General features: G+C 45.6%; 5 protein-coding genes across 11 annotated transcripts; 3 read left to right on the forward strand and 2 right to left on the reverse strand.

The window, feature by feature from the left end:
* The first annotated feature begins 7,464 nt into the window (after positions 1-7,464).
* LOC146181975 (very long chain fatty acid elongase AAEL008004-like) lies at positions 7,465-27,448 on the forward strand. Its single transcript, XM_084576968.1, has 7 exons — positions 7,465-7,655; positions 16,161-16,351; positions 17,432-17,512; positions 19,019-19,075; positions 21,197-21,302; positions 22,104-22,240; positions 24,481-27,448. Exons 1-7 carry the CDS (start codon positions 7,598-7,600, stop codon positions 24,841-24,843), a joined length of 993 nt encoding a protein of 330 aa, XP_084433094.1. The 5' UTR covers positions 7,465-7,597; the 3' UTR covers positions 24,844-27,448.
* An 8,640-nt stretch (positions 27,449-36,088) lies between these two features.
* On the reverse strand, positions 36,089-40,129 carry ND-B18 (NADH dehydrogenase (ubiquinone) B18 subunit). Its single transcript, XM_084576969.1, has 3 exons — positions 39,870-40,129; positions 36,496-36,664; positions 36,089-36,269 (listed from the first exon to the last, which is right to left on the reverse strand). The coding sequence occupies exons 1-3, from the start codon at positions 40,000-40,002 to the stop codon at positions 36,173-36,175; spliced, it is 399 nt and encodes a 132-aa protein (XP_084433095.1). The 5' UTR covers positions 40,003-40,129; the 3' UTR covers positions 36,089-36,172.
* Positions 40,130-40,345: 216 nt separating this feature from the next.
* niki (nimA-like kinase) lies at positions 40,346-70,659 on the forward strand. 4 transcript variants are annotated; one of them, XM_084576971.1, is made up of 16 exons: positions 40,346-40,487; positions 40,588-40,793; positions 46,457-46,512; positions 46,612-46,788; positions 48,318-48,367; positions 48,478-48,559; positions 51,335-51,546; positions 51,936-52,000; positions 56,177-56,334; positions 56,733-56,832; positions 57,920-57,996; positions 58,090-58,210; positions 58,854-59,004; positions 64,411-64,541; positions 65,243-65,389; positions 70,253-70,659. In XM_084576971.1, exons 1-16 carry the CDS (start codon positions 40,366-40,368, stop codon positions 70,411-70,413), a joined length of 2,016 nt encoding a protein of 671 aa, XP_084433097.1. In that variant the 5' UTR covers positions 40,346-40,365; the 3' UTR covers positions 70,414-70,659. The 4 variants fall into 4 exon arrangements, with proteins under 4 accessions (XP_084433097.1, XP_084433098.1, XP_084433100.1 ...); XM_084576972.1 differs by having other exon boundaries at positions 58,854-58,983; XM_084576974.1 differs by lacking the exon at positions 46,612-46,788.
* On the reverse strand, positions 68,422-73,014 carry AlkB (alpha-ketoglutarate-dependent dioxygenase AlkB). 2 transcript variants are annotated; one of them, XR_014700320.1, is made up of 2 exons: positions 71,727-73,014; positions 68,422-68,892 (listed from the first exon to the last, which is right to left on the reverse strand). XR_014700320.1 is itself a non-coding variant. In XM_084576975.1 (2 exons), the coding sequence occupies exons 1-2, from the start codon at positions 72,881-72,883 to the stop codon at positions 68,883-68,885; spliced, it is 936 nt and encodes a 311-aa protein (XP_084433101.1). In that variant the 5' UTR covers positions 72,884-73,014; the 3' UTR covers positions 68,422-68,882. The 2 variants fall into 2 exon arrangements, 1 of the variants encoding a protein (XP_084433101.1); XM_084576975.1 differs by having other exon boundaries at positions 71,958-73,014.
* A 985-nt stretch (positions 73,015-73,999) lies between these two features.
* Positions 74,000-112,292, forward strand: LOC146181979 (uncharacterized). 3 transcript variants are annotated; one of them, XM_084576976.1, is made up of 15 exons: positions 74,000-74,082; positions 78,504-78,713; positions 80,107-80,226; positions 80,899-81,096; positions 82,824-83,008; positions 86,205-86,332; positions 91,848-91,987; positions 92,975-93,167; positions 97,278-97,350; positions 97,944-99,310; positions 101,831-102,177; positions 105,055-105,236; positions 105,748-105,795; positions 107,396-107,512; positions 111,178-112,292. In XM_084576976.1, the coding sequence occupies exons 2-15, from the start codon at positions 78,537-78,539 to the stop codon at positions 111,254-111,256; spliced, it is 3,354 nt and encodes a 1,117-aa protein (XP_084433102.1). In that variant the 5' UTR covers positions 74,000-74,082; positions 78,504-78,536; the 3' UTR covers positions 111,257-112,292. The 3 variants fall into 3 exon arrangements, with proteins under 3 accessions (XP_084433102.1, XP_084433104.1, XP_084433103.1); XM_084576978.1 differs by having other exon boundaries at positions 97,947-99,310; XM_084576977.1 differs by having other exon boundaries at positions 74,019-74,082; positions 78,507-78,713.
* The last annotated feature ends 30,985 nt before the right edge of the window (positions 112,293-143,277 follow it).

A 143,277-nucleotide genomic window follows, 5' to 3' on the forward strand; every position in this document is an offset into this window, starting at 1 on the left:
CACAACATTCTGTAGGAACATCAAACATTTCTGTAGTTACAACAGAAAAGTGCTACAGAACTACAGACAACAGAAATATGCTACAGAAAAACTACAGAACTACAGAAAACTCTGATGGTTACGACAGAACTACAGGATATTTTGTCGTATTTTTGACACAGTTTTGTAGTTTTTTTCGACTGGGAGACACCGGCTGCGCATGCGCAGAAAGCGTACGTCTCCGCTATGTTGAAACTATCGAATAAAACATAAGAAAGAACGAATCCCAGATAAGACGCAGACGCAACATCACGGAAGCAACATACACAAATAATAAAGAAGGTGCCACACAAAAATTAAAACACAGAAGGTCGGAGCACGACACCTCAAGAAGACGTGCTCCGCATTTTTCCTGGTCTTGTTTCTGTTCCCGTGGTTCATGGCTCACATGACAGAAAAAAAAACTTAAGCTTGCAGCCAGTCGGCATGATAGAAAACGTCTGCTATGACGCTGCAAAGACCGCGATTCAACACCTGCAGGCCGCGTTTCGTGGTCCGTTCAACCCTTGCGAAAAAATTGATACACTACTTCAAAGCGCCATTGCGTCCGGCCATGTGGAAGTCCCAGAGCAACTCAGGCAGCCTTCCGCGAATTTCCATGGGATTCTTTAACGTGCATCGCACACCACACGGGCGCCTTACTTTTCGCCTCCATCGAAGAGCCGGCATTCGATCCCGTACGCACCGTTGGGCACAGTAGTCGAGCCAAGTCGTACACTGCCTCGAGGTCTATATCAGGCACGTGTGTGAGGGCGTCATCGCGGGCATGTGCAGTGCGGGTCGGCTTTTATCACTGTGAGCCATATAAGCAATACGTTCCAATAAACCTCGGTTCTTCTAGTTCTGGCCATCGTGCTGTTGTCACATCCTTGTTGGCACGGATACAATGTTCACTTCTTAAGTCACTTCGATTCGATATGCGTCTAATGCAGTTTCGTTCTGTAGACAATGTTCAAAGCGTGGACGACCCTGTACAGTCGCGCTCACTGTTATGTGCAACATACAAGATATCCTCGGAGCTGGAGTGGAAGGCAATTGATAGTAAAATGTTGTCGAATTATATATGCATTACGGTATACATTAAACTAATCTCATGTGCCGCCTATGCGTTGCAGCTCGTTCTGAACGGGACTGTATAACGCGAGAACGGTACGAGCCGTTCTCCGCTACCACTGAACGGAAGGCCGAACGTCTATGTACACTACAAATGCAGTAGTAGTCTTCTATCAACCACAGCCCAAACTTACACACTTCTCAAAAGAGGGAGTGCATGAAAATGAGTCGCCTCGATGTGGTTGTATAATTATCTACAAGGAGCTTTTAATTCTTACAGCGCAGCACTTGTCATGTTGTTCATTGTAATAACTTATCTGGCACTTTTGAACTGTCTAGTACTATCGGCGGTTTGTGCCTCTGATTAATGGATTGAAACCAACTTCTGTTTGTAGAAGACAAGGAAGAGAAATAAAAGGCGCGATCTTTGGACCTAATGCTTTGGTGACGACGAACGCATCGGGATATCCTTACTAGCAACACTGCAAAGCAGCCGCACAATAGGGTGCGGAACATGAAGGAAAACGTTCACCCAGAGTAGAAGTCAGCGCATTGGCGCAGTGACATCGGTCGGCATGCTGTCAGCACACTAACAAGTAATGGTAGTATAGAAAGGGAAATAATTCTGCCTGTGAGCTCAACTATCCTCTCCAGCGCCAACTTTATGATTACGTTCACCCATTCTGTGCATGTTGCAAGTCGTGAACCTCGGCTGCACCCGAGTCCGTGCAAATCCCCCGAATCTCCTTGGTGGTGGCATTGTTTACTGGAAGGAGGCTCCTCCCAATCCGAACTCTCAAATAGAACTTCCGGTTTACTCGAAGCAATTCCTTGGTCCAATCAACATAACGTGCAGTTTCTATTAATAAATTCGAAATGCACATACTAACTGGAAAGAAATTTCTGTTGGAGATTTAACCTATACATAACACAGGGTGGAGGCCGGTCCCGCGGCCGAAACGTCGTTATAGAAGTGAGCTACACGAAAACGACAACATTCAGACAGCTGTGGGCGCAGACTGCTTAATATGTTATTCTGTGCTCTCTAATAGAACACGTGTTGATGAACTGACAAAATGCTCACGTGTTCGCTGTAACGTGAATCAACTTCCCTGTTGCGCGTACAGCGATAGTAAATACCGTTCGTGTATAGTCAGACTGTGCACAAGCATCGCGCAACTCTCACGGTGTCTTGCGTCCCGACCGGGTCACTGCAGATCCCCGCACCGCTGTAGCGGGAGGCGCCCGGTGAACCTCGCTCACTCGCGGACAAATGGAAATTATTTTTTCAGCGAGAGCTACATTGGCTACAGTCTCGCCATTTTGCCGTGCCTGTCCTAAGAGCGAAGAAAGAAGAAGACGTTGTGGGAGGTGGTAGCTGGCAGCTGCCATGGCCGAGCACTAACTGGACGTAGGGCTTCCTGACATTACGTTTGGCAGGAGCTGCCAACTCGTGCCTTTCCTTTCATATGGAGGGTGATTTTACAATCAGCCTGCCAAAATCCTTGCATTCATATTATCCCTAGGCCACGCAGGCACTTTCATACGGCTTGGTTAAGCGGGGCTTTATATGTTGGCTGGTAGCTTATGCTATCGCGTGATCGCAAAGGTGGTAGTGAAAACAGAAAGAGGTGCCGTAGTGGAGGGCTTCCGACCACCGTGCGATAGCTTTCGCCTCATCGCAGTTTAGTGGTCAAAAGTGCCGCCTATGACATAAATAAAGCTGAAACCATAGGCTAGGTTTGGTTTTGTTTGGTTTTGGGGTTTAACGTCCCAAAGCGGCTCGGGCTATGAGAGACGCCGTAGTGGAGGACTCCGGAAATTTCGACCACCTGGGGTTCTTTAACGTGCACTGACATCGCACAGCACACGGGCGCCTAGCTTTTCGCCCCCATCGAAAAGCGGCCGCCGAGGCTGGGATTCGATCCCGCGTCCTTGGGCACAGTAGTCGAGCGCCCTAACCACTGCGCCACCTCGGCAGGGTTGAAGCTATAGTGTGAAACCATATATGGTAAACTGCTATGTGCAAAAGCCATGTCTTTACTTTCAAGCTGAACCTAAGCGTAGTCATGCAGATAGCTATCGCGTAACTCCAGGTTTAACCAGAATAAGCTAAACCACAGCTAATATATTTTTTTTTTCGCCCTTCGTGCGCACCTTCAGCGCGCCTTAAAGGAAAGAAAGGAATGAGAGTGGTCTCAGGGCTCCGGATTAACCTCAACCGCCGGGGGTTTCTTGCGTGGTCTGACTTCGCATCCACCGCTGCCCATGCATGGTTACAACACTATAGGGCGCTCGGGACCAAATCGAGGCCGCATGTCGAAAAAATTGCATGACTTTCGTGTTCTGTAGGACACCGTTAACCCTTTCTTCTTCCCTTATTTTACTAGCTCCCTCCTTCAATACATCCCTTGCAGGGCGGCTGAGCCGTACAGAGAGAGAGAGAGAGAGAGAGAGATGGGTTTTTCTTGTCTTTATAGGCAACTAAAGCGTAGCAGGGGGCGGCAGAAAGTTAGGTGGGCGGATGAGGTTAAGAAGTTCGCAGGGGTCAAGTGAATGCAGCTAGCGCAGAACCGGCTTAATTGGAGAAATATGGAAGAGGCCTTCGCCCTGCAGTGGGTATAGTCAGGCTGATGATGATGATGATGATGATGATGATGATTACCATCATTATACCTTTACTATGAACGTTAACATTGGCTGTTATTATTAGATACAGTAACATTCAGTGTGCATGTCCCTTGCAGGGCGGCTGAGCCGTACAGACAGTGAGAGATGGGCTTTTCTTGTCTTTATAGGCAACTATCATCATTACCTTTACTATGAACGTTAGCATTGGCTGTTATCATTAGATGCAGTAACATTCAGTGTGCATGTCCCTTGCAGGGCGGCTGAGCCGTACAGAGAGAGAGAGATGGGTTTTTCTTGTCTTTATAGGCAACTATCATCATTACCTTTACTATGAACGTTAACATTGGCTGTTATTATTAGATGCAGTAACATTCAGTGTGCATGTCCCTTGCAGGGCGGCTGAGCCGTACAAAGAGGGAGAGAGATGGGTTTTTCTTGTCTTTATAGGCAACTATCATCATTCCCTTTACTATGAACGTTAACATTGGTTGTTATTATTAGATGCAGTAAAATTCAGTGTGCATGTCCCTTGCAGGGCGGCTGAGCCGTACAGAGGGAGAGAGATGGGTTCTTTTTGTCTTTATAGGCAACTATTACCATCATTACCTTTACTACGTTAACATTGGTTGTTATTATTATATGCAGTAACATTCAGTGTGCATGTCCCTTTCAGGGTGGCTGAGCCGTACAAAGAGAGAGAGAGATGGGTTTTTCTTGTCTTTATAGGCAACTATCATCATTATACCTTTACTATGAACGTTAACATTGGCTGTTATTATTAGATGATTCAGTGTGCATGTCACATTGCATATCGTCTCGATCGAAGCGCAGCCATCTCGGGATTCGACTCAGGTGACGTGACCAGGGAGCCACCGCGGCGGGGGTCGGCCAGAGTGTCGTATGGGTGGTGCTCTGCCGACGAGCCCCGTCAGCGGAGGGTCAGTGTGTCGGCGTAGCTGCCGTTTTCGGGGTCGCCCGAGGTCGCCGTGCCAATGAGGCCGTTCGCCTCTTCTTCCGCCTCTCTTCCTCCGGAGAAGGAAGGAAGGTGCGACGACGTAACATTGCCAAGGTTGCCACGCTCCGATTTCACCCGAAACGCGCCTTTCTTTGTAGGGAGTACTCGTGTGACGTCACTATCCATTACGGAGAGGTAGACGCCCTGCGGTGCAGAAGGAATGGAGACGTTGTTCTCCTCTTTCTCCTCTTGGGGTAAACTGTGAGAATCCTCACATATGCTCTTCGCTGTTCATTTTTGCTGACTTGCCTAAAAGTAAACAATAAAAACATGCAGTAGGTCTTGGCTGCGCTGAAGCTTATCGATCCTATGTTTTGAGAATAGGAGGCGTAAAATTCTTTTGTTTTTATTTATCTCAGTGTTACAGCTCCGTCTTTCTGGTACGGCACTCGGAATATGTGTAAACCGTACAACCGTACGTGTTTCGAAGCATGGTGCAAACAATAAAAACATGCAGTAGGTCTTGGCTGCGCTGAAGCTTACCGATCCTATGTTTTGAGAATAGGAGGCGTAAAATTCTTTTGTTTTTATTTATCTCAGTGTTCCAGCTCCGTCTTTCTGGTACGGCACTCGGAATATGTGTAAACCGTACAACCGTACGTGTTTCGAAGCATGGTGCTCTGTTCTATCCGGCCATGCAAGCTAGTGCCTCTAGTCCAAAATAGACGCTACCTCTTGTACTACAAAATGGCGCCCACAGCTATATTTTCCCTAGGTAATGGAACGCGGTCTAAGTAGGTACCCCCCCTTCCCCATGTATTTATTTTTTAAAGGTAGTGCGCGGCGTTAGCGACGTGTCATGCTGGTGCGTTGATCCTCATCTCGTACACTGTAGAAGTCCTCTGACACTCCACCAAAGTGGCTTGAAATTAATTGTGGCCCTTGTTTTTTTTGTTTTTTTTTTTCATTTCGTGTGTTCTATCAATTCTTTTTTTTTTTTTTTTTTTTTTGTAACATACTTCGAAAACAGTGCTGCGCTGGTCGCTAGCTGTTACGCAGCGCTGACAGTACATGAGGTCTTCCCAAAACATATGGGCAACCCGGGTCAAAAGTTCGCTGAACATAATACTGACGAAGAACGAAACTTTAATAATTACATCGACTCTCTGTACCGTGTGGAGCAGGTATACAGTAGTTATTCCTTTTCTAAACCAGCAAAGTGGCTTCGAAATAATTGTGACTCGTGTTTTTTGTTTATTTGTTTGTTTTTTCAATAGCAAGCATTGCAAACACAGCATTGCTCTGTTACAAAGCACTGACAATGTACGAGGTCTTCCCGACATGTGCAACCTAGGTCAAAAGTCCGAGGAACGCAATATCAGCAAAAAAAAGAGTCAAGTACAAATTTATTGAAAAAAGGTGCACCCGAGAAACAAACCTTAATTAGATCGACGTCTCTGTGCTATGTTTTTAGGAAGGGAAAGGCGCAGTATCTGTCACACTTTCTGTGTGGACACCTCAACCGCGCCGTGAGGGAAGGAAGGAAGGTGGGAGTGAAAGTGGAAAGAGAGAAAGGAAAGCCGTAATGGAGGGCTATGGAGTAATTTCGACCACCTGGGAATCTAACGTGCGCTGACATCAGCCAGTACACGGACGCCACTTCGTTTCGCCTCCATCGAAACGCAGCCGCCGTGGTCGGTTTCGAACCCTGAAATAGAAATACATAAGGCTAATTCCGTGTGTACGTATTTCAGAGCGTACGATTTGATGCAATATTGTATTTTTCCTCGCATACAGCGCCTCCTCTCATTCCTTCATTCCGCCTCCTTCATTCCTCTGTATTTAATTCCATTAAAAAAAGTAGTATATATATATATAGGCTACTAAAAGACGCATCAAATGAGGACGATTGTCCTGGGCGTTCCACATTGACGAAAAAGGTTGACATGTGATTATTAGCGTGACTGCAGGACACATTACAGGCTCGGACGTGTAACTTCAGCCGCTTTTCAAAAGAACGAAGAAAACTGACGTCTCTGCATAGCCTAGCAATGGCGATTAAAGAGAAAACAGAATAGTCCATCGCTGACGGTGTTACCCCATAACGGGTCACCGCGTTCCGTCTCCCGCCTACTCATCGCGCGCTTGTAGTGTCGATAGCCATTTGTATGTTTCCGCGCGAAGAGATAAGGAAGTGCTGTAACGAGACCGCACGCTTATACGAGTCATTGCGGAACAGGTTGTGTTAGCTCGACACGGAACATCAGCGGTCTTCTTTCGACCGTTTCCCCAAGTGTCTTGCTTTGCGCATTTTCTTATTTTATCGCTGCGTCGTTTGATGCGTCCGTAGTCGCGAGACCCCGACTCTCCCATCAGCTCTCCTTGAAATGACCCCAGACGATCTATGTACAAAGTACCGCTTTTTCTTTTTTGCCCACGTCACAGCAGTAACGAAAGGCAGCGCGAAAGACCAAACGCGAGCGAAGAAAAAAAAATAAAATAAAAAAAAAAAACTGCAGTACGCGCCTCTGTCGTCGTTTTGTCTCTGCGTCGTGGAAGCAAACACACAGCGTTACTCTTGATCGATTTGTAACTGAATTAGGATGATTCATATAGGCGTTCGTTGCCGTCACCGGATTGATTTTCGCGTCCGAGCACCGGCCAGGTGCGTACGCGCAGCGAATGCGAGAGGGTGAAAAGACAACAGCGGCGACAGTAGCCCAACTGCCGTTGTCGGCGCGCCCCTCTCCCCGCTGCCGACCGTGTCGTCTGCTGCTGCAACGGGTCTCTGTTTCTTTCGACCGTTCCCAGGTGGCGGCGCCGCTCGGTCACGTGACCTGACACTCGTGAAGTGGCACCCGGCCTCGGAGTTCCACCGCTGACACTGTGGACTGTGCGTCGGCCATCCAGTGTCCCAAAATGTACCACCTGCTAAACGAAATTCGGGATTTTTACAACAAAACCTTGGAGAGCGGAGGTAAGCCCATTTCTGTGACCTTTCCCATTCATTCTCGCGCGTCGCCCAGGACGCTGCCCCGCGGCCGCCTAGGCCTAATGCCGGTTCTAGCCCTGCCTACGGAAACCAAAACATGAATTAAAGAAACAAAACCGAAAACGGCGGCTCGGTCGCCCCCGCCTCCACGCCCGCCGATCCTCGCGCTTATTCCAAGCGTGGAACGACGTCCTTGCTGGCGCTTTTAGAAGGCCCACGTCGGCTTCTCGAAGAAACTGCAGTCTCCGAGTTCGGTTTTGAGGTGCAAGGAAACGATGTTCTACCGCTGCTCCCGCGAGAACGCGGAGACAGCCACTCCCGCATCACGGGCTCATTCGCACACGCGCGGGCATCTGTGTTCGCGAAGAGCACTGCGCTAGAGAGGATTCGCGATGCCGAGAGCCTCATCAAGAAACGCAGTGCTCCGGAGATGCATGCGCGGCCGCGGTCACTGAAGGTTGCGCTCTGGGAAACGCCGCCCTCCTCTGCGGTAGCCCGTTCTTGCTCTGCGCGATTCATCCTGAGCGCATACTTCCAAGCTCCGTTTTTCGATGCTGATCGGTCGCGCATTTTGCAATGCTACTGGGAGTGTTCGAGCTGACGGTGGCCCGTTCGGTTCGGTGCACATCCAGGTTACGTAACGGGCGGGCGTCGCCAAAACCGAACCGTGCCGAGTAAACTCCCCTCGTCGCCGCTGCAGCCGTCATTGAGTGTTGTGCTATCTCAATCCGCGTTAAGTGGACGTATCCTCTTGCCCGCCTAACCCTAAGTCGTTCGGTCGATCTCTTACGAACGAGGGCGGATGGCTAGTTTGTCTTTCTCCCGCCGAGTTGAGAGAGGGCCCGAGGAATCCATGACCTCTTTTAGCACGCCCTCGAGTGCTGTCCGGATTCCTTATTCGTCCCCCCTCCCCTCCCCCTTGTTTTTCTTTATTCTTTACCTTTCTGCTCCTTTGTCGCGTTCCGCCTTTCCTTGTGCTGGATGTTCGCCGATCCCGAGCTGGCTGTTCACCCAGTACAGTATTGCGGCGGGAATATTTCGAGACACCTTGGGTCAGCTAAATGGTGATGGCGATTCTGACGGTCCTTCCTACCATTCACGGGTGCGTTTCAAGCCGCATTTGTGCACACCGTACAGCGCCATTCATTTTTCTTCCTTACCCTTCGCTTACCGAGCGCGCTGTATGTAGCCGCATGTTTGGCGCGGCGCGCCGCAGCTGTGCGCTTCCGATGCGTCCAAATGCGGCGGTGACTCGTGTCGAAAAGGCTCCGGCCGTTCCTGCCGCGCGCGCTGTTGCAGTTGCATGTCTGCAGCCCCGTGCGACACATAATTTACTAAAGAACAGGGGGAAAAAAAGATTGGGTTGCTTTTTAATGATCACGGCGAACATATTCACGCGCAACGGCACGTGGGCGTCTGGCGCTTCCTGCCTTGCCAGTCAAGGGCGACTTTGGCATTGACGGGCTGATAAAGACCTCTTTCTTCACGCCTCTCACGGTGTTTATTGTCGGTGGCATTATTTCTGGCTATTCTATTTGCCGAGCCACTCGGCTCATTGTTGTCCTAGTCGTTCAGGCTGGAGAGCGCGAACAGATTAAGCCGAGCGTGGCCACAGTTCGTTTGGCTTCTGCACAAGGTGCGTGAACTTCACAGCAACGTTCGATTATAGCTTTTGCTGCTGGAGTCTTCACGTCCCCCTGCATTTTATTTTAACACGTGAGAATTTGTACTTGTGCTCGGCTAAAAAGTCATCTGAATTCTGTCGTAACCAGTAAGTGCAAAAAAAAAAAAAAAAAGCCGTTAGGGTGCAAGCGTTTGGAATTGTGCCTGCTGGTAGACAGTCGTTCCACCGGCTGCAAGTGAAGGCTAACATTTGTTAGCCAGCCGTCTGTCTGCCAGGGTGTGACGCAAGGGACACACGTACGCGACGTCGACTGTGCCTGGAACCGGCGTTAGCGAGCTCGCGCAGGTGAACATCCGTTTTCGTCTGCTACGCTTTGCAGCTGTCCATTCTTTTGCAGTCTGCTGCAGAAACCTCGCGCGGCCTGTCACACGAAAGACGCGCTGAGCAGGTTTCAGCCGCCTTTGGTTTTTCAAATGTACCGCACATTTTTCTTTATTTGTGTCGTTAATTCAGTCGCTTGGTTCGTTCCCTTCAGCGTCGAATTTGAACGCTGCCTATTTCCGAGCCTTTTTAATTGCCCCTGGTTATATTTTAACCGCTTGGTCAGGCCTGTAACATGCGGGAACGTGGTACACTGTATTTGGACATCCATGGTTGTCGTGAAAACGTCTACTCTGAAATGACTGCTTCGCCGCCTGTTCTGTTTGCAAACTAAGGAGTGTTGTGCCAGCCGCTAGTCTCCGTGTCTTTTTTTTTTTTTTTTTGTCCCCGTAATCGTTTGTTCCCACATGTTCATCGTGTCAGGAATCCAGCCTTTTACCATTAGCACCCTGGCCTGTGAGACATTGTAATTTATCTTGGAGCACTGATTATATTGGACTTGTTTCTCGAAAGCTGTGCTTCAACTAGATATGGTGCTTTTCCGATTATTCCTGTTGAAGAGCCGCGCAGTGGCTAGCTGGCATTAGTTTAGTTTTAGTAGTGCAAATCACCGGGGTGCAAATGCACTTTCACGAGGTCTAACCGGGCCTTCAGGATGTGCATGACAGATGCTGCGCCTATTCTTTTTCTGTAAACCCTAATGAAAGAATTGGTAAGGTATGTAAAAATGATTGTGATGATGGTAATTAATAACAAATGCAAATAAAATAACCCATGGTAATTAGTTACTTCCTGATGAGAAATTGGAACGCAGCTCTTCAGCTGTTTCAGCTTTTCGATAGATTGAGGCAAAGATTTCAAGCCAGACGCAGTATATGTACAATTAGACTATTTTATTTTTCACACATATTCTTTCAAGAAACATTCCACTAACAGTTCTTGACTGTCATGAAGGAAGCTTTGTGGTCGGAGAAATGAAGAGAGCAATTAAGTTATCGGGAGGCAGCGTGTGGGCCCATAGGAACATTGCGCGGCGAAGAGACTAACGCCACAAGCTGCAGACAAGAAGAAAGAACCTCCGCAGATATCTTAACTTGACTTGAAAACGCTGTAGCTAAAGTTGTCAAGCGTCTCATTGAATTTCTAGTAGTATGTTTTAAAGGAAAATCAGGCCGGGCTAGATCTGGACGAAGGCTTCCTCGAAAGCCAAGGGACGATCGGCTAGAGATCCGGACTATCAAAGTAGCTGCATATCGCAAACATCAAAATATGATGCTTTTCTCTGTGAGTGAGCACCCACACCGAACTGCAGGGTAACATGTGCAGTAACCGAGAATTCACACACTCGCAGAGAAAAGCATCATATTGATGTATTTTGCATATATACAGCTAGTTTGATAGTCCGGATTTCTTATCTTTGCAGTGTATACCAAGTGTGGTCACATCTTCCACCTGAGCTCTGAAGCATGCCCAGAGGTGGAAGTGCTGCTCCATTCTGTTCCAAACTGGCTGAATTGATGTTCTGCCATCAAATTTAGCAGAGCATGGGAACAATGTCACAGCACCAGGGGAAAAGATAACTCTTCTTGCACGGGGCTTAATGCAAATAAAATTTTCGTGAAGGAGGGAAGCATGGAGTATTACAAATACTTGTTTGCAAGTAAATTTAGTATGTGCCACGGGCAGTTGAAGGGAATTAATTGCAAAAAAAAATGCATTGTGCATGGCTCATAGCAGCTCCTCTCAGCCTTTTAAATCGCCGGCAGAGAGAGAAGCAAGAGTTGCAAGCGAAGCAGATAGCACAAACTACTGTGAGCTGTTAGAAAGTTGTCCGACTGCAAAGACCGTCTTATTCTAATCTCTCTGCTGTGAAAACAAGCAGGCACCATCGAGCCTCTGTCACTGGCAAGCTTGTCAGGCCTACGGCAGACAAAATCATACTTAAAGCGTTATGGGTTGGCACGCCAAAGGTGTCCATCACTAGAAGCTTCTCAAGAGTGTTGGAAAGACATACAGGGCCTATCGCCAAGATGTTAAAAATGAGCCCCAGCATTGCTCAAGCAAAGAATGATAGAGCTACTATTGGCAGGAAGCAGTGAAGAGAAAATGTTGAAGGATGAAAGGCTACCTACCCTTGCCATCTATATTTCCTGAAGCACAACTGACCAGTGCTCGGGAATTTATCAGCACAGGCATAGGATCAAAAAGGATACGCTCAGGATAGAGAGGAGAAATGTCATGCCCATTAATCTGAGCTCCAATTAGCGGTACTGCTTGAGTGTATTGAGTGGTAGACTTGACATTTGAACCTATCAAGTAAAAGTAGGCAAATGCTTTAGGTCAGACTAGGTGTTCAGTTATGAAGTGCATCAGCAAGCTTTCCTTTTGCTACTAGTCTGTTCAAAGTTGTTGGCCGTTTGTCTTGTCAGAGATGAGTTCGAAGTTGGAAAGGCACAATGCAAAAAGAATCAGATTGGAGATTTTTTTATTTCAGAAAGAGAAAATTGCAGTTATCAGAAGTGTTTGACCTTAGAAACCTGCTCCGAAACATAATTCAAATGCTCCAAAATTCTCATTTCATTGCTCCAAAGCTGCTCCAAAATGGCTTTATTACTGCTCCCAAAACCGCTCAAAAATGCTCGAGCCTGCTTCCACCCCTGCCTTTCATAATTGGTTCACAGGAATGAAAAGGTGCAGTATCTGTTACACTTGTTTCTGTGGACACCTGAATCACGCCAGAAGGGAAGGAAGGAAGGCGCCAGTGAAAGGGGAGCTGGTTAGGAGGGACTACGGTCACAACGCAGAACCCAGAAACAGTCCCCAAGGAGCTGCTCTATAAAACAAATATCTTGACGCACGCCATGGTTACTACGCCAGGATGGCAAGTAAGCCAGGCCCTTCTAGTGACTCTAGGTCCTTCTACTGTCTTGGCCGAAGAAGCGCGCCGTGAACATGAACACGTTGCCTAATGTGTTTATATCCCAGAGCGTGACCAAATCGACACTTAGAGAAAACAAATACTGAACAGATAAACCGGATTAAGTCGTGCTATCTAACTTGGTTTAACTTTGGTTGAAACCCTGCTGCATTTTTTTTTTTCAAACACTGCGAGATTTGTTTGTTTCGGTTTTCAGCACCGAATCATGGCCCCCCGACCCCCCTTTCTTTTTCTCTCTGCACTTTGTTTTCACACTACAGTAGAAGGCCGGTAGTTTGGTAGCGCAACAGTGAATTCCAGTAGATGTTTTGTAGCCGCATAACGATAGCTCGGCCATTGCCATCTTCGTTTGCGGATGTGGTAGAGAAAAGGGAAGGGATAACAATAAACCAGTAGTGTGTCTAGGAAATTGGCCTTCATTAAACGGCCAGAGGCATTTCATTATTGCTGTCATTCACCGTAATCTTCCAGACTTTACTTAATATGCCTGGGGTGGATCATTTTTTGTTGTGTAGTTCTGGTGTCAGTGGCTACAGTGTGCAAGAACCGCTGTTTTGCCGCTTTAATGCGATCCGAACGAGCCGGAATGACTACGAGTTATTGCAGTTTTTGCATGAACTCGACCTTATTAAGGCGGAAACTGTTCTTGTTTCATGCTTCGCCTTCATGTTTTCATGCTCATGTGACGAGAAAACGCCCTTCGCACCTGTCATTCATCCAGAGATCGATAATAAAATCAATCACTGTTAGGTAATCATAATTATGATTTGATTAGTTATAGTTAGTCTTGGTTTGTATAACACCACTGCATGCCCATGCATGTCTGAACACGCCAGGCGTTGGCGGAACTCCATGTACTGCACAACACCGCATTACCAGCCTAGATACAGGCATACAGACTAGCAAGTGCTTTCATATCGTCATACGTAGTCAAATGCATGTTAAAGAACCCCAGGTGGTCGAAATTTCTGGAGCCCTGCATTACGGAGTCTCCATAGCCTTAGTGGCTTTGGGACGTTAAACCCCATAAACAAACCAAGCCACTCTGCAATTTTGTGATGTCATAACTATGCAGGTTTGGATTTTGACACTGAAACTGAATTTTGATAAAAAAATGTTATTTATGCGGAAAACACGCAGAGAAAATTTTGCTAGTCTCTGTTTCACTCATGTTAGCTCTATGCTTCAGGTGTTGTAAAGTCAAATGTCGGCTGACCTGCCGTTGTTAGAACACCCTTGTCGTACTCTTTGAAAATGAAAGGCGTAGTGGCTTTTTCCTTGTAGAGATGAACATTGAAATATGATGCTTGTGGCACGTGTCATGCCCGTCTCCAGCTTATTGCGTGCTACTGCAACTGAATTGACTTTTGGCAGCAATAGAAGGGCTTGCACCACTTAAAGTAAGTTTCACATGAGCAGATCACTGTGTTGCCTTAAGCGGCAAAGAAGAAAAATTGACGAAGGCTGGCCATCTTCAAGCAAAGCTTCAAATTTCTTGTGCTAGCCGTGCAGCTGGACCTCTTTTTTTTTTTTTTCCTCACGGCAGTTATCAACGCCTGCTTCCAGTAAAAATAGCTGGTTGGTGTCGAGGTGTCGCCCTTGCTTTCCAGTCAGTCTGACCCAGGAAAAACTTGGAATACCTGAAATCTCCCTTGGTGGCCTGGCCAGCCCGCCTGCTTTAAGCGCCGCCACCATAGCTTTACGTATATATGTTTCCTTGTTGCGTGAGAAAAGTGCCAGGTCCTTTGATCACTCGCCAGTTGGGTCTTGACCCGCGTCTTTTCTACCCTACTGAGGTCGGGAGTGTGCGGCGCTCCTTATCGGTAAACAGGATATCTCTGAGCGGCAGAAGTGCAGACAGTGCGATTGGGCCGACCATATCTTGATTCCTGACGCAAGGTCTGCAGAAATCAGACCGCCACACTATCAGCCACACGCTGTGGGTACCGTGGTCACGCTCGGGGTCCCTTTGTAGTGGCTGCGATCCCACCACATATTACTTCTGCATCTACGAGCTCACTTGCGATGTCTTCTCGACGGCACTTCTGCAAGAAAGATGCTGGCAGCACGAATGTGGGTCAGCACATTGAAGCAGATTTTAGCGCTTCGTCAGAAGACTACTGCTAAGGCAGTGCACATTAATTTGTGTGTTCGTGCCATAATATTGATCAGAGGATAATCCAGCAGGTGCAGTAATCTAAACTTCATGAGCGATGAAATAATGTGCCTGGCTTCCTGTGCAGCCACAAGATACGATGCAATGCAGTGGTATTGCTAACATCATATGCCCTCAACCCACCTTTACACAATAATGCATGCAGACGCATACAGAAGGAAAGGTTCTTCATGGTAGTATTTGGATTTTCTTGGCAGTTGGCATTGAACAACAGTTCACAACACACAAACTTATTATACTGTTGCTGGCACTTTCATGAAGAGGAAAAGTTTTTTAGTATGGACCAGTAACAACTATCGGCTCAATGGTATCATTTTGAACCACATCTTCGCATGGCATAGGGCAGGAATTCTGACAGCAGAAATAACTTGTGCAGTGTAGAAGTGAATAACAGCAGTGCCTGTCTTCGTCAGTGGTAATAATTTTGTCACTAAACTTTACTCTACCTTAGTGGACCAGTACACAGCATGGTGATGCATGCCGTCGGGCCATTTCGTGCTAGTAAAACGGACACTGGCACATGTGGACTCTGCAAACTTGGAAAGCAAATGAGGGCGTGGTACTCGCGCTCAGCTGAGGAAAATACCCGACTCTTCAAACATTTCCCCAGGATCGCGTCATGCCGTGTGCAAACACCACTTGGACCCTGTGGTATGCATGTACGCAAGAAAGGTACATGTTACAGCATTTCCTCAGGCTGCAGCTAAGATAAACAAGGAAGGAATCCTGAGCGTCATTGCAAATGAGAAGCCTTGTACACATTGTCATCGTTTGCTTTTGAATTTCTCATGCTGTCATAAGTTTGACGACAGTGCAGCAACCAGCCTTGCCTTTATTTGGTTAACCCCTCTAACGGACAATTTATTTGTCAGCTGAACAGAAATGTGAGCTGCTCTGAGCTCTACTCGTTGCCTCAAGAGATGCAAGGAGCTGGACAAGTCGGTCAGAAATGGGTGTGATGAGGCCTGCTTGTCAGTGGGAATATCCGTGCAGTTTGTTGGAGATGCACCGCTTTTCTAGGGGTTAGCTTTATGCTGCATGTTTTGTAACCACAGCACATTTAGTATGTAATGCTGTCCAGTAGGCCATGCTGTGTTCTTCAGTGTTTGGGAGTGCGATGCATTTACAGGTATCCTACGGTGTGGTATGCACAGAGCTCTAGTCGTCCTAAGCACTGCTGCGTTAGCCAACATAGTGTATGCTCTACAGCACACAGTTCTCTCCCTTGCAACCTCGCAGCAACAGCCTTGCAGTGCTGTTGACATGTTCGGGGTACCAGGAAGGGAGAAAGCCACTATGCAAATGCGATCCACCATATGTAGAGAGAATTTTTGCCATTTGCCTTAGTGTCCTTTCCTCTCCTCCCTGCAGACTCCCGGGTGCAGGAATGGCTGTTCATGCAGAGTCCCTGGCCGACATTGACGATCTGCCTGTCGTACGCCTACTTTGTCAAGGTGCTGGGCCCGTCCCTGATGAAGAACCGGGAACCCATGCAGCTGCGATGGGTCATGGTTGGCTACAACTTCTTCATGGTGGCCATCAGCCTGGTCATATTCCTCCTGGTAAGTGTGCATGCCTTCAATATGTAGCAGTGTAAAAGCTGGATATTACGCCTTGGAAGTTCATACTGCACATGCACGTGTGGCTGCCAGCATTTTAGTCTTCAAATATCATGCGCTAGGCTCCTCTGGTCTTAAAATTCTTGCAGTCTATTGCAAGGTGCCATAAGTATGCAGACAGTTTGTGGCGATCTCTGCTGAGTTTTCTAGAAAAGCTCTGCTCTGTTACCCGGTGTTGCGCTAGGCTCCTCTGGTCTTAAAATTCTTGCAGTCTATTGCAAGGTGCCATAAGTATGCAGACAGTTTGTGGCGATCTCTGCTGAGTTTTCTAGAAAAGCTCTGCTCTGTTACCCGGTGTTGTAGTTTTAGGGCCCTTAATGGCTCATGACTCACCAGTATGTCCATGCGTTTGAGAGATTCCTCGAGATACAGTGAGACTATGACGTCATCGCCTGGTGATGAGGTGATGGCGTCATGACCAGAACTGATATCATTGTCTTGTCTGTTCATGACGTCACCAGGCGATTCACACATATACGAACTTGACCCCCCGGGCGTCCGATCCAGGAATCTGTGCAGTGCCTTTCATTTGCCTCTTCCTCGAACACCGCACCACACAAATACAGATTTCATAGGATACCACGGTATTCCACATGTCAATTATCCTGATGACGTCAGAAAAAAGAAATGCTGTCTCCATCGGGAATCTAACCTCCATCCCTTGGATCCCCAGCCGAGTGCTTTAGCAAACTGTACCATGCTTGGCATCCTGAAACGCGTATCATAATTCTTGTCTGCAGAGAGGATGACAGTAGCGGAGGGTGTGACAGCAGTTTACTTTGCAACTTAGGTGCTGCATCAAAAAATGTTTACCTCCAACCTTGGAGGATCACAAGCAAACAGTTTCACTTCCATATAGCCACTGGTTTATTGCGGAGCACAAGTTTGCCCATTGATTTGATCCAATTAGTTCTCTTCTTGGGGTGACTTCAGTGGGTGTGTAGGCATTTGATTCTAGCAAGACTGGTTTTTAGGTGTTCTCTGCAGCATCTTGTAACATGCCTTTTGGACATTTGTTTTCAGCTGGGCATCTATGGCTGGTTTGGCCACTACAACTGGAAGTGCCAGCCTGTGGATTACACAGATAGTAGGGAAGCAATACTGGTGAGTTGACTTTTGTTTAGTTGCAGAGTGCACCCTAACAGGTGGGTTGTGTTTCTGGCGTAAAGTGAGCTCATTGTGGCACCTGGAAATTAGTCTAGCGTTGCTAGGCATCCTTGGACCACTGCTTTCCAGTCTGCCGCCCAGCAGGTTAAAAGTGGTTGCTGGACCATTATTGTGCCCTTAATCCTCATCCTGCAGGTGCGCAAATCTAGTCTGTGTTACGATCGAGTACAAAACAGATCAGTATTCAGCAGTTTCTGGGCGGTTTTCATGCAAGGTTAATCATCTCTTTAACCTTACCTAAGCTACTGCTGTAAACATCATACCAGTCAGCCACTTGTCTGCCAGTAGTCAAGGGGCCTAAGAGAACTACTATATGTACCGCCTTAGCTGTAAGAGTATTTTTGGTAGCTGTACATTTGCTGCCTAGCTTTCTACAGTAGGCTGTGATTGCGCAACATTCTGAGCTTAATGCATGAATTCATTCCAAAGAACGTCTGCAGGTCGGGTGCTGCTGTCGAATAGCATATGCCTTTCTTCTTCCCCATTTTTTTATGGGGGCTGTACAAACTGACTCTTATTCGTTACTTCAGGGGTTCGGATAATTCGAACTATGAGCATAGTCCCAGTAGGCACCCATATAAGTCTATGATAAATCAACGGTGCCAGACATTGGTTAATTCGCACATGAGTGGGTCTCACTCCAGTTAATTCGGACGGGCGATTACTGAACTAGGCTTCCCAGATTATCGGACACATGAACAATGATGTCCGCACATTTTGTGCATGTATGGTAGGCATGACAATTTGAAGTTCCTAATTTCTGAAATATAGCGTAGTCGCATAGCTTCAGTTTCATTTTCCTGAATTTTACACCATCTCATGGCTGTGGTTGGGCATGCGCATCAGCCAGTCGCGCAGTTTCAAATGCTGCTTGGCACGTTATTGTTCTTCTGTTTTTATTTTGGGCTGTTCTGATGCCTTGCATACATGCTTCATATGCATCCACATACTACTTCTGATATGCTGAATCTGCGCACTAGACACGCAGCGTTTCATTGCGCTGTGTTTTACCGCAATGCTTCAACACATTGGCTGTGTGGTAAAGCATCCTCAATGTATGACAAGAGGCATACCGCTGCTACTGCACCGCATCATGAAAAGGTGGCTGTGGCCTTTACAATTATTTAGCAATTTTTTTTCAACGTTTCACAACAGTGTGCTTAAAGCAAAATATTTTACTGAACTGAAAAAAAAAAAAAAAGAAAATTATTTCTTGGGTTTCATCTCAAACTCAAACGACAACCATTTCAGGCTCATTAGACAAATCGAACACCTTTCGTGCCCCGTTGAAGGTCGAATTAACGGGAGTTTGCTGTATTTGCTTTTTAATAACTGTGCACGGTGCTTGAACTTAATGCTGTTAGTGTGAATGTAACTAAAGTAAATTGTATCTCCCCACTTCTGCCCCCCTCCCCCCCTTTTTTTTTTTTTTTCACATTTCAGATGACCCATCTCTCCTGGTGGTACTACATCTCAAAATTTGTTGAATTTATTGACACGGTAAGTACATGTGTGCTGTACTTGAGAAGAGGCATTCTGTTCACTCATTCACTGCACCCTGCTTTGTACAGCCTTGATACTAAAATACACAACCCTTAAATGTAACTCTTGTGTAGCTGTGTGGTGGGGGGCCCAGAGTAATTAGGTCATTACATATTCTGCCACCATTTGCTACCTTTAGGCTGTCTGTATACTACTAGTGTATCAGAAGACAAACAAAAAAAAAACATTTGGAGAACGGCGAGACCTCTACAAGGATGGAAGGAAGATACACACGGAGAGCGCTTGCACTGACAGCGCTTGTCAGTGTGTGTGTTCCTTCCATCCTTTTCTAAGTTGCGCTGTTCATCTCCAAATGGCGTACCAACTCGCCCAAGCATCAGTTCTACCGAAAAAGGTCAGGTTACCTTAGTGTGCATTGATTTTTACTGCCGAATGTTATGCGGTCTATTTAGCTGTGGAAAAATTAGTAAGAAGTAAATTTGAAAAGAACATAATCTACACTAACTCACTGAGCGTAATCACAGCACTACACTCCAGAAATTCAACACAACCCTTAGTTGGAAAAAGATCGTGTTTACTCGAATGGAACACAACCGCAAATGTAACGCGAGGGGCGGCTTTTTCATATTGCCCAATGGAAAGAAAAAAACCAAGAATGTAACGAGAGATAAGCGCTTAAAATAGACATTATGGCCATTGCAGTCTAATAAACGCTCATTCGTCATCGCAAGCCGAGCTCTCGGAAACCGAATCTTCCTTTTCACTCTTGTCCTCCCAGATAATTCAGAAGCCTTTGCGGTCGGGCTCACATTTAAAAATCTCCTCCCGCTGCGTCCGCCACCCACATAAGGTAGATTAGTAATGTCTAGCTGTCAATCTGCCGCAGAATTTCAGATTTCTTCTGCTCTCAGAATACCTTTTTTGAGGTGAGTGTCGAACCGTGTGCGGCGCGGCGCTATTGTGCGAAATGCGATAACAGAAGTAACTGCGCTACTCCACTGCGAAAGATGCGACAAGCGCGTGATCAAGGGGATGTGATTCTCAGCCCACGAGCAAAAAGCTCTACATTTTAACTTGGATGGATTGGGATTTGGCTGATTTGGCTTCCCTAGTACCTATGTTGCCAACATAACATTGTAAAACCGCGGAAACCGAAACTTGAGTGGTGGCGGATTGAATATGGCTGCACCCCGGCTCTGCTTTAGGCCTACCAAATCACAGTATTCAACTGTAACGTGAGATTAGACTTTGAGAGCAAAAAGTCATGAAAAAACTCGTTACATTCAAGTAATTATCTTAATACCATTGCATACACAAGGACGTGAAGTGAAGATCTGCTAGGTACCAAGTCATGTAGGGATCAATGGTAATGAACGAGCTGATGCATGTGCTACAGCCGCTCAGAACAGTAACGCAGAAAAAGTAAGCATACTGCATAACGATCTCACAATTTCTACGAAGAAAACTGAAAGAAATGCCAGGATTCATGGGACAACGAGGCAAGCAACAAATTACACTTAGTGAAACCAGTGATAGAAAGGAAATAATGTACTGATCAAGATCGTTTCATCAAAGTCGTTCTCTGTCGCCTTCGAATCGGTCACGCTCATTTTTACACACAACTTCATACTTACAAAATGAGAAGTACCTACATGCAAACTTTGCTGAGAAGTTATCACCATTAAGCACATTTTAATTACATGTACAAAACTTGAACAACTAAGACACAAACACACAAACACTTCCCACAAATTTATAAGGAACACACCTCACTGCTCCCAAGCTTACTTGCAGGAGGAAAGTCACTCATTGATATTCCCCATGCTTTTTCATTCCTTAAAGAAGCAAAGCTTTTAAGCCAGCTGTTTAATTGCAAACCTTGCTCTTGGTGCATGATGGTCTGAGCTGCCTATGTGCCATAAAACACAACACGCACACTACTGGTAAACTACAGATTAGCAATCAGGGTCACTAAGATTGGCAGCTTGGTGGCAAGTTCTGAGCACAGCTGTCAACAATGTGTGTGCGTGTGTACAGGTGAGAATTCTGGTGACGTGTGTGGGTGTTATTCACTGGCCAATGTGATGCAGCGTTGCATTTTCTTTGTTCCATGCGCAGATATTCTTCGTGCTACGAAAGAAATTCACGCACATCTCAACACTTCACGTCATCCACCATGGGATGATGCCTATGAGTGTATGGTGGGGTGTCAAATTCACACCTGGTGAGCTTCTCATTTTGGGTTTTCTTTCAAGCATGCACCCAAGGGTGGCTGCGGTTGGGAAGTGCTGCATTAGGCGAAAATAACCTGCATACCATAATGAAGCGACATCCATTTCCAACCACCCAGTACTCGAACTCTCGACACAGCAATAGATGCTGTTATTTGTGCTCTTTAGCACAAATTATTTTTATCCTAAGTAGGAAAAGTGTTCGAATTTTCAGTTAGAGGAACACAACGAGATTGCACAGAAAAAGTTCCCATCCTCAGCGGTGCTTAATTATGCGGTTTATTGACAAGACGTCATACCTACATGACTGGATCCAGGGTCGCCCTCCCCAGTGTTTATCCTCTTCAGGCTGTGTCCACACATGTGGCCTTGGCCTACACACTGTTAAATCGCACACATGAGGACTCTAGTGAAAATCAGTTTTAATGTTCTGCCTTTAAAGTTTCCAGAATGTGCAGAGTTGTTTAATTTTACATAACGTATCTTCAAGGTCTCTATTATATTGCCTTCAAATCATTCTTGTCATAAGTGTTAGAAGGCAATGTGGAAATATGAAGACGTGATAGAAATGATACAATTATTAATCGGGGAATGTTGGAATTTTGTGTTGTCCTGGCAAATTTGTTTACCATAATTCAGGTTGCACTGCCCTTGACTCGACTTGTAAAAAAGAGCTCGTTGTGTACAGAAAGCAGGAAGCATGAGTCTTGTTTTATGGCGTTCATTTTGCATGCCTTGCTTCAGTAGTTTTAATGCTCACATTTGAAAGGTCTAATTCATGATTCCCCCAACAGGTGGCCACAGCACATTCTTTGCCTTTGTGAACAGCTTTGTGCACATCCTGATGTACTTCTACTATGGACTGGCAGCAGTGGGCCCCCACATGTCCAAGTACCTCTGGTGGAAGCAGCACATGACAACAATTCAGATGGTATGCCCTGCAGTGCAGCAGGAAACTAATAATAAACTGGCTTGTGGTAGAAGTGCCCAGCATTTTATGGGTCACTTGAAAGGAATACGTGAGCACATATGAGGGCGTGTATTTTGCTTTGGTGCTGTCATCTTTTGTCTTTATTGTTAATTTAGAGCACTAAGTGATTGTCCTACCCGGTCCTCACTCCACATTTCATACTCTCCGTCCTAAGCAATAGGTCTCCTCCTTGGCGGCATGGTTTCAGCAGTTCATAGGCACTTGTCGTTTCTCACTTGTAATATTGCTATGGGGTACATCACATGTGGAGAGTTAAAATTTTCACCCAGGTTTTCTTTTCAGCAGCATTAGGCTGGACATCAAAGCACCAAGGATTGGCCCTGTAAGTGCTTTGTATTGAAAACAATCCTAAGGGTTTGGAAAGCACTAGCTTGATGCAAGGAATGGACCCACACATGACTAAGTGCTACTAACTCTATTTCTCAAAAGAAATATACATGTGATACATGCCATGACGTCATAACATGCACTAGCGGTGCAGCAGCACTGGATCTGAGCCTGCATAATGCGATGAAATGAAGTGAAAAAGTGAACAACCAATTTCTCCACCACATGTGCATTACGATAGCTCAAGATTATGGTTCTTCAAATGCAGCAAAGCCTCAATAACTTTTTTTGAGAATATGCAGAAAAAATATAAAATGAATGATCTGAACTGTCCGATTTTTAAAAATTTGCTAAATGAGGCACAAAGGCATTTAGAATTGAGACTAACTGCATAAAAATGCAGATTAGCATTTATAGACATCCGAATGCACAGCTCCTCTTTTAGCCCTCACTGAATTCAATCCATATTTGCATTGTCATAAGCGAGGAAGGGATTCAGTAACAAATCCGGTTCGTAGAAGCAATCGCGAGCCAAGATCTCTTCCTTGGTTGTTTCCGGATGCCTCACCCCCTTATGCCATGTGGAGAAGCCACTGCTATCTATGGCCTAGTCAGCGTGTATTTGCTCATGCTGTGTCACCCAAACCAGGCCTGCTTGCATGAAAGCGAATTGTTGGTAGTTATCAAATGGTTCACCCCTATGCCTTCAAGGCATTGCAAAGAAGCCACATTTCTCGCCATGAAGTCATGTTTAATCGGGCACCTGGTATGTTGGCTCGTCAGCTTTCTTTGATGCTTCTCCCTTTTGAGCTTAGGTACTGCAGGAAAGCAAATGTGGTGGGTGAGCACCGCTGATAGTTTTTAATGTTGCGAGCGTTCATTAGCACATGTCTAGTTGATCGAAAAACGTGTTATACGACCACAGTTTGTCGAATCTTGAAAGTAGTAACTGGGAAATAGCGTTTTCCAGGAATGTATTAACTCGAAAAAAAATACGGAAGATATTGTACTGTCTTTTTTAGCGTATGAAACAGGAAATTGAGTGAACCGGGAACGTATCAACGAGGTTCTGCTGTAAAATTTTGTTCTTCCTAGGAAGACTAAAGGTGCACCAATTCTCGGGCACAATCTTCATAGCAAATGTTTCATTTATTTTTTAGCTCTCTTATCAGCTTCATTTTTTTTAGTGAAGGAATGCTTTTTTGTTGTGCATGGTGGGATGCCAGGTTTCTGAAATTTGCGACCTGTTTGGTCAGTCAAGCTCGCATTTATTAAAGCACATCTTCCCCTCTAATGCCCTTTTACAGCTAAGCGGTGCACACACTGCGTCTAATGCTGCACTCGAGTTTTTCTTTCTCTTGTTCATATACTTTTGCTAATCTCAGTTGGCCTAAATGGAACTGAAGAAACCACGTTTATGCTGTACTTTCTTGTTCTTCATAGCTCGCTTTCTTTGCTTGTCTGAAACCTCAGAAATTACTAAGCAAAGTTGCCACAATGCTGCTAGGAAACAAACTTGAATACTCGCTAGCTTTCAATCTTCCAACCCCTTAAGATGAAATTCAAAATGGCATTCTTCCGGGCTAGTAACTATGATGTGGATGCCAGCATGAACTTTGAGACAAGGGCGGCACAGATTGGTGATGTGTTCTGTCCCAAAGTTAGCGCTGGCATCCACACATTAATATAGCCTTGGTAGTTGCTCTTCTAATTAAAAGCATCTTCTGGCATTCGGGCTTTGTGCAGTATGGCAACAGTTTAGGAGAGACAGGGGTACTAAGTTCTGCAGGGATGGCAGTATGCACACCACTTACCCGAATCATGGTCTCACTTTGGTGCTTTGCAAAATGCAGGTGCAGTTCATCGCCATCTTTGTGCATTCATTCCAACTGCTGTTCCGGCCAGACTGCAACTACCCGCGTGGCTTCATGTGGTGGATTGGCTTCCATGCCATCATGTTCTGGTTCCTCTTCTGGGACTTCTACAAGAACACCTACTTCGCCAAGAGGCTCAAGGGTGCCACCAGGAGTCTCACTTCCAACGGCACGTCATTCACCAAGGCCGCCAATGGCAAGCTCAACGGGGAGAAGAACGGAACCAATGGCTTCGTCAAGCACACTGCCAACGGCCGGCAAAAGAATGGTGGGTTTCTGGACGGCTACTGCCACCTCAATGGTCTCCACGACTGGGAGAGCAAGGACAAGAAGCACGAGTGATGCACCCCGCAGATTTTGTCCTCCATTGGCTGCATTCCCCACCTCCCGATGACTTCACCCTTGCACACACATCCTGCTGCAGCCCAGAAATCAAAAGAGGGAGGAGGTGGAGGCAGAGCTGTGGTGCCTCTCTGCGAGAGACATTGGCTGCTGCTACGGGATGATGACAGGCCCTGTGGTGATGTTGTGTACACAACAATGTGGTTGGCTGTCGCACGTGCTCTGCTGCTGTTTTCTTTATCTCATTGTTGTTTCTTTGCAAAAAGAAAATGCCAGGCATATTGCACTAGGCTAGCCTTTCTCTCATCCCTTTCCTCACCTTGTCAGAACATCCTTAGGGCCCTGTCGTCCTTCACCCACATCCAGAGCCGTGCGACGGGTACTTTTTCCGCAGAGTCTCCTGCGTTTGGCTGGGGTTGCTAGCAGGCCAGAGGACTAGTGAATTGTGCTAGGGAAAGAGAAATGCTAGCAGCAGTTGTATCTTATCTGCAGAAAGGCTCGTGTTGGAAATCTAGGGCCATCGTTTGAAGTAGGCCTGGCATGTAGCTTGTAGCTTCACTTAACCATGGTGGCATTCCTAGAGCCGGTCTAGCCTTAGCTGTCCTGTCCTCCTCCCCACTTGTTTTCGGGAATATTTCGCGAGGCTTATCCCCTGTGTACAACTCCGTGGCAGTCCCCAGCACTCAGGAAAGCAAATCAGAGCAAGCCAGCCTCCCAACCCCCTTCCGTCCCCAAGCCCGCCGAGATGCACCTTCGCAGGAGCGAGGGAGTCAGGTTTTGGCTCTACGCAAGCAAATGAAACAAAAAAGCAAGCAAGCAAAAATGCCTTCGAGAACAAGATCATTGTGTCATCTCTGCAGCGGGACCCATGCAAGGGTCCTCGTTTTGTCGTCCAGTCACCTCGTGCGTTTTTTTTTTTTTTCATTATTGTAAAAAGTGGGTGATACAGTGTGTGCATTTTCCCCCTCCTGTCGCGTGCAACTCCTGCCCATGCATATACTTGCACGAAGGCAGCGAGAAACCAGTGTCCTTCCTTTAGTTGCTTTTTCTGTTGTCATTGTTTGTGCAGAGGGCAGGAAAAACTATTTTGTGCTGTGCACAGACTCTGCCCACGTTTCGCTCATGCTCTTGACTGGAAGCGGGACTGATGTGTGCAAGCCCGAGAGACTCAAAATGGGAGTTGGGGATGTGGGGCAAGTGAAAAGCGGCTAGGACCTGCAAAAATGGAGGATCCTGCCTTTTCTTCTGTGCTGTGCTGGAAGTGCGGTGTGTGTGCGTGTGATGCGTGTGTGCACAATCTGTGTCATTTCCTGCATCTGTTGTTTCGCAACGTTTTTGTTTTTCTTTTCAATCGCCAAATAGTTTCGTTGTCACACGCACTGCTGCGAAGCCGTTTCGTCCTCGACTCGCCGGGACCAAAGGCGTGACGCTGCTTCAGTATCAGGTGTCATCAAGAGACCTCTCACGTGGTGGACTCTCCAACACCTCTCTGCCAAGAACAACTGATGGGTGTGGTCGTGTGTCTGTGTACTTAAAAAGAAGTGGGAAGGGACACTAGGATGACTAGAGATGCCGCGTTGTTTGTGGCGCCCGCATCCTCTAGCTCGTGCCCATTACACTACCTTTTTTTTTTTTTTTTTTTCTCTGTGCGTGACCTGCTCTATCACTGCTTTCAGTGGGTAACTTTTCTGCTCCTCCCCCATTTCTTTGTTCATTCTACCATTTTGATTCTACGTAGTTTATAGCACTAATTTTATACGTGCGTAACTGTCACGTCTGACACAATGGCTGGCACGCTGTGGCTGCTGGCACTAACATTGGATTAAGGGTTTGTGCTGCGATTGCATGGTGTGGAAGATGCAAATGGAAAACACAGAAGAAAAAAAAAACTTGCCTGTTATGCACTTGCAAATGGAACGGGGGAGTGAGGATTGCAGTCTTGTCTAGATTCTTTTTTCAACTTCAGCGAATAAATAGTTTTGTACACAGTGTATAAACAAAATGGCATAAGCCAAGGGCCTGAAAGAGTGACTATGCATCAAGGTGCATTCCTGTATGCATTTGAGTGTGTAAACTAGCTAAATTTGCTGCTATCGAAACCTGGCTGTGCCTCTTTAGTTTTCACCATTTTGAAATGGCATGTGTGAGAGTTTATCAAAATATTTTAAAATGCCCTTGCTAAATTGTTTTTCAGCCACGGTCTGTGAAGTATCTTGGCTGCATTTTTTCTGGTTGTAGACTGTTCACATTCAGCATGCTAAGGAACTGAGGGTCGCTTTGTTTTTGTAATAAAATGTGATTGTTTGTGGCTCTTAGAATGGTCTAGGGAGGCACTACTTTTAGCATTGTGCATTAAGGTTTGCGCTGCTTGCCTATTTAGACAACTGTTTAGGTGATGCAGTAGTAAGAGGGAGGGAAGAAAAAAACCTGAGGCCCCTGCTTCGGTATGCCTCAAGTATGCAAGGCCGTTAACAAAAAGCAAGTGTTGCAATAGCAAAGCAGGGAATGGAGGGGAGAGATTGGGCTGACTTTAGCCGCTGTTGCTGAAAGCCTGCCCCCCTTCATCCCTTTTTTCTTGAGGGAGATTAAACTGTTTTTGATAACAGCTGTGTCTGGAGTCCTTTCAATGGAGATAGACAGCATTTACAGCCTGGAACTCTAGAACAAGGCTGCAAATGCCCTGAAAGGAGGTCTTTCAGCCAATGAGATAGTTTGCCAGGACATTTCAATTAGTCCCTTAGCATCATTGAAATTTGATGCCACTGGGTTCTTTTGTGTTGCCCACTCTTTTATCTGACTACAAACTCTTGCCAAATGACAGTAGGAAAGTGCCGAATTTCCAATTACTGCAAAGACTACGAAGAAGTTCCGAGAATGAAGGCTGGCATATTACATTAATGGGGCAGGGCAAGTAGTGTGAAGGTGGGATAACCAATGGTTGCTCGGAATAAAAACTGGATTCAAAGGGAAGGAGAGCCTAGCAGGGGGCAGCGGAAAGTTAGGTGGGTGAATGAGGTTCGCAGAGGTGTAGTGGATGCAGCTAGCATAGGATTGGGTTATTTGGAGGAATATGAGAGTCCTTCAGTGGGTATTATCCAGCTAATGATGACACTGCATTTCTTTGCAGCATGCAACCACAAATAGGTATGCTTCAGCCCCTGAGGGCCAGCACAAGTTGTTCCAAGGCTTTTTTCTCATTGCTATCTCTTTGCTGCTACGTGCCAGCTTCAGTCGTATGACAAGGTTTGAATTCTTACCAGCACTACAACAAATGGCAAGGAAATCGTGACCGGCAGTTGTATACCAAAATTTGCCCTTCATCAGGCAGACCTCCACATTTAAACTGTTTGCTGCAGGCTAGATATGTACAAAATTGCTTAAGTGTATTGCATGCATTAAAATACAACAAATATGACTGCTCTGCGCCTAAAATGGTAACCTGTACATCAATAACGGCCATGGTCCCCTGAAAACAAATTACCTGTGCTGGCACAGAAGCTGCAAAAAAGGTGGATGCTTGGCATCCACCATCAAAGTTTACAGTCGAATCTCGATATAACAGACACTGATATGTGTACCTGCTAGGCGCCACTGCGGATGCTGCATGAGTGGTGGCTATTTCTGCATTCCGAGAGGGATGTCACACCGTAGGTAAAACTTAAAAGTTTCTATATAATTTCACAGTGCACTTGTGACGTCATTTCGAGGCAAAAAGTTGATAGCACCGTAACACAAATTGCAGAAGTATAAAACATTTCAGTTTTTAAAATGCCACGATATGTATGTGGGAGTGACCCTTTGCCGCCAGCACCGGACGGGAGCGTCACCCATTGAAACGCATGGAAAAAACTTTCTGATTGCGAAAGCAATACTACTCTAGGTTTCGAGCCTTCAGCGTAGCGAGGCGGTAGCCACTTTTTACCCACGTGACAGTAGGGTGAGAGCTGGGCTCCCAGCTCAAGCGGTCGGAGCCGCGGCTCAGTTGGCAGGAGCTGCCAACCTGCCAACTTTGGTCTCTCGTTTCACATGGGACAGATATCAGAATCAGCCTGCTAAGATCCTGGCATTCATGTTACCCGTATAGGCCACTAAGGCACGTTCATACGGCTTGGTTTAACCGGACATTATATGTGGGCTGAGGAAGAAACGCTCGGTCACTCGCAGCTAATGCTTTTGATCAATATTTGGATCAGCAGCATTGAACTCTTGTAATTGTTTTCTCTTTTCACTGTGTAGTTGGCGCGTGCTTTGAAGGTCCTTAGATAACACATAGGCATCCCAAGGATTCAGATTATGGGAGATTGGGAAATCCCACAAAAATCTCAAGAACGTAAATGAAACAAGAAATGACTTCTTCAGAACATCGCAAACAATACTGCTCTGGGACATGTTTGGTGTGTTTTGGGAGCTTATTGGGATATTGTTTAGGAAGCTTTCCTCATTATACACTACTAAATTTTTCATTGTTATTCTAGGCCTTGCCTCTTGCAGGGCCCTTGTAAGAAGCATGCAGTTAGGATGTCTTCCTAAAATGCTTTTGGTTCCCATTTCTCCAATACTGAGCTCGTGTTGGTGTGGTGGTGTTCTGGCTAAGAAGTGATGTATTCGATGTATGCCCACATGCTGAAGCAATTTTCGGGGGTTTCCAACACTGCTGCAGCCGGTAATGCAGCATTATCTGCATGCATAGTCCCGAGGTGTTTTTAGACACACAAGGAATGTTACATACTATGTATAATAGATATATTAGAAACTCGCATGCACTCCTAATTCTTACGCACACATTCATATGTTATAAAGCATAGGGCAGTCGGCATCTTGAGATAAGCACATTTGTGTATAAATCCCAAGCACTCCTCCACAAGGGCGTTTCGGTATGTGCAGGTGCTGGACTGCAGATCAGAAAAGTTATATAAAACGATCTTGTGAATTATTTATCTGCAGTACACTTAACCAGAGTCGCATGCAACATTCTGGCCTTCATTTCTTTGTCGACAATAAAAATAAAATGATGGAAAAAATACAGCGCAAAGAAGTACAAGGACAAAATGAAGGCACATGGGACACATGAGCGCTGACTTACAACAATTAATTCGAGCCTCGGAGCTGTATTTTTCCATCATGAATAACCAACACACCCAGACTGCTACGGTATTAAAAAATAAAATGTTCAGTTAGAGCTGTTCTGCATTCTTCAGAGTTGGGTGCCACGCTTTACCACAACATATGCCCTTTTCTTTGGCAACTTGATTCAAATTGGATCTTGACCTTCATATTGTGACAGGATGTAACGCAGCATATTGCGTGGCCTTCTACATATTTTTCAAAGGAACCAATTTCCATGTTTCGACTAATGCAGTTATTAGCCTAGATTTGCTGTTTATATGCTTTGAAAAACCACAATGGATATTAAGTTGCAACCTGCGAACACAGACTATGTTGGGGAAGCACTACCAAAATTTTAGATAGCAACTGTTGAGTATCATAGCAGGGACGGTGCTGATGCCAATTATTTCTAGCTATCAAGACTATGTCTGTCTTGTTTTTTGTTTTTGTCTTTTGTTATGTATGTTTAGGTCTATGTATGTCTTTTGTTTTTGCCATTAATAGTGAAATTGTGCGGCTCTTGTTCACTTGCTTTCACGCAATATGGTGCATGATTCCAAGCAACTGTTCTGGAATGTATTTAGCACAGTCCCAAAGTGGGGAGTAAATAGGACATGACATGGATATCCTCCTTTAGAGGTTAGAACACATTCCAGATGTGAGCTCACAGGGACACCCCGCAGATTACCCTGTCAGCATGTGGGAGAGGACTTAAATGGGACATTCCTGGGAGCTGGCATGTTGTCTGGGTCGTGACAAAGTATGCAAAGTAATTTCGAATCTACCTTCCCAAACAGCACAATAAATGCTTGGTCGGAAGCTGCACACATACCCTTAACAGACACCCTATCTGGTGTTTCCCCAAATCTCGCAAGCTTCTCCAGGAGTCCGAAGTACTGTCACGTGCACTACACTGCCAGTACAGTCACTGGAACTAGATAGCCAAGAATGTCCTATTTGAAAAGCAGTTCTCAAATAGCATACACACAAAAGAAAACAAATCGCAATGTTGCAGACGTGTCACCCTGACTGCTTCCGAAGTCCGCACATTACCCCACTTCAAAAAGCAATGATGTTCTGGCCAGTCAGTGGCCTGACAAGTTTCTTTTGAGGAGACAACTTGATAAAAGGCATTAAATTTTATAAATCCAGCCACATCTACATGAGAAAACTTGTGGGTGGAGTGAAGTAGTGGCACTGTTTGCCACAGGCGCATGGGAAGCGACATGCGGCAAATGAAACACGATAGCGTAGGCTACAAACTCGCATCTAAAGCCCCTCTTTAACCAAGCCATATGTATGTGCCTGGAGGTAACCTTGAATGCAACAGTCCTGGCAGGCTGATTCTGACATCACCCTCCCATATGAAAGGAGAGGCTCGGGTTGGCAGCTCCTGCCAAAAGTAATGTCGGGCAACTCCAGTCAGTATGCGGCCAAGTCAGCTGCAAGCTACCGCCTGCCAGTGCCATGCTCGTGATTTTTCGCTCACAATACAAACGCTGATGGCCATCTGCCAATGCCGGGTTTTCAGTGGACGAGGCCTTTAACGCTATCGCATTAAAATTGGGTCCAAAGTCTAAAGAAACGTTGAGAGGTAGTGAGCAATGGAGGGTAAAGCTCCCACTGAATGAAGACTATGTAGGATAACCATGATATATAAGAGGAAAATGGGGACAAAGCTGACAAACAACTACCGTTCCATAGCAGTGATCAGTGGTCTACAGGGTGATGATGCAGATTATAAAGGCCAGACCGCAGGCATGGGTAGAGAATGAGACAGTGCTAAGGAATCTGCAAAATGGGTTCCGGATCAAAGCAGATTAGAGGACGATCTATTCTCATTGACGCAGTGCATCGAAATAGCAGGAAGGAACACAATTCCAATTGACACAATGCATTGAAATAGCAGAAAGGAACAGCGACCTCTATCTTTCTTTTCCGGATATCAAAGGAGCCTATTATAGTGTTATACAATGGGGAAAAAAAGGTGTCGGAGCTTGTAAAGATAAAGAGGGGGCTTAGGCAAGCGTGTCTTCTGTCAACTTCATTATTTATGCTGTATCTGCAATGATTAGAGACTAAACTAAAGAGGAGTGAATGCTTCAACCTTTCCTTCTTCAAGCAAGGAGAATGGATCCAACAACCATTACCAGGGTTAAAGTATGCAGGTTATGTAGTACTAATGGCTGACAATAGGGAAGGTTCGCAGGGGTTGGTGGAAATCTGTGGTATAAAGGGAGACAGATTAGGTCAGAAGTTCAGTGATGAAAAATTAAAAGCCATGGTTTTTAATAACAGTGAGCATAGGATACAGGAGTAGTGCATGAATAAAACAGTACCTTGGTGAGTGGCTAATAAAGGAACTGAGTATCTAATGGAGCATGAAAAATATGTGATGGCTAAAGGCAGAGGGAATGCAGTGGTCGTGAATAATAGGGTCCTGTGGAATTACATAGATTTGAAGTGGTATGAGGGATTTGGAAAGGGGTGATGGTCCCTAGTCTGACTTCTACTGCAGTCATGTTTTATGAGGTCAGAGATTCAAGCAAGGTTGGAATTTAGGCAGCTTGGGGTAGGTAGGCTTGCTTTACAAAACTTGTATCCAAGCTGATGGTAGATAGCTTTTGGTAAGGGAAATAAGCGCACTAAAAGACACACATGGAAGGAAGAAAAGATAGGACTAACAATATCTCCAACTGCTACCAGTTCCTTCTTCCTTTGTTTTCTTTCCTAGCTGTCGAGTGCAAGACTTGGCTTAGGGTCTCTGCCCACCTGGCTAGCCGCAAAGCGATTAATGGCACACTGCTTAGTTACCCCCAACCATTCTGGATCCAACAGGACATGCAGCTGGTTGACATCGATAAGGATCTGGCACCACAGTTCTAACATCAAAAGCTTGCAAAAGTGGTTTAGAAAATTTTGTGGTGGACTCAAAACTTCCAACAGAGCACTCGCATTTGCCAGCACCACACCCTCATTGGTGTCAAGAGCAGTTGCGTGTCCTGTGCTATGCATTGGATCCAGTGTGGCTGGTTGAGACTAAGCGCCAAGGTTCACGCTTACGGAAGATACACCGATGTGGAGGGTTCCTGCAGTCAGCCCACGTTCATGCCCAGAAGTATTGGCCACGATGGTTGCAGCCTTTCAGTGACCATCAGGAGCTCATGTCAGCTGCCACGGAGGTGTTGGTGAAAATGACAATAGGTGTCCCTCTGATGTACCAGTTTCCACGACACCACTGTAATGCGGGGAAGTCGCCTTAGCAGGTGCCTGGCTTGCCACCGTTTTGTGCCAACGATGCTGTGCAGGGAAGCGAGCCTAACTAAAACTTCACTTTTTGCAGTTTGCAGCCTTCAAACCAGCGCTACAACCTTCAATAAGGGCTCCCCACGTCTATAGTGAGGATTGCCCGAGTCGCAGTCCCTTCACAGACTAAGCTGAGCTTCTTTACCGCTGAATATCACCGAAACATGAGGTGTCCTCTGTGGTGTCCCGAGGGCTTTTACAGCTGCAGGTGTACAGTCCAATGCAGATCACTTTGGCGAGAAAAATTGAATTTAAAGAACTGTTCAGCTTTATACCTCTTTCTAACTGTCCGCTGCATCACAATACTTCTGAAAGTAATTTTCAATTAGAATGCAAGTTTTCTGACATGCCAAAATGACTGAAGTATGAGTATGAATACATACCACATTTGAAGTCTTTTTATGAAGCTATCCGTACCAATGTTTAATGCCTCCTTCTACAAAAATCAAAACAGCTTAAAAAGTAATGTCAATCAGCTTCTAGAGCAATCAAGAGTGCAATTTTACCATTTGTATGCAAGTGAGACGTGCAGGCAGCTCGTGGCATATAAAGGATAAACGTTCACTAACGAAACACAGAACACTGAAATGTGGTAGTCAGGATTCAACCTTTGGCAGAGCAGCCAGAAGCCGAAAACTACAAAGCTGCTGACGAGTGTTGACACCCTTACAGCATTCAAGCACTTTTTAAAAGCACTAGCCTCACCCCTTTCAAGTAGGAGCAGCACAATGTATCTGAACAAAGGCCACATCACATAATGTGTGCAAGCTGAATGGTTCCTACAATGAACCACTGCACAAAGAATGGAACTGCCAAGTAGATTGTGAAGCGGCTTTTCAATCAACTGAAACTTCCATTAAATTTGACTGGCCCATACAAACACTGTTCCACCTTTATTGTGGTGTTAAAAATGTAGCGGACTACTGGCAGTAAGAGAAGCACCAGAGGATTATTGTCCAGGATTTCCCTTTTATGTCAAGTGTCTAAGGAGATCACTACAGTGATTAAAAAAGCCCGGCATTACAGTTTGCAATACTATACTATAAAAGGCTGCATAGAAGAAACTATGTTCAGACCAGGTGTGGAGGAGTTTAGAACCTCAAGACAAATGACCAAGAAAGGAGCTACCATGCTAAATAATGTAGGAATGCACATGAATCCCTTGTTCCATGATAATGGGCGCGCATAATTAACATGTGAGACTATGCGGGCTGTTAGAGAGGATGGTAGGGGAGGGCACACTGGCCACCCCCCTCTGGGCCTCCCAGTCTCCAGCATCGACACCTCGCGGCTTTCCTTCTCTCTTCCCGGCCTACCCGGGATACCTCCTCTTCCCGAGACTAAGAGCGCGCCTGTTGCAACTCTTTCGGGTGTCTTTGGGTGGTTGGTCGTGCACACGCACGGTTCTGTTTTTCGCCGGGGAGACCGCCACCGTCAACTTTGTCGTCCGGTCATCGTACGCACTTACCACTGCGGGCCATGACCGCGAAGCCACGCCAGGTGAGCAGAACACTCCTCTTACCTCCTTGCGGGAGCCTCCCCATTCGGTGGTTTTTATTTCACCCCCATATGCAAGCGGGACGTTCGCTCGCTATGGCGGTTGCATTTGAGTGTTGTGCTTTGCCATGCACTAGGGAACAATAAAGCCTGTTCGAGCATGTAATTCGGTGTTTGTCCTTTCTGGCCCAAACCCGCCGCAGTGGCGACTTCTCGCACCATAGGTCACAGCTCTGTCTGTTAGGGCTGGCACGCCGGGGCTATAGTATAGACTGTAGCGTCTAGCCCCCCATTGCGCATTATTCCAAGAGTAACCTCCATATTCTTGGTGCCCCAACGTGGGGCCAGAGGTGTGACAAATCAAGCGTCTGTGTGTATCCTACTACCGACACGCAGGCTAGCCATGGCAGTGAGCAGGACTGAGTTTCAGTCTCTTCTAATACTGCAATGGTGATTGCACAAAGGTAACAAAGCAAAACCACTGTAACCTTTTACTATCGTGACAGCTCAGGAGCTGACACTAGCCACTGTGATCTGGCAATTTCCTGCGAGAGCAGGAGGTCACACGACTCCACTGCTCTGCAGCAGGGCGATGCGCATACATTGGGGTGATAGGCATTTACAGAGCAACGTCATGGCTGCCTGCAATGGCTCAATTTACAAAACTGTTTTCTCGGTTAAAACAAAAAGCACCTTGATTAAACTTTCAGAAATAAATGGCACTGAAAGGCGCTGTTCCATCTTTCGTATTTTTACTAGGACCACTTCATTACACAATTGACAGCAGAATATGCCTCAAAAAGCTTCTAAAATTTATAATTTATTTGCGGATGCATATTACGTTTCATTCTTCCCGACAGTGCGCACACCTGCCATGTCAACATCGAATCCCACTGACGCGTGCACATGGGCGGTATGTGCAGAAGCTGATGACAGTAGCAGATCGCGCTGTGCTACAACTCCCTATTATCGACATATAAATGAAACATGGGAGGGGCAATGTTCATGATAGGTAGAGCTGATTTTTCGCAGAAAAGTGGCTTTTCAAGTTCATTGATTTTTCGGATGGTTTGATTATTCTGACCATTTCCCGGGTCCTGCTGAGCCCGAAAATACGGTCGGCGAATGTACTGATGACAGTTAATTCCCTAGCACACCCTTGCCTGCAGCTTTTGAAGATATTTCCTCACCCTCTACTAATGACGCCTGGTTGTCAGTGGGTTATCGAAAGCTGCGCCTCCTCTCGGAAGCCTTGATGCAAAGATTTCTTCCTACAGCAGTGACCAATGCCTGTACAAGACTGCAGAGGTTCTGCACAGGAGTAAAATGGGGCAGCTTTACTAGAATGCATCTCTCTCTTTATTACACAGTTCTAACACTTGTACACGCATGACGAAGTGCCCCTCACACGAGATGACACTCACTCGAGCAGCAGTGGTTTGTTTTTTTTGGCGAGGCGCTCCTCCCTGGCTTTCAGTCTCCTTTCTCTCTCGTATTCCTTGTAGCGGATCATGTAGCTGAAAGCACAAACAAGACTCAGACCAACGAGTGCGACACTCCTGAGAAGCCTAAACTGCGAATGATTTCGCAGGACATGCCATTACATCGAGGCCTCTGTCCCAAATCTGGCAGCGAAAATTATGCGATGTAGCCCATGCAGCGGTATCCTTGTACAGACCAGTGCTACAATGAAGGGACTCCCAAACTAGCTTGAAAAGAGAGGCAGCAAAAGAAGGTACTCACTCATCGTACATGCAGGCCTGGTATTCATGCTTTTCGTGGCCACAGGCAGTCACAAATGGAAGCTTTGCCTTCATGCAGGCACGCAGCTCTATCAACTTGTGTGCACAGAAGTTTCTGTGCTCCAAGGGGATATTTGCCGACTCCATTTCTGCCTCAGTGGCCACCATTTCTGCACACAAGAAGAGCACAAATAAAGCATGTCCACATATAACTGGCTAGCCCAGAACTGTTAAAATATAACAATGTGTATTTTATCTATATATATATATTTTTTTTCATATGAAGTGGTTGGTTAAAGCAATGCTACAAGGAGGGTATGTGCAGCTCCGCTGTTTATAATAAAAGTGAAAATAGCAAAAAAAGAATATATATATATATATATATATATATATATATATATATATATATATATATATATATATATATATAATTAGAATATGATACGAATGCAACAGCTATATCAATCATGTATTAGAGGGCAATATTGCATGTTTGGTAAAAGGTTTAGAACTGCAATTTTTCCACACTTCTAGCAATAAATGCTCCACAGGCATTGTTTCCTTCTGTTTTCCTAGATGCATTGCTAGTCAAACACATACAAGGCGTTAACATACTCAAAAGTTCTCAAGAACACAATACTACTAAAGGTTTCCTAGAAAATACCTTTCTTTTATTGTGAAAGGAATACTACTCGCACTTTCAAGCCTTCACATGACATGGCCGCAGTTACGTCACACCCCACATGACACACGGGCTGGCAGGAGCTGCCAACTTGAATCTCTCGTTACACATGGGACGGTTATGTCAGAATCAGCCTGCTAGGACCTTGGCATTCACGCTACCCCTATAGGCCACTAAGGCACGTTCATATGGGTTGGTTAAAGCGGGGCTTTATATGTGGGCTGAGGAAGAAGAAAAAGAGAAGAAAAACGCTCGGTAACCCGCAGCTAATGCTTTCGCTTAATATTTGGTTCAGCAGCATTGAACCCTTGTAATTTTTTTTAAGATAGCACCTAGTAGCTTCCCTCATCTGTACACCTGTTATTAGGCAAACTTTTCAAACTCTTAGGCAATTAAGAATGTTTTCAAAACATGCATGTATGTGGACAAAGTGGTCAAAATAGAGTGCATTTTAAATGCAGGCTCTCGCATTTGTGATGACAACAACCTATACAGTATGAAAAACTGCATGCATGAAACTGAGCAATTGCATGTTTCAGTTTCTCTCCTCCAGAAAAGAGAAATATGCCTCCAGCGTATTTGCACACCTGCATAATTTGACACTATCAAAGCATAAACGAAAAACATCCCACAAAAAATCAGCATAGAAACATGTTAGCCAACGGCACTGCTGACTTTCAGCTATCTGTTTCCCACCTAAGCCCCATAATGAAATAGCAGTGCAATGGCGATGACCAGTTGACTTGATGGATTGCCAAGGCTAGCCGTACCGCAAATGAAGGCATTCAGTGCATAAACCAGGCGTCAATAGCTCTCACATGAAAGAAGCTAGTATTTTCTTAAAGGTATGTGCTCACAGTGTGTGGGTGACGAACGGTGCACTGTTTTGCCCATTTTGATCAAAATCCTAGAGACATGTGCAGCGTATGCATTCTTCCTCCAATTTACGTATGTGATTTTGTATGGCTGGAACTGTAAGTTGGCGCAAGGACCGTATTTATGCAACGATCACATCACAAACCTGCAACAAATTCGTTACAAACCAGCCACTTGGCCCCGCTCCTTCCTATTGGTCGATTCCGGCTGGTGGACATATTGAGCAATAGAACCAGGGCAGACCGATAGGTTTGTGACTTTCTGCGATGCGACCATTGCATAATTCCGCCCCAGGTGTTGCCTCAGGTGCCCTTCCATTCACATCATACCATTTTTGTGAAATTAACGTATGCCCCGCCGGGGTGGCACAGCGGTTATGACGCTCGAATACTAATCCCAAGGACGTGAGATTGAATCTCGGCCTCGACGGCCACTTTTCGATGGAGGCGAAAAGCAAGGCACCCGTGTGCTGTGCGATGTCAGTACGCGTTAAAGAACCCCAGGTGGTCAAAATTTCCGCAGTCCTCCACCACGGCATCTCTCATAGCCTGAGTCGCGTTGGTGCATTAAATCTCACAAACCAAACCAAATTAACGTATATCAGCTTGCCCAGCTGACTACCTTAAGGCAAGAGGCTGCTCTGCAAATCTGACCAAAACCAAATGAAATGTGAAAGATGCAAGCAAAGTAAAAGAACACAAAACAAGTTCTAACATTCAACTAATCTTCATTACTAACACAACAAAGTATGCTCATTGTGTCTCTCCATTCTATTTGCATCTTCCGCGTTATATCACGACAATGCAACTCCCACATTGTTTTGGTATCGTGATGACGAAACGAACAGATAAAGTTCTCTTCCCTTGCCCACTGAGCTTAGTTGATAAAAGATGAAATTCAGAGCGGTTTGGTGAGCGTGCTTTCAGCAGCAAGAGGCTGGGAAAAGCAATGCCAGTGCAATTTGCAGCAGCATGCCTGCCATGCCAAACACTCAACAGAGCTTTTGTCTTTCAGACCATCTCACAATCCATCTCTATCCAGAAGTAACATTCAATGGTACTAAAGCTATCAATGGGATGTTCCCAATGCTCCACACCTTTCAGGAAGGTGTTGATACTACCACTAGGAGACTTACTGCACTCGGTGATACTTTCTTTATTCCTAATAAGTCAGATGTGGTTGGGTTAAGTTCATTGTCCTTCATGAGCCTCTGTCGTCACAGCTATACACACACACACACACACACACACACACACACACACACACACACACACACACACACACACACACACACACACACACACACACACACACACACACACACACACACACACACACACACACACACACACACACACACACACACACACACACACACACACACACACACACACACACACACACACACCGTCTTCGTTTTGGTCGTTCAACAAAGCTATGAGAATGTTTTTAGAGCATCAAAATTGTTTTCACTGAGTGCACTGATAATCTATTCCAGCCAAATTTGTCGCATTCTACTGCAAACAGAAAAGCCTTGAAGGAGAAACGAGTCATGTGCAAGCTTTGGGCCTACGTCAAAACGCGCAGCCAATTTTGTACTCTCATATGAACAACGTATGCTTAAAACCAAATACAGAGCAGGCGAGCACACGGCCGAGAAGATGCGATAATAAATTGGGGCGACTAAACTGAATGCAGAACGAAGCACTGCGGTCAGCGAACTCAGTCAGGATGCACCCTTCAAGATGTTGCAGAAACGTAAACACACAGCAGCAAAGATGGACAAAAAAGAGACGGCATGCAGACGATCGCTTTACCTCTGGGCTTCCTGCCGTTGGGAAACCCTAACGTGGGGTCGTGTTGGGGTCGAAAAACCTGTTTTTCTGGTTCCATTATTGTCATCCACGCAGTGTCATTCTGGGTGCTCAGTCTACCGTACCACTGCCCCATTAGTATTAATTTCCCCCCAGACAATCCTAATCAACTGGTTTCCAAAAACCGCGTCCTCACCAACCGACGTGCTATGCTGCGCTAGCTGCGCTGTGCGGTGCCCTTTGGGTTGGCCACATTTGGCTATTTGCTGGCCTCAGGCTTGTCCCTTCACATAGCTCTATTGGCTCTATGCCTTCACACCTTGCGCCATAGAATTACTGTACTGCATTGCACTATATAACCTTGAACTGGGGCAAAAAATATAATTCCTAATCATGTTAATATAATTTCTCAAAAGTGTGTTGTGTTTATAAAAAATAAACGATCACAGAGATCGCAAGTGGAGTAATGTTATCATCATCAGCATTGAATAAATGAGTTATGTTGCGCGCAAACTTAAAATGCCTTTTAAAGTTTCAGGACGGGAATGCGGTGCGGTTCTCACGTTGCCTGAAAATGGATCAGTACGAGAAGCTCGAAATCGTCGGAAGAGGGGCCTACGGGTATGTCGACGCCATCGTATTGTAGTTTTGTAGCTGTGGCGGAGCATTTGCCATTGCTCTTTGCCATTTTTGTCCTAGCTCCTGGCGTTTGGCTGTGCAGGGTCGTAACGCTGTGCCACAAAAAGTCTACGGGGCGAAAGGTGGTTATCAAGCACATTCCCGTGCAGCAGATGTCGACGGAAGAGAAGCAGGGTTCACTGACCGAGGCCAAGGTGCTGGCAATGCTTGGCCACCCCAACGTCATTGCCTACTACGACAGCTTTCTCGATGAAAAGAGCCTGGCCATTGTTATGGAGTATGCGCCAGGTTTGTGACACAGCGAGCGGGACGCATGCATTAAACCTTGACTTGAGAAAGCTGAAGCCAGCTGCAGAAGCATTCCCAGTCACGATTCCGGTCACTCAAAAGTTGTGGGGGTTTAAGCGTGGCTTGAACCTAGTGATACAGCGAAAGCTGTGCGTGTCGCAGCGATAACCTCTCGCTTTTCCATCCGCGTTTCTTTTTCTATAATTTTTATTTAAATTAGGTTTTGGGGAAAGGAAGGAGCCGTGTACTTTTGAGTGGACGCCACTCTGTCACACCGAAAGAAGAGGCATTATTTTGGCGGAAGGCTGTTGCAAACAGCATCAGATGACTCTACCAGTGCCATCGCTGAAGCAGCGGCGTGCCACCGCCGCATATAATGTGAACATTAGACTTGTGATCGAATCAGGCAAATGCCCCACGCAACCTTAGCGTTACAAAAATACTGATGAACAAATGCCATTTCATTGCGAAATTTGAGCTGCTGGGATTCAGCGGTTTATTTATTTCAAAATACTGCAGGCCAGAGTTGGCCCAAGCAGGAGGGGCATAGAAAACAAATCGCAACACTGCGTGAAACCATTTCATGTGACACACAGCAAAGACAAATAAAAATACATGCTGAAAAATTTAATATAGGATAGTCACTCCCTTTCTAGTGAAACAAGAGTCTTTTTAGCACCTGTTCCACGTTAGGAGAGTTAAAAATCGATTCAGGGAGTGCGTTCCAATCTGCTATTGTTTGAAGAAAGAAACTGTGCTTAAATGCATTTGTTTTAGCAAAAATTGGCTGTAAAGTATGCTCCCTACTATGGCAGGTCATTCGAGCAGTGGAGTGCCTGAGGAATGAAGGGGAGAAATGCTAAGCTTACCTGCAATAATTTTATGGAAGAAAGGAATACGATTTAGTTTTCTGCGCGTACGAAGCAACGCATTGTTATTGTCTTTTATGAGCTGGTGTTGGGGAGTCAGACCTCCTATATTTATGAAAGATGAAATGTACCGCCTTCCTCTGAATGAGCTCTAGCTGATATCTTTCTTGGTGTGAGGATCTCAAATTTCAGAAGCATATTCAAGTTTGGACCTGACAGAAGTTTTGTAAGCCAAAAGCTTAATATTGCTAGGAATATGTTTTAATTTACGCCTCAAATAACAAAGCTTTGAGAAAGCGGCTGAACAGATCTCAAAAATATGAGTGTCCCAGGTTAATCGGTTGTTCCTAGATATTTATATTGTGAGACCTCTCTAATGTGACTGTGGTGAAGACGATATTGGTAATTACTAACATTTTTTTTTTCTCGTAACTCGGAGAAGTACACTCTTGTCAATGTTTAAATCCATGTTCCATTCTTCACACTAGTGACATGTTTTGAGCAAAGATTCTTGAAGCAATTGATGATCTCCAATTGATGCTATTTCTTTATATACAACGCAGTCATCTGGGAACAATTTTATTGACACATACGGAGGAATGCTATCTGCTAAATCTTTTATATATATATATATATAAAACAGCAAAGGTCCCAACACACTATCCTGAGAAACACCGGAAGTAACAGGAAGCGATTCAGAAAGAGTACCATTCACATCAACACACTGAGTTCTACCGCTTAAATATGCTCTGACTCATTCAATAAGATACAACGGAATACTCAGTAACTGCAATTTATAAAGAAGCTTTGAATGTGGCACCTTATCAAACGCTTTTGCCATATCCAAAAAAAGTACATCGATCTGTCCCAAGTTATCCAGCACTCTATGAATAGTCTTAATCAGTTGAGTGATGGTAGACATACCTTTCCTGAATCTGTGCTGAAAAGGTGACAGAATATTTCTTTCATTTAAAAAGTCAATTATAAAGCGGGCCACGATGTGCTCTAGAAGCTTACAGGATGTAGATATAATTTATACCGGTCGGTAATTAGTCACGAGTAACTTGTCCCCTTTTTTATGAATCGGCACGACACGAGCATTCTTCCAATCTTCTGGCAACTCACTGGTTTGTAGAGATAATGTGAAAAGTTCAGCCAGATGTTCCGAAATCTGGAGCGCGTAACGCTTTAAAAATGCATTTCGAATGCCGTCCAGACCATGGCCCTTCCGAATATTTATTTTACGCAGCAAAGAAAGAACCCCTTCTGTGGAAATAACAGGGACTTATTAGGATGGATGGATCGCTTAGGTGCATCAACAAACATATCTGAAAGGCTCCCGAAAACAATTTGAAAGTACCTGTTAAAGAGCTGAGCTATTTCTTTCACATCAGTGACAAGGCTCCCATCCAGTTCTAATTTCTTTTAAGGCTTCGTTTTGTTGACCAAGGTGTCGGCAAAATTTGCTCGGATCTGATTTTATGAATGAAGGAAGGGTAACCCTAAAGTAACGAGATTTTGATGTAGGCAGTGCCTGTGCTAGTTCATGTTTTAATTTCTGCAAATACTGAGAAGATAAGGAATGATGTTGCCTAGGACGTTTAAGCCTCCGCTTCATATGAATAATATCACAACTCACCCAGGGGTTTCGACGCATATTTCAAATTTTTCGCCGAGGTACAAAATGTGCGGTAGAATATAAAATGCCCTTCTTGAGACGTTTCTATAAACTGTGTGTGCCATATATATTGGTACACAGGAACACATCATCCAAATAATCAATAATAGATGTGTCGTAAGAGCAATCGAAATCATTGATGTAGACAACAGACAAATTTCTATTGCATTTAACGTGATGAGTAGGACAAGAAAAAAATAACAAATGGTGATCCAAAATACCAGGTTTAACTTTCAATTCACCATTAGAGAACACACTGCTAGCTGAGAGAAGCATTCTACGACACGCGTGCAGTTGTGCAACATGCTGTATTATGCAGTCCGACATCAGCGCTGTGAGCGAAAAAGTTGTGAGAGCACTGCAGAATCTGCAGTGGAGAAATGTGAAAGCCCGAGCATTGCTGCTGCTCGCGTTTCATAGCGCACCCCTTAATTTGTCAAACACAACCAGCCGTTGAAGGCATCAAAGTTCACCGGCACTGTATAATTGGCCTACAGGAAAGGAAAAGCGCAGTATCTGTCACTCGCAGAAAAATCTCACCAATGCTACATCTTCACCATGAACCTAGCGCGTCTGGCTGGTGGTGGTTGGCAGGTGACATGGCCGGGCACTGTTTGGTTTGCAGGTTGTGTGACTTCATATTACCATGATGGCAGACCAACCGCTCCTGTGAGATGAGAATCAGACTGGGCTATCGCTTAAGTAATAGTACTTTATTCATTGTGCATTGTGCCAAGACATGAAAAAGGCTCACACCAGGTTGGCTTGCTGGCCCTGACCTACGAAGTGCTAATGGGTGAGATAAGAGGCTTAGTTGAAGGTATTCGTGGTTGAGCAAATAGCAAAAAGCATGTATACACAAAACAATGTTCCGCAATGGGAGACCCCCAAAATATTTATAAAACTTCATTCAAATCAGCCCTTAAATGCTTGTTGTGACTGGGGCACTGACGACTCTTTTGTTTTCCTGGAATAATCCTCACGTGAGTACAGTATTTGTTTCGCTTTAGAGATTTGAAGAGAATTTTGATTTATACTAATATCTGACTGTACAGCAGGGTAAATGACTTAAATTATATTAGCATTCAGTGAATGAGTAAATCGAGTGGGATGACCCACAGCGATTTTTATGGAAATAGTATTAACAAGAACATTTGATGCAATGTGCACTGTGCTCATAGCCATGAAAGCCAAGTGCTACACATGAAATATGCAGCATTGCAAATGGCAAATCTAAAATGTGAAAAATTCAACGTTTCCTATGGCAAGAAATCAGACAGGTGAAACATGACTATACTACATGTTCTTCTACACTTTTGTGCAGCTGTTCTATTTCCTTCTTTTGTTGATTAGGCATTGGCCCACTGCAGTTTTATCCACTGTATACTTCATTTCAAACATCGGAGGCAATGCTGTGAAGGCTATGCAAGCAAGGTATCTCAAAATAACAGCTTGAGGGGCACGTTGGTGCTGCATAATACCCAGAAATGTGGCGCAACAAACACAATCACATGCGTGTAGTGTTTGTACCGCCCAAAATTCCGGCTTGTGAGCTTCTGTCTTTGAACAGAAAGATAGCAGATAAAGCTGGTGAAGAGTGCGCCTGTGTTGTGTTTCTTCGCGTGTGATTGTGTTTGTTGCGCCACATTTCTGGGTGCTATGCAAGCAGTTTGCAGAAAAAAAAATGAGAGCGACTGACTACTCCGCACTGTTTCGAGGCAGATGTCACTTCTCAGTGGGCACTTCAAGCATGTCACTGTAGAAGACATGTGCCATAGCAGATATGACATGCCGTTGAGCACAATACGCCTTTCCCCTAACGCAGTTCATGCTTGACGAGGGGATCGACTTTGATGAACAAAAATGACGAACACAAAATACAAATTCACAGACCTCTATCGCTTTGCAAGCAGTGCAAGCCAGCAAGCTTCTTTTATAAGCTGAGAAAAGATATACGCGTTAAACCTGTGGGCAAAGCATTCATAATTTTCTGTTTACCACAAGCAATGCACTATTTTGGTGGCGGATGCACTCTGTGCAAACAAGAGCCCTAGCTTTGATAACATTGCCTCGGACGTGCCAACATAGTATAGTGACGTCAGAAAACAGCAATAGAATTGGCAGAATGTGAGCACATTATACAGTGACTTGCATAATTGGGTGTCCCATTCGACATCATCTGTTTCAGGACTAGTTGCATGTTTTCAAAGTGGAATCATTTTTAGCGCAACATTAAGGGGGACAAGACAGGCACTAAAAAGGGTTCCACTCGCAGATACAGGTCACAAAGTGGATTCAACATCGGCACTTGGCTAGATTCTGCAGAATCGACAAAAAGCTGCTCTAGGTAGCGTGCAGTTTTCGCACTGGTAAGCCGAGGAGCCACTATGACAGGCTGTGCCATCTCACGGACAGCGAGGCAAACGACATCCCATGTTGGTGGTTAGATGAGTAGCACGCTACTGATGTCACATTTTCTTCGCAGTGATTTTTAATAATAGAAGTCACTGCCCTTATTTCTAGCATTAATTTTGATGAGAAGATGAACCGCATCTTCGAAGCAAGCTCACTACCTACCCAGCCATTGATCCGAAATATTTGTTGCCTTGCCATCTGTCGGATGGCACAGCCCACCAGATCGGCTGCTCAGGTTGCCTCTGTAAAAAGTGTGCATATTGCCCAGAGCAGTTTGTCGTCGATTCCAGAAAAGCTACGCAAGTACCAATGCTAAATCGCTTACAAAATAATGCAAAGCATAAAATGCTACTTTTAAACTATATTTTTGCTTGAATATAGCAGTAGGTTTGCACAGGACCTTTAAAACTGGGCTCCCAAATATGCAAAACCTTGCATATCCTCTTACGCAGTTGCAAGTCGCTGCTTTCATCCTTTTTGCACAGTTAGTTGGGGGACTATCAGCAATGCAAGTGAGTCGGGACACAGCGTTTTGGTGGAATACAGTACAGAGTTACAAGACTACCTAATAGTGGCATGAAAAAACCACATCACGCAACTTTCAAAAAGGTGCCGGGAGTTCTAACTATGTGCAAATATTAGTACCTTGTGGAGAAGAGTTCCATGCTGGCCAACTCCGGGGCTCTGACACTGTGTTGCAGGTGGTACTTTATACGAATACCTCAAGCAGAGAGGCCGTGCTCTCCTTCCAGAGAAGGTGATGTAGCACACTTGCTTGCTCATTTTGAGGCTTATATGTATTTTCGTTCAAGCACAGTCTGAACTTTGCAGCATGACAAACATTCTCTGTCACCAGGAAGTGCTGAACTACTTTGGACAAATTGTGCTGGCTCTCGAGCATGTCCACTCCAAGCAGATCCTGCACAGGGACCTCAAGACTCAAAACCTCCTGCTGAGTCAGAGCAAAACTATAATCAAAGTCGGTGACTTCGGCATCTCCAAAATCCTCACCAGCAAAAGCAAGGCAGAAAGTGTGAGGGTTCTTGTTATTGTTGCAAGTGAGCTGATTACGCATGTATGGAGAAACACAAGTGCTGACCATCAACTAGTGCCTGTGCTGTCTTCTCTTTCTGTTTGCATTCCTTTGGCACAGTATACCATGAATCCATAGAAACTTTCCCAGTTGGCTGCACATACTAGTATTGCCAACATAGAACACAGCGTCTTGGATGGCACACATTAATAATAATCGCTGTCAACTAGTTTGTTCATTCTGGCTTTCAAGAAAAAAAACTGTTGCACTGCATTGAAATTCACTTATAACAATACCAGTTAGAACAGTATATCGGATATAAAAATATACTACCTTGGCATTGTCAGCTTTCACATTTTCTATGGTGTCGTAAAATGCTGTCATAGCACAGTATTAATTATAAAATAGCATGTAAAATCTCATAACTAGTAGCCAATCTTAAAAGAGGCAAAAACACGGGAACACTACAACCACACTAGCCAAATAAACTGCGCTTACAGTGCAAAAGTGTGCGCATAAGGAGCTGACCCGCAAATTGACTCGATGCTCTGAAAGTGAAAACTGCTTATGGTTACGCACACAGATGTCTTGCATGGCAGGGATGTTTACAAGCCATGGAAGCACATGGTAGGAGAAAAGGCAGACTTTCCAGGGTCTACTTCGGTACAGCAGTCCATTATTAACATTTTTGATGATGTGTCTCATTGAAAATGTGCCGAGATACAGGTGCTGATGCATTACGCCATAGGCCACACGTGCCATGCGGAACTCCATCTCTCAATGAGGCACAGTTTTATTTCTTATTACTTTCTGCTGTCAATGTTCTCTCTGTACTGCAAGCCCATCAGGTTTGCTGTCAAGAATCACTACAGGAAAACGGGCTCTGTTCGGAGTGCCAGCAACTCAAAGGTTCGCAAAGCTCTCAGTGATATAATGATGACGGCAGCGTGTCAAAACTTGAATAATTCTTGCATGCAGACAATGTAGTCATGAAAAATGATTTCACCGATGAGGCGATCACTTCAGCTGTCACCAGCTGAAAATCCGGAACTCGGATATGTGCATTAGTTAGGCACCCTGTGGAGAGATGTGAACAAAATATGTCATGAAAGAGGCAATGCTGGCTGACACTGGATTCTTCCTACAAAGAAATCGACATTATAAGCCATTTTCCCATCAACAAATGCTCTAAAGTTTGTTTCTTTTTTACGTGACTCAGTTATAGCAATTATTGGCTATAACATGATATTTCCTTGGCACATCAATATTGTTATAAGTGGGTTGGATGTATATCAGTTCCTGAAAGCATTTAGGGTAATAAGCAACACAGCTTTTCAAATGTTGCCATAAAATGTGCCTTTTACTAACATTACTCATGACATGTGACTGAAAAATTGGCAATATTTAACTTCTCTGCTTGGTGGTCAGAAATGCAAATTAATGCAGTCGTGTGATGGCATAAATACCGATCCAGAAAAATGTGATTGCCTTCAATGACAAACTCTGATTAAATAAACTCTTAATTCCAGCTGGTTGGCACTCCAAACAACCTCTCACCAGAAATATGCGTAGGGAAGCCGTACGTACTTACTTCTATTTTCTTCTTGTTGAACAGCAGAATTTCTGGCTTTACATGGCATGTTCACGTGCATGCAAGGGAGTGCTTTGCCCAGTGTGGAATCATTACAGCTACAACCAAAAGAGTGACATATGGGCATTGGGGTGCATCCTGTACGAGCTGCTGACACTGAGACCTCCATTTGAGGGCAACGTGAGTCTGCCATTTTTACACTTTGCTGTGACTGCACATTAGGCTCAGAGAAATGTCATATCCCTTATTTTTTACACCTACCACCAGAGGTCAGTAAAAACTAATGTGCTGCACATAATCGAGTGTGTTCAAATTGTGCAAAAACTTCTTTACACAGCAGTAGTTGCCATTACAAATGCTCCTGTAAAATCCCACCTTTTTAGCTTTGCCCATGGTCAGCCTTATGTTATGACAAAAAAAAAAAAAAAAAAAAAAAGCAAACAACCACTCCAAGCGATTGCTTTCCCAACCCTTTCGACGTTTAGTGTCCCAGGATACCTGGACTTCCTAGGTGGTGCTGCAACTGTTCCACAGCACACCGAAATAACTGCCGTTGTCAGCTGCTTAGTTTGCGATAAACGACCAATATTCTGCATGATTAGGGGTGTGCATATGTCAGATAACATTCCTTGCCAAGGCACCTTCAACATAGCCTAATGTTTTGGTGCACGCTCTGCGTAGTTTCGACAGAATGTGCAAGCTGATCCTTGTAAGTGCACGCAAAGGGCGTGAAAAGGCCCTATCGGAGCACCTATAAAGTATTGTTCTCACTAGGCGATGTCACAGCACAGCGATTGATGCAACAAACTTTGTCGCAGGTTGTTTGGAGGTTCGCTGAGTGCTGTTTATCATACCAGTATACCATGACCCATTAGTCCAAGACCTGTCATTTCAGCTAGACTTCTGAACAACATTATGTGCTGCATTTTTGCATGTTGTATGGGCGCCTTTACCTAGAAAGTACCACTGCGTCAAAGCTCAAAGATCTTGTATCTTCGTAGAGCTTTAACCATGGGAATTGGGATTTGAAAATGGCTGGTTCAGAGTGGTATCCACAAAAGTTCTTGGAGTGCACAACCTCTGAATGCTCTGGCGCTGCTGGGTAAAATTGGGAAATGGGACTTGGAACTGACTGGTACTACAAATACCCGCACAAGATTTTGGAGTTAATAAATCCACGAGAGAGATTTATTTTTTCACCACCTGCAGGCAATAACGCTTCTGAATGCACTGCGCTGGTCCAACAAACTTTGTCGCAGGTTGTTTGGAGGTTCCCTGAGTGCTGTTTATCATACCAGTATACCATGACCCATTAGTCCAAGACCTGTCATTTCAGCTAGACTTCTGAACAACATTATGTGCTGCATTTTTGCATGTTGTATGGGCGCCTTTACCTAGAAAGTACCACTGCGTCAAAGCTCAAAGATCTTGTATCTTCGTAGAGCTTTAACCATGGGAATTGGGATTTGAAAATGGCTGGTTCAGAGTGGTATCCACAAAAGTTCTTGGAGTGCACAACCTCTGAATGCTCTGGCGCTGCTGGGTAAAATTGGGAAATGGGACTTGGAACTGACTGGTACTACAAATACCCGCACAAGATTTTGGAGTTAATAAATCCACGAGAGATATTTATTTTTTCACCACCTGCAGGCAATAACGCTTCTGAATGCACTGCGCTGGTCATTCAGGGAAGAGCAGAGAATACCTTTTATTCTGTGGCTTCTTCATAATCTCCATGTTGTCAAAAAAATGTTCTGTTTGCCTTCAGAAGCTCCATCCCCACTGACACAGGCAATCTTGATTGCTGTCCAAATACTCAATTAAAGGCATTTGTCATTCTGCTACAGAGCAAAGAAGTGACAATATGCTTTGCCATGCAGCACAGAGCTCTGAAAGATTGAGGACAGCAGAAACCTGCATAAGTGACCAGACCACTTAGAAAACTTTTCCTGTGATGAGCATTGCTGCTTCCCACGGCAGACTTGAGTGTGCCTCTTGGCGTGGAGACTAAAAGTGTATTTTGAAAGGCGTGGTTGATTTTCACTGAGGACGAATATCATTATGACATTTCTAGAAGAAATAGGCTGTCCATTCAAAGGAGCAAAACCAGTGAAAGTTTCAAAAACTAAATTTTACCAAATGGAAAGTGGTTAGAACTAGTACTATGGTCCCAGTTGTTTTTCAGTGCCCATTTTGAAGTTTCAAGTGTTCTCTTTCTTCTGACTGCATACAAGTAATACTAGAAAGGAGCAAACAAATCTGAAAGCAAATAAATTCATGTCCTAAAAGACCACCAAAAAGGAAAACAAATTTATTGTAAATTTTTCACTATCCTTCTGGTGCTAAGTGTATGTAACTGCAAAGTGAGAATGCTGATAAGCATGCACACGCAATTTACAACTTTAATGTGATAAAAGAAGTGCACTGAAAGTATTTTAGGTTTTTGCGCAGCATGCTTTTCTTGTTTTGTTACCTTTATCTCGCGTAGGATGTTTTGCGGTTCCATCTGCATAGTAGTAATACTCATGATACATTAAAACCTGACTTTTTTTCAGCGTTCCCTGTGCACTTGTTCCTCACTGGATGAGTTTTCAATTGTTACGTGATTAAAAACGCATTGACTTTCTTAACTACAGTTTAGTTGCCTACAGCAAGCAATTTCGAGTTCTCTAATTAGCGTACTACTGTAGTGCCAACCATGCATCATAGGCAGTCTGAAACCTACCAACTCTATGTCAGTGTTTTTCAAAGTCTCATTACAGCACATAACATGTGAAAGCAAATAAAGCGAAATTGTTTTTGTTCATTCCAGTTTAATGTAACGAGGTTCTGCTTACAGTGCTTACCATCGCTGCTACCATGGACAAGGTTCAGTGATGCACTATACTGCCCGAAACTTTCGTGATACTATTTTGCTTTCTGCCACTGACTATCATGCTGTCGTACTTCACACAGCATGTCCCGAACCTAGTGATCAAAATCATCCGCGGCGAGTATGAGCCCGTGCCTACTCACTACAGTGTCGAGCTTCGTCGTCTCCTCGAGAAGCTTCTACAAAAGGCACCTTCGATGCGGCCATCTATCAACCAGATCCTAGCAGAGCCAATTCTACTGCACATTATCTGCAACCTCTACCTCAGTGTTGGCTCTCTGCCCTGTGTTGCCCAGTAAGTAGCAACCACAAGGATGTGCATGCACGCTTTTAAGCAGCACAATTGACAGGCTGCAGCTGTTCATGTGCTGTTCTAGGAGGGTTATGTATATCCAGTGTTTTGAGCCAGAAAGCTCATGTCCACAGCCACACTAAGATAGATCTGGAGATGAGTGCCAGCTAGGTGCTTCCCATGGTGTAGGACACAGGGGGCTGGTTTAGCAGGAAAGACAGTGGCATGGTGTCGGTGATTGAAGGGGGGTGGGACATTATTTGCCCAAGAGAGTAATGTGAAAACCACTCTGAACCATGTTGCTTTGACTGGAAAACAAAAAGGCCCCCAGATGTGCATGATGAAAATGGAAATATTGAAAGGCTTAACAAAGAACTGTGCTTTTTCTCCAGGAAAGATCGTCTGTCCTCAACACTATCCCTTGCTAGCATTGGACGATGCTCCCATTACAGCTCAGGTATGACCATTATGTCCTTGCTTAAATTAGATACACTGGTACATGTACTGTACAAAGCAGGGCTAGTTTTGTACTTTGCCTTTAAAAAGGGTACATGTGCATTAAAAAAATGGAAATTTTCTTTAAACACTAAAGCTGTAATTGTTATTTTGACTGAGAAACCATGATTATTTCTCAGTGAAGTGCAAAAAATCATTGAAAAACTGGGTTGAAACACTCGCGGCGCTTATAATAGCTGCAGATCCAAACCATTTTCACATGAATTATGTGTAAAATGACGGTGTTGTCCCACAATCATGGTTGTGTGGTTGTGCAAGCTGTTATGTCTAATGCTTTGACTTCTCAAGGCCGGATTTGCCATATCATTCCCAGGAAGTATAAGAAATATACTTTCACCGCTAGCGCCAAGCTCTTTCGCAGGACCTTTGTAAACCTACAGTTACATTTTTCTCAGCTCTTTCCTGGAGTTCTGGTTTAGGCTTGCTGGTGAGAATGTATATTAAGAGGCAGCGCGAATAGACGGGGACGAACATCGTGTGGCCGTGTGTACATTGGCCAAAGTGGCCTCAATGAGAGATTGATTGAACACCGACGTCTAGTACATAACGAAGCCAGTGGCCATCTGGATGAGCACTGTGAAACAAATTATGCAAAGCGTCTAAGAAGTTTGAGTCACTGTTTGCAAAAATGATAGACAAAGCATAGGCTCGGACAGAAATCGGAAGGGTCATCATTGAGGCACTGGTGATTGCAAAGTCTGGAGACCAGTGTGTCAGCACCCCTTCTGTTTTACTGATTGACAAGGAATTCAGTTTCTTAAAACAGTTTTAAATGTGATCCTGCTTCTGCTTCGATGTATTGACACGTATTTCAAAAAAGTTTGCAGATAAAGGTTTAACATGCTTTTAGGACAATAGAAGGATGATGTTTTGTTTGATAATTTTTGTTACGCTTGGTCTCGTGTCTTGTGGGTTGTGTATAAAAGCTGCTCCCTGCTTTCAGTAAACTGCTGGTAGTTCAGTACCAGTCCTGTTGTCTTGTGTTCGTCCTTGTCTATTTTTTGCTGCCTCATATTAAGGCTTTCCTGCCCAACATTTTGTGCATTTAATTTAATTGCATTGAAACAAACTTGCCATGCATAATCCTTAGTGCCCTGCCGGGGTGACGCAGTGGTTACGGCGCTTGACTATTGTTCCCAAGTATGCGGGATCGAATCCCGGCCTCGGCGGCCGCTTTTCGATGGAGGCGAGAAGCAAGGCGCCCATGTGCTGTGTGATGTTAGTGCACGTTAAAGAACCCCAGGTGGTCAAAATTTCCAGAGTCCTCCACTACGACGTTTCTCATAGCCTGAGTTGCCTTGGGACGTTAAACTTCTCAAATCAACCAATCAATCAATCATATTCCTTGGTGCATGTAGAATGCAACTTTAGTGTTTTAGTGCTACCAGAGAGCAAATTATAATTAGCCCTGTATACGTGGACACGACAGCACCAGGTCGAGTCATCGTCGAGTAAGCGAGGTCACCATTACTCGACCCGGTTGGTGTCTACATGAACTCGCTTTCTAGCGAGTAAGCATCGCAGTGGCACGTAATGTCGAGATTTGAAGTTTTGTGCAAATTTTTACTTGCATTTAATTTTGTTGCCATTTGCTATCGAGAGCTTCAACTATTATTTTTTATCGCTGATGAGGGCTAAAAAGCATTCAACTTTGGCGACGCTCCTCGCCACTCCGGAGGCTTTTTGATCTCGGAGTTCGCCATAACTCGACTCCCTGGCTTGACAGCATTTAGATGCTTTTAGACAAGTGGGTCAAGCGAGTTAACCTACTCCCTGCAAGCGAGTTAACGCGACCGGCTTCGCGCCTATTTTACTTGACCCGACCGCGTATACATGAACCCGACAGCTGGTTTTTTACTCACTTGACAGGCTTACTCGACCCCACTCTGTCGAGTCCATATATACAGGGCTATTGTTAACATATTAGAAACCTTGGTTAAAGCTCTTGCGATGGCTATGAGAGGTTGACCTATATTCAAGTGCATGATGTGCCAAACCTTTGCATTGCCTTGAATCAGGCTTTGCACGCTTTTCCACTCTTCCAAGAAGTACTAACTTTAACTTTAAAAAAATATATATTTTCACATTTTGACTGCCAATATCCACCATTTTGACTGGACTTCTAGATAACTTTCAATCACGTTTTTCTCGCCTTGTTGGTTTAAGCCAAACATGGCTTCTGTGCACAGCATTTCATGTGCTTATTTTAGTTGCATATATAGCCTTTAAAGTGCAGAATGCAACTACCAAGGTTTTGCTGCAGTTAGCATTATTTTTAAGACCCCATTTCTTTTTAAATATTCAAGTACCAGCCACTAACAATGATACACCAGCTATCTCAAAATGGTGCATCTTAAAGGGAACAGTGAAGCATTAGTGACAAGAACTATTTTAAATAATTTTCTCTGCTCTGTCAAGGCTGCACAGGGATGCACTGCTTTTCACTCATGCATGGTATTTAGGGCAGGAACCGCCTTAAAGCTGGGAACAGATTTAGAAAGAAGAGATCAAGCTCTGTAAGTGGTGAGGCTTTCATTCGCCTACCTTTAATACGAAGGAGTTTCCGAGGCTCATTTAAACTGAGATTCTGCACTTGATGAATTTACTCTGCTGTGGATTTAATTTGCACAAAATATCATCATTTTTTATTATCATTTATTGGCCCTGAAATACCCCTTGAAGGGGGTATTACAAAAGGGGGGGGGGGGACATCAGAATAATGCAAATGGTCATTAACATACAGTGAGTATCAGTCATATCAGAGCAGGATAGAAGAGGAAAAAGTACAGAAACCCTGCAGATTGGCGTGGGCATTTACAAAATGACAGCAAAAAGGTAATGCGTGAATATAAGAACAATTCACTTCAGGTTTTCAGGTACTACACTGTCAGCAACTGCCGGAACTTACATGGATTGCATTCTATAACAATACATTCTGGTAATCCCATTCTTCAATGGGCTAGTTGGTGTACAGATTCTGGCATAGTGGCGAGCGCACAAGGAAGATGCACACAGAAGGTAATGGAACAAGATACGCGCTAGACTTGAAACGGAATTTTGCTCCGGAAAGGACGTATTTATATGTGTTTTTTACTTGTTGAATGCGTTAGAGGATCCGTGCAGGCGGAGAATGCTCATGGAGTTGAAAAGACTGTGCAAAGTTTAGAGGGCTTGGAGCAGAAGGGAGTCCCGAAGTGTAGGAAAACTAGTACAGGTTATGGAAAAAAAAACAGGCGATTTTCTACCTGTGTACCTGAGGCTCGATGTCTAGAGGTAATTTTATGCTGCTAATGCTGGAGTGGGTATCGTAGTCAGATGAAATAAAATGGTCTGCACAATTTTGGACAGCTTCTAGATTATCAGTTAAGTTTAATTAATTAATTAATTAATTAAAGATGTTAAAGTTGCTGTAAAGATTCATTACGTCTGTTTTTCTATGTTCCATGTTTATTGCCTTTGTCATGCAGATTGATCACTTTGTTTGCTAAGCATGAGGCAACACAGCAGCCATGGCCATATGCAAAGTGTTCTTGCAATTTGACACTGCCACTTGGCATGCTTGTGCGCTCTATACTGTGTACAGTTAAGAGTAATAGTAGTGCTATTTAAAGGGCCCATTAAAAGCTATTTACTAAAACTATAAAATGCGCACGAGCAATAGGTGTCCTATCAGTCGTCACAGCAACGCAAAAATATTTAAGCTAGCTTCATTAGCACTGTAGATATGGGCAATCGAAAATGATGCTCCTCCTCTCTTCCCTCAACTCAGTCCACGCTGGCGTGCAAGAAAAAAAGAAGTAAACAAGTCTACAGCACCCCGTCATGCCTCAGCAAATCCATATGACATCACATAGGGGGTTTGCTCACAGTGCACGCGGGGATGTGCCACCCCCAATCGGTTGCAAGCCGCCGCCAGGAGCACTTTTTGACAATTATTTGTAACTTATACACACCATGCAAAGCTTTCAAATTTGACTAAAGTGCTCATAAAGGGCACCTCTATGGATTTCCTGCATTAGAATATTACCGCGAGTAGCATTTAGGGGGCCCTTTAACAAGCAGTGTTAACAGTAAAGCTCATTCGTGCTTGTACGTTATCCATCCTGAAATTTTCCAGGAGATCTTTCAACCTCGCTGCTTGTTTGGGAGAGTGGCAGGGTGGCAGCAACGACGTTAGACATGCCTGATGGGCACAGCCACATCAGTGAAGTGGCTGTTGGGCTGAATGCAGTCGTGGGCATCACTGCACAAGGAAGCGCCATTACTTGGAACATGGTGCTGCTGGAATCATTAATTTCAGATAAGCTGTTTCTTTTTTAGTACTGCACATAGAAAGTGTGTGGCAAGTTGAACTGGTTCTGGAGCTCAGAAAAAACAGTGTATGCATGTAGTAAAAGATTTTCTTTTTTTTTTTTTTACTGTCATTCCACTACTTAGTGATAAAAGCAAATAAAATGACATTGCAATTTAATTTCTTCAGTTTAATTCTGCTCATAAGAATGTTTATAGACAGGGCATAATTTGCTTAAAATGCAGTTGCAATTGCTTGATTTAAACTTAAAAAAGAGAGGAAGGGGGAAGGCAATGTTAGCAATTTTCTGTCATGAAGAGAAAGAGGTACTTATGTTCAAACAAGCTCGCATTGAACATCGTCACTGCCCTTTTGATTTCAGGCAGGGAAAAAGACCTACAAACCGAAAGTTGTGAAGGACCACCACAACGATCACATTATACGCGCCAGCTGTGGGACTGATTTCATTGTTTTGCTGTCAGGTAACCTATCAACTCACCTCATTTACTTAGTTAGTTGAATTAACCAAAAGGTTACGAATGTCCTTTACAGTTCTTGCCATCAGCTCTCTTAAGCTTTCTTTCTTAGACCTTTTGCATATACGCATCGTATCATAGCCTAAGCTCTCGGTCTACTGTGCACTACTGAAATTCTATTAGTGTGAGGTTTCAACCCGCAACAAAAATGTGAGGATTCTCAACATAGGTTTTATACATAGCAGCCTTTTTCACTGTTCCTGTCTAATAGCCATTAAAAAAAAAGAAACGAAAATTAAAAAGCACTGCAGAATCTGTATTGGAGATATGCGAAAGCACGGATACTGCTGTTAATTGCTTAATTCACTTCTTGTTTACCCATTTTAGTCTTTGGTACTTTCAAATTGCACGCCAATCCCTTCCTATGCCCTTTTTCGGCTCTACTTCCTGTTGCGTGATGTCACCCTAATTGAATACCTTAATTAACTACATCAGTCTTTGGTACTTTCAAATTGCGCGCCAGTCCCTTCCTATGCACATTTTTGGCTCGACTTCAGGTTGCCTGATGTCACATGCTTGACGTCACCTTATTTGACTGATTTAATTAACTATTTTAGTATTTGATACATTCAAATGTGGCGCCAAGCCATTGGCTAATGAGACCATTTTCGCCTTTACTTTCACATGTTTTGCCTCTAATTAATTACTTAATTAACTTATAGCACTAATTATTTTTGGACACAACATTGTCACCCTCTATCGATTGACTCCACTCATTAACCTCTACCACTTCTCAATTGCTCACAACTGCTGCGGACACAATTTTGCTGACGCGGTCTGCGTACAGAAATCTGTGAACATAGCGAAGTAATGCTTTTGCATTAAAAGGTATGATACATAATGATAAACTAAGTCTCCAGACAAGCCAGGGAACTTTAACTTATTTTGTAGCAGTACTCTCTACAGAACTGTAAAATATAAAGTACATCTGAAAGGCAACATAGAGTGTTTAGAGTGGCATGAATCGTCTGTCTAGGCAAATGTAAATTTGACCTTTCCCATTACTACTTTGATTAATGCCCATTTCTCACAGAACGCAAGATTCTCCTGTCTTGTGGGTGTGGTGATTCCGGTAGCCTCGGTCATGGAGACCATTCTGACATTTATAGCGTACGTCTAACACGAATCAAACTCATACTTAATCTCGCTTACATGTAAGGTAACTCATTGGGCATTAATACTTCAGATTTTTCTTTTTTTCAGAAGCCGAAAATAGTGGAAGCTTTGCTCGGCCACGAAATATGCGACATGGCTTGTGCAGCATCACACGTCATAGCTATCGATGAAAAGCATGAAGTCTTCGCATGGGGAGATGCCAGACATGGTATCTGCTTTTTGTTGCTTATCCTTTTAGTGTTTTAACGCGAGATGCTATAGCTGCCACCTCGCGAGCTTGGCATATCTCATTATTGATATAAACAGCGCGAACACGAAAACAAGGGCCAAGAAACACGAAAGCCACAGCGCATGTACTGTGGCTTTCGTGTTTCTTGTCCCTTGTTTTCGTGTTCGCGCTGTTTATATCAATAATGAATAAGTACCAACTCGCCCAACAAAGTATCTTGGTATGGCATATCTCAGCCTTGTGAATGTGACATATGTCATGGCGCAATTCAATGCTAATTTGACAGCAGCCAACTACGTCTACATGGTCGAAGAGGCAAATTTCTTTTTTATTTGGCTTCATTCTTTGTTCAGCTTTATTATTTTCAGCTTTTTGCAGTCTGTTTAGGGGAGATTCAGCTCTGGTTGGGGCTTGGAACATACAGAGCAATAATGCTGCATGCAGACTGACTTGGTGTGCACGCATTGTCACAATACTACATAGCACTACAGAGTGGCACTGTATTCTAGTGTGCGAATCTTCGTCTTTTTCCTACATGCACTAAAAATTAAAAGTAAGAAGGTAACCTATTTGAAAAATGTGAGCATTCACATGTGCCTCCTTCTGTTCACTTCTTCCACAGGTATGCTAGGGGTCGAGCTTTCGGCTTCAACAGACCTTCCGGTGAAAGTAGAGCTTCCAAGGGGTGTCTTTCCCGTGCACTGCTTCTGCACTGCAGACAGCAGCTTCCTCATCACGGACGCAGGCGAGCTGTGGGTGTGCGGCAGCAACAGGTCCACACGCTAAGGAACACTTTGAGTCAAATTTCATTTCTTGGTCTTTTGTGGCCCTGTCCTGTTGATGTCCTTCACTTGGTAGCAACAGATGAAAAGACATAGGCTGAAAAATTTGGAATTGAAAATAAATGCTTTTAACTGCTATTTGATTCAAGCTCATGGCATTGAAAATGACATTAAAGAGAGTTACTGACTTCGTGGGTATTGCCCGCGGATGAATAGTGGTACGATATAGCCCCAGAGGAAATAACAAGAAGAATAACATTGGGTTGGATTGTATTTGGCAAGCACTCGCAGATTATGACTAGCAGCTTACTGGTATCGCTCAAGAGGAAAGTATACAACAGTTGCATCTTACCTGTACTCACCTATGGGGCTGAAACGTGGAGGCTAACCAAGAGGGTTCTACTTAAGTTGAGGACAATGCAGAGGGCTATGGAACGAAAAATGGTAGGGGTAATATTAAGAGATAGGAAGCGTGCAGAGTGGGTCAGAGAAATAACTCAAGTTACCGGCATTCTAGCGGAAATTAAGAAGAAGAAGTGGACATGGGCAGGACATGTAGTGCAAAGAGAGGATAACCGATGGTCGCTTAAGGTAACAAACTGGATTCCAAGGAAAGGAAAGCTTAGCAGGGGGCGGCAGAAAGTTAGGTGGGCGGATGAGGTTAAGAAGTTTGCAGCTAGCACAGAACCGGGTTAATTGGAGAAATATGGGAGAGGCCTTCGCCCTGCAGTGGGTATAGGCAGGCTGATGATGATGATGATAACCCCAGAGATCTGTCAATGGCAAAGTACTCGATGTCAACGTTGTCTGCTAGCGAATGCGTTCAGAGATAATGATAACCTTACCTCTAGGCACTTTCTAGTTTATAAAAGCTCCATTTTCAGTTAAAGTAGCCTGTTTGTTATTGCAATGCAGTAATCAGTTGATACAGGTTAACTTCTGCTTACCCCCATTTTCCCTGTTATGCATCCTATTCTGTTTGATGGTCTCTGAACGTTGTTGCAAGGCCAACAAGAGCCGTTCTACTCCTTTCAAGCATGCAGTTAGTAAACAATGTGCAAAAGGTTTCGACTGATAAATCAAACAAAATGTGGTGTCAATTTCGCACGTGTTTTTGCTGCTGAGGCAGCCAGTGCCATTCTAAAAAACGTCTGAAGTTACAGGTGTTCAACAAGCAGCCTCTAGAGTATAGACTTGGCCTTAGTATGATTATAATGACAACATCAAGCCCAACACAATGTCACTTTTTTTTTCGCTTGGCTCCACTTGTCATCATTTGTTTACCCTTAAAACTCTTAGTTTAGGACATTGCATAAGGGGAGCGGGGGTGGTGAAGCCATTACATAACACATTTTTTAGTAATATCAACCCGAAATACAAAGTACAGGATTCTTGTTATAGAAACAAATAAAAAACAAAAAAACAATATATCAACATGAAAGAGGCAACAACTTCCAGAGGGAGAAAAAGAAAACAAGATATCATACATAGCACTCAGAAACACAGAAAATACCTCAGCACTTGAAATGTGCTGTTAATAATTGCCTGGGTTTTGGGTAGAAAAGATTTGTTGAACGAGTTTGCGGAGTTGTGTAAGCGCTGCAAACTTAGTCATGAGGTGCAAAGTGGCAGGTGCAAGGCAGTGTTTCTTAGCTGTTGAAAAGTGTAATACATTTGTGGAGTAAACAAAGCTGTGAAATCGTACGCCGAAATGCCAGGGCTTGAAGATTGAGGGATGCCTTGATAAGGGTCATACTGTGTCATATGTCACACTGTGATGTGATAAAACGGGTTGTGCGATTTTCGATGGCGTTAAGCTGATTGGTTAGATAGTTTTGATGAGGATTCCAGATAACTGAGGCATATTTGAGTTTAGAATGGATGAATTTTTCATAGGCGAGTTCATGGATAGAATGGGGTGAAAAAGCGAGGGATCGTTTGATAAATCCAAGCAACTCAAAAGCTTCTGTACAAACTTTATTAATATGCTCAGACCAGGTTAGTTTGTCGTTCACGATTCCAAGATACCTGTATTATTCGCTTCAGAGAGTGGTATAGAATTTAATGAATGGACAGCTGAGGTTACTACGTTTTCTTGATACATGCATGAACTTGCATTTAGAAATGTTAATCTGTATTAGTCACGACATATTCCATGCTTCTATGAGGTCTAAGTTGCGTTGAAGCATATTGATTGTCTTTAGTATGCGGCGGTAAAGGACACAATCGTCTGCAAAGAGGCGGATACCGTGTGATACGGCACTAGGAATATTGTTTATAAATATCAGAAAAAGGAGTGGTACAAGCACCGATCTCTGAAAGATACCAGAGATGACTTTAGTACTTTTTGATTTGTGGTTGCCAATAACTTTATGTTGTGAGTGGCCACAGAGAAAGCAGTCAATCCATGATAAGAATAAGAGATCAGTGTGGAGGCACGAGGGTTTGGCCATGGAACGCCGATGCGGAACACGATTGAAGGCTTTAGAAAAGTCTAGGCAGATGATGTCAGTTTGGAAAGAAGAATCTACGTTTAAGTGAAGATCTGTGGTGAATTTGAAAAGTTGGAACTCGCATGAATGACCTAACTTATAACCGTGCCATTTTTCATAAAGGAAAGCATTAATGTCGAGGTGTGATGCGATCTGCGAGTATAAAGTGTGCTCCACTAGTTTGCATGAAGTGATATTAATGAAATTGGTGGCAATTCGAAGTATAGAATCGACTGCCTACCTTGAAATACTGGTGTCACTTTACTAGTACACCAATAATTTATATCACCGTTTGAAAATAATTTCCAGGGTACAGCTAGAAAGGCTCACAGTTCCCTTCACAATTTTGGCAGCTATGACAACTTAAGGTTGTCGGTGGGTTTGCCGATACCCTTATGGGCTATAAAAATTAGTGGCAGTATTGAGGGAATATGAAGTGTAGGTTCATACATGAACGCAAAGGAAAGATGTGAATTCATGACATCTGCATGCTTATCGTAAGGGACATGTAGGCCATCTTCATTAGCCAACCAAATGTTTTTAGTGCGGCTTTTGCTTGGAGTTACCAAAATCCAGAATTTCTTGGCGGTAAGGAATCTTTTTACAAGATCTTTGTAAAAAAATTTCTTTTTTAGAATGTCGTAATAGGCTAATGTATTCATGTAGGTACTTGTTCTACTTTTCCCATTTTTCAACTGAATTAGTGTGCTTGGCCACACAGAAGAGGTGCTCCTTTTTGTTTGCTAATCGTCATAGGGCGTTGCTATACCTTATTATATTCACCGGGCTTATTATAATTACCGGTTTCAACAAGGGATAAGCTTTTATTCTTGTAGAGCAACCAGTTTTGTTCTACTGATCTAGCATGTGCAGTTTGATGGAAGAAGTGGGAAAAATCTCTCTCTTGAATAATAGTGCAGAAATTGACTTTATTATAGTCATATATAGTTGCTTGGTGAGGAAGGGAACTGAAAAATTGAAAACAAGCACTTCATGATCACTTAGACTAGTGATGCTTGTTAACGACTCGTTTAACTCGAGATTATAAGCGAGAATGAGATTGAGAATGTCACCACTATGAGTTGGCACTTTAACTGTGCCAACTCATAGTGGGGTTAAACGTGAGGACCAAGTCAATAAAATTGTTCAACAAATCGGAAGGTGCTGAAATGTTTTCCCAGTCAGTATCTAAAAAGTTACGTCTCCACAAAGCAGGAAGTTGATGTGGGCAAAGCAGGAGTGTGGAGGACGGAGTGAAGGTTGGTAAGAAAGGGTCACAATTAGGAGGCTAATAACAAGCAACAATCTGATTTGTACAGGTTGGAAGGGCTAGTTTAATGCAAAGTATCTCATTAGAACAATTAGGATCGACAAGGGATGTATGCAATTTTGATATGTGAAAATAAGGACACCACCACCCCTTCTCGCTCTGTCACACTTGTAAGCAAAAAAAAAAAAAAAATATTTCATTGCCTGTGGTACTTGATGCCTGTGGTCAGCCAAGACCCGATAAAAATAGCATTATCAGTAGAACTGCCTTCAAGGAGGGATCATACTCCTTCTTTATTTGGGAGTTAACTGCGGATATTTGTTAATAATAGCGTCACCATCTAAGAAGCCTGTGCACTCCTGTAAGCCAATGAAAATTGATGAGGATTGGCCTGTAGAGGGTGGAAAGCAGGTGGTGGTGATGGCTATGACGGCGGCAGCTCTGTAAAAGAATCGGTTGTGTCACTGTATCAATCATGAGTTCTGTGAAACATACCTTGAACACAGCGTTAGTTTGTTGAGCATATACAAAAACATTTTTCGGGACAATCTGACCTTGGTGAACAGTAAACTCCAAAAAATGACTGATTTGCTTTTGGAACATGCAGATTTTGCACTTATGGGGCGATTCTTTATTTCCATGTAGCATCCCATTCGGTTTGCACGCTCAGTATCAGCAGGATCAATTAATGCACTAAGTTTCTCACACCAGAAGGAAACTACATATTCTTCAGGTCATGCCATTTCGTCCTTTACATCCGGAATTCTAAAAAAGATAAGGTTCGACCTACAAAGGCAGTTCTCTGTGTCATCACATTTTTCGGTGAGCTGTTTGATTTCAAATGAAAGCTTAGTTCTGTTCTAAATTGCAATAATGTGTGGGCAGGGCTTTTCAAGTGATCACTCCCAACATTTCTTTCCAAATCATCAACATGCAGAGGCAGATGAGTAACAATTTCTTCTATGTTACGCTGGGTACCTCAAATAGCTGGCACCTCAGCTATTATTGTGGCATTGTTCGAGACGTGCAGTGGCTTCAAAAATAGACTCTAGTGATACAGACGACCCAGGGTTAAGTTCCGTGTTACCTGCCAGAACAAGCATAAAAAAAAAAAGGATTGCATTAAAGTAATAGAAACATAGCAGGCGACACTGCGAGTAAGAATAGGTCATTTGAGCAGAACAGTGCCGAGAACGGCAGGTAACTAACCTACGCCAGAAGGGGCGAAATCATGATAGAGTTCTAAGCAGTGAAGTGACCCAAGTGGCTGCAGAGCGGCTGCTTCTCTTCTAGTCGATACATATCTGCCAGGTATCATACTTGACAAGGAATGGGAATGACGGAGGAAGGCAGGCTGCAAGTTCTTTGTGGGTGGTGACGAAAAGGTTCGAAGGTAAGTCAATAAAATTGAAGAATCCAGGGGTACTGTTGAGGAAGGAAGTCAGTGGCGTAATGCAAAATAGAAGCGTACTCAAGAGGAGGCGAAATTCTGACCGAGTTTTGAGTGGTGAAGTGCTCCCAGAGTACCAAGTGCGCTGCAAAAGATAGCAAACCTATTTTGAGCTTGCTTGCATTCTGCCGTGGCAACATTTGTGTCATCATCTCTCCACCACTGCTCAACTTGCTTTATTGCAGGAACAGCAAACTAGGCATTGGAAATCGTGGCATGGATGTTGCAGAATTCACTAGGCTTCCCCGGCACCTGTTTGCAGGCCATCGCGTGATTTGTGTGGCTGGAAATGAGGACAGCACCATTGTTCTAAATGGTGAGAAGATGAAGTTGTGGCTCCTTAGAATTGGACAGCAAAGTGCACATTATCAGGTGTATGAAACCTGGCAGCGACATTGCTGGTTGCAGAACTCCCTTTAAAAGGCATTTGCCTCTCTTTCTTGATTTGCATCCAAATGTAGCAGAACAGGTCTCTTTTATTAACCTTGTTTTCTTGTAATAGTTTATGCCTTCCACTGTGAGTAGAACGATGCAAGGGCAAACAGAATGACCAAAAAGAAATTAATCACTACTGACTTCCCCTTTCTGGATTTATGGCAGTTTAAATATGATTGCATCAACGTTTCACTTTCAAGTTTAGGAGTGGCAAGTTGTTATTTATCATTCATAGGACTTCTCAGTCAAGTTCAACTGCTCAAGAATCTTTCAGTGCCTTGTGATACTGCAAGCTCAAAAAGCAATATACCATTTTCTTATTATTGAATTTTGACCAGGAGTGCAAGTTTGTTCCTTGGTGGTATTCCGTGGTGTTGGCTGCACAGAAAGAAAGGGTGATGAGAGAAATTGAGAGAACGGCATGGTTTTACCCAGCTCGAAATGAAGAAGCTTCTGTACAGTAATGCTTACGAATTGATATAGTCATGAACATGCGACTTCCGACGAGAATGCATACCATGCTGTGGGCCTTTAATAGCTTTAACACTTACCAGCTATTCTGCACTCATGACTGCTCTGCAGATGTTGGTATGGTCTTCCTCCTCGGCACACAACCAAGCTTGGCTGCTGCTGCCACCAGCAACGGCACACAGGTCAGGATGGTCTCCCTTGAGACACAAGCTACACACATCGGATGTACAGGGGATCTGTTCGTGGCCATCCTTAAAGGTTCGTCAGCACTACATACAATTTTTCCCACCAATGTCTACTGAACACCACATCACTAACAGTCCATTTCAGCACGTTCCTCCCCGCATGAACTGCACGCTTATCTGTGGTCAAATTTTGCAGAAAAATGGCATTTGGTAGTGCATTTTTTTTTTATGCTGTATCAGAGCGTAGTACATATTTGAGGGCAACTCTACAGGTTTTTCGACATTTGTATATTCTCGTAAAAATTTTACTGTAGTGTTTCCTCTCCACCCTGGTGCATTCTGCCAAATTTAGACGCCGTGCGATAATTAATTCGCACGCAACTAGATTTTAGAATGTACAGTTTTTGTGGCCTCCATTCAGACGATATCTATGGGCAACACTGCGTTTGTGACCGTCCCAAACATTATACTTTCTTTAATGTCCTCTCCCCGCGTGATCATGAAAATTTGAGACCTGTTTTAGGCTATCTCGGACATTTTATGCACTGCGCCATGATTTCCATACTTTATTTTCGCCATCCAATGCGCATTTTCGCGATACTGTATGCGACATCGCCTTTTCGTCAACTGGAACGTCATTTCTGGCCATGAAACCAGTTTCAGTTTTGATTTGCTATTCTTTCTTTTTAAAAGTACTAGTTTTACTTGGAATTTCGAAAAACTTGTTTTTGTGTCGGAATGAGGGCACACCGAGGAATGTATTGAATCAAAAGCTAAAAAGATAAAAAACCATCGAAGTTCCTCTTTAAGTGCAGTAGCGTGTTTAATTGCTTCAAGTGGAATTGACTAAAAATCTGCATTGTCTATGTTGATGGCACGCAACAAAAAAAATGACAAAGATTCAACACTGCTGAACCAAATATTGAGCGAAAACATTAGCTGCGAGTGACCGAGCATTCTTCTTCTTTTTTTCTTCTTCCTCAGCCCACATATAAAGCCCCGCTTTAACCAACCCATATGAACGTGCCTTAGTGGCCTATAGGGGTAACGTGAACGCCAGGGTCCTAGCAGGCTGATTCCGACATAACCATCCCATGTGAAACAAGAGACCCAAATCGGCAGCTCCTGCCAGCCCATGTGTCACGTGGGGTGTGACATCACAGCGTCACGTGGGTAAGACGTAACTGCGGCTGGGTCATGCGAAGGCTTGAAATTGCGAGTAGTAGTGGTTTAGTCTTGGTTAGACCAGTAAATCTGCTTGAAAGACACAGTAGACTGTCCGGCTCGCTCTCCATTCTGGCTCGGACTGACGAGCCCGGGCAAGCGCAACTCCTTTATATTGCTCTCCACCACGCTACAGTCAGCAGTTTAGCTAGGGACGACACACCATAATAGACACCAACACTTGTACGTCAAAAGTCAACCCAAAATTTCACCTGGGTGACCCTGGTTGGGCAGGGGGCATGCTATGCTATGCATGGCTTTGCTGTGCGTAGACTGTTGCTATGTCAAGAACACCCTTAAAATAAGGCATTGCACGAGATTTGCGATCAGGTTTCACTGTGAGAGGTACTTAGAGACAGCAAGGTCGCACTGCCACACCTTGTTTGGTGGCAGCAGCATGAAAGTAAAGCAACATGAAACAGGTTGCTGCTTCTCTTCCTCAGCAGAAAAACATGGCTTTGCTGGCACAGCTGTGTTTTTTGCTTTGGCATCATCATTGAAGTTTTATGTGGAAGTTATTTCAATAAGAAAAAGGATAAAATAATGAACTCTTATGACTTTCGTTACAGCTGTTGTGTGCTACCCAACACTGGCAAGTGCAACTGTAACACTGCTCCATATTTAAATGGGAGCAGGAACAATATAGCAATGTCCTCTTAGTGAACGTACAGGCCCTGCATGTTGAGCATGGTCCTATGGAGGCAAGTGCTTGAGAATTACAGAGTTTAATCCCATTTTTGTTCAGAGTAAACAGTGCATTTATTGCCGACAAAGTGGAAACCGCCCAACTAAGCTTGTGACATCAAGGGACTCTGTGATCACCACTCGTGAGAGAATGGCAATGTAATATTTCCTCAAAGATCAGTATAGAATAAACTGTCTTCATACCACCCATTAGAGTTTGCTTGTGAAAACAGCCAGTATGCAGTGCTGACACGTCTTTTGTTTTTTTGTTTTTTCTAGCTCACAAAAGTTCCATTCCTAGTGCAAAAAACCTCTGTCATGCTTATGTTTCAGTTATACGCATGATTTCACCCACTCCTCCATATGCAGCGGTGGAAGCGCTGCTCAATTTGCTCCATTCTGCTTTTCGTGCTCCAAAATTGCTCCAAACGGCTGCCACGATGTTTTGCTATCAAATGCAGCTGAACACAGGAATGATGGCAGCACACTGGTGCCAGAGGTGCAATGCTTCTTGCGCTGGGCTTGATACAAATTTTTTGAAACCTATGGGGAGCACGACGTGTAACAAATATTTGGTGGCATGTAAACTTAATATGGGCCACAAGCAGTTGAAGGGTTTGAAAACATTACGGCGCACTAGAAAGAATATGACACCACATGCGCACCACGGCAGGTTGAAGATGCGATGTCAGCACTCAGCACATATACTTGAGCATAGGAGGGAGTCAAACCCATAACAGGGCCCACTGTACAAGAGAGGTACTTTAGAATGACGGCTTATGGGGTCAGTTGGTTCATGACTAGATGACACAAAAATGAATACAACACCATATTCTTTCTTGTGTTGTCCTCTTTGTGCCGTAGCAATTTCAAGTCATGAACCAACTCGCCACAAAGGCAGTCATTCTAAAATGATTGAAGGGAATTGCAAAGAAATGCTCTGTGCATGTGACATAGCATCTCCTCCCAGCCTTTTGAATTGCTAGTACTATATAGAGAGAAGCGAGAGTGGCAAGCGAAACAGACAACGTAAACTACCACGAGCGGTTAGGAAAGTTGTTCGGCTGCAAAAGATACACAAGTTGTTCTAATGATTTTGCCAAGCCTGCACTCTATTTAACAGGGTGATGGTTTGGGCTAGGGGTTAAGCATTGTGTTCCATAGCGCAGCAAGAACACAAGGGACAGACACGAGCGCTGACTTCCACTGATGCTTTAATTGGCACTCACAAAATTTATACATGAAGATAAAACAGCATGTGTGAAATTAGACAACATACTTTACAAACAAAAAGAAATACCTAAAAACATGAGAACACATGTTACTGGTTCGCACACTGCCCTGAATCTAATGGCAAATTCGAGTGGGAGAGCAGGTGCACTCGAGAGCACTTCGAAAGTGCTCTCAGACAAGCGTGCGCACTCCGGTGGGAGAGCAGGAATAGAATCACTGGCTTCCAATGGTAGAGGAGGAGGGCTTTTCCTCCGCTGGGAGCACCCAAGTGCACTCCCGGCTGCTCTCTCGTCTAAAGCGAGTGTAGAGGAAGTCACATGGCATAAAGAGTCATATCCGCACCGTCTTTTTTTTTTTTCTTCTTTGGAGTCGGCGGCGCTCAAGATGGCGGATGCAAGCGTCAGCGCTCGGAGAGCTCTTCGGAATCAAGCGAATCTGCGTCAGGAGCGGAAAACATTGCTCAGGTGCTGCATGCATGTTTGAGAGTCACTACTGGCATCGAAAGGGCCAAAGGAGGCAAATCGCCGCACTGTGAGAACAAAGGCATACAAAACAAGCGGTTCCTCATGGAGCGTTGGCTTCTCCTCGAGTTGCAACTGCCGCCACTGCGAGCAGAGAAAGCTGGGGAGAGAAGTGCGGTCACGTGGTCGTTGCGCGCTGCTCTCGACACGCAGAGAGCATTCCCGTGGGAGGACAGTTACACCCTCACTCGGCGTGCTCCTGTACTGCTCTGCAATGCTCGGCGCCTCTGCTCTCGCCCCCCCAACCGAATGCGCCATAAGAATGCCATATGTTTTTTATCAGTGACAATGATGGACTGCTGACACAGCTTTAAGGTCCGGCTCTTTCGACTGCTGCTGCCTCAATAATTTCTCTCAATAATCTATCTGCATTTCAGCCAATTACCTCGCACTCTTTAGAGCAAGGCTTGCACTTATGATCACGGCAGTGCCGTGCCAAATTGCTGGAATTACCATCCCTGACTTCCCTAAGGTGCTCACTTAAACGCTCGTTAAAACATCGGCCTGACTGCCCTGTGTACGCCTTGCAGCACAAAAGCGGTATCTTGTATATTATTTCCTCAGTGCATGATACAAAGGGGTTGCTATGCCGAATCGTTAGCGCTTGCATCTGTCCTTCGTGTTCTTGCTGCACTATGGAACATAACACTGTACTTCACCATCCAGCCCCTTTGTCCATGACAAGCATGTCATGCCAGGCCTACTCAGACAAAGGCACGCATATACTTGAAGCTTTATGGAAGGGTGTGCTGAAGGTGGCAATCACTAGAAAAGTGAAGTAAAGATGCTGAAGGATAAAAAGGCTACCCTTGAGTGCCATCTATCCTTCCTGAAGGCACTACTGACCAGTGCTCGTGAATAGCAGAGGCATAGGATCAAAAGGATACGCACAAGATAGACAGCAGAGACATACTCCTCATTGATGTAAACTTCAATCTAGTGGCACTGCTTGAGCACATTGGCAATTATCAATGGTGGTTGGCCCAAGAAGCGTGCTCCAAAAAATAATTATATTTCTCTAAGCTCTCCTTTCATTGCTCCAAAGCTGCTCCAAAATGGCATTATTACTTCACCCCGAGCTGCTCCAAAATGCTGCAGCCTGCTTCCACCTCTACATGTGCCTGAAGAAAGCTTAAAGAAATATTGATACAGGCCAACTGATACAGGTCAGCCCAAACTTCAGGAAAGCATGGAATGGGAAACGAAGGGAATTCTCCGGTTAGGTACTTATCTTCCCTGCGCATAATGACAGTGCAAATTTTGTTACTTTGCAGGTAGAAAGTTTGTACAGTGGAAAACACTGAAGCCAGACAGCACACCAGCAGAGATCTCTCCAGCTCCGCAGTTACCTGATGGCTCCAAGGTTATTGCCCTGGCTTGTGCTCCTGGCATAATTGCAGCAGTGGTCACCAAATGCCACTTAAAGAAACACTGACCTGTCATATTCGGGCTGAGTGTGCTGGCTCTCTAACTTTTTTTGTCATTTTTGCATAACTGATGTTGAGAGGGCAGCACTGCAATATGAGATATAAGAGCAGATGTTACACAGTAATGAAACTGGAATGCTTTTTATTTTATTTATATACATATATATATATATTTTAGTTTGCTTCACTCATTTTATGGCGTTTCTTGTATTTTGTGCATACTTATGAGCAGTTAAAATAAATCAATCACAATAAGGTAGTTGTAGCCACTGTATTTGTGTTCCAATCACAATAAGGCGGGATCAAATCCCGGCCTCGGCGGCAGCTTTTCGATGGAGGAGAAAAGCAAGGCGCCCGTGTGCTGTGCGATGTCAGTGCACGTTAAAGAACCCCAGGTGGTCGAAATTTCCGGAGTCATCCACTACGGCGTCTCTCATAGCCTGAGTTGCTTTGGGACGTTAAACCCCACAAACCAACCAAACCAACCAACAATAAGGCAGTTGTATCCATTGTATTTGTGTTCATACCAAAACAGAACGAGAAAAAACAGGTGCTATACCTATACAAAAGGAAAGATTTCGTACATCGTTTGTTGCCTGAAATCCAGTTCAGATTTTGCTCCTTTTGATCTGGGACAGCCAACGGTTTAGATTGGCATTTGTCACTACTTGCTGCATTGTATCAGAAATTTGGCTAGCACTCTGCTAATTTAATGCTCGTGCAAATGTTCATTCTGCTTTTTGATGTCAGCCACAGCCTCAGGAACACATAAACTTCAGGCTCTTCGAAGTGCTCAATACTGAACCCCAAGCTCTGTACGGTGACAGCGCAGCACTCCTTCATAGGTCAGATGAGTTTAAGGGAAAGCATAAAGGCAGTGAAAAGGTGTTCACTAAGTGTACAAGAAAGGCCACTGCCAGTAAGTGGTAGTGCTACTGCACCATCATTAACTGAGGCTGAGTTACGCAACGATTGCATCACAAAACTGCCATCAATTAGCCCTGCTCCTACGGGTTGACCTGTGCGCCAGAGTGGGACAGATTGACAGCTTTGTGACAGTTTTTTGTGATGTGATCACTGCATAATTCAACCCCTGGAGGATTAAAGGACACTGATAACTGCATGCAATCATGTGTTCTCAATAACAATTGAATAAAGAATAGCCACTCCTATTTGTTGTCAGTGTCCCCTCAGTAATATCTTCAGAAGGACAGGTAAATAGATAACCTGCAGTCTGTTGGAACAACAAAGTGGATGCCAGGGGACAGGAAATATACCAGGAAGGCTGGAGTCAGGTGGGGAAATGCGACTATAAGGATGCCTGTACGCAGAGCGTGGCCAGAGATGGCACCAGACAGCGCTGACCGAAGATCAGTGGGAGAGGACCTCTAGAAATAGAAGTAGTTCAGGGAGATGGCAAAGTAGATGACTGGCAACTCCTGATTGTTTGAAACCCTTGTTGCTAAGTGCTCGCAGGAGGGTCATGGCTTGAACACACCCTCTACAGATGTATTACATTTACTGGCGTGACACAGCAATCAGGTCAGCTCACAGCGATGAAGCAGAGGGAAGTGGCACAGCGTCCTCAGCAGCGCCTCTCTTGGCAAACACCTGCCTGACGTTGAGATTGATTCTATGGTCGGACAGGTAATCTGCCTCAGGTCTCCACCCTTCACTGGCGGTGCTCCACGGTTTGTTGTCTCCACGCGGCAGCACGAGCGGTACGGCGTGGTATGCCACTCTGGATTCACCGCCCATCACGACGACGTCTCCGCTTCGGAGAAACATGGCTGTCGGCTTGACGTCTTTGGTTGCGCCGCCGATTAGGAAAACAGCACTTTGCCCGAAGCTCACGGAGAAAATGGGAGAGCCGAGATGGAGCTCAGAACGGTCAACGTGACCGCTCAGAGTCGAGTTCATGCCGTAGTAATTGACGATGGCGGCTTCCGGCTCGAACATCGAGTAGCCAAGCAGCCCTGCCAACTTCTTGACCAACGCCTTCAGGCAGCTGGGGAAGACGGACACATTTTCGAGATCGTACACTTTGGTGTCCCAGTCATGGTGCACGCCTAAGGTTACCCACCGGAGCTTCTTGTAAAAAGTGTCGCAGTTCAGTGACTTGGGAAACGCAGTCGGTGGCTGCAACGCCTTCAGATTCGTGTGGTTCGGAGGCTTTGGGTATGAACGCAGCGTACGGCTCACCCACTGTAGTTGCCCCTGCGGTGTGAACGGATTGGGAAGCACTACGAGACCGGGATTAGCCGGCACGGAATAGCAGAGCAGTTCCTTGTCGGCAACGGTACCGACATCGCCACAATCTGGTGTCGTCTGCAAGCGCGCGTGCAGCTCGATTGAAAAGTCATCGGGTCTTTCGAAATCGATCACTTTAGACAGATCCGGTCGCACGGTTCGTCTCTTGTAGTACTTGAAGTCCATCTTGAAGATATCGTTGCTGTCGTTGACGCCATCCTGATACATGTTAGCCAGATACACTAATTATACCCTAATCAACTGCCGGACCAGCGGTTACATCGTACCTAACGTGCCACATGCCTTCACTATGCTCTCTGGAAAAACCATACCATGATCATACTATAACCATACCTTGGAAATAAACCAAGGTATATAAACCGCGGTCTTGCTCCGTGACCACGGCGTATATAAGCTGCATTCGATTTAGCCGTGGTTCTCTGCACCGCCGGAACCGGTTCACGGTGCGCTGCACCAAAGCGCTCGATTCACAGCGTTCCCTGCACCACCGTCCGCGGTTGATTTTTGGTGCAATCGTGGTGTCGCTGTGGTGCAAAAAACCGTGGCACCCTCCGGAGGAGGTGCAGAAAGTGGTGCACGTTTTGACGGCGCTAGCAGACGACGCGCGCTGCCAATGAGATGCTTATAAACATCGATTATCGACTTGGGGATCCAGCGTCATTCTCTGTGAAATGGCGAGTTTCTCTAAGGTCTCCTGTGACAACCTAAATAGCCTCTCGAGTTAAAAGCTGAAATATCTGGCAACAGCGCTTCAGTTGTACGGGAACTCTGTTTTGTCCGAACCAGTCGGTCTCTGTCTGAACATTGACGTTGCCTCAAAGGAAAGCGCGCCGTTGGGCTCCTCATTCTCACTATCGAAGGACTCCAGAAATTCCTTAAAAATGACTTCGACGATGTTGTCCATGACGTCGCGACGCACCGCGAAAACTTACAGCACGCGGCACACGGGAAATCGCGAGCAGACGACTAGGCGCTGCTGACGCGCTGCACCTGCACCTGAACCACAAAAATGGAACTGCGCCGGTGCATTGAGGAACTTTCTCCATGCACCGGCGGAACTTGGTGCCGAGAGCAATAGACATATAACACTATTTTTTGTTTGAAGCAAGGCGGTAAGGCAGCACAACCACATGGCACAACCGCAGAACAAGAGTAAAAACAAAACGCATACAAAAGTAATCTAGTACCCTCACGTTTTTACTTGTAATAAAAACTTGTCATTAGCACTGCATTTATAATCAGACTTGAAATACGCAATTACATGCAGTAGAAAAAAGAAGCCGGTTTATTCATAAAATACCCAATAATGTCGCTGCATTCGCAGTGGCGCCTTGATGTTTACTTTCCCCTTTCTCCACTCATCCAGCATGGATGGTGTTGCTGGCCGCAGAGCATCCTCCTGTTAGGTAAGATTTTCGACATCCCTGTGCTTCACGTCAAACCGATTTCATCGCCGGCTGATATTTAGCGGGCTCTGAAAAGGCTTAAACCGGCGCCAGCGGTGATCCACCTTCTCATGTGGCCCTACAGAGCCACAACATCCGCACCGCCGACTTGGTCTCGTCTCCGTTCACATATTTCTCTCCTCTCTCCTCCGCTCCCAGAGCCGCGAAACCTCCGAAAGCTACGGTAAAACTCCTCATCGATTGAGCGCTCTCTCGAGATGAGGAAATTCTGGTTTCTCACAGCACACGAGTCGTACGGTGTAGCTAAGCGCTTCGTCAACACCTCGCTGAGGTGGCTCGATTTTGGTGCGGCTCGTTTGTAGAAAGTGCGGCCTTTGGGTTCTTTTATTTTATTTTTTTTTTCCTTCTTTTTCTTGAACACGGATGGAATTCTCGAGAGCACGAACGAGACCTCGCTCCGCGCTTAACCGTTGGAAGAAAAGAACGTGTTGCAAGAAAAAAAAAAAAGCGGGACGAGGAGGGAGAAAAAAAATGCGCTTCTCTTGCTGCACTTGCTCGTAACACGTTTTCCTCTCCTTTTGCTCGCTTCTGGCCTCGTTTCGCTGCTGAGGCGCGTTGAAATGTATACGAAATGACTATAATTGGACATAAGTGAGAAGTATTCTTGAGGCATACCCAACTGTTTTGGTGCGATCTGTGCTAGGACAGGTAGCTCTTATACTATCCCAACCGCTTGGCGTAGCCAAAGCAAGAACGAACGACACGCTTAGAGGCGAACCACACACCGCTTGATTAACCGACATCCGTTGGCTAAGATAATTTCTCGGCCGCTCTAAAGTGCCTTTCAAATGGAGCCTCCTGTCGGGCGTTCGCCCACCGAACCCGAGTAAACGAAAACTGGCTGACGCAGCAAACGTTTCACCGCGCGTACTGCGCTGTGAATGCGGATGCCAGCGGTCGTAGTAGGCCTGAGTGCATGCGGCGGCAAGAGTTGCCCGTCGGTAGCCAAGCATGCATTAGATCACCAACCGTCGTAAGTTCTATAATTTAAGGCGTGACTCATTTCGCTTCCGGCGCCGGGTCCGAATATATTCTCGCTCTCATCCATTTTCGCTTCTTTATTCTTTTTTTTTTTCTTCGGAGCGACGACCCGCTTGCCTTATCAGCATAATCCCGACTTATCAACCACACCCTATGTGGCGTTGTACGCAAGAGTGTGAGGTCAACAACAAAAATTTAGTCCACTAAGCTCATTGGCACTAAACGTTCATCAACTTGCTGCATACAGTGGGAGGCTGTTGGGTGCAAGGAATTTCACAACGCAACAGTCATTCACCTAACTTGAAAACTTCAGCATTCACGCAGTTCATGCTGGTTGATAAATGTTACTGTCAATGGAAAGCTGCCTTAGTGCCTCTCTGTGCGGAAAACGGTGGAAGTAAACTTGCATGGAACCTCTGAACCTCTGGAAAAGCAAATTTGTCAAGAACTTATGAATCAAATCTGTTCAAGCAGTTCATGAGGGAATTGAACAAGGGCTGTACCCAAGCAGCACTAGGTCGCAGTTACCGACTGTGAAATATTTTTGTCTTTTCACCGTCACTCCTATATAGCGTATCTTTAACCATGTTGAGTATTGCATGTGGACGACCGATTGTGTGTGTGTGTGTGTGTGTGTGTGTGCGTGCGTGCGTGCGTGCGTGCGTGTGTGTGTGTGTGTGTGTGTGTGTGTGTGTGTGTGTGTGTGTGTGTGTGTGTGTGTGTGTGTGTGTGTGTGTGTGTGTGTGTATCTGCCCACAAAAATTGGAATGTACATACAAACATCCAACTGCATGAAGCTCATGACAGCACCTGTGGCAAGTCTCACTATCACAGTTTTCAGACACCTTTGTTTGTTGTTTTTTGGGTGGAGTCATTTTTGAACATGAACACCTTGCTTGGCAAACCTTTTGGCTTGTACAGCTGTGTTCTGTGACACAGCTGTAAGTGCTTCTTAAAAGCTGTGTCACAAACCCCCGCCTTTACAGTCAAAAGAGGCGCGGGATCCCCTTTACGGTTACCTGTCGTCACTCTATGAGGTTTGAGAACACATTTAAAAGTTAGGCCGGTCAACCTGTGAAGTATGTGTGTCAGTGTGTGATTGAGGAATAAATTCAAAAAAAAAAAAAAAAAGGTCACTTTCTTTTACAAACAATTGAATGTTTATAAATAGTAGTCCAAATTATACTGCATACAATCATGCAGTACACGCATGCAATACAATAAAAAACAAATAAAATACCACGACAAGGTATTGATAGGAAGACGGCTAATTAAATGACAAGAGGAAAACCCGACAATGAACAAAATGCTGCAATAAAAAGAAGACTTTTATAAAAATAATAAAGCAAGTGTTCTAGATATAATAAGTATGGGCAAAAGTCAAATAGAAAACACAGCGAAAAATATTACTAATTCAGGTAAAGGTTAACAAAGGCAAAAACAACGTTGATTAAACAGTCTTTAGCAAAACGGAATTTCACGGTTTTCTTGTTAAGGCGTTGTACGAAAATTGCATGCGCTTTTCGTATGAGCTCAGTGTGGAAATAAGTGTAGTTCCTGTATTTTCTTTAACGTGTGACATTATTAAACCTTTTCTTTGCTTTTTTAACCTGTCTGTGAAGCAGAGATTCTGTTCCATGTCAAGGAAGCAATGGATGAGACTTGAGTGAATGTTTTCTTACATTTATTTCTGCAAAATGCTAGCAAATAAGAGGTATCATTCTGACAGTGTTTAAGGGATGTCACTACTTTCTTAAGTTGGTTTTTGTGCGGCTTGGCATGCTGAGCCAAACAAGGCCACTGTTCAACTTGACTTGTGGATTAATTTGCATCTCTGAATAAGTTGAAACCCTTGTGCGCAAACATTGATGAGGAGACTTGTCAACTAATAAGCCTAGTCAGTGCAGAAAATTACAATTTGTAAAAAGCTTTCCTAGCCAACAGTATGTGTTTAAATTTCTGACTAATGCCCATCATGTTAGCACATGGTCACCACCTGTTGTTTTACTGTAGGTTCAGCATGCCATTTTATTGTTTTCCCTTTATCTGCTCACTTTGCTGTTACTTTAGGATCTGTTATTATCAGAAGAAGAAAAAGGTCATATGCCTTTGTTTCTTTTAGTGCGTAGCACTACTAGCCGCAATCACTGATTTCGTCAGTGTATGTCCGAGGCCGTAAACTTGAAGTGGAGAAAGAGGAGGTGGCGACGCGCGTCTCAGCATTGAGGAGGCGGAGCGGCCGCACAGCTTCAGCAGAAGCCACCCTCTTTTTCTTTGTCCATCCGTCTCTCTTGAGGAGGAAGGGAAAGTGGCAACGCCCGCATCACGTGACTTAACACTGAGGGGTCGGAGCGGCCGCATAGATGCACCCAGTGAGAGAGGGGCGTGTTCCGAGCTGCTCGCTGCATCGTGAAGCTGCTTGTGCTCGTTTCCCTCTCTCTTTCTTTCCTCCTATGATCCCACCCCAAACTTTTCAGCCCCAGAGCAGTGCATTGTAAAGGGGTACATTGTGCCTGTTTTCACTCATTTCTGAAGATGGTGTAAGGAAAGCTGAGGACGCGGCGGCACTGCGTTTTCTTCGCGTTGCAATGGATGAAGTCGGGCCATCTGGCACTGCAGCGCAGGTTCGCCGTGCTTGACGTGCTGAAGTACAACAGTTGAGCAGTGCTACACACCTACTTCGCATTTAATTAACTGTGCAAATGGGCCATAATTTTTTTAAATTTTATAGTCATTTCTTCAATAGGTTTTAAGCTCAAAATGCATAGGAGTTGTGTGTGGCAGGATTTGAAGAATGGGGTTTTATGACGAAAGAAAAACGTTGCATTATGGCATAAGGAATCCCCAAAGCCATAAATATTGCTCAAAAAAAAATTATGCTCTAGGAGGTGTTGAGTTAAGAATGACAGCTTCAAAGCAACGAATTCTGCTGCTTGTGGAGGGGAGGTTTGGTATGCCAAGACAGTAGGGTCGTAGGGACGCATGGTCTTGAGGGGGTTCTGGTTGAAATACAGCCATGACAGCAGACATAGTGCAGTAAAGTTGCTTTGGATAGCTACCCTCTGCAAGCATGTCATGCCTATGCCTTCTCTTGGAAATAAGGTGCAAGATAAATTAAGGCAAACACAAATGCACTGAAGGCGGGGGCAAGAAAGAATATGGACAAGTGCTTCTTGTTCAGTCTTCAGCGCTTTTCTGTTTGTCATGTTTTACCAACTAGCCCAAACCCACACCTTACTAAATAAATTAAGGGTTACTGCTTCTAGCTTTTGCTGTCTTGCTTCATTACGCTGCAGCATCTTTTGCCTCATGGCCTTCTTTTCCAGCCACTAAGTACAGTAGACCCCTGACCATACTATTGCTATTGTTTGCCCTAAAAGCAGGGTCCCTGTGGTGGCAGGGCATGGCAGGCCATGGCAGCCATAAGCGGGCCAACCACGTCAGCAGCGGCAGTCACCGAAGGGAGCGTGCCCTGCTGCAGCGGTTCATCACGTTGCCCAGAGCCAACACCCGTGGTGGCGCCCGTGGTACCGGCTCCCATTAGGGCTGGTGGGGGCCATGGGGACCAGCGGCTCGTCTCAGCGGCCAGGGTGGGTCCCATGCATAGACTGGGCTACAGGCGAATAACAGTGGACAACTGAATATCACATGAGCAGTTTTATTTTCAGCATGTAGCACCTTATTGAGAGCTATGGCTTTGCAATTAAATTAAATTGAAATTGTGTTAACTGTGCAAAAAAAGTAAGACAACAGGAAGAAACACATACGACACTTAAAAGCGCACTTAGACTGCGCTTCTAAGTGTTGTATGTGTTTCTTCCTGTTGTCCTACTTTTTCGCGCAGTTAACACAATTTCATTATGAACCAACTAGCCCGGCAAATCTTATTGCTGGCTTTGTGTCAACATGAGTAACAGCAATTTAAATGCACTATAGTCCTTGTTTTATGTGTCTGTTCTCATCTCATTGTGAAAATGGTTTGGCCTGATTCAGTGCTTGGATTGGCCATGAGCACAAACTTATTGACGTTCACTGAGTTTGCTTTTGCGGTCACAGTTTTCTTGATCAGTGGCTGTTTTGCCTTCCTACCTGGCGTGTGATAAGATTGCATGTATACCTGCCAACGCTCCCAATTTCTTACTGAACTTTCAAATTGTGTGAGCACTGCCCTAAATCTCCCGCCTCTGCCTGCATAAGGCTTGGTTTTTGCGAAACCAACACCACGGGATCTGCAGCTGCATCGTAATTGCCTGCATCACCATCAACAGCCGCAGAAGTACCATCAGCATCATTAGTTAGTCGATCAAAGCCAGATGAAGCTCTAGCCAAAGTTGCTGTGAATGGTAGCATTGCATTGCAATTCTGTATTCCATGTTTGCAGTTGCACCTGCTTGTGTGTATGCTTAGGGCTAGCTAGGCTGCCTTTGTGTGGCACACAGTGTGCAAAAAGTTGGGACTTTTCATGTGCTTGAAGTAATGGCGCTATTAAAGCCCAAGAAGATGATTCGGAAGTGTTCTTGTGCTTATGAATTTCCGTGCTTCATGACATCGAGAAAAAGCTAACATCATGCACAATGCAATGTTTATCGTGGCGACACAGATGACTTAAACTGTAGCCAGTACTGAATTCCACTCATCGGTGTGCAACACAGCCCTCTAACACTGCCGCTGCTGAAGAGTCATCAGTCTGGACCATACTTTTGAGCTAAACTACTCAGATTTTTAAAGCTAGCAAGCTCTGCTACTGCAAGTCCCATGCAAAAGGTTTCGCTGCACATTGCCTCAAACGTGCGGGTGACCCTTCCGTAACATCAAATGCGACCTGCCTGCTCCCTTTTTTGGCATGAATAAAAATCTCGGATCTTGCCAGGTTGGCAGGTATGAAATTGTATTGCACTGGAACTTGGGGGCTAAGAAATTGTGCATTGCCTTGCATGTCTAAACACATCTGCCTATAGCAGTTCATTTTCACCCCGTGTGCAGGATGGAGACTTCAAGAAGATTCGCAGGCTTTTGCAGAAGCACCGGGTCAATGTCAATGCCCGTGATCCATCGACAGGGAACACAGCTCTCATGGTGGCCTCCTTGGTCCAAGACCCAGATGTAAGTGCAGAGTGCAGGCCATGTGCATTTCTTTTTTATGTGATAACCTTATTGTGTTAAAAAGCCAGCATTCGGTGTCGGACACTTAACTCTGCCTGCCGCCATTGGTAGATGGCCAAGTGGGAAAATCTCCCTTTCTTCAGCGGAGAAGAGGGGGAGACCGGAAGGTGGCTGTCACGGGAAGATTCTAATCAGTTTTCAAGATGTTTGTGCTGATGCATTGCATGCGCTGTCATGCATTGTGTGTGTGGTTATGCTTGCTATGTGTGGTCGTGCATGGCAGCTCAAAATGCTTGTAGTTATGCAACTTTGTTGTTTGCATTCTGAGGGGGACATAAGCTTCAAGATCAGGCTAGTCGAATGGAGACTGCTTGGTGCTTACATGTCAGATATTGTCCCTCTCTTTGAATGGAACATTCCACGCAAGCATTAGTATCCATATTCGCAAAAGTTTATAGCGGTGGTTGCAGCTTGTCCTTCAAATTGAATGCAGCCGATTCCCAGTAATCGACTAACGAAAAAAAAAAGAAAGTTATGACTCGAAAATGTCATTGTGAAAATTGATGTGATCAGGGTGTTTCGAAAATTGAAAAGAAAATGTAATCACTTACCTGTAATAGGTTGTTGCATGGTCACTGCTGTGGTGCCACTGAAATGGGATGCCTTGTGCAGGCCATGAGTGAACTGCTGCAGCATGGCGCAGACCCCACACTGCACAGCTATACGGGTCAGAACTGCCTGGACTCCCTGCCAGCCTCCCTGGTGCATCTGGTGCTTGGGTTTCCCGACTACTTGCTCAAGGAGAGTCCGCACCGGAGCAATGAAGAGCGGCGACTGTTGCTTGCAGCCTGGAGTGGACAGCGGGAAGAGGTGGGTAGGAGTGCTGTGAGCAAGCTGATAAGAATCTGCGACTCATTGTTGTCTTCCACCTTCTATTCTTGTGCTAACAACTTTTCACAGTCAGCTCCATTTTATGTAGTAATACAGTTAAACCTGATCATAAAAAAATTGTAAAATGTCCACGATTTTTCGCTACATGCAGTTTTTACGTGAAAACCCAAAAGTACAATGTAGAATAAAAACTAGATTGAGAATTGATATGAGGGAAACCACCTTGAAAGTGTTTACAGTAAATCAGAATTATTCGAAGTCATAGAAGCGGTGAAATCACACGCGCGACTGCGGCGGGCAGCCTCCACCTCCTCTGCGGCTCGCACGACGCATCTACGAGGGAGCTGGAAAAGGAGGTGGAGGAGGAATCAGTCTTGGGAAGAGTGTGCGTGTTGGCGCTGCTGCCGTGCGCGTGCTCGCCCACCACCGTTACTCCAGGAAACCGACTCTACGTGACGTCAGCAGCGCACTCCACTGTTCCCGCTACCAATGCGCGGGAGCCCGCGAACAATCGCGTGGCAGCAATGAACGCGCGCTGCGAAACCCGTTGTACCCGCTCGATGTCATAGCCTTTCGTGGACGCTGGCTGGGACTACGCCAACAAATACTTATCCGTATTTCTGAATTACTTGAGGTTAATTAACGAGTTTTAACTGCAAGCATCATTGGTTGCGCGGAAGAGAAGAGCAGGCAGCCTCCGCCGCAGTCACCAACCTCCACCCTCCGGCACCACCGGCCGCTGCGCCAGTCATTTTAGGCTTTATCCACTCTTCCATAGTTTTACATGGTTTCATCTGTTCCCTGGATGTGCACAGCCTCCAACTATGCCTCCCTATCGTGGATGTTTCTTTGGCCATTGGCCGGGCTCCAGGCCGCCAAAGACGCGGCAGCGTGTAGTTCGAAGTGTTTGTAGCGGAAGCTTTTTTTTATACTCAGACCTCTACGGAGCTTAGCCGTACCAATTAGTGTTGTTCGAATTATCCAAAAATTCGAATTAACGCGCTTTCATTGTATAATGAATGTTTGGAATATGGTTGTTTATACAGTTGAGGTGGAAGCTATGCAACAATTTTTCGTGGATTTATCAGTGCTTTGTTTTGCACACGTTGTCAGCAATGTCGAATAACTTCTCTGAAATCACAAGTACCACTGTGGCCCGTTTTGAAGTGCGATGCTGTAGCAGTAGTGCCTCATTTCAAACGGCCACCTTGCATTATGGAGATACATCACTGCATAGACAGTGACCTGTACGGAGAAGCATCCTCAAAACGCACTGATTCAGTGCATTCGAAGAGCAGAGGTAGCATGTGAATGCAAAAGAGGAAATATGAATAGGCATTAGAACGCTGTGACGCCATCCCGAAATAAATATACAGGACCAGTGACACGCACTTCAGCATCTGAAATGGCATGACTGGTCACATTACAGTTGCGGGAAGTTGTCCCCAAGTATCGTAAACATGAAGTTCGAGAGTTTAGGTGGTGGTGGGCTGTGAAACCACTGCCGCCCACCGTGGGGAGAACCCTGACTATAGCCATGCCCACGTGTTAGTTTGTAACAAGGCTGCAGTTATGAAATGCGTTGACTTGTTAAGTGCAGCATTGCCAAAGCCAGGGCATATCACAACGTTGCCCTGGTAGGCTATCAGTTACTGTGTTGTGTACACTTTCAGCCATCCCAATAAGCTGCATTTGTTCCCCACCAGGTTCAGCACTTGTTATCTCAGACGGGCAATGGAGGTCTGGACATCAACTGCACCAACGCTGAAGGTTCTACACCACTGGTGCTTGTCTGCAGGGACCTGGCTACTTTCCAGGAACTTGCCTCTGCGGGTGTCTTACGCTCTTACGATCCACTCGGAGTAATACGGGTTCTTCTCGACCACGGCATGTGAGTTATGCTTGTCCATGAAGAAGCGGGGGCGCAGTCATTCTTATGAGCCAGTGTGCGTGCAGAGGATTTTTTTTTTTTTGAGGAAAGTTTCAAGTCAAATGCATTTTTAAAAAGTCTGTAGTTCTCAGGGGCAGCATTTGTGTGGGCATGCCTGGCATTCCACGTACGATATGCACTTCAAAGATATTGATAGCTTCTGCTTATGCTCAGAAATATGCATCAGTTGCTCACATTTTTGCGGAAGCGGTCTCCTCCAACATGTTTTCTTAAATGACATCAAAGGGGGTAGCCACTAGAAACACAGGAGGCTGACGGAAGAGGACTCATTGCAAAAAGCTAGCCCTAGCCCTAAAACGGCACAAAATTAAAGGCCTTTAAAAGCAGAACACGGGAGGAAATCTGGACCAGGAGACAAGTTGGGCTTTAGATCAGTGAGCAATTTCGTCACTCCTCCATAGTTTGCGAGAATCGGAGACATTTGAGGGTTGGTTTCTAGTTCAGTGGATCTTGATAAGAGTAAAAAAAAATGAACTAGAAATAGCTGTTGCATCAGTTAGCTTTCTCGACGTCATCAGTAACGCAACCTAATTCATGTTCTCCTAATTGTAAAGGTAGAATAAAACATTGTCTTTTCTGCTGGTCTTCACAAATTTTCATAGCTCCTTAGAGTTTTCTTTGACTTCGTGCTCCAGCATCGCATCACGTCTTTTACATTTGTCCTAATTTCCTGTCCAAGTACCTGTAATAACTCTATTATCTCATCAGTTTTCTGTCTTGGAAATCTAGAATAGAAAGATGTTTTATTAATTAACTGTTTAATTTCTTTGTTGAGCCACGGCTTCAATCATCTCTTACTGCTAGATGTAACCTCAGACGGTACGTGGCGTGCCTTTGAAAAAATTCCAAAGGCCATCAATGCTGTGGGAAGCATTCTGATAAATAAAGTTAGGAAAGTAAGCATCTAGGTTCTGTGATATGAGTGGATAGTTTCCTTTTCTCAAACGAATAAACTTTCCTCTGAGGAGGGGCCGCTGATATAGGCTGGGAGCTTGAGATAGTTTGAGATAGATACCGTGGACAGCAGAAATAGAATGGACCAGGCTGGTGGGTTGGTTAGAAAAGAGGAAGTCAAGTGTGGGAACACTCTCACTGTATTGCTACTATTTTGGGAAGTCTACATATTGATAAAGGCCATTTGTGTTTGTGAAGTTGCTGAATTCCAGGGAGAGGACAGAGTTACATGGTGTCATAGGCACGTTTTCAGTCCACCGGACTTGTTGCGTGTTGGAATCACCTCCGAATAAAAAGTCAGCATTAAAGTTCTGTACTACGTTCGACAGCATGGCCAATGGCGCAGGACTACGATAAAAAGCACCGAACGCCAGGTGTTTGCCATTATGAAGCAGAACCTTACACCACACACTTTCGCATTCATTATGACTAGGGTCTATTGATGCACTCGCAAGTGCTTTATCAGCAAGTATAAAGACACGCCCACAATGTGTATTGCGGTCCTTCTGTGTCTTTCAAATGAAGGGACGAAAATTTCAACGTTACTGATGCTGTCATCTAGGAACAATTCTGTTCCTATGAATACTTGTGCTTTTGTATTGTAGAGCAAACTAGCAAGAGAGTCTGCCTTGTTTTTTACGCTACGGCTGTTAAGTATGAAAATATTCAGTGTAGCAGTGCGACACTGACCATTTACTAGTTTAGCACTAAAAGCAGATCTGCAATGAGTTAACTGAATCAATTTGTTGCTATATGACGGACAGGATGGCAGCATTTGAGGCAGCATCATAGATAAAGCAATGCCCAGCAATTAGTAATTTGTCATAATGGAGCTTATAGGATAAATTCCTTTCTTTTGTGTTTCGAGTTGTTTTTTCTTCAGACAAGAGGAACAGATGACGAAAAATCCTTGCGAACTGCAAACTCAACTTCTATCCTGGTTATAGTTCTAGTTCTTCAACTTATATCATAGAGAAAAAGCCTTTCCTTCTCGAATTTGCTAAATTTTGCAACTATGAAGCGGTTTTCATTAAACAGATAGATTCCGATCCTGTGAGCTCTTTCCACATTTGCTTTGTCAATGGCTACTTCCTTATATTGGGAGTAAATAGCAATAACATCCTCCTTAGATTGTGCCCATGTCTTAATTACCAGGCAGCCCAAAAAAGAGCAAGTTACATCTGCGTGACCCATTTTCGGCATCTTCAGTTGCTGCCTTCAAGGATGCAATTCACGTTGTAATGATTGCGGGTAAGAACGGGCGTGCAGTAATTGTCTGGGATTCTTCAGGACATTTTAGCCTTTCTTGAAATTTGGCAAACTTTATTTCAATCCCGTTCCGCCATTCCTGAAGCGAGGTCAAGCCGGAAAGCAGCTTTTTGTACTCGTCCTCAGTTCATCTGACAGCCTCAACTAGCGATGAGTATTGACTGCTGTGAGCCTGCACGTTACTTTCACAGCTATATGTTGGGCCACGATCGGCCTCAATATCACTAGACGAAAGATGGAGCAGACACACAAAAACAAAGCGGCGACAAATCAGGGAGCACTTTATTTGCGCACTATGCAAAAATTTCCTAATTTCAGTGGGGCAGGACATCGCAAGAAGGCAGCGGTTAGAAGTATACGAACAGGATTGGTTGTAGCGAACTGATTCCATGTTTCTCGTGGTGTTAGCTTCAGATAAAACTGCTGACGGTTGGCATTTATGTACTAGCACTGTCGTGCTGGGTTGCCTCTGTCCTTTGCCCATTATGATGCCATTGTGCAAAGGTCAGAAACGAAAAAAAAAGAAAAATGGGAAAAGTTTTGCTGTGTCCCATTTTAAGTGCCTTCTCACGGGAAAGTCTGCATGGCAGCAATGTTTTATGCAATACAGGTACGGGGAGGATCACTGGCTTCATTGGTCACAGCTCGACCTGATTTGTATTGGGTGATGCCGTCCATGTCCTAATTAACTAGCGTCCAACGCCATAGACAAGTATCGCACTCCTATTCGAATTGTCTGAATTTCTGAATTAGCAGGGTCAGACTAACACGATTTTATTGCGTACAGTACATTTACTGGCATTAATACTTCTCATCACATTTTATCGTCTTGAAGGGGCAGTTCAAAGTGCCAAAGCTGTGAAGTGTGACCTTCAAATGTTGAAGCTGCTTGCAACTCGCATTCCTTGTCCAGCCTCATCCACCGCGATGTCAACCACCAGGACCGACAGGGCAGGACGGCTCTACACTACGCCTCCCACACGTGCTGCGAGCACACGGCAGCCGTCCTTTCCCTCCTTCTCCAGAATGAGGCAAAAGTTGGTGAGTGCACGTGCTGGGCTACAGCTCGCCAGCCGCTCTTTTAATTACAAGTTCAAATTGGTTTGTACGGGGCACAGCGCAGCCAGCCGTTGCTGGAGGGACACAACTAAGCCATCAATTCTTCTTTGGCCATATTTTTTTAACATATTTGAACATATTGATTAGGCATGCGCAAATGGAGAATCTTGGGCTCGAAGTGAATTATCATATTCAGCAAATGATTTCAAAGTGAAGCATGTTATTTTTTTTCTTTAATTGAAGCGAATAGTGTGTGATTGCAAACCTAGTAGAGTAACATTTCAGTCAGATGAATTCCACAAGGTCGCAAGCAATGTCCCTGTCGTCTAGAATGGACAAATTCACGTTTAGAAACTTGGGAAATGCATGCACGCATATTTGTTTATGTCTGATGGGCTATGTGCTACCGCTCACTGTTCTCAGTGTCTAACATGTAGCTGTCGATTCTGACACACACTTTCTGCCACTGTTCGCTGCCATGCTTATAGGCAAAGTTTCAAAGCCCCTTGGCACACCCAAGGAAGCTATAATAGAACTGCTGGAGTGAAGACTGCCTATACCGGCGCATGCACGGAGGTCAAGTCCGGCTGAGATCACAGCAGCCATCTTGCCATAGGCAAAGAAAGACTATCTTAATATAGACTAATAGCTTCTTTCAGTGCTTTCAGTTTAGAGATTGGGAGCGGGCCTCTGAGTGACTCTGTGAGCCTTGAAGTTTCTACATTTAACCTGAAATTGACGCAGCCCTTTTTCTGCCACTATTTAAATTGACAGTGCATCCTGCGATAATGCAAAAAGCCCACTGCAGCTTTTTTTTTTTTGCTTCACAAGAGATCGTTGTTTTTCCGACAGGGAGGGCTATCACGCACTCTTCACAAGTAGATCCTGCAGCAACCTAGAAAGCCAGCAAGATACGGCACTACTGCATTTGTGAAGGCTGATACACTTTCAGGAAAGTGTATGCGGTGCGTGTAATTATTGTTTCCTGACTAACTGCCCGTTTTTCCACTGTCGTGGCAGTGTCGGCACGGTGTCGGATGGAGACAATGTCACTTGCCAGGTCTCAAATCCGTTTGCATAAGTAGACACTGACATAGGGCTGTAAACTGAGATGAAGCCTCCTCGACTTTGCACACAGCCATAGAATGTTTCATTGTGGTCTTGACTCGGTCTAGAGGCCCTTTATTCACCAGCTGTTCAAATAGCTTTTCAGCACTTTGTATGCTAACAAGGAAGTGCTGTTTTCCTTCTTTGACGGGCTGACCTGCTGGTTCCTTTAGTGACGTTATGTATGTCTGAACCTTGTAGAAGAGTGATTTCCAGCAAGCATGAGTCTGCTTCCACAATGGAACGAGTGCAAGGTTTGACAAAAGGATTTCGGGGCATTAGAATATAAAAAATGCAGTCTTGCCGTTGCTCGTACACATTTGAATTGTGGCCATTTCAACATGTAGTTGCAGAAGTCTAACTCATCACCTCCTGATGCACTCAGTGCTTGCACTGCAAGCTGCTCATTCAGTTTTTGCTTTTCCTTTTGATTGTAGGCATTGGTCAACTTATTATACCAAGCCCTTCTTCATGCTTCAAAGCACCATGAGCCTTTTTGTATTCCCACTTCATGAAGTTCCCGTAATTATCAACCAAGTGACTTGAGGTTGCTAACATGTTGCGGATCAGTTTCAGCATATGACAGGTGTCTAAATGAGTCACTACTTGAGTTCTTAGAACGTGCTGAAAAAGGCCCACAGCTTTGTCACAGCGCTGCACCTAGAGGTTTCGGCGTGCTGAAATTGAATGTAGCACTGTCAGACGTCAGCGAGACAACCTATCAGTGCATCGCCCAGTGATCCCGTGAAGGAGTCAGTAAAAAAGTAGCCAGCAGAACACGTCAAGCGCATGTTCAATCCAGTCAGCATGTATACACTTGCGTTTGTGGCCTCAGGCAAGTTGTCATCTTGTACATCTGTCCCAAAGCTCACGTAACCGACAAGCTCAGCATTCTTCCTGGTTGCCATCTCATCTACGATCAGGCCACGGTATAGCTTTTCATTTTAACTTTTGGCAAGCTTTTCTAGGAAGGAGAAAGCCTCAGATTTGAAACCCAGGTCTTCATCAGCAGATTTGTACCACTCTCTCTCTGTCTGCTGGGAGGAAGTCATTGAATTTTGAATGAATATGCTCGTAGCCAGCCGACGAGTAGAAGTGGAGAGTTAGAACATAATTGTGCAGGATACTGGCCTCCATGTTTTCTTTTCGCCTTGCAGAATAGCTGTTCGTTGCCAGTAGAGAAAGTTGCGGTCAAAGCTTCAGAGCTTTCCTCGGGCTTGTGTTCTTTGATTGACTTTGGGCTGTTCAATTCTTTTTGTCCTTCGTCGTTAGCCTTGCTGCAGTGTTTTCACTCACTTCGGGAGCTGTGCGACTTTTCCTTTGAATAAATGCAGCAGCTTTTGTAGTGTTGTTTTGCAGGCAAATCTGAAACTGCCTCTTCCATATTATTGATGTCTTCAGTGTTTGCGGCAACTACAGGGTCTCTCTGTTTGTCGACAGTCACTTTCTTTTTACCTGCAGTAAAAAAAATCACAAACTGTAGTGTTTCAAAGTATTCATTTATACATACTGCAATCGCACGAAGCAAGACCAAAATATATATGGTCATTTATATAGTGTGCGCTGGAAAGTATGGTGACAGATGAACAAAAATAACAACGATTCTACTGGAAGGCAAGTTCACAATAATTGTTTTTACTTCATTGATATACAGGGGCTAATGTTCCACCTGAGCTGCTGGGCAGAGCATAAGAAGTAGTGAATAGCAGCTCACTACCCCAGGGTTTTAATGTGAAACACTTAAAGGATTCATCCTTGTGGTTCATGTTCTTGATGAGCCTTCACACAGTAATGTTAAAGCTGGGCAATTGCAGTGAAAAATGCACAGTTCAATAGAAAACCGAAACACAAGCAGTATAGTTTCAGCACCTCCCATTGAGTCGCACCGCTTTCGGAATTAATCACATAAGAGTGCAATCTCCAAGGGTACTTACTGGCTTTTGCAGGTAGGCTTCCCAGTCTCAGCCTAGTCATTTTTGCCCAGTGTGGTCTGAGTACTCTGAGGCAAAATGCTCGGATTACAAGTGGTTTCTGTCTTTGGGTTTCCAGTGTTCTTTTCAAACAGCTTGATTCTATATGTTTTTGCATTTCTTCATTCTTTAGAAACATCTCAACAAGACTGCATATCAAAATCCATGAGCACAGTCCGAGTGCGAGGTTAAGCACAGCAGCAGGCATTGTTTGAATTAGTTTTGGGGCACTTACAAATGGAATGTGGTGCTTTCTTCACTCTATTTGCGCATCCATAGGCAACACAGGACGTCACTATTCTCACTGGCCGTGCCTTCTTGGACATAAAGCAGTGAAAGCAAATGACTGCACCGACCATGCTAAGTAAATACGGTGCACTTTTTGCCCATGGCAAGAATTCCCCGCACGGCTTCAGCTCGTGGGCTCCACTCCAGCAGTTTTATTATAACCTCCTTGAGTGTGCCCGTGGTGAGGAGCTGGCTTGCCACTATTCTTGCTGCTGTGGTGGAGGGTTGAATAATGTTCTTTCCACCGCCTAGGAACAAGTCATGCCTGGCTCTGGCCAGGGAGTTTCAAAATTGAAGTAACCTATGAATACTGGCAATCATGGTGATGTGTGTGCAGTCTTTGCTCATGTGTTGTATCATCCAGCACAAGAGCAGATTGGTTTTAATTCTGCGAATTCATATCAGCCGTGTTTTTGTCACTGCTGTGGCAGAAAAGAGGCAGTTTCTTGGAGCTATGCCAAAAGACATGATTTTAAGTATTCGCTGCAGCGGTTGAAATAATAAAATAAAGCAAAATAAAATCTAATGCTTCTGAACTTGTGTCCAGCAGTTTTCAGTCAGCAGTAAGCCAAAGTGCAGTTGATGTCTTGGTTAGTTTCAAGTTCCCACCATACGAGTCTTCACTGGGCATTTTTATTTTTTTCCTTGCATTCGCATTCAATTCGTATTCAAGAAATTGAAATTTGCACAACCCTAGCATTTAACTATGTTGTGTCGGGATACATGAAAGAACCCCACATTGTTTAAACTAAAATGTCTCTGACAGCCCATGTACAGTACAGCTTTGGAGATAGGTCGGGGGACTCGCTCCTGAATCGACTCACTCGGGCTCACTCAGGCTCACACTCAGATCATGATCTGAGTCGTGGGTCAGTCCAGACTCACACTCAGATCGTGATCTGAGCCGTGAGTTCGGACTCACACTCAGATCGTGATCTGAGCCGTGAGTTCGGACTCACACTCAGATCATAATCCGAGTTGTGAGTCCGGACTCGCTTAAATTATGATCTGAGTTTGAGTGAGTCCGGACTCACATTCAGATTATGATCTGAGTCGTGAGTTCGAACTCACATTTAGATTATGATCTGAGTCGCACACATACACAAAGATAGGCAAGATTCTTGGTCCATACTACGAAGTGGTGATCTTTAGTGCATTCGAAATGAAACAGACCTTGAAGGTATTATATGTATATGTATAACCACACTTATTAGTGGTGATCTATGATATTTTTTATATGGTAGCTCCAAAATATTAGTAATTCTAAGAGAGGTGTTATAATAGTCTCTTCCTAATTGCTCCTTTAGTCGCAGAACTTGGACCATTGGATGAAACGTGATTCAGCTGTCCGTTGCGTGTAAAAGCATCAGCCAACATAAGTCAGCCGTGAATTTAATTGGGCAAATTAATCCGATTGAGAAGAAATGGATGAGAAAGTGCAGGTGAATCTAAATGATGATTCATATGAGTTGTGAGGGGAAATGACTGAGTCGAGATGCGTGATGAATCGGAGTGAGCTGAGATCAGTCGAGAATGAAAATGAGTGAGTCTCGATGCGTCGAAATGAGTGAGCTCAAATTGGTTGTGAGTTGAAATAAGTGAGTCCAGATGAGTCTGAGTTCAGATGAGTCGTGAGTCGAAGTGAGTGAGTGCAGATGAATCGTGAGTCAAAAATGAACGAGTCGAGATGAGTGAGTTCAGATGAGTCGTGAGTGGAAATGAGTGAGTCCATGATGAGTCTGAGTTCAGATAAGGTGAGTCGAAGTGAGTGATTGAGTGCAGATGAGTCTCGAGTCAAAAATGAGTGAGTGAGCCCAGATTAGTTACGAGTCTGAGTGAGCCCAAGTGAGTCGCCAGCTTGAGTGAGTTTTAGTTCATGAGTGTGAGTGAGTTCGAGCCTTGTGAGTCTGAGTGAGAGTGAGCCTGCTGAGTGAGCACACGTGATTTTGCCGACCTATGGCTGTGGAATGTCCACACACCAATTCCACTTTGTGGAAGGGATACATATGGCTGTGCCTGCTCCTAAGTGAAGCCAGATGGTGCCAGCATCATCAGTACTGTCCCATCAATGCATAGTCTCCACCTCTTGGTATGAAGCACTCGGTACAAGTTGTGTACCGTATGCTTTGCAGACATCAAAGACAAGCATGGGTTCTCACCACTTCACTTTGCAAGCCAAGCAGGTTCTGTGGATGCCATACAGCTCCTCCTGGATGCCGGGGCAGACCCAAGTGCCACTGGCCTGGGAGGAATCGCACCGCTTCATCTTGCGGTGAGCTTGGATAGTTCACTCACGTCCCCACCTCAGTGGTTAGGGCACTGTCGCCAGCGGGGACTCTATTTCGAACTCGGCCTCAGCGGTGTCATTTCAATGGAAGTGAAATGCGAGGCTCTTGCGTAGTGCAGGCTAACAAATACCGGGTGGTTGAAGCTATCCAGAGCCCTCTAATATTGCGTACCTCCCAGCGAGTCACTTTGGGAAGTTAAACCCCATAACACCAAATCATGTTTTTTGCTTTTTTCCCCTGTTGTAGATTGTGGTGAGCTGCTCAGGGACTACCTCCTGCACTGGCATGTTTCTTTATGCACTTTTGTTATGTGAGACTCTGTTTCCAGTGCTTGAGAAGCTTTACTTTAGTAAATTTATTGCTCTGTCACATGCTTTCTTTATTCCTTGTTGGTACTTTGTGCAGAGTTATGGTGACCATGTCTGTCCCAATGCAAGGCCTGTTCACGTGGAATATCTGCGACTGCCTCAGTAAATGCATAGCGGGCTACAATACAGAATTGTCTAGAAAAAAAAAACAAAGGCTGGCACTCTGTCACCGCCATGTGCACGAATTTTACCTGTGTGATTGCTTCGTTGAGTGAATGCAGTGTTGCCTAGTAAATGGTTTCTTTCTGCTTATTCCACTGCCATTTTCAAGATGACACCTCCTTAATAATAAAATATGACAGTTCTGCTAATACAGCGGCAGACTTGTGGACAAAAAAAGATATGCATGAAGTGCTACACTGTCGACAGCTTACCTATGTCGTGCCGGTACATAATGCAGAATGACAGTTCAAACGACTTCAAACTAGATGCGAAGAAGTCGCAAGTGTACACATAGTCGGGCAAACGGCAGCTGAGGCATTAACTGATGTGTAAATGGGACCCCGGTGCCGAGTTGCTTTGTAACCGTGTTTGAGCGTTCCACGAATCTTCCCTCGAGGCCCAAGGATACCGGAAACGGGCACTGTGCTTGGGCTTGTGCAGGCGTCAGCAGGCAAGATTGCCGCAGTGAGACTGCTCCTGGAGCGTGGCGCAGACGTGCTGAGTTTTGCGCAGGATGGGAAGTCGCCGCTGTGCTGTGCAGGAAGCACTGACGTCTACAGTGTGCTGCGCAGAGCAGTCGAAAACGCCCTCTGTGAGAGGGCCGACAAGCTTCGACTTACTCCACTAGAGCACGGTGAGGAACCCTTTGGATTTGGCAGACCTAGGTAAGGGGTCAGATATTTTGAGAGGACGTGTAGGTTTCCTGTTCTTGTTGCCAACTACCCATTCCCAGCCCCTTACTACTTTGAGGCACAAATAGTTCATTTTGGTAACCTGTGTGTGTGTGACTTCCTGTTCGGATTCAAACTCTGTCATTGCACATTACTATTTGATTTTTCAGTGCAGTGCATTATGGTTGAAGACAAAAGGGTGATTCATTTTGCCATTTCATATGGCAGTCTGCTTAGATATTTTTTTGATCGCACATAGTTTGGAAAATTGATCCTTACAAATTTCCTTTAAAAAAAGACTGAATTTGTTATTTTGACTGTTTGAGCAACTACAAGCATTCCTCCTTCACACACAAAAAGTTCAGAGCCAGAAACTATTGGAAAATATTTCAAAACTGGAAAGGTGATGCTTTGAAACATGAGAGGTGTCAATGGGAGCCATTTCCAAGTGTGCGATGTGTCAAACAGATGCGTTTTCTGCATACTTGCCAATCCTCCCGATTCGCCCGGGAGACTCCTGATTTTTGACTTAGCTTTCCGACTGTACGACCTCTGCCCAATGTCTCCTGATAAATTGCCTCTGCCAGTGCAAGGATAATTTTTGTCAAACTAGCAGTGCAAAATCTGCATTGTAATCGTCTGTCGCCATCAGCGGATGCACTAGCACCATTTGGTTGTGAGTATAAGTTTGCGGATAGCTAGGCCGCTTGTGTGTAAAGTTAACATTCTCATATACTTGAACTCATGGCACTGTCAAAGCTCAAGAAGAGATGTCTGCAGAAGGTTTTGCGATCTCACACTTATTTCTATACTTCGTGACGTCAAGAAAAGGCAAATATTTTGCATCTTGCACAACATGTGGATGCAACATCAGCATGTCTCACAGCATTAGAGATGGTTTAGAACTGAGACAAACTAGAACTGAATTCTGCTCAGCAATGTGCAATGCAGTGTGAAGGGCCATCAATCCAGGCCATGCTTTGAGAAAAATACTCTGACAGATACTTTAAGCTAGTCTGGCAAGGTCTGTGTGACAGGACTCATTGGACACTGCCTGAAAGTTCGGGCGAACACCTGCCTAGCATTAAATTTGGCCTAACCCCCTGCCCCTCATTAGTGCGAATAAAAAAAGTGGCTATGGCTTAACCCTGCTAAGCCCAGACAAAGTGAAAGCTTCGTTGCGTTTCTTGTTACTCATCATCACTATTTTCTACCATCATCATCACTAACTGCATCGTCATTTTCATCGCTATTATCACTCTCATGTTCGGCTAGGAGAATTGCAATCTGTTTCTCATAAGCCTGGCCTGGGGTAGTGATTTGCACACTTGGCTGAAGATTGGTGGGATAGTGGTTTGATTACTAGTGGAAACAGTTTTTGTTTTTATATAAGTGTCTGTATGGTCTTTGCTTACAGCCACACTTGGCTCATTGAAGGTCAAATGTGATTCATCGCTTACCTTGGCCCAAGGTCGGGTAATGAAGCTTTCGCTTCAAAAAGTCTCCTCCCGATTTATCCTTGCCAGGTTGGCAGGTATGGGCTTGTGCATGAGAGTAGCCGGTGCTTTTTCTAAGGCCAGCTTCACCGCTTCACACTCGCTAAGAAGTAATCCTTAAAAATATTTCACCCCGGTTACTCAGATCTTTCACTGGACTTTGTTTAAATTTTAATCACGCTTTTCTCACCTTCTTATTTTGGCCCAAACAAGGCTTTTGTGCATTTGTGTACTTTTTTTTTTAGTTGCACCAAAACCAAATTTGGCATAACATTTAAAGAGTGAAAAATGCAAATTGTCTCAAAATGCTCTAAACATGCAGGCACCAGCCACTGAAAACAGTGCACCAGATAGTAAATTGCCTCAAAATAGGGCACCCTATGGGAACAACATTAATTTGGTGCACATTGGAGAAATGCTCTGCCATGCATACTGCCATCTCCAGAAGCATGCACATGTTTTCCACTTATACTTGGTATATTTAGGACAGGAAAGCATAGAACTGTCTTAAAGCTAGAAACAGATTTAGAATAAAGATACCATGCCCTATTAATGGCAAGGTTTTTATTTGCTTAGCTTTAGTACTAAAAAAACCTAGTTTACGAGGACCACGAAACTGAGGCTGTGTGCACTTGAAGAATAAATTCTGCTCCCCTCCTATGCGTTGTCTGCGTGTTGGAACGGCTTTATCTTGCATTAAATGCGTTTGTATTTGTTGTTTTCAACGCACTGCTCACTCCTTCAGTCACGGAACAAACTTGCGAAAGCAGCAAGAACTTCACAGGAGTAAAGTTCCAGATTGGAAAGGAAGAAAGATGCATAGTCTAGTTGGGCAGTCCCCATGATGATGGCAGTGTGGTTGAACGATCGCAGAAACCTGAACATGACACTTTTTCGTTGCACTTGCGCATGGTGTCAAGTTGGCTTTTCAGTGTCACAATGTCCTTCGCAGAAAATTGATGAAGTATAATGCGACTCTCAGAAGAGGATGACAGTCTATGAGCAGAAGGTGCTGTGCTAGGCCAAGTTTGACGAGGTAGTGGAGCGTCAATCCAGTTCAAATCTGTTGTGTTTGAAGTGCTGTGAATAGAGCAGTGTGCATTAATATACAGACCCTGGCACCCTTCTCTGCGCGTCGCCGCGAGAACTCGCACTTACCCTCCGGTTGTTCGGGGAAGCAAGTCGCATCTATGGACATGCGATCTCTTTGTTCTTCGACCGGCTAGTTCGCCTTTTGCCTCGACCGACGCTGGTCGCACCCTCGTCTGGTTAATAAACAAAGTTAACAGTACCGCGTACGTCTTCGCTACATTGACGACATGCAAACGCGACAAAATCAGTCAAATGTTCATTAATCAAATGTCGTTTGGACAGCTCTTCTTTATCTGTAGTCGTGGCAAAGTGAATGTGAAAGTGTGGATGCCATTGATCCTTGCCTTTGGCAGCTTTTACTCGCCAGTGCTTGAAAGAAATAATGTACAAAGAATGTGGAACCATGACTGTTGGCGTACACAGGAAACGAAATTTGTATACTGTTTTCATAAACTCTCATTCAGACAGTATCCAAGCTATTTAATGAAATGTTTGCATTCTTTGGTAATTTTTTTCATGCAGTAATAACGGGCTACTACACAGTTGTGTGAGACGAGATGCGTTATTACCCAAGGGACTTGTTTAGCGCACAAGGTTTTACCATTGCATTTGATCATTTATGCAGATTGTTTTGTCATGCACATAATGATCCCCGTATGCAACATTTATATATCTGCAATATACAGAGCGGACATTTCACATGCATGTGAAATGTTACACTATGTTGTCTTTTTTTTCTGCAACAGGTGGCTTTGAGTAAGTACTAACTGATCTTTCGATGCTCAAGCAAGGCTGTTTTCAGTTTTGTCGCCGTAACTGCTGTGTATAGGCCAAGTGATTATACAACAGTTAAGGAAAACGTCTACCTCAAAGCGGAGCAAATCTGGATTATCGGATTATCTTTCAAAGATCTCATATGTACAAATTTTGCTAGAAGCATAGATTTTTTAAGGGTGGAAATAACATAATTCTCAAGTACCTTAATTATTCCAGCATAAAGTTTTTGTTTGTACAGGTGCCGACTAATCCTTGCAAATTGTAAGAGGTAAGTAAACAGCCGGTTATATGACACGTTGTAGCTCAGACGGATTAATTTTAAATTAAGGTTTGAGTATTGGAATGATAGACATGTTGTTTACCTATATCAATTGTATTTCCCATCATAATCTTGCACATGAAAATGATAAGCCTGCCATGGCCAGTGCAGAATTCTTTTTACCGGGTACAGTTGCTCAATTTTATTATGGAGGTGTTCTGCTTTCGTAAAATTTTTTGGCTTGGCATGTTTTTAACCATGAAATTGAACTCTTCAGACTAGCTGGTCTTGGCATTCCCCTTCAATTTCCCTTCAATTGAATGTCATTGGAGGTTGGCTTTCCCTGAATATTGCGCTCAAATAAATGATGAAGCTGTTCGTAAACACTGTCTTTGATTGTGAAGAAAAGAATGCACGCAAGTGAAGTGTTGTCTTTGTCTTTCCTGCAGAAAAAAGAAAACTGGGGCAGCTGATCTTGCAATCGAGGAGTGTTGCTGCTCCAGGAGAACAAAGCTCTCCTGGGTGAGCTTTCTTCTAATCTTGATGAGCTTCTGTCTTGGTAGAGGCTTGAACTTGCCTCATTTTTCACGCTTGCACACCTTATGTTTGAAATCTGCCGAGTACTTTTAGGTGGGAAGAATGCAGGACTGCACATAAATATTGCAAGCACAGTTGAGCCAACTTGCTCGCAAAAGCCTGCAGTATACATGATGCACTCATTATGACTTGGTGGGAGGTGGAATGCCCAGAATAACATGACATGAGGAAATATGTGACAGGAATTTGAAGTTATGGAAGGGAATTCGTCTGGCTGAAAGGGGGGGACAATTTTTCAAGCATGACATGATGTCTGGTGATGACTTCACTGTGAACAAGAGCCTTGTGCTGGGAGCCAAAATGTCAACAGAAATCTTTTTCAGTAGTTGGCCTCTCTTGTTTTGTCCAGGCGACAGAAATTTTTGTTGAAAGAAAAATTTCAGTGCAGAGATCGTGACCATAGTTTGTAAGGTGTTTTACAGGAAACAATAATTTGCGTTTCAGTTATTTGGCAGTGGCAGCTCTTCATATCAAATTCTTTTTTAACAGTCTAGACAAGTGCCTCCCCTCTTTTGCAGCAGCTCGACGGCCAAGGAAGAAGGCTCCAGCAGCAGCGACAAGGAGCCCAGCGAGCCAGAGGCGGAGGCTGTGCTGAAGGGCTCGCATTCCATTCTTCGCGGAGGGGACCCTTCGCTGTCCGCATTCCGCCGCTACCAGCCACCCAGCGTACCTTCCCAGCAGCTGCCTCTCGGCTGGCGGCAGAAATCGTCCCACGGCGGCTCCCACTTCATCCCCGTGCGACCTCGCGACCACTCCTCGGACGACGAGATGCGGTGGTGCGCCGAAGGCACGCTGGAGAACAGCAGCTACCACCGGCAGAAGACGATGCCTTCCAACACACCCCTCGAGCTTCCCCTGGATCCTGTCGTTGTCGAGGCCAAAAATGGCGTGAGCTCTGAGAGTGAAAAGAAGGTTGAGGAGAACATCCTGGAAGCACGGATGGAGAGCCCGCTCACCGAGTCGGCCCGAACGGCAGCCTGGGTCTTTGGGGGCAGTGCCGAAAACGTGGTGCCCAAGGAGATGTACGCCAAGGTGCGCCCCAAGCACCGTGGCGACAGCTGCGACTCCGAGTCGGGCGACGACGAGCACAAGCAGTCCGCATCGCGGAAGAGGCCCACAGCGGCAGCGCAGAGGCGGAAAAAGACCCAGCACTACGCCAAGAACTACCATCTCAGCCGGCTCAAATTGCGACCTGAGTTGACAGGCCGCAGCATTCCTGACGTCGCGGCTACTGTGCCGCCAAAAACTGTGCCCGCAGGGCGGCAGCAGGCGGAAGTCTCGCTGGGGGCAGCAGAGGAGGGCTCACAAAAGACATCCGCCACGGCGGCGGTGGCCGCACAGCAGCCCAAGTTTTCGTTGATAACGAGGAACAAAGAAGGCGGCAACCTACGGCCCAACGGATCGCGCATGCCGGTCCCGAGCACCAGGGGCCTGATGAGCAAGTTCCTGCCGCCGTGGGTGACTCGTGACGACGTGTCCTCGCACCTGTCGTCTGCATCCTGGGTGTATCTGCCATCTCTCTCGCCGGAGGAAGGAGGGGATGAGCAGCAGCCGCGGTTGTCGCTGCCACGCAGGGAAGAAGTTCCCGAAGTGACCAAAGCCACCGAGACTACTGTGACACCCACGGCGGCCGTAACTACGGCGTCGTCAGCAAAGGCTCGTCCTGAGGGGACGCACACGCTGACCTGTGGCAAGCGGGGGAGTGGTGTCGGGGCGGAGGGTTCTGCATTCCACACGGTCAGCGCTAAGGGCAAGGGATCGGCGGCTGGTCAGCATGCGGCGGCTGAGCCACGCGTGCCGGTGCCGCCGCTGCCCAAGAACATGCACGACATCCCAGCCTTTCCCGCGGGACCCCCATTCCCTTGGATCAAGGGAAAACTAATCGGTAAGTGCTGCATGTATGATGTTCACACATTTGCCTTTTGTTTGCTGAGTGGCCTCCACTAAGCCGTGCATGTGCTTCCATTCTCCTGCTGGAGTGCGCTTGTCGTGTCAGTAAACCTTATTAATCAACCTCCATAAATTAAAATAATAATTTGGATTGCAACCCCTTTGCTATTCAGATCACATAGTTTCATTTTCTGAGCTTCACTGCCAGCTCGTGGTGATGGCATCTGTCGGCCGCACAGAGCCGCTGAGGTTGGCTGCGCACCTTTTGGAACGCCGTTTGGTTTGTGAGAGGATTTTCTTACTTTTAGAAGCAGTCTTGTCACTCCGGTGCCATAGCGCATTTTGCATGGTTTCTTTGTGTGTGTCTTCACTCCCTAACGTTTTGAAGGAACCCACTTAATTCATCCAGAGTTCCTTCATACTGATGACTATCAAAAATAACTACTGCTTCTCCTCAAGCACCTTTCCCTCAAATGAATTTTAGACACTCCCCTATATTTCCAATTCCTGGGGAAACTCTGGCCGTAGCTAGAAATCTGCAGGGTGAAGCTGCAGCTCCCGTCACGTGATGCACTCGACATGCATTTGCTTATCCCGTAGTTTGACCTCTCATAGGATTAGTACACTGATGGATGCCCAAATACCTCCTCTCATGCTTGCTACATCGCGAACAGAGGAATAGTTTCACCTTGAGTGCCCCCAGCTGAGAGCTTAACAATGTGCCTTTGGGAATTTGTGGAACTATGTTGGGCTAGTCAGAATCAGATGAATTGTCATTAGGGGCTTTTTCGTGCTGAAGCAGCCACTGTTTGATTACAACGACCCATGGTTTTGAACTGTGTACTGATGCTCCAAAAGAAAACAATAACCATGAAATGACATCATTGGAATGACATGTACCATCAGGAGCAATGAAGAATGCATATTTCAGCGCAACAAAAAAAAAAAAACGCAGGATGAAGAAAGGAGACAGACTCAGGGCAAACACTGAACTTGAACTGATGGATTTATGGCAAGAACATCAAATATATACGACAGGGTCTGGTAACGCCATCACACAAGAGCATGCCCCACACATTTGCATTTGCTACAACAACGCCAGAACGTCGTACCAAGACAAACTAGCCCGTCTTTGCACATTTACGTCAGGAGCAACTTTGCACTGCAAGTGGTGGAGTGAAACAAAACTGCATTCCAGTGGCATCTGCAGGCAAATTGTTTGGCTCACTTCAATGCAGCGCCAAACTGCTGACTGGCACCGCAGCAGTAGCAGTGCCGTGACCCACTTTTCATTTTGCGCCTTGTTTTCTTGTTGTTGTTGCACGCTCAAGGTAGGGCAGTAGGGCAGTTTGTGCGTGCCGTGGCATGATACGGCCATTTTATCGCATCATGCTACTATGCACATCGGCCGTCTTGTCACATCTCAAATGCACAATAGAAAACGCACATTTTTGCATTTTATCTTCCATTTCAAAATGCAACTGCTATTTCCAAGATTATGATAGCACAAAAGTTGTTTCAGATAGTGCTTGAAACAGCGTTATTCGCGATTATGAAAGCGCCCTGTTTGTAAAAAGGGGTAAGGGTGCAAATTATGTCTGCTAATACTGTACCCGATTCCTTAGTTAGTCTACTTAGCTCTTTCTTCATCACTTTGTGCTGCCTAAACTGTATTATATTACAAATTTAAATGCAGACCTTTGAGCATTTAGAACCTGTTTTTATCTTCATTTCTTTGTGAGTGTGTCGTTTAATACCATGGATGGGCGCTGTTTCCATGAGAGCCTGTGTGTTGTGCACTGTCAGCCCCAAATTAAGGAACACCAAGTTTCCTAACTTAATCTCTCTACTACAGCATCCCTTATATAAGCCAAAGTGTCACTTCAGCACATTATACACACATAATTTGCACCTTACCAAACATTTATTACTGGCGTATTTTTCACAGTGATTTCGTGGACCGGTGAGCACACCCAGTTTTTTTATTCTTGGTTACAGTTGATGGGTGTATGTCATTCAGCCATGTAGATTTCGGGCTTTCATCTGTGTTCTCTCTCACCCCCATTCCGCCCAGGATGGTGGCTTCGGCTTGCATGCTAAAGTAAAGGCGGCACGAGGAAGGGGTATGCCTTTACGACTCCACGCTATTTGCCCCACTTTACGGGTGGCGCTTGGCCAGAATGTTTGTCACCATTCCCAAGATGGAGGAGCAGAATTTATACCCTGCAAGAACTTTTTACAGGCTAGTTCATGCATTATTACTGAAATGGTTTACAGCGCAGACGGAACCTGTGGTCGCCTTGTCTGCACTGTAAACCATTTCAGTTTTAGTATTTATACCTTGTTCAGAAAGGGTGTTCGAATCCTAAGGCCTTAGAAGTGAACCAGTGCAGGCTTTCAATTTTCATTATTGATTGATTGTTTATTTGACTATTGTAATCACTTTCGGCTTGTGTATGTAAGGCCTGCAGTTTGTGGGAAGGAATGCCTGTTGCAAATACCTTCTTCTACTCAGGCAAAGGGGCATTTGGCCTCGTGTGGTGCGGCTTGCGCAAGTCCGGTGGGGAGCTGGTGGCCGTCAAGCAGTTTCAGCTGGGTGGACCCGACGTGCTGTCGGCCGTACAGCTCGAAGTGGACATTTTGCAGTCGCTCAAACACCCCAACATTGTGGGCTTCCTCGGAGTGCAGCAGGAAGAGGCCCTGGTCAACCTGTTCCTCGAGTTTGTCTCTGGCGGCAGCCTGGCCGCCAATCTGGCCCAGTTTGGGGCCTTCCCTGAGACGGTGGTGCGTCGATACGGACGGCAGCTCCTCCAGGCTCTGGCTTACCTGCACCAACGAAACGTCATCCACAGGGATATCAAGGTCTCCTCAGTTCGCTCTGTTCAGAATATTTTCGTTTCCCTTGTCCAAGCATTTTTCCCTGTCCTGCACATCTTTCATTTCTTGGCACATATGTGCATGCTTCTGCAACAACTTGTGCAGCATTTTAAAATGCCCAAGGCCAAATCAGATATGTTGTTGCTTGATTCAGTATTTGGGAAAATCAGCTTGTCTGATCTAAGCTGGAAAATGCTGCCGCAGTGCTGCGGGACCCTCCCCTGCTGTTAGCTGTGTACATTTCACCCTCTCAAAGTAGGGCCCTTTTTCAGGTGCAACATCATTCAAGGTCACCTTATTGTTGACAGCTTCCATCTTTCCCTGCACAGACGAGCGCTCCTCTCCATGGTAGTGATTGTAACAAATAGTGGCAGTTTGGAGTGGCCAGCTGTGAACCATGTACACAGTTACAACTAACTAATGAGAAATCATGGATTTCTTACACTGAGTGTCATGAAATCAGGGAAGTAATCGTGTTGGGCACTTAGTAATGTTCGGCTCCCTTCATGTGTCTTCTGGAACTGTTTCTCTTCGACGTGTGGCATAGCTTGCTGGAAGCAGCCTTTTTTATTATCTTAGGGGTACTCAACGAACATTGTGGACTAAATGAAGCTAGCCCTGACCAACTGATTCTCTCTTCCTATTGACAGAAAGATGTCATTACTATAGATCACGGGTAAATCGAATTATTGCTTGTATCAAACTAAGAATATTCCCTTGAGGATCCCACGCAAAAGTATCGGAGTCGTGCTTGCATATATCGAACTCCCAATCAGCGGAATATTTGATATATCGAACTGCGTGCCACAGCCCTGCAAGGTGCGCTTCTCCTAACGGCACCCCTTCAATCATTTTTCACACGTGGAGCCGGGTCAGCAGCTTAACGTGTTGGACCTCATGACTTTGCTAACACTGTAAAGTCGCTTAACGAGCTGAACGCCGAGTCCGCTTGAAAGGGACCTTCTGATCGATGTGCTTGTTTTCTATGTGGCACTGCTGTCATGTGAGAAAATCCAAAGTTCAACGCACCAGTTTTCATATGGTGAAGCCAGCCTAGCTGACCAAGGTTTGCTATAGTTGTTGCGGGGCTTGCTTCTCTGCTGAAGGAGACTGAGAAGTCAACTTGACCTTATTTCAACTAAGTTGTTATAGAGTTTATAGTGTGCCGTTAACAGAATTACAACTGTTATGATGAGCGGTGGTGCTTCCCAAAGCAACTTCTGCAGCAGTACTAATGTGAGCCGCAACCACAGCAGCACATTCACTATTCAGACCTGGACGCTCGATGTGATAGTGTGAGCTTCGGTGCTTCGATCTGATTCTGCCAAATATTTAGACCATGCATTTGCATGCATGTTGCGGTACGAGGGGGCGGCGGTTCTCTTTTTGGCGCCTGTCGCAAGGTGACGCTTTGTGTGGGTCACTACTCCAGAGGAGAGCTGTAGGCTATCAGTACACCGGCATGCAGCACAACATTGCAGAAGCATTCCGCTAGCTTGAGTACATCATACTGAAACTTCTGTATTATAGAGTAGCTCATCTCTTGGCATGTTTTATATATCAAATTATCGATATATCAGAACTATTTCTTGATCCCTTTTGAGTTCGACATATCTAGGATCGACTGTGTAGGAAAATGTTGCAAATGAGAATGCCAAAACAAAAGTGAACGTGTACTGCCGTTAGTGGTCATTTCCGCTAGTGCAATGGGGTGACATTAAGTGACATTAAGGCTTCATTCTTCGGAAAATCGGCGTCGTGAGCAAAATGTCACGAGCATGCTTCTGGCAGGTGCTAGTCGTCAGTGTGTAGTCGGTGTGTAGTGTGATGTCACTAGGCCACACAACATGATGGCCTGTTTAACAAGAGCTGCCATACTGGGACTTGTAAATCCAGAGTTAAACATGCCACTCCTTAGGCTCTACACATGCATAAGAGGGGCTTTATATCTATGCCTCATCATACTCTTAAAGACGAAGCTTGAGGTCCCCCCCCCTCCCCCCCCCCCTTTTTTTTTTTTGTGTTGAGTATAACCGACAATGAAGGATTATGCACCCAAATATTAAAGGAGTATAGATGCGCAATTTCTGGGTTTGGCTTTATTTTTTGCAATGATGTGTATTACATTACTTACTCTAAATGGATATATTTGCCTACAACCGCTAAATAATTTGTAATCAGATTTCTTTTCTCACCTACTTTGGTTTCAATCGAGCGACGCCTGTCATGTAAAAGTGAACAATGGAAAAACAATCATATAATCATTCCTCTTCCGTTTGATTCACCACAACGCTAAATTCAGCCTGCTTCAAAGACGGGAATTGCAACAAGTGATGAATCGGCAATTATATCGCTGTTTTTTATCCCTCACATGACCATGATTTCACTCTGACGTCACAGTCATTGCTCGTCTGCTGGAACCAAAACCGAAAGAGGTGAGAAAAGGAAATTCATTTATATATATCATTTAGCGGCTTAGGCGAAAACCACATGGTGATCCGTGCCCTATGCATCATTGACGAGAACAAAAATGCAAAAGTTTGGTGTCTATAAGTTGAGGCAACTTTTGCATTGCCATTGTTGATGCTTTTCTAATGCACAAAGGAAAGCAGAACATGGAAAATTAAGTGAAGCACATCAACCACGTCTGACATCACCGGCATCGTTTTATGAGGTTGACTTAGTGCCGCAGAAAAAGATGTTTTTCCCTACCTCGAAATTTCTGCCAAACGGATGTTGTCCGAGTCATAAAAAGCCCAGCTGTCGTATCTCATCGAGGACAATAACTGGACAGGGCGTGTCCTCAGTTTCTCTCGGTAAGGACGGCCAGGAAATGAAGTGACACCAGTGCTGCCCACGCAGGGAAACAACGTGATGGTCTGTCCTGGGACGGGCACCATCAAACTGATTGATTTTGGCTGCGCCACGTTTGAGCCGTCCTCGGCGGACTGCGAGGAGCTGGTGGCCAGCGCCAGGGGCACGCCCTACTGGATGGCACCCGAGGTCATTTGCCAGGAAGAATGCTCGCACAAGTCAGACGTCTGGTGCGTACAGCACAACTGGTTACTGAATACAGTGTCACATTTTTCGAACACGCCTGTCACTTCTGTGGAGAGTGATTTCTTGAATCATTCCTTTCTCGCTTAATGTATGCTTTGCTGTATTTCGCTGTTTTGAGTGGGCGCTTTGTTTTTTGGCTTTGGCAACAGGCAATATTTACTGGGTTACAGTTCCAGTATGTTTTTTTTTCAATCTGCAAGAACTACATCACACAAATTTGTAACGCAGTTATTATTGCTACCATGTGTGATCAAGGTGGCCGTTACATCAAGCTTTTCCGTGCATACTTTTTCACCCCCTTTCCATGAAATTTGAGTAAATGGATGAAACAAAATCAATTTCTCACTGGATAGTGGAGGCAGCTTTTATTTATTAACTTGATTTGCTCCCCTTTTCCTGTTTTATTCACACTGATGTGAACCTTTTTTTAGCTTATTGCTGTATAGTGTTTTTACTTGTTGTGCCTAGTTTGACTGCCTGCATTCTTCGTTTCAGGAGTGTCGGGTGCACTGTGATTGAGATGTTCCAGACAAAGCCTCCTTGGTGAGTAAAAGCCTTGGAAGAAAATCTAGCTGGGGTTGTGTGAATATATGGATCTTTTGAATGCAAATTTTAACTGTGCTCTTTTGAGCTTTTCATCAAGCCATTGACAGGCTTTTAACATTTTAGCATACCTTAAAGTGTGTTGAAAGTGTCATTTTTGCGCTGTTCTTGTCTAAATGCAAGAAACCATTTATTGCCCAGTCTTTTGCCAAATAAATTTACCTCTTTGAAAGTGGTTCTTGTCAGTTTCTCCGGGCCATTCAATAATCAGAACTACTTCTCCGTTTTTGTCAAGCTCAAATTAATGCGCTCTTATGGTAGTCTCTAATTGCTTTTGGATCCATACTTGACGGAACGAGTAGACATGGCACCATGTACTGTATTCAAAATGTTTTATGTTCTGAATCTAACATGCATCTTTTTATGATTTCTTCTAAGTAGATTGTTCTGGTGCCCATTTTCTGAGAAGCTTCTATCTCTTATTTATAAGTTCTCCCTTACTGGCAATAGTTAATTGGTGTTGTTTTAAAGCATTTGTATAATTCAAAAGTACAACAACTATTCTAACGACAGTTTTATACTTTCTATTCACTTCAAGTACCGTATTTGCACGATTGTAAGTCGACCCGTATTTTTTTGAATTTGAAAATCAGAAATAGAGAGGGTCGACTTACAATTGAAACCAAAACATGGCACTGTTAACAAGAGCAAAATATAAACTATATCAGGGAAGCTATGGCAAATATTTTGCTCTACGGTTTTAAGCACAACATTCAGTTACTGTGCATGCTTCTCGGGGAGAATGTTTTTGTTTTTTTTAGTTTTACTGCGCAGCACAAACTGTACCTGTGGGAGTGTCGATAGTTTACGGAAGAGCTGCTATTCGAATTTCGCCTTTGGCACGCCATCGCACGTCAGTTGCATTGGGTCACGTGACACAGCAGCACTTTCATGGAGTGTTGATGATTGATGGAAGAGCCAACACTGATCATTTTTCATGCGTTCATACTTTTACAACCGGCAACCGGCATACTTCTACAACCGTTCATACTTTTGCAACCGGCATGAGCTCTCCAGTCCAAAAAGCATTTGGCGCTTGTTCCGTGCAGCCTTCAAGGAGGCGACTATCATTTATGCCGGAAAAAAAAGTGCGCTGTGGGCCGCAAGTTGGAAGCTTCTAAACGGGTTATGCAGGAGGGGCGGTGGCAGCGAGACAAAATTTTCAACTGTAATGCCAAACTAAGAGGCTTCCTAGGGATACACTTGGTATGTTATCCAGGGCTGGAGGCCAAGTTTGCAGCCTATATCACAGAAGTATGTGATTTGAAATGGAGGCAAGTAGTACAGCCAGGCAAATAAATTTTCATTGTCAAAAGCATCCACCTTCTTTTTTTTCTTTTTTTTCGAGATGTGCGATTTGGGGGGTCGACTTACAGTCATATAAATACGGTAAAAGTGACCTATTCGTGGTCTCCAAATGATAGGCCAATATCTTGTCAGTACTCATAGAAACTAAGAAAAGGCCTTTGATTAAATCCTTGGCTGGCATCCTTGAGTCCAGGACTGAAAAAGTGCCTGATGCCAACTGCTGTGGTTTCAGGTACGAGCTTTCTCCTCTGGCGGCGGCCTTTGCCATTGGTCAGGGCACAAGTGACCCAAAGTTTCCCGACCAACTGAGTCCTGATGCTCGAGACTTCATCCTTACCTGCCTCAAGAGGTAAGCTCTTTCTTCTTTGCTAAGTCAAGAACTTGGTCAAGGGACTGGAAGAGAAGGGAATGGAGGACAGATTACAGTTGGCTTACGTAAATTGATTTCTACATTGTTATTGACTGTGAGAGTAGTATGTACTTTCTCTGAAGGCGAAATGTCCCAAGAATTGAATATAGGTACACCACCAGCCCAGGCAAACCGTACTTGTGAGTAAAGGCTACAGCACGGCTTATGGAATCACCTTTATGTTAAGTTCAGATACAACGCAAGAATAGACCGGTAAATTGCTGCGGGCTTCAAACCATCAGCGTCGGCTTATCATTCTGAAGTCTCTGTCAACCAAATTGCATCTGCTGGCATCGCATCGCATACGGCTGCTGTGCACGTGCCATGGGACCCAAATCAAATGATTTCCGACATTTTTTAATATATTCATTTCAGTTCCGAGTTTTACATGTTTATATAATTATTTATATGTAACTCAATTTTTCAATTATATGCTATTGTTTCACTGCCTAGGACGACTCTCGAATGTGGCAACTTTCTCCATGATCCACTGCGCAGCCACCCTTGTTCAAGATGAAGCGATAGCCCAACACCATATTGGTGCTGTGCATGTGGCAATATATTTTCCTGTGTTCTTCTCATTTTTTTTGCAAACACCAGTTTATCAGTACAGTTGCCATGTTTGCAGTGTGCAGTGGTACTTTGGAAATAAGTGAGAAGGCATTTTACAAGCAGCGATAAAAAAAAAATGAAGATAAATTGCCAGCAAAAGTGGGTCGGAACAGTACCGCGAAGCGGTATGGAACAGTTCCTCCTTTGTTCCGGTTCGTGTTGGTTTTGTTCCAAGATGGCAGAAAATATTCGGGTTTGGTTCAGTTCCGGTTCCAGGCGAAAATTCGGGTTCGGTTCCGGTTTTCGGTTCGGTTCCAGTTCCAATTCGACACTCTACTTATCAGTGACCTTTGGCGCCAGTTTACAGCTGATGTTATCGACGAACTCCTGCGATTAGCATCATTCAATGCCATACCACGCTCAAACGAATGGGACTATTTAACGCACCAACTTCACTCTGACCTCTATACGTTGATTTTGATAACAAGAACTAGGATGACATCCTTTCTTTTATTGCATACGCGTATAATACTGCGAAACATGAGAAGACTCCTCCTCATGCTCCTTTATGCTCGAGCCTCCTGCAGCTGTCTCGATACCATCCTTCCTTTCTACCTGTACAATGAGCCTTCTATCGGCATCACTCCATGTCGAGCTGAAGAAGCTCGCCGCATTGCTCGCCTATGCATACAAGACTCATAGGAGTGCTTGAAGGAGCATTACTATGTCCCTAATGATTTAAGGGCTGAGCTACATGTACGCATTGCTGCATAAATTTCTCGCTTTGTATGAACGATGGTGAATGGCAAAGGATTCAACGAGCATCTAATTGCAGCCATGGTGTTGCAGAACACTTCAATTCTTGCAATTATTGGGACTGTTGTTGCATTTGCAAATAGTTTTGCGGTGTACTATGCTAGCAACACAGAGCATCGTCACCATTTTGCGCTGCGTTCGGTTCGTGCAGTCGCATGTATCTTGCCCAGTAGGCGATGGAGCGAACGATGATCGCTTTTGCTGCACTGCCTTATTGCGTCGCTCCCATTTTTGTTCACCTGTAGCTCAGCCTTTAGTGTTGTGTGGACACCGCTGCGCAAGCTTGGTTTCTGCCAGAAGCTGCTGTTTTACTAGTGGCCCTTTTGTTGTTCTGGAACGCTTGAGTGACGTGAACTACGTGATTTCACACTGCACTGAAAGTGGCAAGTGCTGGAAAGTGGCAAGTGGCAGGTGGTGCACGTCGCTCGACTCAAAAGGTTCCACTCTCGCACCTTGCTTAAACTACTTGCCATGGGGGCTTCGTCTGGGAAGGGGAAAGTGTCATGCGCTTTGGGGCATCATGAAAAGGCAGAGGAAGAAGCTGAAGAGCGAGAGAAGAAGAGCTGGTGTCTCTTGGGAACTTGCAGTTCCTACGCTATAAATAAACACCTCTGTTACATGCTGAATACGTAACAATATGTTTGTGTTCATCGTTGCTATCAGTACACGTTACAGCTGAGATGATTGCCTGTTTGCTGTAATCTTCGTCTTTTGAAAATGTATTATCAACATGCAAGAGTTACAATCATTGGAGATTCACCAACCTTCGCCTCACGGGCATTCAGAACGAAGGCCGCTTTCCAAAAGTGATTCTTGATGGGAAGTCCAGTCGGCTTGTAGAACTAGGGGAACAGTGACAGTGGATAGGGAAAAGCAAACAGTGCTCACAAGACGTCCAGCATTGTAAGCATGGTTTAATTTTTTGGTGGAATTGTAGCATTTCCATGTTTTTGTCTGTCTTAAGGTTGGCTCCCAGTTTCCAGGTTTTACATGTTTTAACCAATATTATGCTATGACAGCATTGTTATAAGTGGTTTATTTTATTGTAGAAAACACAGAAATGCTGATGGTGCTGTGGCAGTCCATTGTTTGTTATATCCGATATATTGCTCTAAGTGGCATTGTTATAAGTGGGTTTGACTGTAGCAACATCGAAATGCCATCACTTGTGAAATAAGCAGGCGAAAAATTGTGGAAATGACTTCTATTTCAGAGGTGCACATTGCACTTGAAATTGCACAGAAAAGGTTGATATTTCTTCTGGTGACAGAATATGTCTTTACAAAAAGGGTGGTTGACTTGCTGCCCAGCCTAATTTTTTGCAAAATATTGTCCAGATTGTTGCATATTTTTTGGAAAGACAGGTTTAGACAGCTGGGCTTAGGCAGCCCATACACTGCAGTGCTAAAGTGCCATTGTTGCTGTCTAGGCCATGTTTGCACTATGTGGCGATACTAGGATGTGATATACTTACCACTTTTGATAATATTTATGGCCGTGCTGCCACAACTGACTTCTCGCAGTGTTGACGATGGGGGAGTTGCGTGCCGCTACAAACTTCAATTGCGGTGTGAACAATGTGCGAGCTACGCGTCACCACAAATGTGCATTCAGCACAGCTAGCGATCGCAGATGTGCGGGCACCTATAGTGCTCGAGGTTGCTGTATTGGGTGTTCATCTCATCTGTACTTGCATGGGAAAGTGTTCAGAACATCCTACAAAATGAACTCCGGGCAGAGAATTTTACAAACATTTAGCATCCCGAAATTCGTAACCAACCATGTTTGAATTACCGAAATTCTGCAATAGATTTTATTTTAATTTCAGCAGCTTAGCGTGAGGCTTACAAAACGACTGTAACATAATCTCTGCTTTGCTGCCTTAATTTGCTCACCTTCGAGGTGGCGTAATGGTGGCAAGTGAACAAAAGCGGCTTATTTGTTGCTGTTTTTGAGTGCCTCATGTGATTCCAACCCCACTTATGACACGCAGCGCTGTTAGGCTGCTACTAAAATCAAAGCAGGAACTAGTGGGAGAATAAGATGAAAAAATTACGTCTGGGGCAGATTTCGTACGATGACCCATTATTACAAATTTTTTGTTTGTCACCATTCTGAAAAAAAAAAAAGAAAAAAAAATTGCTTCATGAAAAAATTTGGTGTCCTGCCTGATTAAGGCGAATGTTGCCATGGTTGCAATATTTTGACTTGCAGTGGTATATGCTTGACCTGTACAGGTGCCCCGCAGAGCGGCCAACGGCCGAGGAACTTTTGATGCATCGCTTTCTCCAGACAGGAGCCATAGAGGACCTCTAACACAAGGTTGCCCTGTGGGGTTCGGAATGGGCTGTACAGAGTCGGCCTCCCTTTTTGAGGCACCGCTGCGCACTGTGCACAGACGCCAGTAGAGGGAAAATGGCCCTGGTTGTACCCTCTGTGATGCGCATCAAGTTGCATTTGACAGGCCAGAGATGAGGTTGGTGGGGGGCTGGGGGTGCTTGTAGAATTTAACTTGTACCTGTTGCTGACGGCATGTTATCGACGTAGCGCTCACATAATTTAGTTTTTCTGATCCTCCCTGTAGTGCTCGGTGCATTGATAACTCAAGTAACACTCTTGCTCAGGTTAAACGGCAGCAGTCTTTTTGCTTTTTCAATGGCCAAAATGCGCTAACATGGAGTAAATACTATACCCTGCTGCATCGAGTCAAACAGTGATGCTCCAAGACTTTGTAATTTAATTTAGATTTGTTTTCGTGTTTTACGAATTTAGTGATGTTCCTTTCTTTTTATGTATACAGAGACAAATGTATATTTATTTCTATTTAAGAAACCTTTTTTTTTGAAGTTGACACAAATGTATATATATGCATGTGAAAATGCCGGCTGTGCTCTTTTTTTTTGTGCGTGTGTGTGTATAGTGAATCGCTGTCAACAGCATAGGCTGTAAGTTTTATCCTAGTAACTGGCGCCCATCTCCCATTGGTGGGCAGCAACCACCAGAAGGAAATGTTAAATGCTTTCTTTGTTGAAGGAAACGAGAGCAGTCTACAGCCACAGACTGGTCCCTCAGGCACAATTCTATTTCCTCAAAGACGCACAAAGGCACAGAACCACAAGTCCAGCTAGCAGCTCCTAGCTTGGTTCAGAGATTTCTAAACAGAAATTTAGGCTCAAAAGCATGTTAATGTCTTACCTAAAGGTAACACACATGCCCACAGGAGGATTCAGGTAGAATAAGAGGAAGAAGATGGTTACACGGTATGTAAGAGCACTGAACAGGGGTAGATGGGGGGAAGCCTCAGTTTGCAGGTCGAAACGGTCACTCGACCTGCGAACTGAAGATCCCCCCCCCCCCCCCCCCCCTCTACTTTACCCTTGTTCAATGCTCTGTCATGCTCACAGGAGGTTGTAGATAAAATGCACGTGTTGGCCTTTATATTTAAATGTACGCGCCAGCAAGTGGATTCTTACTGCTTTCTTACATGTCCAAAAATGCAGCTCCAGCCCATTGCACCTCAGAAATACAGTCGAACCCAGATAATTCGAATTTTGGTTATATCGAACTCTCGGAATATCCCCTTGAGGAATGCTGCGTCGTATATCGAACTCCAATTTCACCCGTCGTCCGATATATCGAACTCTGACGCAAGGAAGGAATGAGTGAGAACAGGTTGGCACTGCGCCCTTTCCCCAAAGGCGCGCACATCTGCAGTGATAGTTTGCCGCGCACCAGCACATGGCGTTTGCAAGCCGTGTGCGTAAATGAACAAGAGGGAGCCGGTTTGGCAACGGCCACTACGAAGCAGACGCAGCCAATGCTGCCATGGTGTTCGAGGGAGGGGAAACAACGCAATAGAGCGAAGTGCAAGCGTGTGCCCATTCTTTCTTTCTCCTCTTTCTCTCTCTTTCCCGGTCTTAATTCGCAGCAGCACGCACTACGCATGCGCCAACTCAACCCATGGCAGACAGAACGTCAAACGCTTTCTCCAGTGTGTGTTGTAAACTCTGTGTGCCACACGTGCCACAAGTGGTGACGTGCGATGCGCGCGTCTTGTGTCGTTGTGCTGAATGTGCGGCATAGTGTGGCGGCTGCGGACGCCAAGAAGTGGCAGATTTTTTTTTTGCGAGAGTAATTTTTAACATGAAATGTAGCGTAAGCTATGGCGGCTGCGAATGTTAAAATGCGGCAGGTTTTTTTTTCTTTGAGAGAGTTGTCTATTTTTGCATCTATGAAGAGCGAAAACATGGCGTCAGCTGCGATCATGACACCGGCTTTTAGTATGGTTAGCTTGAAACGGCATTTGCAACTAACACGTTTTCCAATGATTTTGTGGCAGTGGACTCCGCCCTCCCCAAACGAGGCGTGCGTACTCAGGCCATCACGGGCACTCTGCAAAATTCGGTCTCCACCACCGCAGGAGCTAATATTAAAAGTGTAGTCAAAAGATAAACACTCCATGACATTATCGCTTCACAGCATCTTGGAGTGCTGCCAGTAAATGAGCTGTGGATGCGACGGCCGAAACGGAGGGACGTTGCCACCGATTAACACTTCCTTTTTTTTTTCTTTTCAAATTCTTGGCGGCAAAAGTGGAGGGTGGTTTCATTATGCAAGTGAGTTGGTTGCGCGACAAATGCGGTATCATTTTACGGTAATCATTTTGCGATCCCCTTCGAGTTCGATATATCTGGGTTAGACTGTATGCAAATTGATATGCTTGCATTCTTAGTTGTTCTCATAAATATGTCTTCTTTTTTTTTTTCCTTTACCACTGGGTTGTGCAGCTTAATATCGGAATACTGTGGCTTTGAGAGAATGAAATTGTGCTTTCCTAAGCTCATTTTGAAGACAGAGGTTCAGGGGCAGCTGCTAGAGCTGCCTTCTGCAGTACATATAGTTCTTTGCAGTTTATAACACTTGTGATTGTACTTATTGAATTCTGTGTGCAATATCTGACTTTGATGAACAATCGTGCTGTTGAGACCTCTGCTTGTTAGAGGGCCTGTGGGAGTTTCAGCTCATCCTACACTGCCCGCACTAAATTTGACATGGGTTATAGCTGGCTATCATAAAAATGTGTGTTTGTGGAAGGAAATTTTTGTCTGCAGCTAATCATGTTCTGGGTTGGGTGTCTCTTGACTGGCTCTGCAGGATAGCTTTAGTGTAAGCCTGATCTGTATGTGCACGAGACTACATCTAACCTATCTCACAGTCGTGATAACTTTGTTGCAAGAGGACCAGCAGCTTGCCCATCGTTGGCCCTTGCAACATGTGTGGCCTCTCTGTGATGCAATAGACGATATGCGAAACTGCTTGGTGGTCTGGCGACATCACAGCCGCAGCTTCTGGTTGCCATCTTGGCTCTGCCGAGCGGTCGCGTCGTGACTGCGTACTAGAATAGCCGCGTCGTCAGCTGTGCATGCTTTCTTGATACCAGGGAGCTTCTGAAAAATTTTGATAAGAACTTTAAGAGCCATGTTTGAACCGCAGAATTCATCGTACTGCTCATCTTTTGCCAATCGTAGGTCCTTTCTCATCCTTTAATGAGTGATAGCATGCATTCTGCTTTGCTTGAAGCTTCGCGCTCATGATGACTGGAATCGACACAGTGTGCGCATAAAAAAGTCTAACTCGGGTAAAAATGTCCAACTCTGTCTTGTTGTCGTTATATTGCGCGCATTTAGACATTGGCTCAATCTTTGCGCATTCACAAGTAGACCAATATTCTGGTAAGGTAGTGAGCGGGTATTATACACTGCGTGCACCTGTGTTGGCCTGAGCAACTTTTGTGGCACTGCATACTTTCGTGTGCGTGACTGCACGCACTGCAGTATGATCGTTCGTGAGCCTCGGTCAGCTGCATGGTGCTAATATCCCTTTGAGTGCAATGTGCGATGCACACCGGCGTTTCAGCGTCACAGTTACGGAGACTGGGGAGTTTGTTGTGCTAGTTTGTGCTGTTTAGCTTAACTCTAGGACCAGGTGGATATTATTTACAATTGCGGCAACATCACAGTAGTGTGTCTTTTTTTTTTTTATTTCTAGTTGTAATATTGTAGTGACCTTCCTGACTACCACAAAAGGCACTCTCAACAAATTAGCATATGGCAGTTGCTGTTTGAGCTAAACCATTTGTGCAGCTACGTGTGAAGTCTGCATGATTTGATGGCTCCATTTTTTGACTGACTACCAGAGTTGTAGGAAGCGAGAATGACTTTGTTGCGGAGCAACAGTAATAAAATTGAACTGTTTAGAGGTTTCAGACGTGCTAATAAATTAATGAAAAATTTTCTTTGCGGCCGGACTGCAAGCTTTAGCAGCATTGCCGTCATCATACACCAGCTGAAAAGCAAATAAAAAAATGTTTCAGTGTGTTTACATTCGATCGGGCAAATATGCTCTCTGCCGGAGAATTCATTAACATGCAAGATGTCCTCCTTTTTTGTTTAGAGATAAGAAATGGCATATTCTGTATCATATTTTTAACACAGGCAGCCTTCAAAGGTTTGCCAAAAATGAGCGCAGGAAATAAACGCTGTATTGGACGGTGTGTTTACACGGGATAGCTCGCAGTGTGCTTGGTGAACGTTCGTGCTCACTAAAATATATAAACATAAGGTTGATACGTGGCTGGTCCTGACACGCATTGTAGCATTCTCATAGAGTGCTTAGCGCAGCGCAACATTGCATTCAGACTTCATTTTTCGCACGAAACGTATCTGTGTTTACCCAGCGCAGGGCAGCGGTTTCATTTTGTTGACTGCGCCAACATGGCGGGTGCAATTCTCAAAGGGCCAAGAGGTGGCGCACCGCATTTCGCATATCGTCTATTGTCATGGCTCCATTTAGCAACTCCATCACTGTTAGCAGCCATCTTTTAGGAAAAAGGATCATTGCAACATGCATTTCTTTTTGCAGGATTCAGGGGGTGGGGTAGGGGCTCTATTCGCAAACATGCTTAAATGCTGCACAGGAGAAACTGGTGCTCTTTCTTTCCAAGATATTGAAGCGGTGTTTGAGAAGATCTGGCATTAGGTTAGAGGTGGATTCAGCCAGAGGAAAGTTGTCCTCTCACGTCAATTATTTCAAAATTAGCTGATTCAGGTTGATTAGTTGCCAAAGTCAAGACCTAGCAAAAAGGTTTGCAATTAGCCGCCCTCTGCGCAATTCCTATTTACAGCAGCCGTGGTCAGTTACAAACAGATTACGGTCAAGTCTGCCTCTTTCTGGCTGACATTGGCTCTAGCCACCTCAACACCGGGCAGTTTCAATTTACAAGTGCTCACATCTCTGGGCTCAGCCATGCTGCAAATGGCCATGGGGAATTTGAAGCTTGGAACATGCTTAACTATGTTACCTCTGCCTCAAGGAGAAAAGCGTAAATGTGAAATACTATTGTGTTTTCTTTGTGTGGTAACCTTCCTATGGGTGTGTGCTTGCAATGCTAAGGAATCCCCAGAACAGCCTGTATGCGTCAAAAAGAATACAAGAGAGCCTAGAGATTTCTAAGCTCCAGTAGGGAATGGCTGCGGTAAGATGTTTGGGTACATCATGCAGCCCACAGTGCAATTGGGACTGTCATGTACACAGGTTGATAAAAGGGAGTCTTTAAACTGGACTGAAAGTAAATATATATATATATATATATGGCTACCATCACCGTTTTTATGATCAACCAAACATGCCTTTGTGTAATATTTTTCGAATTAAATGCCACTGAAACGTCAATTCTCTGGTAATACTTATGTTGTACAGGCAGCCAATCCAGGCATGCAGAGTGACCAGACTGGAATTTGGAGAGCACGTCGGAACATTCTAAAAACCGCTTGATTAGCTTGCAAAGTGAGCACCAGCTCATGCTTACAGGACATACTACATACAGATAGAGGCTCTTCCAGTTCACTGGGTTCAAAGGAACAACGCACAGTGTGATATTGCTCTGAAAGTGAACGCTGCAGCTCATTGTTATATTAAGTGACGCTTCGCCCTTCTGTGTGCAGTACACTGAAGTTGTTGGGTCACCTACCTACGCTCGGCAACAACTTTTCTTGGCAGTGGACTGACAGCTGGAACACACTGTGTATAGGTGCCCTTTCTGAAATTCAGTTTTCTTTTAAAGCATGGTATATTAATCAGGACAAAGGCATTATATGCCCCATTAGCTACAAAATCTGGTGGCAACCAGGAAGTGGTCCCAAAAAATCGGCTTGATATTGTCGGAAAAGTCTCGTAGTCTCAATGGCCCGTTAACTAGTGAATATATGTTGTGTATAAGAAACCCAGAACATTGGTAGATTATAATGCACTTAAGTTTCATTGGATTTAGGGGAATTAAGCTAGATTGAGGGTGCATTCTGATGGGTTAAGTTGAATTACAGTAGAATAAGCGTATTGCATTAGATTAAAAGTAGCCAATGTGTTCGCTTTCACAGCACGTAAGTGACCGCTGTAATTTTCAGTAATGCACTTTAGCTAAGTTATATTTTCGTCATAACTGGCAGAAACAGTTTCTACTACTGATTATCATTGCACGTTACATGAGGGTTCCATAGATATAGATGCTGCCATGTATACCACGGCACACTTTTTAACGGCTGTACTATTTGACAGTTATGGACTCTCAACGCCTGTATCTGTCTTTTCATTGCCATGAAATGCTGTCACAGAGTAGAGCTCATGACAGCCATCTGGATGGAGCATTGTTGCTGGTGTTCACTTTCAGAGCCCGCTTCTCTGCGTAGAAAAATTGGAACACAGTACAGTGTCCACCTTCAGAAAAGTGCAAAATTATCTAAATTTACACTCGGAATACGAAACAAAATGAGCAGGGGTCGAAGGGAAGCCTCAATGCGCTAGCCAATTGACAAGAGTACCTTTGTTCGTCTGGGCAACGCATTCATCATTGGGCAGGGGTTAAATGGTGCCCCAGTCTCATTGCATGGTGCTTTAAGGTGATCCCAAGAGTAGCAAACAGGCTTCTTTAATTTTCATGAGCATATTAAATGTGCCCAACCACAGAAATAATATTTATTCATATTATTGGCTAGTGTTCCTGGGATAGCTGTCATTTGAATGGCTGCAGCCAAGTCATATTGGGCTGTCAACTCGAGCAAGAGGCAGTGTGTCTGGGGGTGCTGCATAGCATAAAGGCTGACAAAGCTCCTGCGAGAGCTTGTGCTGGGTTGTGGGACAAGAGGCAGCATGGAATAGTACTCATCTTCTGTGACCTTTTCATCACCTGTTGCATAGAGGGTCTTGCTGTTCTCTGTAAGAGCTGCACCCAATGCTTTCTTGGTGAGTTGGAGCTGTTTGGTACATAGTGCAAGTCACATCTCAGTGGCTGTGGTATGTGATGCAATCTTCCACATCAAGTTTGTGTCGTTTTGGCGTCAGCGTATTCTCCCACCCAGCTATGTGCATGCTGCCATTTTAGTGCAGGCACCAGTCTCCTCCTCCACTAACTCCAGGCATTTTTCGCAGCTGCTAGGCAAAACTGCACACGCAAGAAAACAATGCACGAGCAAAGATGTATATGTGTGCAGATAGAGCACATTAGTAATGTGCAACTGGCTCTGCATGATGAGTTCTGTGCGGGGTTTTGTACATATGTAAACATGACTTCTTTCCGTGTGATATCCCCATCTAACCCAGAGAGCGAAGGAGATATAAATATATGGTGCCGACAAACTTTGAACTTGCGCAAATGAGGATTTACTCTTTGCAGAGCCATTGACGTGTCCGCATTTGTGAGAAAAGGTGTGTATAGGCATTGCTGAAAGTTGTTTAGAAATTGTTGTGCAAAAGAAAAGGTCTATGCTTAAATAAGTGAAGGCTTTCTGTTGTGACACCTGTGAATGAAAAAAAAAAAAGCAAAAAGGTAAAAGTATTTTAACACTGCTGCGTTGAAACAACGTTACAAGCAACAATAACAAAACTTGTCTTTCTGCCATTGGGTCTCAAGAACAAATTAGCACTTCGTGCCGCCTACAGTACTGTAAAACAAAATAATTAGTCCACGTTATCAAATAAAGAAGTCTAGTATGCTATTGGTGTGCCTTGCTTGCTTCTTTTCTTAATTGTAACTATTACTGGGTATGGTTGTGCCTGCAAAATACATGTGTGGTCGCACCCCTGTAGAGCTGTCTCAATACATTGATTTGTCATGTCAAGAAATGTGGGTTATTTTGATCATCCGTAGTTGATTTCATGCCAAAAAGAACGGTGATTGCAGTTTATGTAGAAAAGAGCGTAAAGAGCTAGAGCGCAAACACATGCGAAACGATGTTAAGAAAATTTATAACAAGTTTTAGTGTGTTACATTTCTTTGTATCCGCTCCTGAGGATAGGACAAGGATGCTACGAGGTTAGCATTTGCTGAGGAAAGTTTGTGAAGCTAATACAAGTTTAAGAGAGCAATAAAAGTGAATGCTAGCCCACATTCGCTTATTCATAGCAGGCATGGTCATCCCATGAAGTGATTTTTTTTCTAGGTGGAAGATGCTCTTGAAAAGCTGAAACTTAGTTATTTCAAAACGAAGCTGCGGTGAGTTTCGTTTAAATTATTACGAAGTCAACTCTCACACCAGTGGGACAATAGCCAGTTTCGACCTCATCGCCCGCGAGTTGGAAAAACAAATGCAGTGCTTCAGTAAAACCAATGGGTGAATTCTGAACCCACGAGAAATGCTTTCCGGTGAGCAACAGTTCATTTTTAAAATAATGGGCAGCTTCCAGACTCTGAACAAATCGTTAGCATGTTCATTACCTCCTGCAATTTGCTCCAAAATTGTGGTACCCCCCTCCCTTCCCAAAAGCATGAACCCAGAACGGGATGGGAAACGTAGAACAGCCAGGGCGCAAGCCTTGCACAGACAATATGGAGAAGACCCCAGTATAGCATATGTAAATGCAGTCACCTAAGGTACTAGCAGTTACTAACAATCATGCAAAACTTCTCTCTGCTTGCTCAATTCTCACCGATTCTACAACAGACGCTGAGGAGGCAGCCATTGCGCTAGCCATGACATCCACACCCGCTGCGAAAATAATTTCGGGTTCCAAAACAGCTATCCTGAACTTTGCTAATCCGCCTTTTGCGCGAGGATGTGGCGCCATCATGCGGGAGCGGGCGGGAAACACATTGAGCGGCAGTGTAGCAGACGACGCGAGAGCGCACCATACGAAATGCCCACGCCAACGCTGGTAGAAAGCGAAAGCTTCCCCCCTTTTTTGGCCTCGGAGCGGAAAGTAGTGACAGTGATTGCAGCATATCATGTTCACGCAGTATGGGGGAAGGTAGAGCGTTTTCACAATCCACTCATAACGCACGTACGCATATACTATCTTCGTATTGTAAGAGCGTGTAGCGCGGGTCGTGTTCGACGTGACAGAATGAGACGCTCTCAGCGTGCAGGTTTTCGGCAGACAGGAGAGCGTGGGGGCAGAGAGAGAGAGAGAGGGATCTCAAAGGGCAAAGCAGCCAGGGGTTTGTTGATGCTGCAGAGCTAGGTGGAATCGTCTCCTGTGACTTTGAGCGGCGCATATGCGCGGGGTGTCTTGAGTTACCGAGCACAATGAGGTCACCGCGGCGCCGGCATGGTGCAATGGGCGTCGCTTCCTCCTCGCGTCATCTACAACCGTGCAGCTATAGGATTTCATCCACGAAGATCGGCAGAGAGTCACATATACACACCCCGTGAAAAGTGCATTGTCCCGGCCGGAATGCACACCTGCAGGAAACGCGCAGCATTTTTCTGGCAATGGATGATTCAGAGCTGTAGCCGGTTTCTGGCCTCAGGAGTCAGAACGGATGTGGTCGCAGTGGTGAAAAGGTTCTCGGTGCGCAGAGAATGGTCATTCTGTTGTGAAAGGATCTCCAACGTTCATTTCTGCCTCCGCCGCGATTTCTGCGGAATCAGCAACTTGGCGACACATGTGAATCTCCTACATATCGGATGCGCATCTCGGTCAGGTACCAACCCTGTTCTACGTCCAGAGCGATCCACTCTGCAAGTGAACGAGCATGAACCCTCCAGGAGACTCATTATTGTGCCGGGCGGTTTCCTTGCCGTTGCAAACGGTTGGACGAAGACGACGACTATCAGGCTCCCTAACGAAGTGCATCTGATTGCGTACATTAAAGGAACAAAGTCCGGATGCTTTGGCGTGCACGAAGGCGAGCCTTTAATTAAAATAAAAAATACTGTGCGTCGTGCAAGTGTCAAGTGCGTCATATGCTCCGAGCGGCAAAAACACAGATACTACAGGTATGTATGCATCTAAGCGAAATAGGCATGATGAAAAGTACCTACTGGAGTTTTCACTCAGGCTGTAGCGCACCAGTGATAGCTGCAATGAGGATTTCTTCGGTGCGTGATTGCTTCAGTTGCACCGGGGCCTGAAGGCGATGTATTTTGTCCCTTCTTATCTTTATGTGCGAAAGGGCTAGGTAGCTTAGATATCACAGGCGGCTGTGTGCTCTAGGCCGTAATATTTAGCATGTTTTATCGTGACTGCCACCTCACTAACAAGAAGAAAAAAATATGGCGTTTTAATGCACTGCCGTTCGCGAGCCTCATGACCAGCTCAACCACTCGGCTCGCTAACGGCGGTGCATCACAACAAACACCCTTTTTTTCTTCTTTTTAGTCAGGCGGGATAAAACATGCTAATTATTACGGTCTAGCGCACACAGCGACCTGTGATATCTGCGCTGCCCCTTCGCACATAAATAAAACAAACGACAAAATACATCGCCATCAGACGCGCCGAACAAATGCTCATTGCGGCTATCACTGGTGGGTTACAGGCTTGGTGCAAACTCCGGTGGATACTTTTCATCATGCACATTTCCTTTAGATGCATACATACCTGTAACGAAGTGTTTTTCGCACAGTCGAGAGCACGCAGTCGGCTGCCAAGGTCGCCCATTCACGTCTTGACGCTTGGTTGCCCTAATCCAAGCTTCACGCCGTTGCAGGTCGCGGCTCGCCGAAGGAAACCTAACAAAACGCGTCTTGCATCCCGGCACGCCTCGAGAGTGGCAGCCGTAAGCGGCACAGATGGTTGGCATCGTTTTACCGAGGCTGTGAACGTACCGCGCCTCCAGCCCCCGTGCGTTGGCTATGAGTGCGGCGACGAGAAGCGCCGTCGACGCCTCTCAGTGTGTTTTCATCAGTCGCCGCTGGGGCTTCGCGCATGCGCAGAAAACTCGCGCAAAAGGTGGATTGTTTAGTGTCATCCAACACCCACCGCCTTTTGTGTTTTTGGCAACCCCGACAATATGTCACCCATATTTAGACACTCGCGCATGCGGGCCTTCCCGGTAATGAGGAGGCTCACTCCCTGGCCTGAGGTCTCTTTCTAGGCTGGGGAGGAACAGTCTTCCTCACATGCCGGGGAGTGCCTGCTGTCCTTTCGTGACATCCTTACCTACCACTGCGAAAATAGGACTTACGCACCCCCTGCCCCGAATCTTGCAATAACACAAGCTGCCCATTGGTGCAAGCTACAAACGCGCACAGCTCCATACCCCATCCTTCTCCACGCCCGCTTTCCTGGCCAATTTTCTTCCTGCAAGCTTTGTGGCAAACCTGGCGACTTTCTACACATATTACTCGCCTGCCCCTCATTCCCTCAGCCCCGCTGTGGTGGCGCAGTGGTTACGGCGTTCGACCACTGTTCCCGAGGATGCGGGATCGAATCCCGGCCTCGGCGGCCGCCCTTCGGTGGGGGCGGAAAGCAAGGCGCCCGTGTGCTGTGCGATGTCAGTGCACGTTAAAGAACCCCAGGTGGTCGAAATTTCCGGAGTCCTCCACTACGGCGTCTCTCATAGCCCGAGTAGCTTTGGGACGTTAAACCCCACAAACCAACCAACCAACCAGCCAACCTCATTCCCTCATCCTCCTTTACCAGAGGTGGCCCTAGATTACTGGGAGAAGCTAGTCACCAGTACCTCCTATAAGGACCAGCTCAAGGTCATTACATGCGCTCTCGCTCGGATAGCCCTCCAGGGCTTTGTTTTGTTTGTAAGAGGGCTCTCAAATGTCATGTAGGGGGGCAACGCCACCACCCTATGTTTTATTGGCAGTAAATGTTTCTACCACCACCACCACCACCCGTCATAGCTGGCAGGGAGACCACCATTCTTGAACGGAAACCTACTGAATCAAATCTTTTATCTTGTCGTACAAAAGCATACACTGAGAGAACGCGCGTGCCCCCAAGCGCCACTTCCCTCCCGCTCCCCGCTCGAACTGACGGGCGAGGACGCGCGCGAGCTACTCGCAGCACGGCCGCGTCGTCTGCTCCGCGCTACAGCCGGTGCTCCTCTCCGTCGCGGCGGCAGCGGCGGGGGAAACCTAGAGTTACTGTATAATACAGTAAGTCTAGGGAAACCGCACGACGGATGGAGCGTATGAAGCGGGGCGAACTTCAAATATAAATGGACGCCGTCAAACCTGTTCGGGAGGAGCGTCGCTGCTCCCACCTGACTCTACGTCAGCGCTTTATAGTGCGTTGCACTACTAGCCGAAGTCATGGGGCGGTGGTGGTAACTGATGAGGGGTATGGGATACTGGTCACGACTTATGCCAGCCACACTTGGCGACCAGGGGAACGGGTTAAGGGACGGAGGTAGGGAGGGGGGGGGGGGGGACGTGCGAGCGAAAGTCCGCCAGAGTCCGAGGGGCCGAAGCACGTGAACACTGCGATGAGGTCCACAAACAATGCTATCCTGTGTGCCCGCGGAACAAACACCACAAACGCAGTCACGCATGGCAAGTCCGAGCCAAGTGCAGGGTCGGCTTCGATGCGAGCAGCGTGCTGCTCGACGAGTGTCCTGGTCCGGTGAAAGAGCCATAAAGGTCTTGAAGGCCCGAGGGAGAGCTCACGGGGAACGGCACCCCAATAGGGTGCCGTTCCCCCCGCAGTCCTTACGGCACCCCGATAGGGTGCCGGAAGGACTGCGGGGGGAACCGCAGTAAGCTGCCACGTCGGTGAGACCGGATGGAAGCTGGAGGTGACCGCTGGGAGACCGCTGTCTTGGCAGTGACGCGGCTGGTGGGGCTTAGGGGCCATCTGGGGAGAGGGCGCACCGAGGACCGTGAGCAGGGAGCCTACGAGGCACTGTGTCTTGGAAAAGGAACCACTGTGGTATATCTGCCGTGGCAGAGGCGCGGCGGAGGACGCTGGATGCGGCGCGTCGAGGTCCGAGAGCACGAGGCCCAGAGTCCGGTCCAACACTGGGCGCGCCTCGAACGCGGAGGCGACAGGGGCGTGCCGCAAGGAAAGTCCAAGCCTCCAGGGCCGCACCGGGAAGCTCCTCGATGTAGGAGGGTGTGCTGGCAGGAAACGAAAGTCTTATACCGGTTTCCATTGGGCGAACAGGAGCAACAAGCAGCCAGAGCAGTGTACGAAAGCACTGGGGACGCGCGTTCTCGTCTCCCCAATGGAACATTCACGCTGCTCGGAGAGCAGCGTACTGAGGCAGAGCGCGTGACGTCAGGCGTCATGTGATCAAATTTTTCCCGCGCTTGCGTTGCCCGTATCTGCCGTCTTCCGCCATTTTTCTCGACCGTCCTGCCCGGGCTATACCCGGGCTCCGGGCGGCGAATAACCAGAAGAACGGCCGGTCCCGAGGGAGAGCGCGCGAGACCGACCGTGCCAGAAGTGACATCAAAAGGGTCACGTGACTTCCTCCGTTCTCCCTGTACTCCGCCGCTGGCGACGGAGCACCGAGGACTGCTCTCGGCTGCTCCCGGGACCCCAAAAGCGCGCCTCTGCCAATGGAACACAACGCTACTGCTCCTGTTCGACCACTGGTATGCGCTGAAACTCGCGAGAGCACGTTTAGTGCAGCTAAAAGTGCTCCTGTTCGCCCAATGGAAACCGGTATTAGTATTCACTGCAGCACTGGGGAGCGCCTCGCACACTCAAGGGACGGGGGACGTGCAGGAAGACACGGATCCGGGCACCGCTTCGGCTGGAGGGCTGGGTGAAACCAGCGAGGGCTAGGATAATCCGGAGATTGTGCACAGGAAGCCAGGGCACTAGAGGAGTGGAGCCGGCGAGCGTGCAAAGAGGACGCTCGAACGCAGGAGAGGCGAGGTCGGACGAGCGTGCGGCGAGAGCGGGCACGCGCGAGCGCCGCGCCCAACCGCTCCCGCCGTTGTAGTTGTGGCTGCAGGAAGAAGGAAAAGAAAATGCACGGGTCTGCTACTGGCTCTGTAGCTGAGCCACCTCCGCTGCCTCGTGCAGGCTGGGGCAGGTAGGTCACCGCCGCTTGCGGCGGGTTCTAGCCTGCCACCGAATTTTTATCTGTTGTAGGCCGTCATTACACCCGCTACCGCTTCAGTGGTGGACGACGGCTGTTGAGGCGCGCGTCTTTCTTTCCCTCTTCTTTTTTTCTTCTCTATTTTCTCTTCTGTCTGCACGAGGAAGCGGAGGTGGCTCAGCTACAGAGCCAGTGCAGGCCCGTGCATTTTCTTTTCCTTCTTCCTACAGCCACAACAACAACAACAGACAGAAGAGATAACAAGGTTCATAGGAAGGGAAAGGCGCAGTATCTGCCACAACCGCGCCGTAGTGGAAGGGAGGAAGGTGGGAGTTAAAGTGGAAAAAGAGAAAGAGGAGCTGTAATGGAGGGCTACGGAGTAATTTCAACCAGGTGCGCTGACATATCGTACAGCACACGGACGCCTATCCGTTTCGCCTCCATTGAAACGCAACCGCGCAGTTCCTGGCCCTACGGGGTTGGAATGGTGGGCCAACGCCGCTCGCGGCAGGCCACCGAATTTTTATCTGTTGTAGGCCGTCATTGCACCCGCCACCGCTTCGGTGGTGGTGGACGACGGCCGTTGTTGTGGCGCGCGTCTTTTTTTTTCTTCTCTATTTTCTCTTCTGTCCGCACGAGGCAGCGGAGGTGGCTCAGCTACAGAGCCAGTAGCAGGTCCGTGCATTTTCTTTTCCTTCTTCCTACAGCCACAACAACGCAACCGAGGTCGTGTTCGAACCCAGGTACTTCGGCACAGTGGTCGGGCGTCTTACCACTGCACCAACCCGGAGGGGCGCACACAGAAGAGAAAGTAGAGAAGAAGAGGGAGAGTCTTCGAAGACGCGTCCGCAACAACAGCCGTTGTCAACCACCAAAACGGTGGCGGGTGCAATGACGGCCTACAACAGATAAAAATTCTTTGGCAGGCTAGCCCCGCCGCAAAAGCGACTGACGCGAGGCGAAACGCGCCGAGTCGAGGGAGAACTCGCACGTACGTCCGCTCCCCTCAAAGGGCGATGTCTGTCCGAAGCCACTCTCTCTCTTTTCGTGTACTTGAAGTGAAGAAAAAACCCCGCCGGGGTGGTGCAGTGGCAAGACGCCCGACTACTGTGCCGGAGTACCCGAGTTCAAACCCGACCTCGGCGGCTGCGTTTCGATGGAGGCGAAACGGAGAGTCGTCCGTGTGCTTTGCGATGTCAGCGCACGTTAAAGATCCCCAGGGGGTCGAAATTACTCCGTAGCCCTCCACTACGGCTCCTCTTTCTCTCTTTCACCTTCACTCCCACCTTCCTCCCTTCTCTTACGGCGCGGTTGCGGTGTCCAGAGAAAGCAAGTGAGACCGCGCCTTTCCCTTCCTATAAATAAATCAGTTTTTTTTTTAAGAGAAGGTGGCGACGCGCGCGTTATGCGGCTCAGCATTGAGGAGGCGGAGCGGCCGCACTGCTGCATCCGTATTCTCTATCTCATCTCTATCCATCCGTCTCTCCGTGAACTTGAAGAGGAGGAAAGAAAAGTGGCGACTCTCGCATCGCCTGTATGTTGTGGGCGTGGCGGCCGTCACTGGGTAGCGTTGCACAAGCGTGTGTTACTCCCGAGTACAGTGTACTAGAATATTCTAGTGCTCTGTACTCCGGAGTGAGTAGTCGTGTGTCGCTTGTCGCTCGCGCGTCCTCAACTTTGGCTTCTCTCCCCTCGCATCAGTCACTCATCGGCCTAAAGGGGTACATTGTGCCTGTTTTCGCTCATTTCTGAAGATGGTACAAGGAACGCTGAGGACGCCTCTGGGCCGCGCGTTTGCTTCGCGTCGCAATGGATAAAGTCTGGCACTGCGGCGCAGGCTCGCCGTGCTCGATGTACTGAAGTACAACGGTTACGAAGGCAGCAGGATCGTAAGTCTACTGATTCTGATATTGCAACTAAACCGCGCAAGAATCTAGAAGCACAAAGAATGAGGAAACGTGCCGAGCGTGCTTAAGAAACTGCTCAAGACACTGAACATCGTCGTGAAATGGATGCCGAAGCGAAGAGGAACAAACATGCAGCAAAAACTCCAGGACAACGAGCTGCGCGACTGCAAGTGATGGAAAGGTATAGCATGGATAAGCAGTGCTACGCACCTACTTCGCATTTGATTAACTATGCAAATTGGCCCTAATAACATACGCTTCCCCCAGACATGACCGTGCATGCAGACGCGTCCTCGAGAAGAGGACACAACAAAATTGCAGTGTCCACGGTGGTAGATTCGTCTCTACGCGAGGTGACCAGCGCTTCTATGCAACACTGCATGGAGCGGCCAACCCTACCCAGTGTAGATGCGTGTTCGCGTCGCGTGCCTGCCCGACTCACGCGTGATCGCATGCACTCCTTCAGTGAGCTAACGCAGGCCTATTCCATCTTTAGACAACTACCACCAGACGCTGTGGCGACGACTACAAACGCGCGCTCTCCCGTCCCCTTATAGTGCGTCTCGCCACCACCACACCCTGACCGATCCCACCTGCATCCTTTGCAACAACCCCATCGCCACACTCGCCCACATACTGTTCCAATGCCCGGCGGATCGTCCCCCGCGGGGTCTAGAGCACCTTACCACCTGGGAGGACTGGGAGACCCTGCTGCACTCCGAGGACCCGGTTCGGCAGAAGATCGCCATAGACTGGGCTACCGACGTCATGAACCATAGGATGCATGAACGTTTGAGTGATAGAGGGGCATGCATGCCCCAAACTCCTCTGTTTTAATAAAGCTGTTACCACCACCACCCGCAGTGATATCCGGCGCTTCTCAGACACACACTCGTGAGTCGCGCATACTTATTTGTCAATTTTAAAAAGCAGTTCATCATCATCATCATCATAATCATCAGCCTGACTATACCCACTGCAGGGCGAAGGCCTCTCCCATTTTTCTCCACTTAACCCGGTTCTGTGCTAGCTGCATCCACTTGACCCCTGCGAACTTCTTAACCTCATCCGCCCACCTAACTTTCTGCTACGCTTTCCTTCACTTGGAATCTAGTTTGTTACCCTAAGCGACCATCGGTTATCCTCTCTTCGCACTACATGTCCTGTCCATGTCCATTTCTTCTTAATTTCCACTAGAATCTCGGCAACTTGAGTTATTTCTCTGACCCACTCTGCACGCTTCCTATCTCAATGTTACCCCTACCATTTTTCGTTCCATAGCCCTCTGGGTTGTCCTCCACTTAAGTGGAACTCTCTTGGTTAGCCTCCACGTTACAGCACCATAGGGGAGTACAGGTAAGATGCAACTGTTGTATACTTTCCTCTTGAGCGATACCGGTAAGCTGCTGGTAATAATCTGCGAATGCTTGCCAAATGCGCTCCATCCCAATATTATTCTTCTTGTTATTTTCTTTTCATGGTCTGGATCTGCGGTTACTACCTGTCCTAAGTAGACTTATTCGCCTACTACTTCCAGTACTTCGCTACCTAATGTAAACTGCTGTTCCTTGCGGAGGCTGTTGAACATTACCGTAGTCTTCTGCTTATTGATTTTCAAGCCTACCTTTCTACTTTTCCTGTCTAGGTCATCAATCATTATTTGCAGTTCATCCCCCGAGTTGCTTAGCAAGGCAATATCGTCAGCAAATCGCAGATTATTAAGGTATTCTCCGTCTACCCTTATCCCTAACTGCTCCCATTCCAAGTCTCTGAATACTTCCTCTATAGCAAGCTGTGAATAGTACTGGGGAGGTTGTGTCTCCTTGCCTAACACCTTTCTTTATGGGAATTTTATTACTTTCTTTATGCATAACTATGGTTGCTGTGCAGCCACTATATATATCTTCCAGCACTTTCACGTACGGTTCGTCTACCCCCTGATTTCGCAACGCCTGCATCACCGCCGTGTTTTCAACTGCAACGAGGTTTCAAAAAGCAATTAGGCAGACTTAACGCCATATTGCACGGAATGAGTGTCCGCTGAGAGCAGCAAATAAAGCGAAATACCTGTAGTTTTCATTTCTAAACCAATCAATAACCGAGTAAGTGGCATCAATTCGCAGGTTAAGAACTCCTGGTATCACCTCTATCCAAATAAGAACGTTACGGAGGTAACGTTCTTATTTGTATAGACCCTATTCACCACCAGGTTTAGCTGGCGGCAGTTGTGGCAACCTTGTATTGTGGAGACGGTTCGAAATAAAAGCACACACAAAAAAATGTCTCCGAAGCGTCGGCGCCGCGATCTACCGGTGCAATTCCTACTGCGCGCCGTTCATTTGTCGCAAATTTGAGACGCCGTTTGGAACGCCGTCCAACCCACCGTGGTCCAACCAGAGCTCGGATTTTACTCATGCCGTACCCTGATTCGCCGTAGGCCCTCTCTTTCTCTTTCTCCCTTTCGTGTCGCGTTGCGCGTGCCAGAACAAGAGAAAGAGGGCCCGCCGGGGTGGTGCAGTGGTAAGACGCCCGACCACTGTGCCGGAGTACCCGGGTTCGAACCCGACCTCGGCGGTTGCGTTTCGATGGAGGCGAAACGAAGAGGAGTCCGTGTGCTGTGCGATGTCAGCGCACGTTGAAGATCCCCAGGTGGTCGAAATTACTCCGTAGCCCTCCACTACGGCTCCTCTTTCTCTCTTTCCACCTTCACTCCCGCCTTCCCCCTTCCCTTACGGCGCTGTTGAGGTGTCCACAGAAAACAAGTGAGCCAGTTACCGTGCCTCCCCCTTCCTATAAATGAATCATTTTTTTCTTTTCAGAAAGAGGAGCCATAGTGGAAGGCTACGGAGTAATTTCGACCACCTGGGGATCTAACGTGCGCTGACATCGCACAGCCACGGCCGCTCGAAGCGCTTCCATCGATAGGCCGTGGTATGACTTAAATTTGGAAAGATCGGTAGCCACGAAACGGACGAGAAAAACCGTTATGATCTCCGTTTTGATGACTGTTATTACTTTAGAGATTTGCTTTCCTGGATGAGAAAACACATGTGGAAAGGGCAAGTTAGTTTGACGTTGTATGGGTAAGATGTACACGCATGTCTAGTTGGGACTTCATATATAGACTAATGTTGAAAATGATCCGTCACATGCTGACCTATTACGCAAGGACATAAATGCTTACCGTATTTCCCTTCTTCAAGTAGGGTAAAAAAATACTTTTGGGATTTCCAGTCATATCTGCAAACTGCTTCATCAGAATGAACACTGGTTTACTTCACTTTTTGTTGTTCTTCCATCATGCATCTCAGCGCAGCGACGGCGCGCGGTGCACCCCTGTGAATCCGGCGCAAGTGGTTGTCATAGTAACGGCGCAGGCGCAGTAGTAGCCTCTGCCCGGCTCCACGGATTTCACTTTTACTAGCCTGGTGTAGCTTTCGCTATGTTGTTGTTGTTGTGGCTGTAGGATTGATTGATTGAATGTCCTTTATTGAATGGGAAGGCTCATGGCCATGGATGGGGATAAAGGGGAGTAGACATAATCTTAATTGTTTAGGTCGTCACTCGAATCACATTGCTCTAACCAGGCCACTAAGCGAGCCATACTTGGCAAATATCATCTGTGTGTTAGCATCAGTTTCTAGAAGGGAACGGTAGTTCAGGCGGTAGGGTTCGATCTCGGGGCGTTCAGTAGAAAAAGCAGGGCATTCCCAAAGTAAATGAGATATGCCGCCGCAGGTTAGAGTTGTACAGTGGGTTCACGCAATCATTTTCTCCGTATACTGACGCCAGCGGGCCATAATACGTGGCGTGTAAGCCGCATGGGCGATGAGCTTATTCAAAAATACTTCTTGACTTCGGGTGAGGTGGGCTCTTCTCGTAAAAGGTGGGTCTGGTGTGGCCACCTGCATGCGATGCTGACTGAGGCTACGAAGACTGGTCCGAGTATAGTGCATAAGGGCAAGAGAAGGGGTGAGTTGCCCGCCCAAGGTCGAATAAGGATGAAGCAAGGGGGGTGGGGAAGTAAATGTGGACATCCCACCTGCCAAGGCAGCCGCGGCGTGTGCCGCCGCATTGCCCCCTGATTCGTTCGAGTGACCTGGGGTCCAGTGAATAGCGACAGTTCTGGTCGCGAGTTGGTGGCGTTTAAGGAGGCGCTGTATAGCCGTAGCTGTTGCATCTTGTGAATCCGGAGTAGCGATTTCCTTGTAAGCTTCAAAGGAATCAGTAAGAATACGTATTGACCCAGTTCCGGTGCAAGGCACTCCTGACAAGGCTCCCCAAATCGCGAGGATTTCAGCGTGAAGAGGGGTACCCTGAGGTAGATGGCAGGCATAAGCGCTGTAGGAAGAAGGAAAAGAAATGCACTTGCACGGGCCTGCTACTGGCTCTGTAGCTGAGCCACCTCCGCTGCCTGATTGATTTATAGGAAGGGAAAGGCGTGGTAACTGTCTCACTTGTTTTCTGTGGACACCTCAACCGCGCCGTAAGGGAAGGGAGAAAGGTGGGAATGAAAGTGGAAAGAAAGAAAGAGAAGCCGTAGTGGAGGGCTACGGAGTAATTTCGACCACCTGGGGATCTTTAACGTGCGCTGACATCGCACAGCACACGGACGCCTCTTCGTTTCGCCTCCATCGAAACGTAGCCGCCGAGGTCCGGTTCTAACCCGGGTACTCCGGCACAGTAGTCGGGCGTCTTCCACCTCCGCTGCCTCGTGCAGACAGAAGAGAAGAGAAAATATAGAAGAAAGAAAAGGAAGAGGGAGAGAAAGACGCGCGCCGCAACAACAGCCGTCGTCCACCACCACCGAAGTGGTGGCGGGTGCAATGACGGCCTACAACAAATAAAAATTCGGTGGCAGGCTAGCCCCCGCCGCAAGCGGCGGTGAACTACCTGTCCCAGCCCCATCAGGGGAGTACCACCTAAAAAGCTGTTCCTGTTCTGTCACTCTTGCCTTCGTCCATCCCCTGGCGGCGCGGTCGAGGTGTCTGAGAGGTGAGCCAGTTGCCGGTTCATGCTTCTGATGCTAGTAGCGCATATGGCACCTTGCAGCACATGTCACCCAGCAACGTTATTGCAGCTTAAAACAGTCGCAGACGTCCATGGGATGATAGGCAATCGCAATGAAACTCAGAATGTGGTTACTAGCGTGTAATCATGTATTTAAGATCCTGTAATGCGATATCTCTCCCAAGGTGGTGGTTTAAATATCAGTGTGACTACCATCGCTTTCACGTCAGATGGGGAGAACTTGTGACCGCTGTTGATGTGGTAGGGAGGTGTATTTGGTTGGTTTGTGGGGTTTAACGTCCCAAAGCGACTCAGGCTATGAGAGACGCCGTAGTGGAGGACTCCGGAAATTTCGACCACCTGGGGTTCTTTAACGTGCACTGACATCGCACAGAACACGGGCGACTTGCTCGTAGCCGCTCGCATGCATCTTCTGGTTAGGTGGGGTGGGTTGATTCGCATTCTGCCTGAATGCCTCTCTTAGCGCCTCTATGGCTCTGCCTCGACCGCCTTCAAATTGATTGATTGATTGATTGAATTATAGGAAGGCAAAGGAGCGGTAGCTGTCTGACTTGTTTTCTGTGGACACCTCAACCGCGTCGTAAGGGAAGGGAGGAAGGTGGTGTGAAAGTGGAAAGAGAGAAAGAGGAGCCGTAGTGGAGGGCTACGGAGTAATTTCGACCACCTGGGGATCTTTAACGTGCGCTGACATCGCACAGCACACGGACGCCTCTTCGTTTCGCCTCCATCGAAACGCAGCCGCCAAGGAAGGAGGAGGAAAAAACATTTTTTTAAACCCAATAACTGTATAGCACTGGTGATTAGGTGGTCGTGTCCATTTCAGGCGGCCTCCTCAGTCCAGGATGCCGGCAGCTGCTGCTATCCCGCGCACCCGCTCGATCAGCCGTTGCTGATCTTGCAGGTGTGAGCTAGACAGAGCAGCTTCCCAAGAGGAGACGGTGGGGTGGGGAATGGGCGGGAAGCTTTGCGGCTTTGGACACGCCCATAAGGAGTGGTATAGTGTTGGTTTGGTGCTGGCGCATGATTGGCAGATCGAAGGGTACCGCGAGGGAAAGAAAAGGTGTTTGTGGTAGAGGTTCAGGAATGTGTGATTTTGAAGTTGTCGCCAGGTAGTGGCATCTGCTCTGGAGAGGGATTTGTGCGGTGCGAGGAGTGTTCGTTGTTGTCTGTAGTATTCGAGGGTAAGTGTGTACGTGAGTGGTTCTGTGGAGGTTGATAGCTGAGAGCTTGATGATGGCCTCGAAGTATCTTCCTCTCCGGTTTCCGTATTAGCTGGTAATCGGCCGTCTTCAGTCTTCCCTCCTGGTGCCCGGCAAGTTAGTTCGCGGGCGAGCGCGTGGGCGCGCTCGTTACCAGAAAGAAATGCGTGACCTGGTGCCCAAAGTATTCGAATGAGCGGCGTGTGCGTCTTTTCTTTGACTGACGAAGGTTTTGGTGGGTTTTGGGAGACAGCAGACCGGTTCCCATGCCCAGTGGTTCCCTAGTTTCGGGACCCATATGTTTCCAGCAGCTCCTGGCCCCTGTTCGTCAGTGCGAGCTGGATGGATAGGGCGGTGCTGGATAACAAGGTCTCCCATCGCTCAAGGGGTTGGGTACTAGGGGTATTGGCGGGAAGGGGAGGAGGGGTGTCTTGAGTTTTGTGCATTCTGCCAAAAGGTGCGGCAGGGTGCCTCTTTTTTACAAAAAGGACAGAGCATATCTGTTCCGCAGGATACATGCGGTTCATCAGTACGGGATGCGCAAGCGATTCCGCCTGCGCTCGACGCAGGATCGTCTGTTGTTGCCTGTTGAGTTTGGGGTGCGGTTCTGGCAGTTTGCACCTTTCCTCTCGGTACATACGGGTTATCTCCCGAAAGCTGGTAACCGGATGCGGTAACTCTTCCAGCTCGTGCTCGCCCCAGATTGACATTTCTCTGGCATGGTAGTATGCGATGGTGTTGCCTGCTACCTGCGAGTGAGCCGGGACCCACACGAGCTCTATGGCTCTTGCCGGAAGCGTGCGCGCTATGAGCACTCCGGTGCAGCTGTCCTCTGCCAGGCTGTTCTGGGAACGGGACCTCACCCCTGCTTCTTTTGAGCATCGTTATCGTCATCATCTTTTTTTCTTTTCTGAAGGCTTCCATCAAGGTATAAATAAGCGGTCAGGTGGTAGCGCTATCGCTGGATGGAATGCGATATACGCCCGCTGATAATACTACATGCGTATCAGTATTCTGTTTCTTTTTCTATGGGTCACGTAGCACTTTCCAGCGGCAAATTAAAGGGCAGGCGGTACCACGAGGCATTTTCTAATCTCTTCTCAGCGGCACGCAGAAAACAGAAGGAAATGCGATAACGCGCAAAAAAGCAGGTGGGATTGGATCCAGTTCCCGTAACAGCCTGGCAGAGGACAGCTGCACCGGAGTGCTCACTGCGCGCACGCGCGTACTCTCGCTCATTTCGCCGCTGTGTTCCGTCCTACGGCGCTGATTGACTCGGCAGTCGACGCTCGTGCTTTCAAGTTAAAAAAGTCAGACCAACGCCAGCTTATTCAGCGCGCGGTGGAGGCCGCGACATCCCGAGGGATCCCCGCCGACCTCCTCTAAGCCAGCGCAACAGGTCCTTTGACTGGTCCCCTGTTTTTGGGCGTAGTAAAAGAGTTCATCACCACCACCATACGTTTGTGCGCACGGTGCTGGTGGGTTTCAAAGCAAAGCAGACATCATGAATACATGTAGCGGGTTTGATGAGTGGACGATTGTTTAACCATAATAAAAGAACTTTTTATTTTCTTTTAAAACACAATAATATAATGCGACATTGTAAGCAGCCAATATCGAAAGTGAGACCCGTTTTTATCTTTTTCATTTGGCTGTGCTGTTTCGAAAAACTAAGGTTAAAAACATGCATTTGAAAGCTTAGTGTCTTTGTCTTTCCATAGCGAAAGGAACAAAATATCTTACTCCGAACGCTGCTGCCGTACGGTTTGTCATTTACCGTTCGCGGTTGTGACTATGTCCTCGTTTCTTCTTTCTTTCCCACTTCACTCCCTTTCTTTCGAGTGAGGGTTTTGGTGCCACCATGTCGACTACAGCTACAGGTTGTATGGTAAGGGGATGTATAGGGCTTTTACTCTTTTTAAAGCAAATAAAAGGAGAATTACTCAGATCATACCGTAATTGGTTAGCGTGTTTAGGGAGACTGATGTCCTATTATCCAAGGGAAAACATTTCCTCTGGCTGATCGTTGCGTAACGAAGTTGTAGTTAGGTTAGCGAATGATTAACTCAGGCAGCGCTTTTACGTATTTGTTGCTGTACGCAGGACATTTACCTGGCTTATTCGAGAAACGCATTTGAAAATTGTACATTACCAACATATTTTTCGCAGGAGATCTGCATACAAGCTTGCTAATTTTCTTAAGCGCGTGCTTAGTGTATTTCGCTCCTGGGGGCCTTCTAAAAAATTGGATGCGATCCGAACTGCATCATCACGGGAAGAGGCTTTTTTAAAGACTGACAGTTTGTGCTGCTACCTTTCTTTTTGCTAACCAAATGTCACATGATATCCCTTGGGGCCAGTCTGGAAAAAAATAAAAAAGCAATGTAGTGCAGCTAAGATTGATAGGCTGGCAACGAAAAACCGAGATTAAGCACAACGATCCAAATGCTCTAACGGTATTATCAGGGCACGTGTCGATTAAGATACAAGATAGTAGTGCTTGCTTCGGCGTCGCAGCTGAGATTCTTCGAGGCTAGGCCTAAGCTTAGCAGAAGGCAGCGATGACGCCGACGCCTGGCTTCGCGCTCATGGCCCTAGTAAGGTCTCACCAATCTGTTCGCGACTTCGTTTCAAATCCGTAAAAGATTGACCAGACTGTAGTGGAACCTTTGCCGACCCTCTCGTCAGCCCGTGTTACGAACTGAAGCGTGTTACGAACTGTATTTGCCGGGGACCCTCAACGTTGGTGAGGCAGCAGGCTCGCCTCTCCGCTTTAACAGGCATCGAAGAACGTTGGGTTTGGGCCGCCCGACCGTCCTCAGCGACAGCGGGTTCCTTCCTTCATCGGTGACTAGAGAGCGTCACCAGCAGTGAATTTTCGGCCTGGCTTTGCAGCGGAGTGTATTCGGTGTCGCCGTGCATCAGACAGCTTCAACCCTGCTTGCGAAATCGAAGTCCTTCATCCGCGAGCGCATGAATGGTAAGTACCATTGCCAGTTCTGATGCTTTGTTCGCTGAATAAGGAGAGTATTGCAACCCTGGTACTTAATTGTCATCACAGTCTGCGACGCACTGGATGCTCTGCTGAACATCCCTTTAACGAGGTGTTCCTTTTCCTAAATACTTGCGATGCAGATCTAGGTTGTACTGGTTCTAGTAGAACAAGAAGAGGACACTGTAGCACATGTGTTTGAGGGGGGGGGGGGGGGGCACTGGCGTGTACTTGTGGTTTCTAGCCAGTTTCGGAGGGCAGCAGCGCATACCGATCTTTTGGCTCACCCCATGCTACCGTTTCTGTAATCAGGGTCCTTGGTCTAAAGTTGTCTCTTCATTCTGTCATCGCAGGAATAGCGTAGTTTGCAGAGTCCGCCTCTTGTGCGGAAGCAGTAAATTACAAAGCGTTGGCGCGTGGTGCTTACTGTGTCAAATCCCTATGAACTGGTATAATTTCTAGGTGATCACGTGTTCTGCATTCGTTGAAACAGCCCCTTGATGTTTGGGCACCCTCGTATATATATATATATATATATATATATATATATATATATATATATATATATATATATATATATATATATATATATATATATATCGGGCGTCCCAGCTAACTTGAACCAATGGTTACAAAATAATATATTTAAGGTAGATCAATGAAACCAGTTGCATACAACTGCCAGCCTCCTTGTGCACCACAGGCATTTTTTTTTGTTTTGCAATTACTTAATAATCTAATTACGTAAAGTTCTCTAACTTACAAAATATTCTCCTTAGACAAAAAATGTGAATTGGAAAGTTGTAGAGCACATTCAGAAAACCCCATTACATTAATTGCGATAAACGAAGTCTCACGTGTATCTTTTTTTCCAGGCTCAAAAGAAAGCCCGCGAATTACAAATACCACGTGACTAGCGCATTTGAGCGCCACGATTATGGTGCTCTCAGTCGTGGTTTGAGCGAACACAATCAGCTGCGGCCGTGACCCCATGGTCCTGTAGCAGCGGCAGGCTGAAATGTTGGCGATGGTTGAAGCGAGCTCGAGCTCGCCCGTCGTAACGGAGACCTTGTCCTGCGAACCCCAGCAGCCTAAATCACGTCAGGTGGATGGCGATAGAGTACCAGCAAATGAAGGTGCGAGCGCGAATCTGAGTCTAATCACATGATGTCATCTCGCCCCTTTACGTAAGCCTGTACGCGCAGATTCAGTGGCTGATCCTTTATCGCTCATCCGCTTGTCGTGAAGTTCGCTGATGGGAGAGAAGGTGATGCAAAGGCCTTGTTAGAATCTCGGTGGTGACAGCTCGCCGCGTACATGCAGTGTCACGCGCGCCGGATGGCTGACGCAGGCGAAGAAACCAATGCAAGCATGCCGGCCTACCACTGCAACGTGGCCGAATAGGCCTGTATCAGTTCAGTCGTTCAGTCGTGTCCGCCTCTTCGTGACCCTATGGACCATATCACTCCAAGCTTTCCTGTCTCTCGCTATCTTCCTAACATCACAAAACTTCATCTGCAGCGCCTCGAGGATGCCATCTAACCATAACGTTCGCTGCCTACCCCTTCTCCGGTGACCCTCAACCTTTCCCAATATCAAACCTTTCTCCAGCGACTCATCTCTTCTCATCAGATGACCAAAGTAGCTGAGCTTTAACTTTAGAATTTGACCCCCCAGTGAGCAGTCAGGGTTTATGGTCGACAAATCGACTGATTTGATATTCTGACAGTCCAAGGAACTCTCAAGAGTCTCCGCCAGCACCACAATTCAAACGCGTGAATTCTTAGGCGGTCAGCCTTCTTCACAGTCCAACTCTCGCATCCATACATCACAACTGGAAAGACCATAGCACAAGTTATACGGATCTTGGTTGGCAGTCTAATGTATCTGCTCTTTACTAGGCGGTCAAGGCTAGCCATGGCTCTCTTTCACAGAAGCAGACGTCTCCTAATTTCATGGCTGCAGTCTCCTTCCAGGTAATCTTGGAGTCCAAGAAGGGAAAATCTGTCACAGCTTCCACTTCTTGTCCCTTGATGCTCCAGGACTTGATAGAGCAACACGCCATGATCATTGTCTTTTTAATGTTCAGTTTAAGCCCGAACTTCTCACTCTCTTGTACGCGCATCAAAAGTCTCTTGAGTTCCACTTCACTTTCTGCCATTAAAGTGGTATCATCCGCATATCTAAGGTTGTTGATACGTTTCCCAGCAATCTTCACTCCAGCTGAAGACTCGTCCAGACCGGCCTTCCTCATGATGCACTCAGCATATAGGTTAAATAAGCAGGGCGACAGTATGCAGCCTTGTCTCACTCCTTTCTCAATCGGAAACAGATCAGTAAGACCATGCCCAGTTCTGACTGTGGCCTCTTGCCCTTCATACAGGTTCCTGAGGAGACAGATGAGGTGAATTGAAACTCCCATCTCTTGGAGAGCTTGCCACAATCTGCTATGATCTACGCAGTCAAAACGCTTTCGCAAATTCAATAAAGCAGAAGTAGATGGATTTCTGGAACTCTCTTGATTTTTCCATGATCCAGCGAAAATTGACAATCTGGTCTCTAGTTCCTTTGCCCTTGCGAAACCTAGCTTACACGTCCGGAAGCTCCCGATCCACATACTGCTGCAGCCTACCTTGCAGGATTTTCAACATCACCTTGCTAGCATGCGAAATAAGCGTGATCGTGCGGTAGTTGGAACAATCTTTGGCACTGCCTTTCTTTGGAATGGGGATGTAAACTGACCTCCTCCAATCCTGTGGCCACTGCAGGGTTGCCCAAATCTTCTGACATAATGTATGCAGAACGTTAACAGCGTCATGGTAGAGGTTTTGAAGCAACTCAGGTGGAATGCCATCTTTCCGCTAGCTTTGTTTTTAGCAAGGCTGGCTATTCAATTTCACTCTTCAGGATGCCCGGCTCGAGATCAGTAATCATAACCGTCTTATGTTGGGTTTGCACATCCGGATCCTTCTTGTACAGTTCTTCTGTGTATTCCTGCCACCTCTTCTGTATCTCTGAGGCTTCAGTGAGGTCCCTGCCTCGTTTGTTCTTTATAACACCCAGCTTAGCACAGAAGCTTCCTTTGATATCTTTGATTGTCTTATACAGAGCTCTTGTGTTCCTCAATTGGCTGTTGTCCTCAACAGCTTGGCACTGTATGTTCAGGAAGTCATTCTTATCTCTCCTTGCTATTTTCTGAAAATCCGCATTGAGAACCTTGTATCTTTCTCTTTCCCTCATAACTTTTGCCATCCTCCTTTCCTCACTATTTGCAAAGCCTCTTCCCAGTTTGCTTTCTTGCATTTCTTTTGCTTAGGAATAACCTTAGTACCAACTTCTCGTATTATATCACGAACATCAGTCCACATCTCTTCAGGCTTTGTCTTCTAGATCTAATTCTTGAAAGCGATTCCTCACTTCCACCAGCATATTCTGATGGAATTTGATGCAGATAATACCTGAAAGGCCTTCTAGTTTTCTGCGTTTTCCTCAATTGAAGTTTAATTTGGCAAGAAGAAGCTGATGATCGGTGCCACAATCGGCCCCAGGCCTTGTTTTACTGCTTGTATAGCACTTCTGGTCTCCTGCCTGCTTTTTCCCTACCTCGGCATTGAAATCGCTCATTAGTACAGTATACTGCGTCTTTACTTTTCGCATTGCCGATTCTACATCTTCGTAGAAGCTTTCAACTGCCTGGTCATCATAACTACATGTAGGTGCATAGGCCTGTACAACCTTCAGTTTATATCGCTTATTAAGCCGAATTACGACGCCTGCCACCCTCTCATTAATACTATAGAATACATTTATATTACCCGTTGTATACTTATTGACAAGGAAACCTACTCCTAGTTTTCACCTCTCTGGTAAGGCAGTAGGTGACTATGGCATTGGTTCTAGGAATAGCAGGGGTGAGTTACTAGTTTAGTTTGCAGAGCGCAATAACTTAAGAATCACGAATACCTTCTTCAGCAAACGGAAGAACCGGAAATGGACATGAAAAAGTCCTAACGGGGAGACTAAAAATGAAATTAACTTCATAATGTGTTCAACCCCCGCCATTATGCAAGATGTAGAGGTAATCGGGAAAGTGCGATGCAGTGACCACAGGATGGTGAGCTCCCGAATTAGCCTAAACCTCAAGAAGGAACGCAACAGATTAGTAAGAAAGAAACCCATCAACGAATTAGCGGTGAGCGGGAGGGCGGAAGAGTTGAGGATCTCGCTACAGAATAGATGTTCAGCTCTAACCGATGATGGAGACATTACCCTAAAAGCAATGAATAATAATTTCAGAGATATAATTACTGAGTGCGTTGTAGAAGTAGGCGGTAGGATAGTTAGAGAGGATACCAGTAAGCTGTCTAAGGAGACGAAAGATTTGATTAAGAAACGCCAGAGTATGAAAGCTTCCAATCCAACAGGCCAGATAGAATTGGTCGAGATATCAAAGCTAATCGATTAGCGCAAGGTGGCCGATATAAAGAAGTATAACATTAAGAAAATTGAGCCTGCTGTAAAGAACGGGGGAAGCCTTAAAGCGGTAAAGAACAAATTGGGCATGAGCACAACTAAATGTATGCGATAAGAGCAAGGCGGGCAATGTCATCACGAATATGGACAAGATAGTCAAAGTAGCCGAGGAGTTCTATACAGATCTCTACAGTAGCGAAAGTAGTCAGGACCGTAATGAGATTGGCAGTAGGGAAAAACAGTCAGACGTTCCACCAGTTACGAAGGACGAGGTCACGAAAGCATTAGAAACTATCAAAAGGGGGAAATCAGCTGGAGAGGATCAGATAACTACAGATTTGCTGAAGGACGGAAGGGGGGGGGGGGGGGGGGGTTATCGTGTTAGAAAAGCTGACCACCCTGCATACGCAGTGCCTGACGTCATCGACGGTACCGGCACCATGGAAGAATGCAAACACTATCCTCATTCTTAAGAAAGGGGACTCTAAGGACCTTAAAAATTACAGACCATTCGGCTTACTGTCTGTTACGTATAAGGTATTTACTAAGGTAATCGCTAATAGAATCAGGACAACATTAGGCTGCAATCAAGCAAAGGATCAAGCAGGCTTTCGGAAACGGTACCCTACTATCGATCATATCCATACCATCAATCAGGTGATAGAAAAATGCTCGGAATATAACCAGCCCTTACACATAGCATTACGAAAAACGAATGATTACGAAAAAGCATTTGACTCAGTTGAAACCTCGGCTGTGATGCAGGCATTGCGAAATCAGGGGGTAGACGAGCCGTACGTGAAAGTGCTGGAATATATATATATATATATATATATATATATATATATATATATATAGTGGCTGCACAGCAACCATAGTTCTGCATAAAGAAAGTAACAAAATTCCCATAAAGGAGGTGCAATCTCCCCAGTACTATTCACAGCTTGCTATAGAGGAAGTATTCAGAGACTTGGAATGGGAGCAGTTAGGGATAAGGGAAGATAATAAGGTAGAGAATACCTTAGTAATCTGCGATTTGCTGATGAAATTGCCTTGCTAAGCAACTCGGTGGATGAACTGCAAATAATGATTGATGACCTAGACAGGAAAAGTAGAAAGGTAGGCTTGAAAATCAATATGCAGAAGACTAAGGTAATGTTCAACAGCCTCGGAAAGGAACAGCAGTTTACATTAGGTAGCGAAGTACTGGAAGTAGTAGGCGAATATGTCTAATTAGGACAGGTAGTAACCGCAGATCCGGACCATGAAAAGGAAATAACAAGAAGAATAAGATAGGGATGGAGCGCATTTGGCAAGCACTCACAGATTATGACTAGCAGCTTATCGGTATCTCTAAAGAGGAAAGTATATAACAGTTGCATCTTACCTGTACTCACCTATGGGGCTGAAACGTGGAGGCTAACCAAGAGAGTTCTACCTAAGTTGAGGACAACCCAGAGGGCTATGGAGCGAAAAATGGTAGGGGTAACATTAAGAGATAGGAAGCGTGCAGAGTTGGTCCGAGAAATAACTCAGGTTACCAGCATTCTAGTGGAAATTAAGAAGAAATGGGCATGGGCAGGACATGTAGTGCGAAGAGAGAATAACCGGTGGTCGCTTAGTTTAACGAACTGGATTCCAATGGAAGGAAAGCGTAGCAGGGCGCGGCAGAAAGTTAGGTGGGCGGGTGAGGTTAAGAAATTCGCAGGGGTCAAGTGGATGCAGCTAGCACAGAACCGGGTTAATTGGAGAAATATGGGAAATGCCTTCGCCCTGCAGTGGGTGTAGTCAGGCTGATGATGTTGATGATGATGATGATGATAGCGCTTCTCCATCTGTGCCGGCAAAGAATATAATCAATCTGGTTCTTGTACAGACCGTCCGGTGAAGTCCATGTGTACAGGCGCCTCTTGTGCTGTTGAAAATGAGTATTCGCTATCGTCAAGTTGTTTTCTTGGCAAAACTCTATACTAGCCTCTGCCCAGCTTCATTTCGCTCACCAAGACCGAACTTGCCTATTTTCCGGATATTTCTTCACTCCCCACTTTAGTATTCCAGTCTCCTACGAGAAAAAGGACGTCCGGTGTAAAAGGCATTGCAGGTCAGCATAAAATCTCTCAACGTCAGCTTGTTCAGCAGAAGTGGTTGGGGCATAGACTTGGATAACTGTTATGTTAAATGGGTGACCTTGGATCCGAAGTGAAATCATCCGGTCGTTTTTTGGTTGTATCCTAGCACTGCTTTGCCATGAGAGCCACCCCATTCCTTCTCCTATATTCGTGCCCACAATAAAAGACATAATGGTCGCCGGAATTAAATTCTCCCGTTCCGGTCCACTTGAGCTCGCTGATACCTAAGATATCAATGTTCAATTTGTCCATTTCTCGCTTGACGACATCCAGTTTGCCTTGCATCATAGATCTTACATTCCATGTTGCTATGTGATTATATCTCCTTGC

The sequence above is a fragment of the Amblyomma maculatum genome, chromosome 8 (genome assembly GCF_055883805.1).
Source record: "Amblyomma maculatum isolate TAMU_Amacu chromosome 8, ASM5588380v1, whole genome shotgun sequence".
Taxonomy (NCBI): Eukaryota; Metazoa; Arthropoda; class Arachnida; order Ixodida; family Ixodidae; genus Amblyomma; species Amblyomma maculatum.

Coding starts and splice junctions, on each gene's coding strand:
- LOC146181975 (XM_084576968.1), top strand. CDS start 7,598: ATGTACCACCTGCTAAACGAAATTCGGGATTTTTACAACAAAACCTTG. Junction 7,656..16,160: donor CAAAACCTTGGAGAGCGGAG/GTAAGCCCATTT, acceptor TCCTCCCTGCAG/ACTCCCGGGTGCAGGAATGG. Junction 22,241..24,480: donor ACATGACAACAATTCAGATG/GTATGCCCTGCA, acceptor TGCAAAATGCAG/GTGCAGTTCATCGCCATCTT.
- AlkB (XM_084576975.1), bottom strand. CDS start 72,883: ATGTATCAGGATGGCGTCAACGACAGCAACGATATCTTCAAGATGGAC.
- LOC146181979 (XM_084576976.1), top strand. CDS start 78,537: ATGGCAGCCATAAGCGGGCCAACCACGTCAGCAGCGGCAGTCACCGAA. Junction 78,714..80,106: donor GGCTCGTCTCAGCGGCCAGG/GTGGGTCCCATG, acceptor CCCCGTGTGCAG/GATGGAGACTTCAAGAAGAT. Junction 102,178..105,054: donor TCATCCACAGGGATATCAAG/GTCTCCTCAGTT, acceptor CTGCCCACGCAG/GGAAACAACGTGATGGTCTG.
- niki (XM_084576971.1), top strand. CDS start 40,366: ATGTTGCGCGCAAACTTAAAATGCCTTTTAAAGTTTCAGGACGGGAAT. Junction 40,488..40,587: donor GTCGGAAGAGGGGCCTACGG/GTATGTCGACGC, acceptor TTGGCTGTGCAG/GGTCGTAACGCTGTGCCACA. Junction 46,513..46,611: donor GTGCTCTCCTTCCAGAGAAG/GTGATGTAGCAC, acceptor CTCTGTCACCAG/GAAGTGCTGAACTACTTTGG.
- ND-B18 (XM_084576969.1), bottom strand. CDS start 40,002: ATGGGGCAGTGGTACGGTAGACTGAGCACCCAGAATGACACTGCGTGG. Junction 36,665..39,869: donor CAACGGCAGGAAGCCCAGAG/GTAAAGCGATCG, acceptor TCTTGTGTGCAG/AAATGGTGGCCACTGAGGCA. Junction 36,270..36,495: donor CAGGCCTGCATGTACGATGA/GTGAGTACCTTC, acceptor TTGTGCTTTCAG/CTACATGATCCGCTACAAGG.